This window comes from Myotis myotis, unplaced genomic scaffold (genome assembly GCF_014108235.1).
Source record: "Myotis myotis isolate mMyoMyo1 unplaced genomic scaffold, mMyoMyo1.p scaffold_m19_p_2, whole genome shotgun sequence".
Classification (NCBI taxonomy): Eukaryota; Metazoa; Chordata; class Mammalia; order Chiroptera; family Vespertilionidae; genus Myotis; species Myotis myotis.
The window spans coordinates 115,436,203-115,580,381 of NW_023416324.1; the positions used below are offsets into that span (position 1 = coordinate 115,436,203).

Below are 144,179 nucleotides of genomic sequence, written 5' to 3' on the forward strand. Positions count from 1 at the left end.
CTGATCCAGGACACCCTTCAGGGCAAACAAGCCGCCTCCCCCTCCCCCCGTCCCCTGTGCACCAGGTCTCTATTCTATATAGTAAAAGGGTAATATGCCTCCCAGCACCGGGATCAGCGGAGCCGCAAGGCCTCCGGGCACTGGGATCAGCGGAGCCGCAAGGCCTCCGGGCACCGGGATCAGCATGACAGGGGGCAGCGCCCAAACCCCCTGATGGCCCTGCGTCTCTGTGTGTGACAGGGGGCGGGGCCACAACCTCCCTATCTGCCCTGCTCTGTTCCTGACAGGGGAAGGTGCCCCAACCCCCTGATCAAGCCTGCTCTGTGTCTGATATGCGGGAGCTCCCCACCCCCCTGATCGCCCTGTGGCTCTGTTTGTGACAGGGTGCGGCGCCCCAAGCCCCTGATTGGCCCTGCTCTGTGGGTGATAGAGAGCGGAGCCCCAACCGCCCCCCCCACGGGCCCTGCTCTGTGTGTGACGGTGTAGAGCCATAACCTCCCCATTGGCCCTGCCCTGAGTATGACATGGTGTGGCACCCCAACCCCCTGATCCGCCCTGTTCTGTGCATGACAGGATAGAGCTCCCCAAACCCCTGATCGACCCTGCTCTGTGCATGACAGGATACGGAGCCCCAACCACCCTGATGGGCCCTGCTCTGTGTGTGACAGGGGGTGGCGCCGCAATCTCCCCATTGACCCTGCCTTGAGTGTGACAGGGGGCGGTGCCCCAACCCCCCAATCGGCCCTACACTGAGCATGACTGAGGGTGGCATCGCAACCTCCCGATCCGCCCTGCTCTGTGCATGACAGGGGTCGGCGCCCCATCTCCCCAATCAGCCCTGTTCTGAGCCCGACCAGGGGCTGCACTTAGGGATTAGGCCTGCCCTCTGCCACCCAAGAGCAGGCCTAAGCGTTATCTCCCGAGGGGTCCCAGACTGCGAGAGGGCACAGGCCGGGCTGAGGAACCCCCCTCCCCTCCGGAGTGCACAAATTTTTGTGCACTGGGCCTCTAGTTTTGTATATAAGAATCACAAGCTTTAATTTGTAGGTATACAGTTTATAAATAAGATTAATGATGTTACAAGTCCTAATTTATGTGATGCAAAAGACAATGACTGTACTAGAAACATTAGTTTATTGATCTACTGCACCAATTTTACCCTTTCAGTTTTAATAGCCCTATTCATAATCTTGAGAGTACCAATTCTTTGTACTAAGTAAATTTTCTCTCACTTCCACTTCATGGCTATGGCTGATTAGACCAAGGATGGATATTTGCCCATAAAATAAACAGCCCATCAAATAGTCTCTTTGGAGAAATGGACCAATAGGCAGTCTGAACAAGTGAAGAATGAAGGCACATTATTGGTGAAGCACCAGGAAGAAGGGCTGCTATGTCCCACTGAGAACTAGTGGGACAGCATTTTCTTAGATTCATGTGTTTTATACCTTACAAATTTCTTTTTTTTTCTCTTCAAATTAATTGGTCTCTCTTCCTTAATATCATAAATGCCCTATCCAAGAGTAAGTGTATTCTTTGTATCCCAACAAGATCAAGATATAATGTACTTGTTAACACCGGTTGACCAAATTTCCAAGAGCTAGAATACAATGAAATATGATTAATGCAAAATTTACCCAAATTTAATGATCCTTTGGTAAATTATTGTTCATTTTACAATCTGAAATACTTCATGTTCTTCAGAAACTTTGGGTCTTGCTCTCTACTGGAAATAACTTGTTGACCACTGTGCCAAATACTGCAGGATGACATAACAAATACCATTCTAAGCTTCTTCTAGCATGCTTTTCTGGTTACTAGAGACTAGGAAGCTGAATATTACATACATTTCTCTGACTCGGTGAAGCCAGGGTTTCACAAGTGATCTGGCTTCTGTCAACCAAGTGCATCTATAAGACAAAAAAGGTGAATATGAACATAGGGATGCAGAATCTACGGGACTGTTTTGGCAAGTAAGGTGGTTGAGCTATTTTGCTCTTCTATAGAATTATAATGGAGGTACTTAGTCCTTCCTTAGTTCTAAGTGGCAGATGGTGGGTGGAGTTTCCACTTGGCTGTTCCATGGTTCAGCTGGACATTTCTCCTATGTATTATCCAAGCCCGATTCCTGGATCCTAGCAAAAATTTTGTAAATTTTCTATTACTTTGTAATGTTTTCTGTTTAAATTAGCAAGAGTTAATTTTGTTTTCTGAAGCAAAGAACAATGCCCTATGTAATAATTGGTACCAGAAATGAGATGCTGCAAAGTATAAGTAACACAGTTGAGTAGTGAGTGGAGAGAATCTAATTTTAATGTAGTAGCCAAATATTTGTTTAAATTGTCACCTGCTTAACTTAAAAAGCAGGCTATTTGCTGACTGAGGTGACACCATTAAGAGAAGTACTAAAACAAATTCATAGTGTTGGTAGGTGGTGGCTCATTTTTGCTATTTTTAGCAAAATCCTATGAATAAGATGAACTCAGATTAGAACCAAACTTTGTGGAAGCAGAGGTGGAAGGAAGGGAAATTTACTAAGGGAGGCATTCTCTGCCTATACCTGATAACAACATTGATGAAGACACCAATGATTTGGGCTTTGCAGTTTTGAAAAAGTCATCTGCTTCCATACCTAAACTTGAAGAAGTTTTAAACTGTGGCCATGAAACTCCAGTCATAGCAGGAGGTAAGACTCTTGCTTTATCATAAAGCAGCAGTGATAGATCTTGCTAGCAGGAGGGGATGAATTGTTTCTGCTTCACCATCTAAGCCTTTTATTTCAGATGCTCTCAAGGTAGCCACCATTAATTTTAGGGGCAGAAAGATGGGCAGAGCACAGAGCCCAGTAAATAAAAGATGAGAATCCTCAGGCTCAAAAATCGTATCTAGGCAAGACTTTTGGCTAATGTAGTAGTTTATACATGGAATAGAATGGAACCTAGATCTGCTAAATATTTGAAGAAATTATCCTGTCAAAGAAAATCCAAATTTGTTCTGTAATAGTCTGTGATCATTAAAATTCTAAAAGAACCTCTAATGCCCCAATATTTCAAAATTCATGAGATCTCCAAGAAGTACATCCTCCTCTTTACTCACCTCAGATATATTTGTTGAGGAAAATTGACAAGGAAGAGCCTCCCAGGGTCAGATCCAGGAGCAACAGAGGATAAGGCATGAAGAAAAACATTTAAGAGAAAGACCCAGAAACTAACAGTTTGGCCAACCAATGAACTTCCTGCAGAGCTAGGGCATGGAGTCTATTACAGCTAAGTGAGTTTTGATAATTATTATGCATCATGACAAATGTGTATTTTTCATTTTCCCTTTTCCACATGACAGGTTTATCACAATGATCCATTCCTTCTCCACCATTAAAAACTTAAATGTACTGATTGGTGAAAACATGTCTTTAGTTTATTGGTTGCCAGCATATAAGTTGCCCCATCTGGGCTTCTAGGAGAGAGCTTCATATCACCTGAAATTTTAGGCAGTGGATTTGATGCAGTAACAGAAAGAGACATAGTTCTTGACCCCTTGGAGAAGCAATATGATTGTTCTATATATGAAAACAAAAGCATGTTTGTTGGTTTGGGAAATCAAAGAGGCAAACCATGACAGAAATGTTAATAGCTTACTGTAGTGGTTTTAAAATATGTCCACACATTTTTGATGCCCTTCCATTCAAGATGATTTTCCCCATATGAGTGGAGTTAACTCTTGGCTCACTTCTAATTAACAGAAAAGGTGGAAGTACCTTGTGTGAATTAGGAGATCAGGTCATAAAGGACACTGCTACCTCATTGCTTTCTCTTGGATAGCTCATTCTGGGGGCACCAGTGGCCACGTCATCAGGATACTCAAGCAGCTTGTGGAGAGGCTTATGTGGCAAGGACCTGAGGCCACCTGCCAACAGCCTTGTGTGAGAGTCTTCTTGAAATTGGATCCTCCAGCTCCAGGCAAGCCTTCAGATTACTGCAGACCCTGCCAATATCCTGACTGCAACCACATGAGAGACCTTGTGTCAAAACAATCCAGCTAAGCTGTTCCAGAGAGTTTACCTATCAGAATCTATGAGATAATAGTGTTTCTTATTTTAAGCTACTATTTGTGGGAATTTGTTATGCAGCATGAGATAACTAATACACTCACTCAATAGCAAGTATCCTCTGAGTATTGTTCCTATCTAATCCTCACACTCTCTCTGGATACATTCAATGTGATGTTAGCATGAGTTGCTGGATGGTACTTTCAGGAAAATTCCTTAAAAAGGTGATAGGCCACCCAAATTCTTTCTACCTAATATATGGATTTCTATTAGCGAACTAACATCATGAGGCAACCTTGAGGGAAAAAGCCAAGAGCTAAAGATGACAGAATAGAAACAATCTAGAAATGATGATGGCATCATTAAACCAGACCCACAAATGCACTTGTGGACTTATATGTATTGCCCATGGATACAGACAATAGTGTGGTGAAGGAATGGGGTGGGGTAAGGACTAGGTAGAGGTGGAGAGGGAGGCATAGAGATATTTGTAATACTGTCAACAATTAAAAATATATATAGAATTTCACAGAAAATGAACTTACTGCTCCAAAACATTCAAGACATTTAGGCACACCCAAATCTAAAAAAAAACAAACAAACAAACAAACAAAAAAAAAAACAAAAAAAAACAAAAAACCCTATCTTGGTTGAATCATTATTTGTTTTTATATCTGTAATTAGCAACCAAATGTAGTTATTAGCTGATGAAATCTGGAATTCAGTGTCTTGGAAATCTGACATTTAGAAATAAAATACATTGCACTACCTAATAAGAGCAATAATTTAACTTTGTAGGAATAGTTATAAATTAATGAGTTGTGTACCTAGTATAAGTCAGCTTTGTGGGACATGAGTGGTATATGATGTTCATCCAGGATTCTTTTCCTAGGTCACCTCTGGAATTCCATGTTGGCATTGCTGAAAGACCACACATATTTACACTTAGTATGGTGCACACTGCATTACTAACACTGGGGCTGTCCCGATGATAATGTCTTTCACCCTTCCTGTCATTTAAGAATCACAAAGCAGCCCTACCGGTTTGGCTCAGTGGATAGAGTGTCGGCCTGCAGACTGAAAGGTCCCAGGTTCGATTAAAGTCAAGGGCATGTACCTTGGTTGCGGGCACATCCTCAGTAGGTGTGCAGGAGGCTGCTGATCGATGTTTCTCTCTCAATCGATGTTTCTAACTCTATTCCTCTCTCTTCCTCTGTGTAAAAAAATCAATAAAATATATTTTTAAAAAAAGAATCACAAAGCAGCTAAAGTTAATTTGGAACATATAGTTTTCTGGTTTTATAGATATATATTATTATGCTGATTTTTGGCAAGTCATATAAAAAAATAATTCTGAGTTGTACCATTTTTAAAAACATTTACTAACTTAATTTTCTGATATATGTCAAAGCTTCGAGTATTTTTCTTTTTAAAAAAAATATATATAGTTTTATTTAGATATAATTCACATACCATACAACTTACCCATTAAAGTGTACAATTCAAGGTTTTTTTGTATATCTAAAGGGTTGTACAATTACTATTATCAATTTTAGAACATTTTTATCATTCCTAAAAGAAATTCTATACCCATTCTATCCTCATTTTTTCTCAATCTCCTCCCCAGCTTTAGATAATCACTAATTTGTCTCTATAGATTTGCATATTATGAACATTTCACATAAACAGAATCACAGTATGTGCTCTTGTGACTGGATTCTTTTATTCAACATAATCTTTTCAGGTTTATTTATGTCCCAGTATGTACTAGTAGTGCATATGTGTGATTTTTCATTCCCTTTTTATTGGTAAGTAGTGTTTCATTGTAAGGATATACCACATTGTTTACCCATTCATCAGTTGATGGGTATTTGGGTTGTTGCCCTTTATTAATGTTATGAAGAGCACTCGTAGAACATTAATGTATATGTTTTCATGTGGAGATAAATTTTTCATTTCTTTAGAGGATATACTTAGGAGTATAATTGCTGAGTAACCTTTTGAGGAACTGCCAGGTTTTTTTCCAAGGTGGCTACAACATTAAAATTTGTTCACCAGCAGTGTATGAAGATTCTAACTATTCTACATTCTCTTCAACACTTGTTCTTATCTTTTTCTTTTTTACTAGTGGCCCAGTGCACAAAATTCATGCACAGGGGGATTCCCTCAGCCCAGCCTGCACCCTCTCCAATTGGGGACCCCTTGGGGGATGTCCGACTGCTAGAAATCTTTTCCACAATCTGGGACTGCTGGCTCCTAACCGCTCACCTGCCTGCCTGCCTGATCGTCCCTAACTGCCTCTGCCTGCCTGATCGCCCCTAACTATCCTCCTCTGCTGGCCTGATCTCGCCCCCAACGGCCCTGCCCTGCTGGCCTGATCTTGCCCCCAAATGCCCTCACATGCCGGCCTGATTGCCTCCAATCCCCTCCTGGCCTGATCTCACCCTCAACTGCCCTCCCCTGCCAGCCTGATTGCCCCTAGCTGCTTCTTGACTAGGCCCCCATCACCATGACTTTGTCTGGAAGGAAGTTGGATGTCCAGAAGATGGCCAGTCGACCCTGACTAATTAGCATATTACACTTTTATTAATATACTAGAGAGAGAACACCAATTTTAGTAAATGTTATGAAAATATAGACTATATAGGAATTTTATGTTACCTAAACTAAACAAATCTAAAACAGATATGTCAGAATCTATGTCTATTTCCTTTGAGGGTCAAACAGTTATACAAATGGTAAATATACATTTTGTTTTCTTATAGCTATTTTCCCTACAGATCCCTGAATAATTTTGGAAAACAGATATGCTTTAGCTGAAGGTTGTCTAAATAAAATCTCTAAATACTAATAGGGTCATGTTTTACTCAATTAATTTATATATGGATGGATGTCTGTAAAATCCTGAAAATAAAATTTGTATTCATTTACGACAGGGCTGCTAAGTGAAATCCACATAACCCTTTTCTACATAAAGATAGTACTCCGTGTAATGTTTACTTTCAATCATTTAGACATGTTATACTGACACATCATCAAACTGGCAGGTTTTCTTTACCTTCATTGGGATTTTTTTGTCTTAGACTCCTCAACTATACTAGACAACTTCCTGGTTTGGGAATGAGAAGACATTGTCCACAATTGCATTGCATTGAAGTACATGCCTTTTTGTTGTACACTTACAGCTGCTTTCTTTTGGCTATTGGTGTTTAGTTATACTATGTCATAAAGACCACTTTATTTTCAGACATTTTTTAAGATCCCATATTCAGGATTCATTTAAGTATAGAATTGTCAGTTCTTGGCACTCAAGACATCCAGAAAGTAAAAGCTTCAATCTTATTAGGGAAGGCTGCACAGTAACCTGCAGACAGGGTCAAACAGTTATACAAATGGTAAATATACATTTTGTTTTCTTATAGCTATTTTCCCTACAGATCCCTGAATAATTTGGGAAAACAGATATGCTTTAGCTGAAGGTTGTCTAAATAAAATCTCTAAATACTAATAGGATCATGTTTTACTCAATTAATTTATATATGGATGGATGTCTGTAAAATCCTGAAAATAAAATTTGTATTCATTTACGACAGGGCTGCTAAGTGAAATCCATATAACCCATGCCTACATAAAGAGATAGTACTCCATAGTCTAAACACCTTTATTAAACCTTTCTCAATCCTCTTTCATTGCACACTTCCTACTTGCAGCAGCTTCAGGCAGGTGACTACCTCAAAGGCTGGAGTAGATTTTACAGCCCACCAGCAACTGAGCATGGAAGAATTAAAGAACAAAACCCTGAGCTTTTAGAGCCAGGAATATGTTTGATAGGAGCTAGCATAATGGTAGTTCTGTGTTCCAGAGAAGACTTTTTAAAAGCATATTCAACCCCAAATATATAATGCTTTATTTCTGCCATAAAGCCAGTTTACATTTTCAGTCCACCACCACAGTTAATAGAGACAGGAGTAACTGTGGCTAGACAGCACATAAAATGAAAACTTTGCTGATTCTCTAATTGACATAAAAGCCCAGACACAAGAAAGTAGTCTTTATAACATAGTATAGCTAAACACCAATAACCAACAAATGAAACCTTACATTTAACAAGATTTAAATTTTCATCTCTAAAAAGTTTTTTAACTACACTATTAAAGAATTCATCCAAAAAAGGAATTCATCCATTCTCTAGAGCTACAGTGTCCAGTATTGCTGCATCAGCCACAGTCCACCACTGAGCACTGGAACGTGACTAGTCCAAACGGAGATGTGCCATAGTGTGAAAGCCACACTGGAGTATGAAAATTTAGTGAAAATTTTACATCCTTTTTTAAAATAGCTAATGTTGTATACACTTTGAAATAGTACTTTTGATATATTGGTTTAAATAAAGTATGTTATTAAAATTAATTTTACCTGTTTCTTTGTATTTTCTAAATGTAACTACTAGAAAATGTAAAAGTGCATATGCAGCTTACATTTGTGGCTTGTCTTATATTTTTATTTCTCTAGAGGCTAAGAGACTGCATCAGTGTAACTATGCTGGAGTTCGACCTGTTTATGTTTTTGTCAGTTGTCATAGTTCATTAGTCACTAGTTCAAAGTGTATAATGTGGGTTCAAATACTTCCCAATGTATATTTTTGTTTACTTCACCCCACTCTAGTGTTAAACAATCATTTTCCTCTACTGAGAATTCCTTTCCCACTTTGCCTACATGGCAAATTCTTCTTACCTTTTAGTAATCAGTTGAAGCATTATTTTCTCAGTAAAATTTTCTTTGAATTCCCTCATCTCACACCTGTACCCCAAGTAAAAATAAACACTCTGTCCTTTGGGATATGACAGTTTCATACCCCAAATCTACTGAATGCCTAAGGTTTGCTGAGCACAGGGATAGGTAGTGGAAGTATGCAAATGTGAACAATAGGGAAATGAACCCTGTGCCTGTAGTGCTTGCCTTTAGAGTGGAATGCAGACAAGTCAACGGTAGGCACAAATTGATATAAAAAAAATGCTGTAACAGGACAGATTCAGGGAGCATATCATAAACATACCTTTCCCAGGCTACTTCTTTGTGGTAGATGAACATAGTAAGCCTGTAGTATAAGTATGTGATCCCAAGGAAACCCTTGGTTCATAAAAATACTCATGTTTAGTATATAAACTGAAGGGCATTTTTTTTCACTTTATAATTGGTTAAAATGAGAGTTATTTTCAAAATACAAATTACTGGGAGGGGGTTGGGAGACTGGGTAAAAAAGGTAAAGGAACTGCGAAGTATAAATTGGCAGTTACAAAATAGTCAAAGGATGGAAAATACAGCATAGGGAATACAGTCAATAAATTGTAATAACTGTATGGTGTCAGGTGGGTACTAGACTTATCAGGGGGAATCCCTTCATTAAGTTATATAAATGTCTAACCTTTATGCTGCACACCCAAAACTAAAATAATATTGGATAGCAACTGTAATTAAAAAATAAAATAAATACAAATTACTGAATAGGCAATCTTATATTACATATATGCCCCAGGATTCTTGCAATGACTCTCCTAGCCAGGAAATTTAGGTATTGATTTTTTAAAAACAAAGAACAAGAAGAAAATGGCTCCAGTTAGCATGATTAAGTAAACATGAATTCTACAAAAGGTTTGCACTTAATTGAACATTAATGTACTATCAAAAAGAGCTCAGGATTTCAATAATTGGATTTCTGTGAGACTGAAAAGATAGATAATAAGAGGTAACTTTATTAAGTCATCTAACATATGGCAGTGGACTGCTTAACACTAGTGTTGGAGGGCAAGACAGTTAAGTGTAACTTAACTTATTAGGAGATACAATCTCAATGATCTAAACCCCACTTAAGAAGAAAAAAAAAAAATAGCTTTTTAAAGCAACGTCTGAGCAGTCCAAGTATCTGTCCTAAAGTCTATGCACTAAGGTTCATAGGCCTTTACTTCTTGGTGAGCACAAGTCCCTTATACAGAACAGATTTTTACTTTAGATTGAACTCTGAAAAAAGTGAGGCTATCTGGATTCCCAGCCTGCACCAGACTAGAAGCTGCCAATCAGAAGAGGAGGAGGATTTTAGAGGCAGGCATGCTGGCAACAGAGAAAGGACAACAGATTGTTGTTTTAGTGAAGTGGGGAAGAGAGAAACTACAAGACAGAGATAATCACTAGGTCATTGTGTCCTAGAGTCCGTCAATGCAGTGATTCACAACTTACATACCTCCTGGGAGCATCCCTAACACCTAGAAAGAAGCCTAATATATAATGGGAACTTGATATATGTATGTGTTGAATCCACTACAACTTACTACAATCAATTCTTGAAGTAAAGTTAAAGTATTTTTAAGAAAAAGCTGAATGAAAGTCCAGTAAACTGCCTAAGAAAATAGCATTTATAATAGATTTTAGAACTTTGTATAACAGTTAAAAAAGTTTTTTAAAAAGTGAGTTTGACTCCTTAAAGGGCCAAGCTCAAATTATGCTGTAACTGGAGCAGTTTGCTTTGGGTCAATCCTGGGAAAATGATGCATTATAGAACAGCAGATTTGTTACGTTACCTAGGGATTTCAAACTGTGGTATATGCAAATAATAAGCTATCATCCGAGGTTTAAACTATATATGATAGCAACTGACTGCACAGTTGAATCACTAGGTTGATGTAAAATAATTGTTCTAAAATGCACAATTACCATTAAGCAAAATAGTCCTATCATGTGCCCAGCACTGTGCTAGGTGCTGGATTTATTAAGTATTAATTTTAAAAATTGCTTTCACTTTTAAGATTATGAAGGTATTCCAAAACTCTCATTCACATTTTTAAAGGTTAAAGGAAATTTTAAATGCACAACACAGCCATTATATAACAGGCATAGAATACTGTTTTAGGACTTGTATAATTTTTTTAAAAGTCACTAGCAACTCTTTTCAAAGAATAGAATTCTGAAGGATATGAAAACCTACATACAAGAATGGAGTGCCTCATCGCTCATTTGCTTCGTGTAATAAGTGTTCTATTGAACACAGGCATGCCATTTCGAAGCTAAGGCGAGGCTAAGCTGCACGTTGACGTTTTTGTATTAAGCGCAATTTCAGCAATGGCACTCATTTCCTCGGGTAGTCTTTCTCATGGCGAGTTACTAAATGCTAGATGCCTGATACCTGGGTAAGTATTGAAGGGGCGTTAATAAATCTAGTGAGCCGTTTGGGGTGTGTTGAGGATACGGTTTTATAACAACAAATATAAGAACGGAGAAATTATGGTTTCCTAGGACTCTCTCCTCCCTCCACTTTCTCTCTTCACCAATCCATATTCCCCCGAATTAGAGGCGGGTTCAGCAAGATTAGGCTGCAGGAAACACAGAGGCTCCGCAGCGCTGCCGCCGGGGCCTCGTGATGTAATTGTTATTTCTTATTCGGAGACTGAGCCGAAGCAGCTGCCAAAGCAGAGGCAGCCGTTCCTCTAGCTGCGTCCTGAGGGTCAAATTCTTCCCGGGATGAGAGGTTCGCGGACGGACTCCGCGGGAGACTTCGCCCAGACAAAGCCGCCGGAGCCCAGCCCCGCTCCCGGCTGCGCCGCGCGTCCGAGGCGCCGAGCGGGGCTCCCCGGCGGTCTCCCTCCACGATGCCACCTGGAGTCCCTCCACGTTTATTCCTGGGCGCCTACTACGTGCTGGGCGTGGGGTCAAAGTGACCTGGAGTTAGTGCCCGTCCCCGAGATTAAAGCAGGACTCGCAGGTTACCAGGAGGAGGAAGTCGGGGTGAGGGAGCCCAGGGAGCGGAGTTGTGGGGTGAGATGGGAGGAGGGGCGCCCCGGCCCCAGGTTGTGCCCCCAAAAAGAGCCCGTGGCCTTTGTAACCGGAACGACGCCCCAGGCCCCAGAGACGGGGGCGGGGGGGGGGGGGCTGTCCAGGCGCCGTGCGGTCGGGGCGGCGGGACCGACCCGGGAGCCCCGGGGACGGCTCGGCGCGAGGCACCCACCTCCCGGGCCGCCGCGGGGCCCCGCAGCCCCCGCCCGGCCGTCTGGAGGGCGGGCCGGGAGGGAAACCGCACCAGGGGCGTCCTCGGCTCCCGCGAGCTGCGCGGACCCGAGTGGCGTCCTCCGGCCCCGGGGACAATGGAGGGAGGGGAAAAAAGGGTTAAGAAACTTGGCTGAAGCGCTGAATGGCGTGGGGCGGCGAGGGGAGGGGCTGGGCCGCGGCCGCCGGCGGCGGAGGGAGGAGCGCGGCTGCGGGCGGCGGGAGCGAGGCGCTGGAGTCAGCCGCGCAGGCATTGCAGCAGAGCCCCGAACGCGGGAGGCGGCGGCGGCGGCGAGGTCGGGGGACGACACGGCCCACGCCCGCCCGTGGCCTCGCGTCCGCCGCTGCGCTCGGAGGAAAGAGCTCGCCGGGGGAGGTCGGGCGCGGGCGCCTCCGCGGAGCAAGCCTGACGGAGCCCGGGCGCGGAGCCGCGGCGGCTCGGGTGAGTGCGGCCGCAGCCGGGGTCCGAGGAGCGGCGGCGGCGACGCCGGAAACGGCCCGGAGCGCGGCCCGCGGCGTTGGCGTGGGCGGCAGGGCCTCGGGGCGTCGGGGCGCCGAGGACCGCGCGGCCGGCGGCGGGAGCGAGTGCGGGCGGCGGGTGGGCTCGGCGCGGGGGCAGCGTTCCCGGGGAGTCCCGCCCCTCCCGCCGGCTCCGCGTCTCCCGGGAACTCTCGGGGCCCGGGCGGTGGAGCCGGCAAGTTGTGCAGTTGGCCCCGGGCTCGCCGGCCGGTCCGTGCCGGTCCCAAGTCGAGGGGCGGCCGCCGTGCGTCCCGCGAGCCGGGCGACCGGGCCTGGGTCGCGGCGCCCCGCTGCCCCCTCGGGTGCTTCTCGCCTTGCACCGCCCGGTCCTGCTGCCCGGGGCGTCCTGGGCGGCGCCGGGCGCAGCTCCTCGCCTCTCGCCGGTGCCTCCCTGCTCGGTGCTCGCGGGATTCCCGGACAGGAAAAGCCAGTAGGAAAAGGGACGGCGCCCTGGCCCCACCGGAGCCCCCAGGCCGGGTCGTCGGTGCTCGTCGTTGCCCTCCGCGGGCCAGGCTTCTCGGACCCGAGGCCTCAACCATCACTTTACCCGGAGCCAGAACCCGGGCTCGCGTTCAGTGAGTCCTGGGAGGCTGCTTCTCTCTCCTCCTGCATCTGCCTTCTTCTCGGGACTGTTGTTTTATGAAGGGTGTCCCTGGAAATATTCTACGCATTCTCCCATCTTTCCCAGAGTAGTTTCCAAATTGTGATCCCGTTGGTGTTCAGTCTGAAGGAACAAAGGAATCTACTGTGTCTTAGAGGCGAACAGGCTGGGAGTCGGTGACACATGTTGATCTCAGAAGCATTACAGGAGTTTCTACCTTCTAGCTCCTTAGTGACTAAATTGGGTTGTGAAGATAGTAAAAGTACAGAATGATAAGTACTTTTGAGTTCTTAAAATATTGTTTTAATAGGACGTTGTATTTTGGAAAAAAATTAAGACGTTCCCAGCTACAAGGGCTTTTTACTCAATTGGTGCAACTAAGTTGGAGTTTGTCTCCAGTAATGTAAATGATTAAATGTGAGGGTGTTCTGAAAATCTGTCTTTAGAGGAATGGTATCCAAAGTAAAAAGGTTATTGGGTTATATATGATAAATGCTCTTTATATTATGGGGGTCAATTGTGAAGTAAAGGGTTTTGGAAGTTTATTCTTTAAAGTTATGAATTGCATTGAACCTGCTTATTAGTGAATCATAGGCTTAGCAAGTGGGTGGCATCTTCCTGATGTGATCATTCAATGTTTAATCACCACTTTGCTACCTTTGTTGAAGAGACTGAACTAAGTGGACTTTTTAAACAAATGGTGCTTCAACTGCCTAGCACCTAATGTGGGTTGCTGCCTGTAGTATGTTGAAATGTAACTTGCACTGGTTTTGCCCAGCCATTAGGTAATGGGGATTGGGTTTAACTGGTTCAGAGGCTAGTGGCTTCATGACCAATAGTAACTTTTCTCTGCCTGGAATTAGTTCCTGGAGACAAAGAAGGGTCAGTCAGCAGAACAGCTACTGCCCTGCAGGCTGCAGAATTGTTACTCTAATTTGTTTCATACATTCTCATGGGGAAAGACCCCTTTCCATACTTACCTCTGAAAGTGCCTGAGGTATGTGAGGGGAGAAAAATAAAAATGAAACTATAGATGGTTGGTTTTACTCAAATGATTTCTCTATAGTGCCTTTGAGGTAGTTGAAAACCAGATTTTACACCTTGCTTTAGACCCACTTCTTGCACGTGTCTCTGAACTATGCAGAACTTGGATTTTACTAATTTAAACACCCTAAAACATTGTAAGTTCCCAATAAAGAAGTGTCTTAAAAGAAGCTAAAGGCTCTTCTAACTCTTGGAGTTTTAAGAGCAAAACATCCAGATAAAAAATAACCTATACCACCACCTAGAGTCTGTTTGTTAGTTTATTGCTCCTGAAGTTTGCTTAAATTGACGTCTCTTGTGGTTCCAATAGACCTAAAAAATGATTAAGAAGTGCTAGCTTACAAAAGGCCATCCAAGAGAACAAATATTTGTGTATTAAATAGCAAGTGTCAATTTAAATGATCCGTGCTACCTTTAGAATTGAATGCTATGACATATTAAGTTGAGTGGGCCGTTCTCCAAAAGATATTAATTGAGAAGAATTTAAAACAGGTATTCTCAGTTTGTGTCCCAAGGTAGCTCTCATTGTTTAAAGACTTTCTGCATTGTTACCAGAGATTCAAGAAATCTTCAAGAATCTAAATTCCATTCGGACTCCTTGAGGTCCAGGTGAAACAAAAGCAATGATAAAATAAAAATATAAGGAAATGTTAAAACTCCAAAAAATTCTGGAAATTCAAAGGTAAAAGAGAATGTAGGCTATAGTAGAATTGTGGTTCAGAGATGCGAAAAGTAAAATCAACATGAAATAAAGTGGTAATCTGCCTTGTTGGTGGTTTATAGATAATAAAGCAATCTGTTAAATGGGAAACCTTAGAAAGGCAGCCTTGTTGCCACGTGGCTTATATTGTCCATGGAGGAAGTAATGTTCCTCTTTAAATGCTATAACCCGAGAAAAAGAAGGCCTCCAGGATCTTTAATTAAATACCAGTCGAACAGAGAGAACTAGAACACTGTATTAATTCTGTCAAACATCACTATTTTAGAACATTGAGGACAACTAAAAATGAATTAACTCATATCTGAAAGCAGAATTCTATGGAAGGTGACAGATGAGGTAAAACATGTCAATCCAGTGGAATAAATAGGGAGATAAGGAGATGTCATCCTTGGCTCTCTGGAACTATTAGAGGGAAGAATGTTATTATTAATTATACAGATTCCATTGCAAATCAGTACTAGAAGATGCTGGCATAGAATTAATTTTAAGCTAGCGTGGCTAAGGATATCTGACATTAAAGGAATTAGGTTTTTAGTTTTAAAACTTTAAGATTGTAAGCAACTTAAAAACAGTAGTTTTGTGTATCAGGTTAAAAGATAATTCTGCCCAAAATAAGTTCAAAACATCTCACTTTTATGAAGAAAATTTGTTTAATTAAGATTTTGATAGGTTCAGTTTTGCCTTTTAAACTTCAGGATTAGGTTTTAAAGTGTAGGTTAATAGAGAAGAAGGCGTTCTAGTCTATGCTAAGCCCCTCTTTTTATTGCTATCGCTCTCGTCTCCTTTTCTACAATAAATAGCTGCTGCATCTTTGGATGTTTTTGTCTATGAAAAGCCTTCTTCATTTGTTGCTTCTATTCTTGGCTGTGGTGGGGGGTGAAGGTTCTTTACTCTTGTGCTTTTTCTATATGCCACTCCATGTGGCGTGGCTGATACACAGGGTAGATTTTGTTTTGTTTTAATAATGATTTACTGTTACATGGATGAAGACTGGGGAAAAAAGCATTTGCTCTTCTAACAAAGTCCTTTGTACCCATGTCTTCCAACTGGAGAAATATTTTTATGAAAAGCAACTTTTGATTACTATTGAAAAGTTGAACATTTTCAACAGAAGGGGGGGCACTTTCAGGATAATGAGTTCAAAGGCGTGAATTGTTCAAGATTCATATCCTTAAGTTGAAGTTTTTTGAAGGGACTGTGGGGGTGGGGAGCAAACTCATTCTGTAGTATTTAGGTAACACAATAATCAGAGAAATATAACACCAGGATAGTCACTAAGACTTGAGAAGGTAAAAATCAGGCATGTCAGATGATGAAGCAGGCTGATGGAATGGAACTGAGGATTATGTTCAGAGGTTGCAATGAACAAAAAGTAAACGAGATAGATCTTGTTTCTGTATCCTGTTTGCATCTGATGCTGAAGCAGGGACATGAATTGCTGATGGTAATGGAGTCCCTTTTATAAGAGCAGCAATATTACATAAATAGCGGTTGTTTGAGGGGGAGCAATGACAAATTTTGCATTTGTACATTGTACACTTTGTTTTTTAAATTTCTCTTAAATATATCTAATAGAGGATCAACATTGGTTGCCAGAATAGAACCAGAAATTATAGTTTTGGGAAAAAATTAATATTAGATTTTTTTAAATTATTCTTTTTAAGATTTGGTATTTTCCAATGGTCTTATTTGAACATGGAAAACAGAATGCTGAGCTTTGGGTGGTTAACTGGAGAACTCTTTGATAGGATATCTGATAATAGGATATTTGGTGTAAATAATTACAGAAAGGGTGGTTTTATTTTTTTCAAAATAAATATAAGGATTGAGATAAGTAGGACCTTATACTAATTGCTGTCATTTATATATAGTACACACTCTGCATTATGCAAATTCAAATGGGTTACTATGCTATTTTGCAAATAGTAAAAATAAAGCACTACAAAACTTGTGGTATTTTAGGAACATAAGATAAGTTTTTTAAGATCGTAAAATATTGAGAAGAACAAGAATGAGGAAAATGTAAATGTTACACGTTTTACAACTATATTAGGATTTTGTTAAAATTAATACTTTGAACAATGCTGGAGATAACATTTAGTCTAAAACTAGAAGCAATATAGTGAGAAACAGATTTGAAGAATTTGGAAGACTGGCAACTCACAGATATAGAAAAAAGTCACTTTTTGGAGATATGAAGTAAAAAGGACTCGTTCTGTTTACTTAGTAGTATTAAGATATTTTTAAAAGGCTATAACAGATTTTAACATGGATTGTTCTTGAAGATAATTTTATAGATAATCACCTGTTAAAGAAATTATAATTCATCTGATTTATTTTTTGGTCAAAATAAATTTAAGAAGAACTCCAGAATTTGTTGAAGCTTCAGCTAGGAAGATGCTGGTGGTATCCATCCATCCAACCATCATCCCTCCCTCCCTTCCCACTTTTTTCCCTCCACTTTCCCTCCCTCCCTCCTTCCCTTCCTCCCTCTTTCAATAAATAGGGCTAGAATAAAAAAACATTTTGTTAAGAAACTTGGAAATAGAATTGCTTCTCTGACAGGGTTAATAGTTATGTTTTGAATTCAAAGCTAGTGTGGTTCAGTATCCCCAGAACATTCTTAAACTTTGTATGCCTCTGAATAAAGTTCTAAATTAAAACCCGTATTCCTCTTTAGCTTTGTGTCATTTAGCAAAAATACATTTAAGAATGGAAGGAAGAGACCCTTATTTGACTGAAATTCCAGGTCATTCGTGTGACTAAGCCTACTGTCTCAAGAAATCTTAAACTGGAAGCCTGTTGGGAATTTGAGTCATCAGCTTAAGATACCATGGGGACTAGGACAATTCTCATTGGCCTGATGTTGGTGTTTATTCAGAGCTTTGGTGGAAAGGAGTCTTTCACCCTTGAACTTCTAATTAAGAAAGTTATTTGTTAGTTACCTGTTAAATGATAATTCAAGGCTACTCCTTGTTTTCAAATCTATAATTTGCTAATGAGTTGAGAACAGCTCGGGAAATAAGGAATTAGAAGCTTTTGTTGTTAGTAGTGTGCTTTGATTATTCTACTTTTATTTTCTTTAACAGCTAAAATAGATAAGAGGAAAAGGAAAACTTAAGCCTCTTTGTGGGTAAGCTAGTTTTTCGTAGTTGTGTGCTTTTAATTGTTGAATTTGCCTCTACTGTACTAACGTGAACATGTTAATGTTGCTGAATTTAAAAAATCAGATGATAATTTAACACTGCGATAGTAAGTAGGAAACTGCATTTATATTCAACCTTAAAATGAGAATAGTATTATAATTGTTTTGGAGATTTAATGACAATATAGATAAGAGCCTGACATGTAACAGGACACAATATAAGTTGAAGATTCAGAAGTTCAGAATAAAATGGGACTCCTCTCTTGAGGAATCTTATCTAAAAATCAAGAGATGTGAATTGCTTAAAGGATTACAACTGCTTTTTGAAATGCAGTCTTTAATGTTCTACAATAAAGTGGTAGATTTATACAGTGGAAAAAAAGACTAATTAAGGAAAGGAAGGAGGACAGAATAAAGTGGAGAAAAATTATTTGAAAACATGTGAAACACTCCCAAATGGAATATAGAAATATCTTCAAAATAAGTTAATCAGTTATATTTTTACCCTTAAAGGGAATATTTGCACAATGGGTCATGTAGGTTCAAGTTTGATTTTTGAAAAGCATTTTAAAAGTATTTTTGTTTTGTTACTCACACATACTTTTCTAGCTTAGATTCTGCCACTAAAACAATATGATACAGATAAAAGGAGCATCATTTTATATATCTGGGCAACATCCATAGAATCTGTATAACGGAGTAAGATTTGATTTTTAAATTCGGAAATTCTGACTATACATCAATATATGCTGTTGTTGACAATAAGCAGTAAAGATTTCAAGCCTGTTGTTTTAAAAGGAGAGTAGAGATGATTGGGTAAAAACTTGAACTATAAAACAGTTGTTTTCTAGTTACTTGCCTTTAGCCCTTTTTATTGGGATGAAGAGCAGGGAAAGGAAGAAGATTTTGTGCTGGTCACTTGACAGTTCCCCGGTGACATATAGGTATCATTTTCTCTATTTTACAGGTAAAGAAACCTACTAGTACTCTGAGAGATGCCTTAGTAACTTGCCTGAGGTCACAAAGCTGATTTCATTGATAACGATTTGCTTTTTCCTGAGAGTATGCCATCATTTGAAGAGAAAAGCAGTCTCTCTTTGATTTTTAGAAAGTCATCAAAAAACCCTCCTCGCAGTCTGGCCACAGAACTCATGCAGCACATAGTCTACCTAGCCTGGATTCTCAGACCAGTCTTGCTGGGAAGGACATCCTTCCAATATATGATTTGTGCAGCAGTTGATGTCAGTTGTCAGAGCTGATGTCCTGCTCCCTGTGCTTACTGGGGAAATGTCTTCACCAAGAGCAACTATGCAATGCTAACCTCTGTGAAGTGTATCACAGAATTACCATAGTGTCCTTTGGGGCAGAGAAAGCAACTGTTTCTTGATATAATTCATTAAACTAGCTTGTCATGGTCTTAATCCAGGTAGTCCCAAGGCTAATTATATTTGCCTACTTCAAGGAGCAGTTGTAGCAAATTCAGAGCCATAGTTCTTCTTGGTTGAAAAGTTAAACCTCCTGACTATTACAGTTCTTTATGTGATTTTTTTTATTGCCCTATCTTCATCCACAATAATTTTATTTTAAAGACTATCCTATACTAATAAGCTGGGTTTTGCAATAAAAAGAGGAAATTGATAGTGCATTTGTAGTTTACCAGAGGGAAGCAGAAATAGAGAGATGAGGAGTATTTGGCTTCATTTTGGGAGTAGACCGTGGTGAAGAAAGATTTTGAGATACGGAGGTGTGTAGCATAAAGTATTTTTAAAGTACACATCAGGCATGTTCTTTTATTGTTGAGGTAATGAGAAATGTGGTTATAAATCTCTCCAAATCGTTTTACTTGCCTCATTTAAAATTTATGGAATTTTGAACCCAAAAGAATCAAGCTGAGTGGTTCCCTCTACACTAAAAGGTATAGTCAAATTGAAACTATATTGGAGACGTAAGTCTCCTATACATAATATTTTCTAGTGAGCTTTGGATTTTTGAATTGCCAAGTAAATGTTGGATAAACATAGTGTTTGTATAAAAGCTGCATAGAAATGTTTTACTATGATTTATTAAGAGAATATATTGTACCTAGCCAAATAAGAGAGATATTGTTTTACTGAACAGTCTGGGGGAAAATATATATTTCTGGAGTTCATATATATATATATATATATATATATATATATATATATTATTCTTTCTTTAATCCATCCATTCATGCCTTTTTAAAAGTTTAATTAAAATAGACAAGGATTAAAGATCGAAGTTTTTTTATTCACCACTGTCCAGTGTTATTCAGGCAAAACTCAAGCAGTGAATGCCCCATTGTTCACTTCGTTAGTAAAATGTTAATCTTACCCATCTTGCTAATCCATGGTTGACCTGAACTGCTGTCACGTTTTCTTCTTTTTTAACATATATATATATGTTTAATTGGGAACATATATATATATGGGTTTAATTGGGAACATATATATATATATTAGAGGCCCGATGCACAAAATTCATGCAAGGGGTTCAGCCCTTGCAGCCGCGGTGGCTTGCCTTGGCCCTCGCAGTCCTGGCTATGTCCGGAAGGTCGTTTGGCTGTCCGGTCTAATTAGCATATTACTTTTATTATTGTAGATAGGGTTTTTTTTGACTTGGGCTTTCACAAATTGAAGTAATTTCATAGAAACCTTTGGTTTTTTGGTTGGAAGGGAATTTGATATGGATGCTCTGGGTTTAAACATATTGTCTCAGAGGTACCTTGATCTACTTCCCCATTATCAAACAAGTCAATTTATAGAGGCATCTTGCTTAATGAAAAGCACATAGGATAGGTGGTTGGTGTGGACTGTATACTAAATAGTAATAAATGTTACCATTTAGTACTGATATACCTTTTTTTCTTGGTCTTTTTTTTCTTTATTTTTCTTTCCTCTTCCCCCTATTTTTCCTTCTCAATTTCTCACTTATCCTTTTTTTATTTTTATTTTTTTTATTAAGGGTATCCTTTTGATACAGTTAGGTAAATGATTAATTTCACATTATTATTGTTGGTAATTAAAAATTTCTTAAACATTTATTGTCTACATTTTACACAGGAAGAAATTGAGCCCTAAGAATTTAAATAAATCTTAAACTCATATAGCTAGCAGTTGGGTAAACCCAGGATAATAAACCAAGTCTTAATTTATTTCACACTTTTTTGGTTTTCACTAAATCAGCCTCAGAATGAGGGGCTTGTGTTTCAGGTGTTAAAGAGTAGTCCAAGCAAACACATAGGAAGGATCTATGATGACCAGAAGGACTGTGCCTTCTTAAGAAGGAGATTAGAAAAGGCCAATTATATCATCCTTGTTTTTGTAGCCTGTTTTCTTCGCATGCTATTAAAACGTGGTCTTCAGAACAGTCTTAGGATTTATTTGATATTCTGGTACTTGGAATGTACTTTTTAGGCTGAGAATTTAAAAAGAAATTTTACAGTACATGTGAATATCTGTTCCTCAGCTTTGTTTCTGCATGTATACACATTTATAGTTCTGTTTTAAAAATCAGCAGGGGAACTTTTTTTTGTAGATTAACAGAGCCAGGTACCTTTAGTCAACTAGTATGATCAGAATACTCACAGGCCAGCTCTACTTATTACTGAAAAGTAATGTCCTAAAACCATTAGTGGAGGTGAGTGGGTCTTTGGGTTTAATTGGGAACATAATACAAAGATTATGGAACCCATTCCCATATTTTCCTATGAATAGGTAACAACATGAGAGGCCACTGTGTGGACCTTTGCTGATAATGTGCCCTGAACCAACCCTCTAGGTCTACCCCATAGAAAGCAAGCGAGAGAGAAGAGATCTAATGGTAGCTGTTTATGTGGGCCACAGACAGACCGCATTCCTGACCTTGGTGAAACAAACAGGAAAGAAATATTCCCACTTATGGGATAGTGGGGAAGAGAGCATAGATGCTGAGACAGTCCCCAAGCCTCTAACAAGATCCGATTTGTCTCTCATGATTCTCTTCATTGTAATGGTCACACTTGCTTAGTGTAATGTCTGTCTTCCTCGGTATAGGGTAAGCCCCATGAATAGGAGTATATTCATCAGTGTGTTGTCAGTGCTGTAGTTGCCTGGCACAGAAAAGGCTGTTATAAACATTTGTTGAATTGCACTGTACCTATGCCAGCTCTTGAGAAAATCTGGCTTTTTTTTGGGGGGGGGAAGAGTCAGGAATGGAGCCTCTGTGTATTTATATATAATAGCTGCTAATTATTATGTATAAGTTGTGCATAATAGCTGCTGTTCTACATTTTTTTTTCTTTAATGTATTTAAATTAGAACTTCTAAAAGGAATAATATTCCTTCCTTAAAATGTATCATCTTTTTAGAGGCATATTAATTATGAAGGGACAACTGAACTTAACTGTTGGTGACATTATAATTACTTGGCACTTGGGATTATTTTGTAATGCTCTTTCTTTAAAAACCACTCAATTTATAATAGATTAGAAAACATGGTCAACAGAATCTTTGGGGGGCATTTACATTTTTTTTAAAGGAAATGAAACAAAATATTTCTAGAATCTTATAGTCAGGTTCCTTAGTCACTTCCAGTTGTCATAAGAATCCACCAGTTTGACACATTTAATGGCATTGGATTTGACTAGTTGGGCAGGAGGGGGGCCTCTCAAATCTCATGTCTAGAGTAAATTTTGACATTCAATAATCTTAAAAGTTAGAGGGTACCAAGAATGACTTGATTCAAACCAGTAAGTTATAGGACTTTAGTATATGAAGCCCTTTTGTTATTTTTTATAAATTGAGATTTGTTCTTTTCTAGAGGTGAATTTTTTTTAGAACACTGTCATGTTCAACTAGATTAATAATGCTAAGGCAGAAGAGAAAATTATTTTAAAATGGAGCTCAGAAATTTCCAGACTAGCAATTTTCTAATGCTAAAGAAAATGTATAGATTATCTGGGTTACATATTTACAGCATTGAGATTTAACAAATGCTCTTAAAATATCTTTAACCCAGTTTCTTGTTCTGTGAAGACAAAGTTTTTTTACTAAACTTAATTTTGCTTGCGTGGAAGTAGATGTTTTTTGTAAACAGAAAAACCATCTCTTCTCATGGTTCATATATTTTTCTGTGTAGTCACATGCGTATAAGTCATAGGAAAATAAGATATATAGACTAATGGACTATTGTCCTCAGTAAAGAGTAAAAACTTAGAACACTATCCTATATAATCAAAGCCTACTGTGCAAATCAACCTAACAGCAGAACAACCGGTGGAATGACCAGTCGCTATGATGCGCACTGACCACCAGGGGGAAGACGCTCAATGCAGGAGCTGCCCCCAGCCCTCAGGTCCCAGGCCAGCCAAGGTGGGTGCCAGCTGGGGCCCCCAATCGCCCCGCCAGTTGCCCTGCAGATCAGCCCTCTTTGCCTAGGGACCCTAACCGTGCAAGAATTTCGTGCACAGGGCCTCTGGTGCAGTATATCCTTCTTTGTGCTTTCATCAGTGCATATCCTGAGTATCCAAACTGCCTTTTTCTTTCTTTGCCTGTCAATATGTTATCGAGTGCATCAATTCTATACATTAATAAGAATTTTTCACTGTTGAATTCCTCAGCAGAGATGCAAACTTATTTTCTATTTTCATGAACTGACTCATAACTAAGGCATGATGTCTCATTTAAATTAACATTATTTGCCAATGCACTAAAAAAATCCAAATGAGACTCTAAATCATTGCTTTGCTGCTACAAGTGTTTTAGTTTTGACTACTTATCCATCCGTGTGCTTTACATTTTAAACATCTTTGTGTATGTTCCTCCAATAGATACTTTCCTTTGAAGGCATTATTCTAATAACATGAACACATTCACTTTGAGTTTTAAACTCTTGTACCACAATCTCTTTTTTCCTCTTAAAAAGTAGTGAATTTTGTCCCAACGACAAAATTATTCATCATTTCATCACAACTCTGAATAATACTTCATTTGAAAACTATTATCTCTTCCATTTTATAATGGCGCTAACCTGTATGGTTCCAAGCTGCTAATGGCAAAAATGACAATATTTGTTAATATTTGAAAATAGGCATTGGGTCTTTGGGCAGTCAGCCAAAAATATGAAATTAAAATCTGACTTTAAATTTTTTGAAAATGTAAAATTGATATGCTTTTTCTAACAAGTTATAAATAGAAATCCAAATTTTATTTTGTTAATTGACCTTTAATTGTATAGAATAGTAAAATGTTTTTTAGTTATATGAAGTGGAAAGAGACATAATAAGACACATTATTATATTCTAACGCAAAAATCCCCCTGTGATAATAGCTTGCTAGTTTGGACTACATTTCATTTCATTTTGCAGTGAATTTTAAAGTTTTTATTTTTTAGACTTCTGATAAATGTGAACAGCAATCCATATACATATAGGTGTGAAAATAATTTTAAAGATAACCAGCTGTGAATTTGTCCATTGGGGTTAAGTAGCAACTTGTAATTGCTTTCTGGATCTTAAGTCATTTGCCCTATTGAATACTTAAATAAATCATCAGGGAAAAAAATGTATTTCATGCATATTGCTGTTTAAGTGTTGCATAATTTAGCAGTTCTAAACAACCATTGCTACTTTTAAAAAGAAAAAAAGTAGTGAGGGGCTAGAAATTTTTGGTGTGGGGAAGAAAGGAAAAAATTACTTCTAAACTCTGTTGATGGGCCCATTTATTTTGCTTTGGATCTATGTGTGTGGTATAGTCGTGGTAAAATGTAATGAGTTGTGGTGAAAACATTAGTAACCATAATACACTGCTGGGTAGTTTATTAATCAGAGGTACCATGGAGAATAAAAGAGCTAGAGATTAGATAGATTCAATGAGGCTCCTCTGATGCCATGAAATGGGAGAGTCATTTAGTGTTTTCGGGCTTCAGTTCGTAAAAAAGTCGGTGGACTAGATTGATAATTTGGTTCTGCTCCGCTGTAGACTCTCTAAGAATCAGTATCACTCCAAAAGTGAAGTCTTACTGTTGCATGCTTTGAGCAACAAGGTATATAGAGCTAAGGGTTGGGAGGATGTTCCTTACGATTTTTTGAGCATGGCATTTAATATTTTATAGCAAAGTTTTTAGTTTAGCATAATTGAACTTGTACTAGATAGGGTTAATAGACTAGAACAAAAGGTCAAAGCATAAGGCATTAGGCTTAATTAAGGGAGAGCAGGAGTGGCAGGAGTGTGTGACAGTTAAATGGGTTTCCCACAGACTAATGTCGGTTACAGTGCAACCATGCCTCAACTTAAGTGGGTTATTTTGTGCAAAGGGCAGCAGTGATTAGCAGTTTGACATGCCAGACACTTCTGGCCAATCCCATCTGTTTTAGAGGTTAAAAAAGCACACCTTTATGAGCTGATGGATTGATTTGTGTGCCCGTCTGGTAAAGATTAGAAGTCCAAGGCCAATGCAGTAAATGTCAGTTATAGAATATTGTACTTTCCTCCTTGGCTCATTGTTTTAACCGCCAACTGTTTTATAATGGGAGATAATTGCTATTTATGGAATTGAATGCAAGATGGGTGGGGGAACAGGTGAGAGAGGAAGAAAAATATTTCCTAAATGGAATTGTGAATTAACATATTCTCTAGCAGGTATTTCAAATGGAGAGATGGTCTACTCTAGATAACACTTGATTTTATGGAGTGTTTATGGCTTATTCCCTATAGTTGGAGTCACATAGTTCTTTTCTGAGTGTTACCTAAGCAACCCTGTCAGTCCAGGATTTAATGTTATATACTCAGCTGGTAAGTACTCAGGTACCTCTTTTACAGACTAATAGATAGTTTACCTCCATACCATCAATTATATTTAAGAAATGTAATATTTTGTTCATTAACCTCATGGGGAAGAGGAAGGGAAAAGAAAAAATAGAAAGACACACACATGTGGCTTTGTGGGCAGGATTTACTAGGCTCACCTGAGATTGATGCATTGTGTTAAAATTAAGTGTGTCTAAACCTAGACTCAGAGTTATCTCTTTATTTAACTTTGAGATCTGTAAGAGTGATGCCATTAATATAGTTTATTTTCAGTTCAAGGTTGTAGCCCATTTAAAGATACGCAAAGGCTTTAACACATTCATGAAAAGGAAAATCCTAATTTTATGTAGATGAATTAGAACTTAGGTATTGTGATCATAATCAGTGAGCTTTAGGAGTATAAAGCTTTCAGTCTTTTGGGTGGACAGAGGAAGTATTTGAGAAATAACAAAGTTATCTTTATCATCAAATTACTACCAACCTAAAATTTGAATTCAGATAAAAATATAACCAAGAACATTGGAAATAATATTAGAAGATTTTGATTGGCCCCCTTGTTTTTATACTTCTCAAAGTATGTGAACCATGAATTGCCTGTTACATAATTATGCAGATTACAGTTGACCCTTGAACAACACCTGGGGTTAGGTGTGCCTTCTCCCTCCCTAATTGCTCCCCCCAGGTGAAAATCCCTATATAACTTTTGACTCCCCATAAACTTAAGTTGTCCTTCATTATCCTCAGAGGATTGGTTCCAGTACCCCTGTAGATACCAAAATCCACAGATGTTAAAGTCTCTTATATAGAATGGCATACAGTTGGCCCTCCACATCCACAGATCCTAATTGTGGATCAAAAATAGTACAGGTAATTACTGAATATAAATATCTGTGTATAAGGGGATCCACATAGTTCAAATCCATGTTGTTCAAAGGTCAACTGTAGATACATCGTATTAGACCTTGAATTGCTTTTTAAAGAAAGAAAATTAAAATATCTAAACAGGATATGGTCACTGAACGTTACATGTGATTCATAATAGTAACTAGTATCTTTAAAAATATTTTTTATTTTACTACTGAGAAATTCCGAAGGAAATTGGCTTAACTTATAAAGAGAAATTAAGGTGTTTTATTTCTCATTTAGAAAAGTCAAAGTAACATTTTATTATTGGAATTTATTTAGGATTATGGTACTTAAATATGTATTCATCCTGTGTTCTTTGTGGAGTAGCATCAAATGAAATGATTTGGATCCATTATAGATTTACACGATAAAGGTCTTGCCCTTCTACCAAGGGAGAGAAGGTATAAAGGCATAAATTTTATAATATTGTTTCTCTTTCATTAAATCATTTCTAAATTGCAAAAGATTGGCTTGAGTAGTATAGAAGTACTTGTGTAGTAAAATAAATAATGGAAATTTATCTAATTTAATAGACACATACTTCTTAAATGAATTTCCTGGTGATATTATAATAAACCAAAAAAAAAATTGGCATTCTACATTTGTGCCATTATGACAAACATTTTTAGTGTAACCTAGATTCCATTCTTTATAGTTTCCTTCCCTTTTCTCCAGTAAACTCAAGTGCCAATAATATCTCGTTTGTGTTAGAATTTTACTAAACTGAAGGAAAATATTTTGTAGAGTTAACTTGTTTTTGTGTGTTTTGATATATTCTGAGGTTTTTGAAAAATATATGTTGTCCCTTATAATCTACTAGAGGCCCGGTGCATGGATTCGTGCACCAGTGGGGTCCCCTGGCCTGCCCAGTGGGGATCGGGCTGAAACTGGCAGCCCAACATCCCCCAAGGGGTTCCAGAGTGTGAGAGGGCACTCTATAACGTTGCTGTTGTTCAGCAGCTCCTGCATTGAGCGTCTGCCCCCTGGTGGTCAGCGCATGTCATAGCTATCAGCAGGTTGGCCAGTGGCTTAGGCTTTTATATATATAGATGATCGTTAATTTCTGTCATTTTATTGTACTTCCTTAGTTTTACTAATGTGGCATTATTGGCTTTGAGACATGCATGTTAAGTCTTCTGCTCCTCTAAGCAAATTAGTTGGACATATGCTTGTTTAGGTTAAAAAAAAAAAAGCAAAAACTCTTAATATACAGATGCTCCTCAACTTATGATGGTGTTACATTCTGAAAAACCCATCGTAAGTTGAAAATATATTCAATACCTAATCTACTAATCACCATAACTTAGCCTAACCTACCTTTAATGTGCTCAGAACACTTCCATTAGCCTACAGTTGGGCAGTTATCTTGAGTTTCATCTCAAAAGTCATTGCCTTCCTCCTTTTCCCACTAGAAGCAGAAGACACAAATGAACATTTTGTAGACCTGATGGGATGTGAAAACAAAACACAATATCCAAAAAATTCTGGCAGCACAGCACACTGTAAAGTATCAGTTGTTTACCTTTGATAGCTGGCTGACTGGGAGCTGCAGCCCACTGCCACTGTCCATTGTCACAAGGGAGAGAGTATCATACAGCATTTAGCTAGCCCAGGAAAATACCAAAATTCAAAATTTGATGTATGGTTTCTACTGAATGCATTTAGCTTTTGCACTATTGTAAAGTTGAAAAAAATGATAAGTTGAACCATCAAAAGTCAGGGATTGTCTGTACTTAGGATGCTGTTTTTTCAGTTCTTGTCCTAAAATTTTTTATAGCTTCGTAACCTGAATTTTAGTTGTTAGCAATTTTTATGAGATGCTGGAAAAAAAGAATTGCCCTATTTCATGTTTTGATTTTAAATGTTGTTAGGGTATAGGATTGTTATTTGTCTCTATTCAGGCAGATTGGTGTTAATAAGGAAGTCGTAATATGTGATGAACTTATTTAAATATATAGTCTTAGTACATATTTATATTTGTAAAATTAATGTGTTTATATGTAATACATTTCAAATAGAGATGTACCTGATAATTGCACTATGCATTTGGTGTCTCCTAATGAGGGAGGGAGAAGGTGCTACCACACTGAGTTAAGTAGATCATTCCTCCTCGGTAAATTGCATCATTTTCCTTGTTTTTTAATTATTTATTTATTTTATTTTAAAAAGAGGAAGGGAGAGGGAGGGAGAGAGAAAGAAACATCAGTGGTGAGAATCATTGATCAGCTGCCTCCTGCACACCCCACAACCTGGGCAGAAGCCCTGGCTGGGAAACGAACTGTGACCTCCTGGTTCATAGGTTGATGCTCAACCACTGAGCCATGCTGGCTGGACATACATTTTACTTTTTTGTAATGTGACCTTGAGTCAGTGACTTCAGCCCAGAATAGTTTCAAAGTCATGTAAATAAAAGCAATTAAGGTATTATTTATCACCTTACATAGTTCAGATGGGATCTTATTGGATAGAGAGGTTTGTTTGCTTTATGTGGAAGGTCAGAATAAGGTTAAATTTTATTACATAAAATGATTTGGTGATGTTTTTATTTAGCTGCTGAAAAAGTAGTGTCCTAATAGGAAATGATTTGGGGCCAAAAAACCCCACAAAAAAACCCACAAAAAAAACACAACAACACATTTTTTTTTAAGCAGTAGGAAGTCTCTTCAGAGTGTTTGTGTGTTTGTTTTTTCTAATAGTTATAATTCTACTTTAAGGTGATACTTTCTGTCTTCTAAAGTTTGGGGAACATTGTGCCTTTAGTGTTGATTCTAAGTATTTTGACTTACACATATAAGTGACATTTCCTGCTGCAGATGGAGGGTAGCTTAGGAGCTGCCAATATGTGCTTAGGGGATCTGTGTTAATATCCATTTATCATGCCAATAGGGTGTAGGACCTCAGACAGTAGGACTGGAGTCCCAATTCACCTATAAAGAGACCTGCTACCCAGCAAGGCTAATTGTCTATAGGGGTTGGCAGAGCATTGACATAGATAAAGGGTGTCCCAAAATTCACACAAGAAGTAATTTTGATAGAAAACACAGGTTTATAATTAAAAATTGTAAATTTTTATTGATTCATAAAGTATACAGTATAGGGTTATGTATGGAATAGCATATTGGGCGAAATATCCACAACGTGTCACTGTTTGGTGCAGATTTTTGGCTGGAGGCATCATTGGACCATTCTTCTTCGAAAGTGCAGCTGCTCAGGCAATAACAGTTAATGGTACTCGCTATTTCGACATGATAATCCAGTTTTTTGTGCCTAAATTGCAAGATATGGATGTGGACGACATGTGGTTTCAACAAGACGGTGCCACATACCATACAGCCCGAGAAACAATTCAATTACCGCATGAGTCATTTTCTGGTCATGCAATTTCCCGTTTTGGTGATCAGAATTGGCCGCCCAGATCATGGGATTTAACGCCGTTGGACTTTTTTCTTTGGGGTTTTTTGAAGTCTAAGGTTTATGCCAACAAACCCACGACCACCCACGCCTTGAAGGAGGAAATTGAGCTCTGTATCAACGAAATTCAGCCACATTTATGCAAAACGGTCATGGAAAATTTCAACAAAAGAGTGCGTATGTGCCAGCAAAGCTGTGGAGGCCATTTACCCGATATGCTATTCTATTCATAACCCTATACTGTATACTTTATGAATCAATAAAAAATTCACAATTTTTAATTATAAATCTGTGTTTTCTATCAAAATTACTTCTTGCGTGAATTTTGGGACACCCTTTACTTGAAAAGTCTTGCTGATGAAGAACTGAGGTGGGCCGGCGGGGGGGAGATGAGAGAGAGAAAGAGAAAGAATGAAGTAATTAAAAGAAAGGCAAGTATGCTCGGCCAGCATAGCTCAGTGGTTGAGCATTGACCTATGAACCAGGAGGTCACAGTTCGATTCCTGGTTAGGGCACATGCCTGGGTTACTGGCTTGATTTCTAGTGTGGACTGTGCAGGAGGCAGCTGATGAATAATTCCTCCCCCATTGTTGATGTTTCTCTGTCTCTCTCTCTGCCCCCCCTTCCTCTCTGAATTCAATAAAAATGTTTTTTTGTTTCTTTTTTAAAGAAAGGCAACTATTGTCCCTTGTAGTTGAACCATATAACTTTCTTTTATGGTATTTTTTATTTCAGCATGATATAATAATTGATAACATTTCTAAGATTCAGTGGCTTATTAAAACAATTACTGAGCATCTGCTCTGTACCTTGCATCATGCTAGGTATTGGGAGATTCAAAGATGAATGAAAAGTTCACAGGGAGAATGACAATAAGCAAGATATAGAGACAGTGACTTAGAGGTACAGTGGTTGAAGAGCCTTCCCTCCTAGGGTATTGAGGAAGCATCTCTCAGACATTTGATACCCGGTGTATGGTTTTAGGGAGACTAAAGACCACTGATAAAATGAAGAAATAAGTAAAATAGCTACTTGATTTTGAGAGGTTAAAGTTCAGGTTTACGGACCTATTTCTGGGCTAAGCTATCATTTATGAGTATAAGTTATAGGTTATAGGACAGAAATTGAGAATTCTAGAAATATAAAACAGATACAAGGACAGTGACTGATATAAATGGAATGCTCCTGTAATGGAGCCAGGGAGTTTGTATCATGCCTTCTTTATCTCCAACTAGCTTCACTGTCCTTGGCCTGCTGATCAATGTGAAGTTTCCTGAGCTACCACAGTATTAAAAGGAGACTGTGCCTCTTGCTCAAAACATTTCACCCACTGTTTTGTTCCTGAAAGTATAAACTTTCCCATAAGTTGATGCCATTCTAGATCTAGGATGGTTCTAATTCTGAGTTTAACAACTTTTGTTCCCAGTGGCCAAGAAAAAAAAAGGGAGTTGTTTCAAACTCTCTGTTGACTACTATAAAAATGTAATGAAAACAGGTCTATTTTGGTAAATAATTTTATAATGCAGGTTTTTTTAAATCTGATTTGGTCAACAGCTATGCCCAAGGAAAGCATGCATAGTTAAGAATATTTTTATCTTGCAATAAATCTTGTTTGTTTTCTGAGTTTAGTTTATTGTAGTCAGTAGTTAGGATTTTGTTGTAAAACATACTATTTGTTTTTTTAAAGGTAAGATGCACTTGAAGTAACACTTATTTCTCTTAATTTTCAGGAATTGTTTGGATTGTGAGCTATTTCAGAACTCTGTTCTCAGGACCCATTATTTTAACATTTGAGAGAAACACTTCCAGAAGGTATTGTATTTTGTGTCATTGTTCTATTTTTTAGAAAATGTAGATAAGCCATTTCAATGATGGGAAAGAAGGTTATGCCATATTTTTCTACTTATTTTTCTTTTAAGTTTTTGTATTGATAAATTAGATGTTTGACATTTGTAACAGAGGCGTACATTTAAGTGTTGGTAAATTTTGAATTTAGTGTGAGTGAAAGAAATCCGATTTAGATGGAACCAGTTTTGCCTGTTTTAAACATCAGAAGCATTTCACCTCTTCAGTATTGCACAATTTATAAGAATGTTTTGTTTTGTTTTTTTTTAAATATATTTTATTGATTTTTTACAGAGAGGAAGGGAGAGAGTTAGAAACATCAACGAAAGAGAAACATCGATCAGCTGCCTCCTGCACATCTCCTACTGGGGATGTGCCCGCAACCCAGGTACATGCCCTTGACTGGAATAGAACCTGGGACCTTTCAGTCCGCAGGCCGACGCTCTATCCACTGAGCCAAACCGGTTTCGGCAGAGAATGTTTTGATTGAAAATGAGATATAAAATGTTCCTGTTTTAGACATTGTGAAATATACATTAAATAAAGCAGGCAGTCCTAAGGTCTTCCTACCTATGAAAAATCTACCTTCTATTTTAGGGATCAGCTGCCATCTTTCTATCAGTGTTTCATTAGGATCCATGGACTTATGCAACCAGGTCACCCACCTCTGCCTCTGAATGCCCATCTACTAAATTCCCTGTCTGCATTATCACATGCGGTTAGGTTGATGTAGCATTACAGTTTATCTGCTTGTTGGCCTATAGTCTCAGAACATGTGATGTATTACTAGGAAGGAAAGGGATAGTAAGATTATCAGTTGAGCAGCTTACCTGCTTCATGTTCTGTCTTTGCAACCCCCAAACCCATGTGAATACACCAACTAGTTTGACTAGTTAGTGATAAACATGGTTCCATTCACTCATATTCGAGGTTTCCTTGTTAGTGTCCACCTTTCCACCTCCCTTAAGTCTTGTGTTTTCCTTTTAAAAAACTTGCCAGCTGTCTTGCTTGGAATAGAAAGAAATGAAAGAAGGCTACTAAAATTCATTTAATTAAATGATATATTTTTAAAAATATGTTTATTTTTAACTAGAGGCCCAGTGCACGAAATTCATGCACTTGGTGGGGGGTCCCCCAGCCTGTCCTGCGCCCTCTCACAGTGCGGGATCCTCGCAATCTATTGCCCCAAGGAGGTAGGCCCCGCCCACTCATCCGGGGCTCCTCAATGGGTTTCCCCAAAGAGGTAGGCTGGAGCTGGGGGTCCTGCCTCCACACCACAGGACCCCCAAGCCCCGCTGCGCAGAGCCACAGGCCCTGCCTCTGCGCCACGCATGCAGTGTCAAGCCCCTGCCCACCCACGTGCGCATACAGCCCCACCCACCCGCGCGTGCCCTTTGTGCACACAGTCTCTTGGTGATCTTTCGTTGCGGCATGAGGGCATCATGGCGTGATGGCATGACGATCACATAGGCTTTTATTAATAGGATTTTTCGGAGAGACAGAAAGGGAGAGAGATAGATAGAAACAATGATGAGAAAGAAGCATCAATAGGCTGCCTCCTACATGCCCCCTACTGGGAATAGAGGCTGCAACCCCAGGCATGTGCCTGACCAGAATCACACTGGTGACCTCTTGGTTCATGGGTCAATGCTCAACTACTGAGGCACACTGGCTGGGCAAAATGATACATTTCTTAAAGTTGTAGTAAATAGGTCAGATTCTTTCAGTACATATTTATTAACTGGATATTCATGATTTATATTCACATGAAATAACACAAAAACCAGTTTTACATATTTTCTGAATCACTTGTTAAGGAGTATGAATTTCTAAAATTAGATGAATATAGTTTTTTTATGTTTCCATAGCATAATATATTGGACTTTTAAATTAGAAACTCTCTATGTTCAAGATTATTTACTTTTAGAGGCCCCAGCCAGACCTGTGTCCTCTCGCAATCTGGGACCCCTTGGGGGATGTCGGGCCTAAACCGGCAGTCGGACACCCCTCTCGCAATCCAGGATGCTGTATGCACCAGTAATCATGCTTTTTATTCAGGTGAAAGGCATCTTGCTGTTGTATGGGCAGCTACATTTTTTTCTCCTGATTATAAAAAGTAGTACATAACATGATCCTTCTGAGGCAATAGTACCATTTTCCCCATCTTATGGATGGAAAAACTGAAGCAGAGAGAATTGGCTTTGTCACACAGTTATAGGTGTCAGAATCAGGGCTGACCAGAAAATGTGCAAATCAGAGTTCATGCATGTTAATGCTGCATCATCCTGTTTTTTTTTCAGTGTTAGAGTAGCCTTGCCAGGTTTTAATTTTTAAATCTAAGAGACTGTTCCCAATATATAGGGTAGAGTATGTAGGCCTGGCTGGTGATCAGGGCCGATTTGTGGGTCTACCGGTGGGCAGGGCGATTGGGGGCCCTTGTTGACAGCCACCGTGGCTGGTGGCCTGGCGCCGCCCACTTGCTGGCCCTGCCCCTGCCAGTCTCCTCCCTCTTGGGGGGCAGATTTCTCTGCCTCCTGGTGGTCAGTGCATGTCATAACACCCAGTCGTTACGCAAGTTGTTATGCTGTTCGGTCAATTTGCATATTAGGATTTTATTATATACTAGAGGCCTGGTGCACAAAAATTTGTGCACTGGCGGGGGTAGGGGGGCGGTGTCCCTCAGCCCCACTTGTGCCCTCTCACAGTCTGGGACCCCTTGGGAGATAACGACCTGCTGGCTTAGGCCCACTCCTGGGTGGCAGAGGGCAGGCCCAATCCCTAGGTGCAGCCCTTGGTCGGGCTCAGAGCAGGGCCGATTGGGGAGTTGGGGCACTGCCCCGTGTCATGCACAGAGCAGGGCAGATCGGGAGGTTGTGATGCCACCCCCAGTCACGCTCAGGATAGGGCCGATTGGGGGGTTGGGGCGCCGCCCCCTGTCACACTCAAGGCAGGGCCGATGGGGAGGTTGCGGCGCGACCCCGTCACGCACAGTGCAGGGCCGATCAGGGGTTTGGGGCGCTGCCCCTGTCACACAGAGAGCAGGGCCGATCTGGGGGGTTGGGGCTCCGTACCCAGTCACACACACAGTAGGACCGATCAGGGGATTGGGGAGCTCCCCCCGTCATGCACAGAGTAGGGCTGTTAGGGGAGTTGGGGCACCGCCCCCTGTCACACACAGAGCAGGGCCGATCAGGGAGTTGGGGAGCTACCCCCTATCAGGCACAGAGCAGGGCCGATCAGGGGGTTGGGGCTCCTTCCCTTGTCACAAACGGAGCAGGGCAGATAGGGAGGTTATGGCCCCGCCCTTTGTCACACACAGAACCGCAGGGCGATCAGGGGGTTTGGACTCTGCCCCCTGTCACACTGCTCCAGCAGCCAGGAGGCCTCGCGGCTCCGCTGATCCCAATGCTGGGAGGCCTCGAGGCTCTGCTTGACACTGGGGCAGTGAGGCCTCACTGCTCAGCTGATCCTGGTGCTAGGAGGCCTCGTTGCTCCACTGATCCCCATGCTGGGAGGCCTCGTGGCTCCACTTGACACAGGGGCAGTGAGGCCTCGCTGCTCCGCTGATCCTGGTGCCAGGAGGGCTTTCTTTTTCCGCTGATCCCAGTGCTGGGAGGCCTCGCGGCTCCGCTGATCCCGGGTTCGGGAAGCCTCGCGGCTCCGCTGATCCTGGTGCTGGGAAGTATATTACCCTTTTGCTGGTGGGTGACTGAAGCTCCCAACCGCTCCTTTTTTCTTTTATTCTGGGATTTATTTACCTTCTATGGCTGTCACTGGAACTGAGAGCCAGCTTTAGCTCTGAGGCTCGGCTCCAGCTCTGAGACCTCGGCTGCTGAAAGCAGGTATCTGGTTTGTTTGGCTTCTATAGTTGAAACACTGTTGCAACTCCAGCTCGGCTGGCTGGCTGAAAGCATGGGGTTTGTTTAGCTTCTATAATTATAACATTGTTTCTTAGAGTGCAAGCTCAGAGCCCAGCAGCGGCAGGCGGGGAACCTTGGCTTCCTCCTTCACTGGAGCAAGCAAGCCTCCTGTTCGCTTCAGCTGCCTGGCTGCCGGCCGCCATCTTGGTTGGCATTTAATTTGCATATCGCCCTGATTAGCCAATGGGAAGGGTAGCGAAGTTATGGTTAATTACCATGTTTGTCTATTATTAGATAAGATGATGGTGGGCATTTGGGCTATTTTCAGTAGATAAGTGTAAATATTGCTGCTATGAACATAGGGATGCATACGTTCTTTCTGATTGGTGTTTCAAGATTCTTAGGTTATATTCCCAAAAGTGGGATGGATGGCTGGGTTAAGAGGCAGTTCCATATTTAATTTTTAGAGGAAACTCCATACTGTTTTCCACAGTCTGCATTCCCACTAACAGTTCCCTCTTCTCCACATCTTCACCAGCACTTGTTGTTTGTTGATTTATTCATGAAAACTATTCTGGCATGTGTGAGGTGGTACTTCATTATAGTTTCAATTTGCATCTCTCTGATGATTAGTGACATTGAGAATTTTTTTCATATATCTATTGGCCATCTTTATGTCCTCTTTAAAGAAGTATCATTCAGGTCCTTTGCCAATTTTTTAATTGGATTGTTTGTCTTCCTTTTGTTGAGTTGTATGAATTCTTTTTATATTTTGGAAATTAATCCCTTGTCTCATGTACCATTGGCAAATACAATCGGTTCCCTTTTCATCTTTTTGATAGTTTCTTTTGCTGTGCAGAAGCTTTTTAGTTTGATGTAGTTCTATTTGTTTATTTTTCCCTTTGTTCCCCTTGCTCTAAGAGATATATCAGCGAAAATATTGCTATAAGAAAAAGAGCTATAAACAGAGAACCAAGATGGCAGCATAGGTAAAAGCCTGTACTTGCTGTCTCCCACAACCACATAAAAGTTACAACAAGAATACAGAACAACTATCATCCAGAACCGTGGGAAAGCTGGCTGAGGGGAAGTACTACAACTAGAGAGGTAAAGAAGAAAGCACATTGAGACTGGTAGGAGGTGCGGAGGCACAGAACAGACTGGTCCGGCACCTGGGTGAGCCACTTTTTTAATCAGATCGCCTCTGCAAAGGCTGCCCTGAGGAGTGAGGGGTCCCAGCCCCACCCCATACCCCAGCCCAGGGTTCCAGAGCTGGGGAAAGAAGTCCCTATGGGCAGTAAGAACTATGGACTGTAAAAACCAGTGCGGATTGGGGCTTAGTGACACACAGGTTGCTGGAGACCCAGCTTCTCCACTTAAAGGCCGGCACCACTAACTGAATTTACAAGCTCCCACAGGGCGAAGCTCTGGGAGTTCAAGACACATATGGGGAGAAACTGGACTGTCTGGCATCGGGGCAGGAACTCTGGGGTGGCTTTCTTCCAGACAGAGGTGCTCGCAGTGGTCATTCATTGTTCCTGTGTGGGGACCTCCCCAGTGCAGGGCTGACTGGCAGCTATTTCTATTTGCTCTGCCCTGGAGATTCCCTGAGACCCCACCCCCACCCAGTGTACATCCCCACCCAAGCTGTGTGCAGTGGCTTTTGCATATGAATCGTTTATCCTTTCTCAGCCTAAAACCTGTTGAACAAGCTGCAGCTGGGTCAAGGAGCCCTAAACCTATCAATAAAAGGCCCAAAGCTGGCACCAGCCTGCCTTGCTTCACAGGTGGGCCTTGTCTGGGTACTTCCAAACCTGATAGAAGAGGAGGAATCTGCAGGTCTCTCTGTAGCTCCTGCTGGTTGGCCCTAGGCCAGTGATGGCGAACCTTTTGAGCTCGGCGTGTCAGCATTTTGAAAAAACCTAACTTAGCTCTGGTGCCGTGTCACGTATAGAAATTTTTTGATATTTGCAACCATAGTAAAACAAAGATTTATATTTTTGATATGTATTTTATATATTTAAATGCCATTTAACCAAGAAAAATCAACCAAAAAAAGGAGTTCGTGTGTCACAGGTTCGCCATCACTGCCTTAGGTAGTGGCTGACTCTGCATCTCCTTGGAGATCCAAGAGCCAGTGTACCAGTGGTCAGTGTGAGACCATACCAGATTACAACTCTTCACATCCATAAGTGACACACTCCAGGGGCAGACTCAGTGAGCACCAAAGCCCCACTGAAGCAAGTCCTGCCCCATAAGGGTGTCTCTTGCACAGCAGCTCGCCCACTGTAGTTGCAGCTGGTCCCCACAGCCAGTTAGCCTGGAGGTCAATTCCTCCCAGTGACACCAATAGCAATCAAGGCTCAACTACAACAAAACTGTGCACACAGTCCACAAAGGGGTGCACCAAGAGTGTACACCTTAGGTGATTGGGTATGCTGAGCCACTGGGCCCTATAGGTGTCCACAAGGTCACTCTACAAACATAGAGAAGCAGCCAAAATGCGGAGACAAAGAAACATGTCACAAATGAAAGAAATGGAAGAACGCTAACTACTGGATATAAAGTTCAAAACTATAGTTATAAGGTTACTAAAGAATCTTCAGAACCTCGGAGGAACTTAGTGAGACCTTCAAGGATCTTAGTGAGAATGCCAAAAAAATGGGAAGGGACCAGTCAAAAATTAATCATACACTGACTGAAATAAAAAATAGTATGCAGGGATCCAACAGTAGACTAGAGGATCCTGAGAATCAAGGAAGAAAAAAACAGCCAACCAGAAGAGCAAAAAGAAAAAAGAATCCAAAAATATGAAGACAGTGTAAGGAGCCTATGGGACAACTTCTGGGACAACTTCAAGTGTACCAATATCCAAATTATGGGGGTGCCAGAAGAAGAGAAAGAGAAAGATATTGAAAACCTATTTGAAGAAATAATGACAGAAAACTTCCCCTACCTGGTGAAAGAAATAGACTTACAAGTCCAGGAAGCGCAGAGAACCCCAAACAAAAGGAATCCAAAGAGGACCACACCAAGACACATCATAATTAAAGTGCTAAGGGCAAAAGACAAAGAATCTTAAAAGCCGCAAGAGAAAAATAGTTAGTTACCTACAAGGGAGTGCCCATACGACTGTCAGCTGATTTCTTAACAGAAACAATGCAGGCCAGAAGGGAGTGGCAAAAAATATTCAAAGTGATGAATAGCAAGAACCTACAACCAAGATTACTCTACCCAGCAAAGCTATCAGTTTTGAAGGTCAGGTAAAGAACTTCACAGACAAGAAAAAGCTAAAGAAGTTCATCACCACCAAACCAGTATTATATGAAATGCTGAAAGGTATTCTTTAAGAAAAGGAAGAAATAGAAAAAGGTAAGATAAAAAATTTTGAATAAGAAAGTGACAATAAATACCTATCTATCAACAAGTGAATCTAAAAATCGAATAAAAAGTCTGATGAACAGAATAAACTGGTGAATGGATTGGAATCAGGGGCATGGAAATAGAACAGACTGATGATTTTCAGAGGGAAGGGGGTGTGGGAGGTTGCGGGAAGTGATTATACAAAGATCTTATATGCATGTATGCATTATGTATGGACACAGACAATAGGGTGGCAAGGGCCTGGAGTGGAGTGGGAACCGGGTGGAGGGGAGCTATGGGGGGAAAAAGAAGAGGGACATTTGTAATAATCTTAACAATAAAGATTAAAGAAAGAGTTATAAACAAAGCTAAGTAAATTAATAACTATTTCAACTGAAAAAAAATATATTGCTACAAGAGATGTCTGAGATTTTACTGCCTATGTTTTTTTCCTAGGATTTTTATGGTTTTGCGATTTACATTTAAGTGTTTAATCCATTTTGAGTTTATTCTTGTGTATGGTGTAAATTGGTAGTCTAGTTTCACTTTTTTGCATGTACCTATTCAATTTTCCCAACACCATTTATTGAAGAGACTGTATTTACTTCATTGTATGCTCTTGCCTTCTTTGTCAAATATTAATTGACCATAGAGACGTGGGTTGATTTCTGGCCTCTCTTTTCTGTTCCCTTGATCTATATGCCTGCTCTTATGCCAGTACCAGGTTGTTTTGATTACTATGGCCTTGTAGTGTAGTTTACTATCTGGTATTGTGATCCCTCCAACGTTGTTCTTCTTTCTCAAGATTGCTGAGGCTGTTCAGAGTCTCTTGTTTCTGATAGGTTTATCACACGATCACCAGACATTTGTTTGCAAGTTTATATTTTAGAGAAAAAAAATTTATCAGGAATAGAGAAGACAGAAGTAGTTGTTTTGTTTCTTTGTTTTATGGGGGGAAAAACAAAAACAAAACCAAAAAACAACCCAGATGATACATTTCTCTACCTCTTGTGTAGATATTTAAGACCATAATGGCCATAGTTTAATATAGTAGTATATAAAATGCTGGTCTTAGAATCATAAGGTTTATATTTGAGCTATAGCTCACTTCATATTGTTAGCAAATTATTTAATCTGAGCCTCAGTTTCTTGATCTGTATAAATGAGTATACAACCTATATCACAGGATTATTATGCAAAGTAAATGAGGAAATAAAGTTTGCTGTTACTAGTGTAATGCTTTAGAAAGGTAATGTATTATTGACAATATTGTTAATTCTGTGTTTTAAAAAAAAAATACAATAGATTTTTGGATGACCACTGTTTTACTCAATAGAACACTCTTGCACAAGATTTACACTTTCTTTTCTTCTTTTTTCCACTTTAATAATTTTCACAAAGCCTGGTCCATGCTTTTGAAATTCTTTTCAAATTTGAATCAGTTAACATCTGCCACCTACTGACCCATTTCTCTCTACTTCCTCCAACTCTGCTCTCTCCTTACATCTTGCTTGTTTAAGCTGAGTGATTAAAGTGGCCTTCACTTGATTTTTCCAAAGATCGAGATTAATGCACTATTAGAAACAACAACTTCTAAATATGTTTGCATAGGAGCCAGTAGTATTCTTTTTTCTCCCCTAGAGAAAACAGTTCTCAGAGAAAACAGTTAGTAAAACCCTATGTGGACTTGCTTTTTCTTTTATTGTTTAGTGGTTATAGTTTTTTAAAGTGAGTTCTGCCTACATATTAAAAATGGTCTCAGGCCCTAACCGGTTTGGCTCAGTGGATAGAGCATTGGCCTATGGACTAAAGGGTCCCGGGTTCGATTCCGGTCAGGGGCATGTACCTTGGTTGCGGGCACATCCCCAGGAGGGGGTGTGCAAGAGGCAGCTGATCGATGTTTCTCTCTCATCGATGTTTCTAGCTCTCTGTCCCTCTCCCTTCCTCTCTGTAAAAAATCAATAAAATATATATTAAAAAAAAAAATGGTCTCAGTATAAAGTTTCTGAAGTGACTCACCACATATGCAAGTACTTCAGATTGCATGCCCTTAACTACTGTTTGAATTTTTATAGGTTTGTAATTTTGCTGACTGCAAGAAAATAAAAGGCCTAGTGCCAGTTCTTACTGGGTCAAGATTTATTTTAAAGTATCAACATTTCCTCAACTTTTTGATACTTAACAAAAGTTTTAGAGATTTTCCTGCAAAAAAATTTGACTAGGTTTTATTTCAGTAAGAGAAATTTGGGATGCTAATGCCATCAGTAACAAAAGCATGCAGTTGGTGAATTTATTAATAGAAATTGCCATACACTGGACTACCCTAGAGATGTGTTTTTATTTAAAGAGGCTAGTGGAGGCATCAAGGACTAGTAATTATATTTGTGTCTTCAGCAGAGCTCTAGGTGCAGAAAACTTGACCAGTGATTTGAAAACAGACTGTTACTCTCCTGAAATGATCAGGAGACGGGTTGCTCAAATCAATTCCTGTGACACTAGGGAGGCTTTATTAAGTAGCGGTTTGGGGATGCATTAAGGAAGTACACACTGAACTGAATTTGAATCCAGGTCTATCTCTGTACCTGTTGTACACCTTTGGGCAGTTTACTCTACCACCCTGGGTCTTATTTTCTTCATCTGTAAAGTTCTATAATATCTATTTAATAGGCAGTGATTAAGTGGAATAGACTTAACTATAACATATGACTTAGCACTATAGTCAATAACTGGCATTTACTTGCTATCCAGTTAATAAAAGTTAATCATAATAACTGGGAATTAACCCTCCAAATAGTTGTTTAAAAACTTGCATTCCATGTTGAGAGTCATTAAAATATAGAAATATGTTTGAAGTTTCTTAAAAATCTTTACAAAACCCACATTAGAGTCAAAGCAGTATTTACAGGTAAACCGATTGAATTTGACAAGGATTGGGACACTGTTTTTGAACAACTATGAATCCTAATCTGCTATTTAGTCTTTGGGCTAATCATTTTAACTTCTAAGGTTTAGTGTTCTCATCTGTAAAATAGGCATAACTTTCTAGGGTTGTTTTGAGAATTAAAGGAATTAAACCATAGGAAGCACTTACTGTAGTTCCTGGCACATGTTATTCTTGTTAGGTATTCTTGTTACTCCACAGGTACCTTTTTGGAGATGGCCTTGAGAACTTGAGGGAAACATAGTTCTGGATTTTTTAAATGTATTGGTTACTATTGGAATTTGGGCATTAAATACTTTTTCATTTGTATAATAATTATCTAGTTGACTTACATTAAGATAAAATGCTACAATATTTGGAATCTCTTATTTAAACAGCACTTTCTTTATATTTTGTAAAAACAGATTTTTTACATTGTATCTGCTATGGTCTAATGTTTGTGTCCCCTCATAATTCATATGTTGATATTCTAACTCCTAAGGAGATAGTATTAGTAGGTGAGCTCCACCTTCATGAATGTGATTAGTGCCCTTACTTAAAAAGGCTGCAGAGAGAGTCCTTTTCCTCTTCTGCCATATGAGGTATAGCAAAAAGATGGTTGTCTTGAGCCAAAAAGCCAGATTCTCACCGGGCACAGTATCTGCCTATACCTTGATCTTAGACTTCCCAGTCTCCAAAACTGTAGGAAATAATTTCTGTTGTTTATAGGCCACCAGTGCATGGTTTTCTGTTACAGCAGCCTGTATTAGAAAAGACCACATTTATTTTGCGGTCATTCTATGTCTCTCCACTTTTAATCCAGTTTTAATTCATGCATCTGCTTTCCCTCCTGCTTCAATTTCTGTATGTAGAGTGACCCAAAGAAGAAGCAGGAGGGAAGCAGGAGAGGCAAAGATTGTGTCTGAGGCTAGTAGATAGTTAGCCTTACCATGATCAGATTTAAATTGATTTATGACTGATTTTTCAAGTTTTACCAACAGAATACTTTTATTGCTTTTGATCACTGTTATAGAATAACTTTAAAGGAAATCTCTACTTTTTTCAGCGGCTTTCAGTAATTTTTTTCGGAGCCATAATTTATCCAGTAACTTTTCAAAATACAGTAACAGCTAATAAAAGACTGACAATCAAAGAGTTATATATTATGGGTATTATATTAAGTATAGACTCAAGGTTATCCTACATAAAGCTAATTCTTTTATATCCTCTATTTTGGGCTCATTATGTCCAGAATAAATTATTTAATGGCATGGGGATTTTACATTTATGGGAATTTTCCAAGTTTATAAGATTTTTATGAGGAAGCATTGTGTTTTGTTGGTTATTATACTAAGAAGTTGATGAGTTTTAGTTTAGGATAGAGTTTTGGTTTTGTTACTGACTAGTGGTTTGGCTTTGAGTTAAAAAACAAAACCTGATGGCTCTTAGCTCTTTGACTCAAACCATTACTGACTTATAACCCTCTTCCCTTCCAAACTAGGATTACCTGAAGGATAAAGAAGAGCATCTCAGACCAATGAGGTATCCCCCATTGCTTTCTAGTGTGTCCAACACACAAGGAAGCATAATTAGTTATGTTTAAATCATCATGCCCTGATTTTATTTGGCCTTGAGGCTTCCCTTCTCACTTTTACCCAACTTTATCTCTCCCTCTTCCCTTTCCTTCTTCCTTTGGATGAGCACTAATAATTCTGAAGAACCTAGTTAGGCACTTAATAGTTTAGAGCATAATTTTACTACTTGAATTATTTCAAAGCTCTATATTTGGACTGCCTTTTCTTTGGTCATAAATTTATTTTTGATTCTTAATTAAGAACAAACACACTGTTTATAAAATTACTAGAGGCCCAGTGCACAAAAATTTGTGCACTCTGGAGGGAGGGGGGCGGAGAGGGGTGTCCCTCAGCCCGGCCTGTGCCCTCTCGCAGTCTGGGACCCCTTGGGAGATAACGACCTGCTGGCTTAGGCCCGCTCCCGGGTGGCAGAGGGCAGGCCCAATCCCTAGGTGCAGCCCTTGGTTGGGCTGAGAGCAGGGCCGATTGGGGAGTTGGGGCACTGCCCCCTGTCATGCACAGAGCAGGGCGGATTGGGAGGTTGTGATGCCACCCTCAGTCACCCTCAGGGTAGGGCTGATTGGGGGGTTGGGGCACCGCCCCCATTACACTCAAGGCAGGGTCGATGGGGAGGTTGTGGCGCCACCCCCTGTCACGCACAGAGCAGGGCCAATCAGGGGTTTGGGGCGCTGCCCCCTGTCATACACAGAGCAGGGCCCATCAGGGGGTTGGGGAGCTCCCCCCTGTCACGCATAGAGCAGGGCCCATCAGGGGGTTGAGGAGCTCCCCCCTGTCACTCACAGAGTAGGGCCGATAGGGGAGTTGGCACACCGCCCCCTGTCACACACAGAGCAGGGCAGATCAAGGGGTTGGGGCGCCGCCCTCTATCACCCACAGAGCAGGGCCGATCAGGGGGTTGGGGTGCCGCCACTGTCGCACTCAGGGCAGGGCCGATGGGGAGGTTATGGCTCTACCCCATCACACACAGAGCAGGGCCCATGGGGGAGGGGGTTGGGGCGCCGCCCTCTATCACCCACAGAGCAGGGCCGATCAGAGGGTTGGGGAACCGCCACTCTCACACTCAGGGCAATGCCGATGGGGAGGTTTTGGCTCTACCCCGTCACACACAGAGCAGAGCCCGTGGGGTGGGGGGGTTGGGGCGCCGCACCATGTCACACACAGAGCTACAGGGCGATCAGGGGGTTGGGGCGCCTTCCCCTGTCAGGAACAGAGCAGGGCCGATAGGGAGGTTGTGGCCCCGCCCCTGTCACACACAGAGCCACAGGGCGATCAGGGGGTTTGGGCGCTGCCCCCTGTCACGCTGATCCCTTTTACTATATAGAATAGAGGCCTGGTACATGGGTGGGGGCTGGCTGGTTTGCCCTGAAGGGCGTCCTGGATCAGGGTGGGGGTCCCCACTGGGGTGCCTGGCCAGCCTGGGTGAGGGGATGATGGCTGTTTGCAGCTGGTCACACACCCTTCAGGGTGGGGGTCCCCACTGGGGTGCTTGGCCAGTCTGGGTGAGGGGCTGAGGGCTGTTTTCAGGCTGGGGGTGACTGAAGCTCCCAACTGCTCCTTTTTTTCTTTTTTCTTTTTTATTCTGGGCCAGCTTTAGCTCTGGCTCCAGCTCTGAGCTTCAGCTGCTGAAAGCAGGTATCTGTTTTGTTTGGGTTCTATAATCTAAACAATGTATAACTCCAGCTCTGAGATCCCGGCCAGCTGAAAGCTGGTTTCTGGGCTTTTGTTTAGCTTCTATATTTGTTACAATGTTTCTTAAACTGCAAGCTCAGAGGCCGGCAGCGGCAGGCAGGGAACATTGGAGTCCTCCGTCACTGAAGCAAGCAAGCCTCATGTTCAGTTTAAGCTGCCTGGCTGCCGGCTGCCATCTTGGCTGGCAGTTAACTTGCATATCGCCCTGATTAGCCAATGGGAAGGGTAGCAGCGGTCGTACACCAATTACCATGTTTCTCTTTTATTAGTTAGGATTCCTATGAGAAAATGACTCTTGTTCATTGTCATATTACATGTTCTCTAGGCATGCAATATAAAAATGGGGACAAAACACCTGTCTTCCAGCTTAATTTTAGCTTGACATGTAAGTAATAGAAGACCTTACTAAACTAGCTGAAATAATGAGGGATCTATCACTATTTAAAGGATATCGTATATAATAAACGACTAATATGCAAATAGACTGAATGATGGAACAACTGAACAACTGGTCGCTATGATGAGCTCTGACCACCAGGGGGCATATGTGGAACATGGAGGGCCTGGGCCTTGTTGGGATGATGAGCAGATGAGCGGGGTGCCAGTCGCTGTCATTGGGGCGAGCCTCTGGTGGTTACTGAAAATTCTTTGCTCCTGCACACCATGGTCCCGCCCGGTGCTCACACCCGCTGCTGGTGACGGTCCGCTCGCACCCACTGCTGCCACTGGAGCGGCCGCTTGTACCCACTGCCAGCGCTGGCCCCACTCGCACCCATAACCGGCCCTGGAGCCACCGCTCGCACCCACTGCCGGTACCCAGCACTGGTCCCGATCGCTTGGTGCTGTTAGTGGGTGCAAGTGGCGGCTGCCAGCCCCGATCGCCCCTGAGGTCTTTTCCACTTCCCCATGCTCCCGAGGGGTGACTGGGGCAGCAGCCACTGCTCGCACCTGCTCACGGCGCTCGCCCTAATCACTCTGCGCTGTCAGTGGGTGCGAGTGGGGCTGGCGCCATTAGCGCATGGGAGCAACAGTGCCGGGAGTGGAGCTGTAGGCAGACGGGACTAGGGGCCGTGGCGGGAGGGGCCAGGCAGGGGTTCGGAGGATGGACTGAGACCCACCCCTGTGCCCACTGCAGCCTCGTGGCCCACAGAGCCTTTCAAGGTGCACAAATTTGTGCACTGGGTCTCTAGCATTATTACATTATCCAATAGGAAGCTTAGAGTACGGTGATTAATTGACTGCCATAATGATGTTATTAGGAACTCACATGAATATTTTTCATTTTTTTTTACTCTGCCATCTTGAGTGTTTTGGCAGTGTCGCTCTTCATGATTACAACATGGGCGTTTTTCCATTCTACTATTTTTTAATAAGGAAAACTTATCCTAATAAACTTCATTGGCCATAATTTTATCATATGCCTGTACCTAAACCCAGTTGTCAGAGTAAACATTGTTTGTCATAATGGCTAGACCTAGTTAGGGTTCACCTCCTAAGGTAAGAGGGTGAGCATTACTGCCAGCAAATGAGAAAGGAGAGGTGTGTTTGTGAAAGGACTGCCACAGTCTGTCACAACTAGGGGAGATCACAGTTTTATTAATTTCTGCAAAACGTGTAATGAGATCACAAAATGTAGGCAGTCATGCCATGATTTATTCACTGTATGTTTTTTTAGTGCTTCCTGAATTCCACTGCTCTTACTGAGGATAAAGCAGTGAACAAAAGGGAAAACAAATGTTGCCCCCATGAAGCTTATATTTTATTGATGAGATAGACAAATAAGATAAAGCAATTCATTTTTATGGTATCTTATGACAAGTGCTAATCAAATTTGAATGAGAGGAGGGAACATGGAAGGTTTGGGGGCGGGGAGGACGGTTGCATGAAATTTTAGATTATGTCCAGGGAAGGTCTCCTAAGAAGATGACTTGAGTAAAGGCTGAGATAGTGATACACGTTTCTGGAGAGAAAGGGGTATTCTAGTCAAAGGCTCTGTGGATGGAGTGGGTGAATGAGGTAGAGTCACAGGAAGTGAGGTCAGAGGAGGGAGCTACTAGAAGTTTTGAGCAGAGGAATGACCCAGTAGAACATTTTCACAGAATTGCTTTGCCATTGTGTTAAATAGACCCAGAGAGCATTAAAAAATGGAAGCAAAGAAACCAGTTAGGAGGCTGTTGTGATAATCCAGGACAGATGATGGGGACTTGTATGAGAGCAGTGAGAAGTAGTTGGATTCTGGGTATTTCCAACAAAGCCCACAGCATTTGCTGATGGTTTAGATGTGCACTCTGAGAGGAAAAGAGGCATCTAGGATAGCATCAGGTTTTTGGCCTGAACAGTTAGAATGGTGTTGATACTTTCTGAGATTGGGAAGAACAGGAATTGGATTTAACATGTCAGTTAATTGGTTTGTTAAATTTGAGATGTCAAATAAATAATTAGGTATGTAAATCTTCCTTGTTGGATCACTATATATTTTTGAAAAGGATGAGATTCTGCATTAATAATAAGAAATGGCTTTTAAAATAATACAAAGTAAAAAACCAGCAATAAGGAGAAACCGGGAAATGGAAAAATAAAGTGTTACTAGTATATGGGGAGAGATATTTTATATTCCATTGAACAAATATAGGGAAACACTAGAAATAATTTTAAAATAGGAGTACTCAAAGAAGCAGTTATACACTGAGAATTTATTTAGTGCCTACTATATTCTTTCAAAAATCGCTTATTAAATATGTATTCTTTGAATCAGTGGCTCATTTTTGAAGCCCCAAACCTTGTTCAAAATATACATAAAAGGGAATACATTACAAGGACCGATAGTATGTATTTAGTTTATGTCCATGCCCTCTGTGACATGATGCAATGATCTTTCTAAGGGACTTGTGTTGTTGACAACTATGTTATCTTCCCCCATCCCAACTTCCTCAGTATTGTGAGCCTATAGTTAATGCTCAAACATATTATTCAATAGCACTCCAAGCAAAGAGAAAGAATCACTCCAATAAATCTTATGCTTGCCTTTTAAAGAGGAATTAGTCCAAGATACCTTTTAATCAGATTATTGTACTTGTTTGCATTGAACAAGGATGCAACACATAGCTAAGATTTTCAGTCTATATACATCACATAAAATGCTGAGAACACCTCAGAAAATACCTTTCATATTATAGGTACTCAAATATTTAGATAGAAAATTTGATTTATAACATCATTAAAATTTCTAACTTTTAGGACTTTTAAAGTATTATGCTGCATGAAGTAGGTATTGCTTGATAATATGTGCTCTACCTGTAATGCAAAATTGTTTTGTCAGAGAAAAGTACTATAAAATAATATAAGGGATTATTTATAGGGTGAAGAAATTATGCTTTTTAAAATGAATTATGCTTTTCTCATCACACGTTTGGCCAATCCAGGTGAATATATGACTGATCGCCTATATGGACAGTGAAAGGAAACATTTACATGTAGAGGGAAATATTTGTTCAGAACCCGAGTATATCAAATTACTTTAGTTTACCTGTTTCTCATGCTAATTTTTGCAAAATGAGCATCTCCCAGGGGAAAGTTCTACAAATTTGCAGTAAATTTGCAAATTAAGCAAGCATTTATGCTAGTTTCATTTGAAACCAGATTGATAGTAGGTATGAATTAACCTCATTCTTTGACCAAGCTGTGAGGTTTTTATCTACAAGTCTGCTTTCAAGTTCTTTGGGGTATATCCCTTTATATACTTCTTAGTTTTTTATTTTTTTAAAAGTAGAGTTAGGAAAATATGTTGCCTAGCAATTAGCATTTGTTCATATGTGCAAATTATTACCTAAACTAGTGATTTTCAATCTTTTTCATTTCATGGAACACATAAACTAATTACTAAGATTCTGCAGCACAGCAAAAAATCTATTTTTCACCCAGCTGACAAAAAAAATAGGTATAATTTTTATTCATTCACACTGAACAGCTATTGGTGTATTGTCTGTTGTCATTTTTTTATATGACAGTCTAAGAGAAAAGAGGTCAGTGCCCCTGACTAAATAGTCAGGTAGTGCAAAATTCTTGTGGCACAATTTTGTTCTTGTTGTTTGTTTTTATGTTTTTAAATCACTGGCTTAAATAATGTTATTCTGAAAGTAAAACTCTGATTTGCCACAATGTAGCAGCTTATAATTTATTATGCAAACAGGAATATATTTAAATTATTGAAGCACAATATTGAAATGATCTTCCAAGAACCCATCAACCAATATATAGAACCAGAACTTTATGAATACAGCATGTGTTTCTCCTTGCCTTTGCCCCTGCTGCCCTCCTTGACTCCCTTACTCTTCAGTTTTGTTAGTCACTTTTTAGTAATACTGAGTTTACTATGTAGGTCCTTAAATAATATACCATTTAATTTTACTTTTTAAGTTTGCAAAACTGGTAGTATTCTATAAGTAGTCGTCTGAGACTTGTTTTTTTTTATTTTTTTTTTATATTTATTTATATTGCTATATGTAGTTGTAGTCCATTTACTTAACTGCTGAGTAATATTCCATTGTATGAATTTATTTATTTGACTGGTAGACATCTAGTTATTGTTGGGTGTTTTTGTTTGCTTTTGATATTTTATTTGTTTTTGATATATCTATATTGATGTATTGGTACAGATATGTGTGTGTAGCTATTTTATATATAGGGTGGGGCAAAAGTAGGTTTATAGTTCATATAAAAATAATACAATAATTAATAAATGATAATAAAAGAATAAACTCTGTATTTTGTGTACTCACACTTATAAACCTACTTTTGTCCCATCCTGTATATATAAACTGTCCCCAAAATACATATACACAATTTAACAGTTGGTAACCAACTGAATTTTCACTCCTTTTCAGGTTTAACTGATTTGAAGTAATGGGTGAAGCCAGACTAAGCTTTGAACAAAGAAATCGTATCCTAAAGAGCCACTAGACTTTTTTTTTATGGGGATACATAAAAGATAAAGCTTACAGTACTAAACCAGCAGCAGTTGATGAATTAAGGGCATACAAACACTGAACAAAATGATTCTTGATATTTGCAATTCCATTGCTTTGTGTTATTAGCAGTGAGTGTCTGGACCAGAGTGGTCATCAGTTTGAAAACAGGCATTGACACACAAAAAATTACTCATTTCTGTAGGTTCTTTTAAATTTTGAAAATGAACTGTTATGTTAAACAGTGACTTTATAATCATCCAAAGTGTGTATATAACTCTGTATGTAACAGTCATTGCTAATGTTAGCGTTCTTTTATATGTGTTTTGGTGCACATGTGCAGGACTCGGATATATACATAAGAGTAGAAATATAGTTAGAGAATGCTCAGTTATATGAGATAATGCCAGATTATTTTCCAAAGTCATTGTATGAATTTTCATTCCACTAGTATGTATTAGAAGCTCACATTGAGCCATTATCATTGGCAAAATTTGGAAAAGTCAGACTTCTTCAGTTTTCCCAATAAAATGCCATCTTATTGTCGTCTTCATTTGCTTTTCTATGATTGTTAATGAGGTTGAACATCTTTTCATGTGATTACTCACCATTGGGATTTTTCTTTCACAAAATGCTTATTTATGTCTTTCATTCATTATGTACCTAAAGCTATGTGTTAAATGACTTTCCTGTTTTTAAGTTTTAAAATAATAGCACACAGAACAGTTGCAAGCACAATAAAGAGGAAAATTTCCCCCCAATGATTTGATTTGATGCATCATCACCCTTGAATAAACGAGTGCATATTTCCTGCAAACAAGGACATCCTATGTAATAAAGAGCTAATATACTAATTAGACTGAACAGCAGAACGACCATCTGGACATCCTTCCGGACAATCATCTGGACAACCTTTTGGATGAAGCTGGGGCTGCGAGGGCCAGCCGAGGCAGCCGGGGCTGCGAGGGCCCCTTGAACAAATTTCATGCATCAGACCTCTAGTTGTCCTATAAATCACAATAAAACAATCAAAATCAGGAAATTAGCATTGTTTTAATCTTCTGCCATCTAATCTTCAGCTCTTCTTCAATTTTCAAAAGTCATCCCAATAATGTCCTCTATAGCAGAATGATCCATTTCAAACTCAAACCTTGCTTATTTATACTTGTCAACATCTTTTCATTTCATTCTCTTACAGTCTTTGACTTTCAAGACCTTGGCACTTTTCAATACTATATAGACCAATTATTTTGTGGAATGTCTCTTCCTTTGGGGTTGTCTTCTGTTTCCTAATGATTATATGAAAGTTATGGATATTTATTTGGAAGGAATATTATAGATGTGATAGTGTGCATTCACTCTATCTTTTTATTGTTGTTGTTTTTAATCCTCACCCGAGGATATTTTTTCCATTGATTTTTAGAGAGTGGGAGGGAGGGGGAGAGACAGAGAGAAATATCAATTGGTTGTCTCCCACATGTGCCCTGACCAGGGTCGGGGATCTAGCCTGCAACTGAGATATGTGCTCTTGATTGGAATCGAACCTGGGACCCATCAGTCCACAGGTTGATTGAGCCAAGCCAGCTAAAGGCTCCTTTCTGTATCTTATCAGTTTCTTTTTTGACCATTACTGTTGATGTTCATTTGGATTACTTGATTAAGATAGTGTCTGCCACATTTCTCTACTATGAAATTACTAATTTTCCCTCTGTATTTAATAATTATTTTATGTGGGTGTACTTTGAAACTATGTAAATATCCCCTTCCTGATCAAACATTCATTTCATTCATTAATTTATTTGTATTGGTATGAGTTCATGATTCTTTATTTTACTCAGTGAACTATAATCAATTACTATTGTTACTTATTTTGATGCTCATATTGCCCTGATTTAGCCACTGAGTTTCCTTTCAGATTGGCTTCTGTGCTCTTTTGATCTGTCATTCAATTTCATTCCCACACTATAGAGTTAGATCAGTCATTTTTTTCCTTTTTTTGTATCTCCTTCTCTAACTGTAAGAAACCTGCCTACCCATTAACCTAAAATTTTTGCTTATGTGATTAGTCTCACTCTATATAATCAATCTGTCATATCTATTACACCCTTCCCAAAATTTATTTGAGCTTCAAAGACCCTTCATGTGGAAGCCCTCCTAAACCCTACTTGGATTCCTACATTGTACAGCGCAGTGCACATTTCTATGGGCACCCTCCTCTCCTTGCTCAGGCATTGACAACCATTGTTATGTAAAGTCCTGCTCAACCTAAACCACACCATCAGGGATTGGGCTCTGATTCCCACACCACACTGTTCCCCCTCCACTCTACCATAGACACTGTCTCATTCTGCTCAGACTCTGACACCCCTTACGAGATAACCTCTATCCATTTTACCCATTTGTAATACAAATGTTATAGGACGGACACACACACTAGATGCCAAGATCTTTTTTGGCAATGTGTGCTTTGTGATGTTGTAGTTAGTCTTTTCATTTTTTTTTTTTTTTTGTATTTGTTGAATGGAAGTTTTAAATTATAACATAATTGAATTTAAAATTCATTACATGCTTTATAGGTAGGCCTTCCTATATCTTAAGAAAGCTTTTCCTACTCTGCACTTACAATGGTATTCTCTTATATTTTGTTTAGAAAATATTAAAGACTTGCCTCTACTTAAACTTTAATCCCTGTGAGACTTATTTTATGTTATACAATAGGGATCCAATTTCTTTTTTTTTTCTTTCCCTAAATGAAGAACCAGCTGTTTCAGCACTGTTGAATGATTCCTCCTTTCTTCAGTGATCTTCAGTCAACTTTTGTCAAATACCACTTTTTATGTGAAGGTCTGTTTCTTCTCCAGCAGTCAGTTTATCTCTTTTCCAGGAAAACACTAACTGAATTGCTAAAGCTTTATAATGGATCGCAGGATAGATAGGGCAGAGTCCCTACTGTATTTTTTTTTTTCTGGTTGCATGGCTTGTCTGTTAATGGCTTTTGCTGCTCTGTTACTTTTAGAATCAACTTATAAACCTTTTGGATTTTGATCAGCATTTCATTAAATGTACAGGTTCAGTTAGAGAATTTTTATTTTATGATATTGAGTCTATCATGAACATCCTACTTGTTTAGGTTGTATTTAATGTCTTCCAATATATTTTTTTCCATATAGAATTTGCAATATTTACAAGTTACTTTTATTCTCTGGGTATGTTTTATTGTTGGATTTTTTTTAAGGGTTATTTTTTGTTTGTTACTATGTAAAAATAGTTGATTTTTAAGTGATTCATATTTAGCCACAATAATTGAATACAAACACACCTACTCAGATAAATGTGAGACAGGTTCAAAAGCAAATAAATAAGAAGTCTAGGTTTTTACCCTGAAATTATTTTGTTGTTTTAATAGTAGATCAAAAGTCACCGCTTTTACAGCTTTATTGAGATATAATTCACATACAATAAAATTTACCCATTTAAAGCATTCATTATAGTCACACAGGTATGCAGCAGCCACCATCTAATTTTGAACATTTTCATGACCTAACAAAGAACCTCATACCAATTCTCACTCACTCCCTATTCCCATTCTCCTCCACCCTTGGCCCTAGGCAACTACTTACTAATCTATTTTCAGTCTCTGAACTTGCCTGTTCTGGATATTTCACATAAATGGAATCATAAAATATATGTTTTTAGTTTTTTGTGTGATTGGCTTCCTTCACTTAGTATAATAATTTTTAAGGTTCATCTGAGTTGTAGCATGTGTCAGTACTTCATTCCTTTTTATGGTTAAATAATATTCCATTGTGTTGGATACATCACATTTTGTTTATCCATTTATCAGTTGATGGACACTTAGGTTTTGCAGGTTTGGCTGTTATGAATAATGCTAATATGAGCACACAGCTACAGATTTTTGCTTGGACGTAGGTTTCATTTCCCTTCTCTTAAACCCAGGAGTAAGAATTTCTGAGTCAAATGATAATTCTGTTTAACTTATTAAGGAACTGCCAAATTGTTTTCCTTTGTGATTATACCATTTTAAATTTCCACCAACAGTGTAAGAGGTGAATAACTCATCGTAAGTCTACTTTTATCTTCTCCAAAGAGTAATTGTTATACATTTAGTTTATCTTAAATTATGATTATTTTAAATAATATGAGAAATGACAACTTATACATCATATTTATTTTAAAACAATTTTTTATTCTCTATTGAGCATCTGTTTTTATGTTTTACAGTCTTGTTGAGGTATAATTTACATTCCATACAATTCACCCATTCTAAGTGTTCATTATGATGATTTTGAGTCAGCTTATTCAGATGTGCAGCCATCACCACTGTACAGTATGAGGACATTTTCATCACTCCAAAGAATTCTTCTTGCTTATTGCAGTCCATTTCTGCTCCCTTCTCCTGTCCTAGGAGATGAGCTGCTTTTCTTCCCTATAAGTTTGTCCATTTTCTAGACATTTCATATATAAATAGAATCATACAAATAGAGTATATGTATCTAATTCTGTCAGTAAAAATTATATTTCTGAGATTCATTTTTGCGTGAATTTTTAGTTCATTACTTTTTTTTTTTTCGGTTATCCCTTCATCAGTTGATGGATGTTTGGGTTGTTTACAGTTTGGGGCTATTATGATTGATGCCGCTATAATCATTTGTTTTCATTTCTCTTGGTTAGATACCCCGGAGTGAAATTGCTAGGTCATGTGTTTAAGTGTATGTTAATATTTTAAGAAACTGCCGTACTGTTTTCCAAAGTGGAAAATGTATGAGGGTTTCACTTTATCCCTGTCTTCCCAACCTTTGAATTTTTTAGTCTTTTAAAAAAATGTTTTTTTCTAGTGGGTGTGTAGTGGAATTTCATTGTGGTTTTATTTGCATTACTTTTATTGGTAATGATGATCTTCTTATGTATTTACTGAACAATTAGGTATCTTTGGTGAAATGTCTTTAAATCTTTAGCCCGTTTTTAAAAATTGTTTTTTTCTTTTTATAATTGATGTCTAAGGGTTTCAATATGCTGGGTACCATTTCTTTATCATGTTTGTGAGTTGCAAATATTTTTTGTCTCATTTTGGGGCTTGACTTTTATATAAATGATATATTTTGGAGAAGCTGATGAAGTCCAATTTTTTAAGTAATTGATTGTACTTGTTCATATTTAAGATATCTTTCTCTAACCTAAGATTACAAGGTTTTTTTCTTATGCCTTCTAGAAGTTTTGTAGTTTTAGTTCTTACAAGTCAAACTATTAGACATTTTGAGTTATTATTAAAGGCCTTTACATTTTCATATATATCTTAGGATAAAATTCTACAAATAAAAGCACAATGAGATTTTGAAAGATCTATTTGGAGAAAATTGCTATCTTTACAATATTGAATATGTCACTCCATGAACATAGATTATATCTGTATTAAGATTTTCTTTAATATCCTTTAACAATGTTTTGTAGTTTTCAGTACTGGTTTTACACTTTTGTTAAACTTACTCTTAAGTTTCTTATTCTTCTTGCTATTATTGTAAGTAGAATTTCTTATATTTTATTTCTTGATTATTTGTAATATATAGAAATGCAAATAATTTTTGTATGGGATTTTGTATCCTTCAGCTTTTGTAAACGTTCTTATTAATTTTTGCAGCTTTTTCATAGATTCCTTAGAATTACCTACATATAAGATAATATTGTCTACAAATAAATATATTGGGGTGACATTTGATTAATAAGATTATATAGGTTTCAGGTGTATAATTCTATGATGCATGATCTATTATATTATGTGCTCACCACCCAAAGTCAAATCATCTTCTGTCACCGTATATTTGACCCCCTTTGCCTTTTACTACCCTCCGCCCCCCTTCCCTTTGGTAACCACCATACATTTTGTCTTGTCTATGAAGTTTTGTTTGTTTATTTTTCTTGTTTGTTCATTTATGCTTTCAGTTTTACATCCCAGGTATGAGTAAAATCATATGGTTATTAACATTTTCTCTCTGACTTAAATCATTTAGCATGATATTCTCATGTTGTTGCAAATGGCAGTATTTTATCTTTTCTTATGTATTCCATTGTATATATGTACCACATCTTGTTTATACAGTTATCTGTCAAAGAACACTTGGATTGTTTCCATGTCTTGGCTACCATAAATAATGCTGTAATGAGCATAAAAGTGCATTTATCTTTGCAAATAAATGTTTTTGAATTTTCCGGGTAGATACCCAGCAGAGGTATTGCTGGGTCATATGGTAACTAGATTCTTAATTTTTTGAGGAACTGCTAGACTGTTTTTCATAGTGGCCTATAGCAGTCTATATTCCCACCAGTTAATGAGGATTCCCTTTTCTCCACAACCTCTCCAACACTTGTTATTACTTGTTTTATTGATATTAGCCACTCTAACAGGTATGAGGTGGTAGGTGGTATCTTATTGTAGTTTTGTTTTGCATTTTCCTAATAGCTAGAGGTTGAACATCTTTCAATATACCTGTTTGTCCTTTGTATGTTTGCTTGAGAGAAGTGTCTGTTCAGGTTCTCTGCCCATTTTTTTAATTGCAATTTTTGTTTGTTTGGTGTTGAGTTATATGAGTTCTTTATATATTTTGGATATTAACTTCTTGTTGGAGCTGTTGTTTGCAAATATCTTCTCCCATAACTTCTTTTTTAATCTATATGTGTTTACATTTCTTGCTGATTGCATTGAGTGGAATCCGAATAGCTAATGCAGACATCCTTGCCTTTTTTCCAGGGTTAGAGGGGAAAGTATTCAGTCTTTCACCATTAAGTATCGTGTTAGTTATAGGCATGCATCTTGGAAAGGAAGGGTTCTTTTCACATTGAAACAATTAATTAATGTAATATACCTTATTAGTAGAATAAAGAACAAGAACTAACATGAGAGTCTCAATAGATACAGAAAAAAATCAAGGACACAGAAATAGAGTAACAGAGTGTAAACAAAGTAAGGTAGAGACGAAGCTACTTTATATAAAGTGATGAGGAAAAGCTCTTTGAGGAAATGGCATTTATAATTACAACAAAATTATTTAAACATTTTTCTTTTTAGACATGCTTCCTGTCTTTATGATCTATAACATACCTGGCACATTCAGTTTCACTGACTCGGATTTAAGGCTGATATATATATTTATTAACACAAGACAATTTGCCCTAACCGGTTTGGCTCAGTGGATAGAGCGTCGGCCTGCGGACTGAAGGGTCCCAGGTTCGATTCCGGTCAATGGCATGTACTTGGTTGCAGGCACATCCCCAGTTAGGGGTGTGCAGGAGGCAGCTGATTGATGTTTCTCTCTCATCGATGTTTCTAACTCTCTGTCCCTCTTCCTTCCTCTCTGTAAAAAATCAATAAAATATATTTTTAAAAAAACACAAGACAATTTGTAAATATTAATCTGTGAGAATTTGAAATATTATTTTAAATATTTTGCTAATTTTTATTTAAATTTTCTTTTTTATCTTTCGTGTGATCACAAAATATATTCCAGAATCTGGTTTGGAAGAGATACCAAACTATCTTTTTCTTCCTCTTCACATGTACCCTAGACTAAAGGAGGAGCAGGGAATCTGAAGACTCCAGATGACATCAGAATTACTTTTCAACAGCCTTCTCAGTTTCCTTTCTCAGAAAGCAGAGACTCAAACCTTGGAGACAGATGGTGAGAACATTTTTCCCAAGTTCTTAAGGCTTAAGTATTGTGATTTTAATATATTTTAGACGATCCTTTCTAAGTTATAAATTAGCTTATAATCACCAGACTTGTATGTTGTGTTTTATCTTTGCAAATTCATTAGGCACTGTTTTTTGTTTGCTTGTTTTTTAAATATATTTTTATTGATTTCAGAGAGGAATGGAGAGGGAGAAAGAGATAGAAAGAGATAGAAAAGCAAAGTGTTGAGAGAGTATCATTGATCAGCCACTTCTTGCATGATCCATACTGGGGCTCGAGCCTGCAACCCGGGCAGTACCCTGACCAGAAATTGAACCGTGACCTTCTGGTTCATAGGGTGACACTCAACAACTGAGCCATGCCAACCAGGCAGGCACTGTTTTTTTTTTTAAACTAAGTGAGATACAATTCTATAATTAAAGAGCTTAGAGGGCAAGGATATAGATAAAAACAAAAAGAGGGTGTTAATGTTTAACCCAGTAGCCTAAACATTTTTGACATATTGACAAAGTATTAATAAAATACTTTTTGCTTATACCTGCAACATTTATATATTTATGAATTATATTCACAAATTGTTTACATTTTAGCTATTTGCATTATAAAATACACAAAAAATAAAAAAGTATGTAGGTAAATTTAATCAAGTAGTAGAAAGAGGTTAAATGATACAAAAATATTCTTGAGAATTAAAAGGTGTAGATTACTTCTGGAGAGAACAGTTGGGAATCTTGAAATAAATATTTGTGTTAGTGATACTTAATTTTTTTTTTTTATAAAAAAACAAAATGGATAGTTAATGCAAAACTAAAATAGCAATCTGATTTCAGATTAAAAGTTAAGTATTGTTTTGAAGAAAAATAGAAGAATGTTTGGTTATGGGTTAATTATAGTCTAAGTCAGTGATTACTTTTTGAATTATATAAAATGATTACCTCTTACAAGGAAATAGTAGCCTTTCTGAGAAATGATAAAATAATCTGATTAACAGAAGTAGGTGGTCAGTGCAACAGAAAGAGATGCCTGAGTGGTTAATTCTACTTGGATTAGCACCCCTGTTTTCCAGTATAGCTACAACCTATGATGAATTTGTCATGTCTTCAACTCTTGAACCTTATATTGCCTTTGCCAGGGCAGAAACAATACAAGTAAGCGGGGGAAAGACACAGTGATTGATTATTGTACTTATCATTAATTGTGAAGAGTTTACTTTTAATTAGGTACCTAAAAACTCTATTCAGAAGAGATATAGTAGATAGAATTTCCTAAACTTCACAGTGTTTTAATGGACTATGATGTTTTAAAAGGGAGATGGCAGGTTTTTTGGTCTGTTTTCTTTTAAATACGTTTATATTGATTTCAGAGAGGGAGAGGAAGAGAGAAATAGAAATTTCAGTGATGAGAATCATTGATCGGCTGCCTCCTGCATGCCCCCTACTGGAGATCGAACCCACAACCCAGGCATGCGCCCTGACCAGGAATCTAACTCTGACTTCCTCGTGCATAGGTTGACACTCAACCTCTGAGCCACACTGGCTGGGCAGGGAAGGCAAACTTGTTTTTTACTATAGGCATAATATGGTCAGCACAGTGGTAATAATAACTACTTTTCTTTACTATTCTAATTATATTCAGAAAACCTAGTAATGAAGTGTTTATTTTAACATTCTATGTATATATTTTAAATATATATACTAAATTTATTGGGGTGACATTAATCAACATGAACATGTAAGTTTCAGGTGTAGGTTTTTATGTTACAAGACCTGTATATTGCACCATGTGCCCACCACCCAAAGTCAAACCTCCTATCATCATATATTAGGACCACCTTCTCCCCCAAGCCCCTTCCCTCTGGCAATCACCACACTGCTGTTTGTGTTCATGAGTTTCAGGTTTATATCCCTCATCTGAGTAAAATCATATGGTTCTTAGCTTCTTCTATTGAACTGTTACCTCCTTTTTGTCCCTGTCTTATATACTGACTTATTTCACTTAGCATAATGTTCTCAAGGTCCATCCATGTTGTTGCAAATGGTGCTATTTCATCCTCTACTTATATTTTAATCACTCTGATTATCCTTGCTTGTAATTTCAGCAAGAAAATCTTTAAAAACAAATTTATTAAATAAAAAGAATAAAACTTTAATTTTATAATTGTAAAATTATTTGGTTGCTAGTCATTCTTCACATATTCATATATTATTATATTCTCTAAATTGAGACTTTAAATTAACCAGACTTTTTTACTTGTAAATATTAAACATTCTTTCATTCAGGTATAATTATGTGTTTATGACAGTTTGATAAACCAAAATCAGCTTTTACATTTGATGAAACACAGTAGGTATTGAACCCAAATTCTCAATTTTTAATTTTGTTAAAATTGTAAGCATGCATATTTTTGTTGTTATTAATTTATCAACACCCTTGTTTTACCAAGTAGCCAATGACTACTTATGATAGTTGGATAACTAACTTATAAATATAAAGCCAATAAGTTGTCCTTGAAATATGATCAAATTTAGATCTTTCTCCCAGATAGAAAAGTAGACAGGGTATTTAGAATGTACAGTCACAATTTTGAAAGCATATAAAAATAAATTACTGGTGATTATATTATTTATAAATATTTTTAAATATTTCAAGATTTTAAAAGTGTGTGTTTTCTAAAATGTGTTTGTTAAACAATTTTTCCCTTTGAATGAGGAGCTCATGGTCACATAAGTTTGGAAAAGTTAAATCATGATTCCTTAGCCAGGGGATTGTCAGTCTCTAAAGGAGGATCCTCCAGAAGGAGGGTCATATATATATATATATACTAGAGGCCCGGTGCACAAAAATTTGTGCACTCGGGGGGCAGGGGGGGTCCCTCGGCCCGGCCTGTGCCCTCTCGCAGTCTGGGACCCCTCGGGAGATAACGACCTGCTGGCTTAGGCCTGCTCCCGGGTGGCAGAGGGCAGGCCCAATCCCTCGGTGCAGCCCCTGGTCAGGCTCAGAGCAGGGCCTATTGGGGAGTTGGGGCGCCTTCCCCTGTCATGCACAGAGCAGGGCAGATTGGGAGGTTGCGATGCCACCCTCAGTCACGCTCAGGGTAGGGCCGATCAGGGGGTTGAGGCGCCGCCCCCTGTCACGCTGATCCCGGTGCCAGGAGGCCTCGCGGCTCCGCTGATCCCAGTGCTGGGAGGCATATTACCCTTTTACTATATAGGATAGAGGCCTGGTGCATGGGTGGGACTGGATGGTTTGCCCTGAAGGGTGTCCTGGATCAGGGTGGGGGTCCCCACTGGGGTGCCTAGCCAGCCTGGGTGAGGGGATGATGGCTGTTTGCAGCTGGTCACACACCCTTCAGGGTGGGGGTCCCCACTGGAGTGCCTGGCCAGTCTGGGTGAGGCGCTGAGGGCTGTTTTCAGGCCGACTGAAGCTCCCAACTGCTCCTTTTTTTCTTTTTCTTTTTTATTCTGGGCCAGCTTTAGCTCTGGCTCCAGCTCTGAGGCCTCTGCTGCTGAAAGCAGGTATCTGGTTTGTTTGGGTTCTATAATCGAAGCAATGTATAACTCCAGCTCTGAGATCCTGGCTGGCTGAAAGCAGGTTTCTGGGGTTTTGTTTAGCTTCTATATTTGTTACAGTTTTTCTTAAACTACAAGCTCAGAGGCCGGCAAGGCAGGCGGGGAACGTTGGCGTCCTCCCGTCACTGAAGCAAGCAAGTCTCATGTTCACTTCCAGCTGCCTGGCTGCTGGCCGCCATCTTGGCTGGCAGTTAATTTGCATATCGCCCTGATTTGCCAATGGGAAGGGTAGCGGTCGTATGCTAATTACCATGTTTCTCTTTTATTAGATAGGATATATATATGTGTATATACATATGTGTATGTATATATATATATATGTGTGTGTGTATATATATGTATATATGTGTGTGTGTGTATATATATATAATCTTAGGAAACTAGTATTCAGTAGCATATAGTTGAAGACTCTGAACTAATATATTTCATGAGGTTTTACTATAGTTTGTTAACCATACAAACTATACTCTGAAAATAGTCTCATTATATATTTAAGTAATGTCCATCTGAATGAGAGGCCAAAGAGGGTGATTATAAAGGGACAAGAATTTGATGAAATGAATATTGCAAACCATATAAAGCACAGAGTACTTTATAAAGCTTTCTTAGTGTCTTAGGCCAGATTTTCCTTACTCACTTGTTAGCTCTCCTTTTTGAAAGAAACAGTCATCCCATATGACTAACAAAATCAAATCACCCTTTATTGTATTTTATAGGACTCCATATACTTTCTGTACTGTTTATCTCAGAGGATAACATTTATTAGCTAATTTGGATAAATATTAAAAATATTAAAAAATAGTGAATAACTCCGACTCCTCAGGGGATGTCGGAGAGCTGGTTTTGGCCCGATCCCCACAAGCCAGGCCAAGGGACCCCACCAGTGCACAAAGCTATGCACCAGGCCTCTAGTATGCATATAAGTTCTTTGGTTAATCTCTTCCTGCTCTCTCCCCTCCCCCTTTCCCTCTGAGATTCATCAGTCTGTTCCATGTTTCTATGCCTGTGGTTTCCTCTCCTGCATTGAGTGCCTGCCCCCTGGTGGTCAGTACACACCATAGCTACTGGCCAGTCGCTTAGGCTTTTATATATATAGATGATTTCTCATTAGGAAGAGTTCTTTATTGTACTTTTTTTTTTAGTTCAATTAAATTGTTGATGACTATTTCAACAGATGTCTTAAGTATTAAAACTTTTTTGTCACATACAGAAGTATCTGTATGAAGAGACAAAAATGGCAGTGACTCAGCTGACTCTAACAGGTTGAGTTACCAGGTTGATGAAGTGAAGCTAATTGTCTACGTGGAATACCTTCCACAAACTTTGTAAAACACTCCTCAAAATAATATTTTTAATTTAAGAAATAACACCTTGAAAACGTTTAAACTACACAGTTTTCTGTGAGAACTAGTGAAACCATCAATCCAGAACTGTTGGTGAGTCATTTTATTTGGGATTAATTGCTATAAACTAAGTTGTCTGTCTCACTGATATTTCCCTGATTTCATGGACAACCTGAGCAAGAAAATTTGGACACTCAGCTCAAAAAATTCCTTGTTAGTTTCCGGCATTGTTCCCAAGCACTCTTTAATCCTTTTTCTAGCATCTTGGTTCAGAGTTCATTTCTAATCTATAGCATTTGTGCTGCTAAACCTCCTTACTTATGTCCTCACCTCAGGCTCTCATAGCCACCAGATTTTCCTAAAACTCCAATTTGCTAGTGTTAATTTCTCTAATAAATCCAACTCAGCAATGTCAATCACATAATGACCATCAAAAAGTAATAGTCCTTCCTTAAACAACCCTAATATATTATTGCAATGGTAAACATTAATATAATTAACATTTTTCTAAATTTGATGTCCTTAAATAATTGATTTTTCTTAAGTCTTTTATTAATACCTTAATTGATATAACTAACAGCATTTTGGAGGGGACATTCCTCACTATATCAAGCCTCCATATCACCTTGGGCTTTTTCTCTACCATGAAAGGATTCAAATGAAATAATTAAAATAATTTAACAATGTGTTGACCAGAGTGTCAGTTCACTTTCTCTTCTTACACAGACCCTGGTACTTTTCACTTAAATTAACTCTGGTAAACCTGATATTCTCCTTGACACTCTGCTACGTTTGCCCTTCAAATGCAGCCTGAGGTTTGCACAACAGTTAGTGTGAGTCTAACAGTAGAGCTTATTATGCATTTTATTTAGATAACTAGAATTTCCCCATTCTGGATTAGAGATATAGTAGTAATTTTCAAACCTCTGTTAGTATTTTTACATATACTTATAGAAAGATTATTGATAGTACAGTCTATATAAGCTTCTAGCTTAAAGCTTTTATCTCCTGCTGTTGTTCCTCTCCCTCCCTACCATCTTGCTGCTGGTTCCCTGAGCTTCTTAAAGTATCTGTGGTGAAGGACCAGTTTTTGTTTGTTTTCATTTTATTTTTTAAATAAATTACTTTCATTGTATTTTTAAAAGCTTCTTGTCTATGACAGATTGGAAATTATGAAAAAGAAATATAAACTATAATTACCAATCTTCATTAAACTCAACAGACATCATATTACTTTGTCAAATTCTATAAAAATTTCTAATTACTCTCAATTTCTGTATTTTTAGTAGATTACTTAAACTTTAAACTTTCTACAATGTACTGTGTGCTGCTGTGCCTGCCTTCTGGGGCTGATGTTCCTCTCACTACTGCTTTGTAGCTTCTTTTCCAGTTGGCAAAGCTTTGATTATTGCTAGAGTCAATTCATGTGCCACCATTGAGGAGTGCCTTTGCTAAGAAAAGTGTTCCCTGCCTTTCAGTGGTCTTCTTCCCCAGAATTTGCCTTGCATACCTTTTCCACTCTGTTCATGCTTTTTCTTAATAGTAGCTCACTGTGTTGCTGATCATATTTTTTCTGACAGGATTGTGAGCCCGCTAGTGTATCACTTAAGTTACCTTTTCTTTATCAGCTCCTATCACAGGCAGCTTCTTTATAAATATTTGTGGATTTGTCAATTCTTGTATGGTAAATTTAGAATGCTAGTAACTGTGCAAAGATGGGAGGTGTTCCAAATCCCCTATAGTCTACTAATCTTTTTAAAAAGATCATTTTTTCTTTATTCACTTGGGTCTTGGACAGATTTTTACACAGAGGAGACTATTTATCTAGGAGACTATTGTGTAGATTTTTGAAAATTAAAAACTAAGAAATTTTGTTTGAATCTTAAAACCAACATTATACTTCCTGATGCTTTACTTTAGTAAACTAGTAGCAGTTCTCAAAGTTCTTGGTGTCCAGACTCCTTTATACTCTTAAATGATTGAGGACCCAAGAGAGCTTTTATTTATGACAGTCATATCAACTAATAATTACCATATTAGAAATTTTAACTGCAAAACATTTTAAAACACAAGGATACACAGGGATGTATTCCAGTAGCCATCAATACAATGACACATATCATGTTGCCTCTGGACAACCCCATTGTTGACTTATGAGAGAAAGGGACAAAAAGGAGATAACAGTTAAATATTATGAAAATAGTCTTGACCTCCTGTGCCTCCTCAGTGGGTTATGGGGAGCGTTGGAGTCCATGGACCACACTTTGAGAATTGTTGCTGTACAGGAATTTACTTGTCTAATTGCCAACAGAATATTTTGTATTATTTTTATTTTAATAATGTTTTAACCTAGCTCTTGTATTTGTGGATTACTAAATTGTTAGGTTTTTAAAATATCTGCAAAGCTTATCATGTTACCCACCCTTCTATTAATGTCTAGACATAAAATGTGCTGGAACTTGTTACCAGTGTTGGCTTGGCAGCTGTGAGTCAGAGATGCTTACTCAAGGAGAAGTCATTTTATTTGTGGATACTTGGTAAGGTCATTCCTAGTTGTGTGCCCTGTCAGTACCCTGGCTTTCAAGTGCTAGCCCTTTTAATGACATGTAAACCTCTAAATACTTCTCCTATGATGATTCTTCCTACTCCAGGGGGTTTAGGGCTTTGTTCATTTTCTTAATGATTTTACAGAGTAAAGTTACTTCTTCAGGGAGCAAGAAGTCTTCTCTTGGAAGTCTGCTCTTTCTCTCCTTTGTTTGACCTTCCCCTCCACTTGCTTCAACCTGATCCCTGATGCTGGCCCTCCTTTTCTGAGAGTACAGTCTGCTCTCTGGCACATAGTTACTTGGCCCTGGTGACTCCTGTTCTTTTTCATTCCTACCCTCTTACCTTGGCTGATACTCTGTTAAATTCTTTCTGAGGTCTTAGCAGGACAGTCAGTCTCTAGAGTATTTGACGACTCACCTCAAAGTACATGGGAGTTCTGGGAACGCATTGTGTACCTGTCAGCTGCATGGGCGTACCAGGATGGCCGAGGTTCAGGCTCTTCATCCACTGACAGCTCAGTAGTGTTTTTACTCATGGTCTTTTTACTATGTGTTGGTGTGATGGTGTGAGCTGTAATTTAGGGACTTATCATTGTGAATAATAAACAAAAACCTGAATTAGATTAAATCGTGGGGACTTTTTATTTTTTAATATGTACTAACATAGTAGGCACTCATTAAATGTATGCTTTTTTTTATTCTCATTAGTGTTTGTATATGAAGCTCTTAGCTCCAGCAATCACATTATGGTTTAAGCCAGACCTCTCTCTCTTAATAGCCAAGGGTAATATGCCATCACACCATTCGGAAAGGTGGATGTTGCTGCCTTAATAAGCAAAACCCTTACCTGGTGCTTCATGGAGATTGTTATTTGAAATGTACAAAATTAAAATCTCCAACAGAATCTGATTCTGACTCTGTTAAATACCTCTATAGGAGTTCTTAGTGCTCTTGAAACCTTATACATCATGTCAACATAGTGTTTTACAAACATAATTTTGAGCGTATAGTTATTTTCATTGTTTTTTATTTAATTAATTTGCTATTTTAAATATCCTATTTTATAGTACTATTATGATACAAATTGCTTTCTAAATATTCAGACCAATCTTTACTGTTTTTCAGTTGTCTTTTTTTTTTTCATCTCTCCTGCCCTTACCTTATTTTGTCTGTTTTCTGTTCTGCACTACTTTGTCTCATTTTATTCTTTTCTTCAAAGCCATCAGCAATTCTGTTTTTGTTTTTTAACATGCATTTAATTGTACCATTTCCTTTATACCTTCTACTGGCCACCAGATAAAGAACAGCTTCTTGACATAGCCTTGATTCAAAGTCCTTGGTTCCAATTATGCTTCCAGCCTAATCGGTAGTCACATTGGACCACCCCTTCCTGCCTCTACTCTCCCTGCCTTTGAGTGCTAGCTCTGCAACCTAAAGTGTCTGCCGTTCTCTTCTGTTCTTCCTCATTTTTTTCAACCATCACTGACTACTGCCTAGGGCACAAACACATATGAATGAAAACCTGGTTACTGCACACTCTGTGTTCCCAGAGCACTTTTAACAGATTTCAGCCATAGCATTTGACACAGTATGTACTCTTCTCTCCTTTTGAACGATGACTAAAGAAGAAATTCACATGTACTATTCACTCTCATGTGGTATGTACTTACTACCTAGTACTTTACCCTTTTCCTATCCCATTCAGGAAAGTATATCTGAATTCAAGTGAGTGAAAGTGTGGTTGTTATTCAGCATAATCTTAAATTTACTTATTTTTTTAAAAGGGCATGATTAGCAATCTACTGGACTTTAATAAATTGTATACCTTACACTAAGTATACTTTAACAGTATTCATGATATACCTTATATCTGCTGATGACAAACTTAACATGTCATTGATGGAGATACACTGATTTTAGAACATTGCATTGTATGTATTATAGCTGTTTGTTCCCCTAGATTATTTCTTGAGAACTGTAGTTACTAAATTAAACTTAAAGTGCATTGCCAGGGAATACTCACACCCTCTGCTGGCATTAATATGTTCTCTTTGGGCCCCTACATTGGAAATACTACAGCATGCCCTAGCCAGTTTGGCTTATTGGTGAGAGCATCGATCCCTGGACCTGACTGGGGCTGTGTGCAGGAGGCAACCAATTGATGTGTCTCTCTCACACTGATATTTCTCTCTCTGTCTCTGCCCTTTTTTTCCACTCTCCCTAAAAATCAATTGAAAAATATTTGGGGTGAGGATTAACAAACAAACAACAAGGAAATACTATAACACAGTAATAAAACTGAAAGGTTAAAGTCAGCGGTACATGGACAGGCTAAATAGCCATCTCAGACAGTGATTAAAGAAAACTGAATTTATTTAAGGAAAAGGGGATATCCAAAGGGAAGGGCTACACAGAGAAAAGGAGATCTTGGAGACAGGTTCAGGAGGTTAGCCGGAGGTTACCCGCTGCCCATTGCTCCCCTGGTTGCCAAGTCTCCTTGGGTCCCTTAGAGGTTAGGTGATATGTGCCTGTGGGGGAATGGTGCAGGCAGGCTCCTTGTAGGGAGAGCATGCATTGCACTGGGTCCCTTTGTCTTGAGTGTATTTATCTCTCTCTTGCAGGTAGAAATCTTAGGGGAGGTCTCAGGGGAGTATCTCAATGGAGTATTCATCAGCTTTCCTGGGGTGTTCTCCATTGAATTGTGGGTTGTGGTCTCCATTGAATTGTCAGTGCCATGGCAGGGGATTATTAGTTAATGTAGCTGGTTGTAAGGCAGCCCTGGCATCACTTGTCTGGTTTTACTGCTTTTCTGGGCCTGAAGCTAAAATACAACTGAGGCCTAGATGTTATCTTTAGGGAGGAAAAGGTCAGGGGGTCTGAAAGATGCCAGGTCCAAAACCACACAACCATTGATATGCTAGGGGAGGATAGGTTACCCTGTGGTGGAGATTCTTGTTTTCCCAGTTTTGCCCCTTGCTAGGCATCTGGAGCTTTCTGCCCTGGTGAGTTTCTTTACCTGGCCCATCGTCCTTGCTCTGTTCATGGCTAACAAAAATGTCATGCAGATTTCTTATAACAAGACTGAGATTGCTTTATCTTGTTCTTCTTATGTTCACTTTCACTATTCTGATTCTTTCCCCCTCTTAACAGTGTATCCATCATGTTTGGAATAAGGCATCGAGTAAACATGTGATGCAATTTTCTTTACCTGTTGTAATTTTAGTGAACTCTATGTAATATATATAAAGTTTGTGACTTAATCAGTTAAAAGCTATTACTTAAAAAATTCTAGAAATTAACATTGATGGAAACATTTCTTTATCTTCAGCTCTTACTATGCTGCAAATCTAAAGGATAACAAATAGAGCTCTAAGTTTTACATTCACTACACTAAAATATGGTCAAGAAAAATTCCACCTGAATTCTTTTATAAGCGCAATGGGAGGGTTTAGTGGCCTCATTTTTGATGATTGCTTCCTTACATAATTTGTTATGAAAGAATGCTTCTAGGTAAATCATCTCTCCAGAATGCTTGAGATTTGTTCTATTCTGCTTGGGAAGGGTTAAGAGGAGACAACATCCTGTCAAAGACCTTGTTTTTAATTTTGCTTCTCACACTGGCACAGATCCTGCTAAGAGCAGCTCAGATTAGTTCAGAAAACCTTTGAAGAGATTTAAGATGTCCTTCAGCCAGTTTGAAGGTTTTTGTCTTGCAAATCCAGTACTAGGGCGCCTGCAGGCATCTCGACCCTTGCTGTGCTGCTGATGCAGCTCAAGGTCACACTAACCCGCCCTGTGACATTCAACAACAACAAAAATTATGCAGTGAAACTGCTTCAGCACTCAGCCAACCAACAACTTCCTTTAGTGAGGAACTAAGGATGAAGTATTTTTCCCCCCCTCGTTTTCTTTTTTTGGGGGCACTGTGAATTTTTGCTGTAGGAAATAATCCCGGATTTCTGGTGTGTGTGATGACAAGGTCATTTCTTAATTAGAACACATGTAAAGAACAAAGCTAAATGGCTTCAAAACAGCTTTGTAGTTGATGGAGAGGATTTAAATTATTTAAAGAGATAGTCACCCATGTATGATGGCAGCTGAATTCTAAAGGCATTAACTCCTTCATCTCTGTCTACTTGCTATTTATTTCTTTGAATTCTTTATGTATGACTTTAGAAGGTTGCCTTCTAAAATTTAAGAAAATTTATAAATGTCCATTCTTTTAAAAGGGTGAAACATTATTTATATATCAAATTCTCAGATATCTTTTAATGGAGATGTTTTCTCCCCATGACATTTATCTCCTAGAAATGTTACCAAGTAGCTTGAGTAGGAATGAAGAATTTTAAACTTTTCCCTCTGGTAACTGATTTATGTGTAACGTGTTGGAGGAGATTGTGTAAAGTGCTTCTTTACTGCCTCACCCTCTAGTTCCTCACTTTTACCCTTTTGTGATTTTGAATTCTGAGTGAGCACATCACCCCTGCTTCTTTAGAAATTATACCACATATCCTTCAGGTTTCTCAGCTTTCACAGAAGTGATTTAGAAAGACACATGCTTTTTTTTTTTAGGGAAAAATGTAAATTTTTTTTTAAATAGACTTTAATAAAGTTGTTTCTGAACATACACAACTTTGTGATGACCCAAGGAAACAATGTCCATAAACACTTAATGGCTATATTGGACCCTCTTTGCTTTGTGGGACTTTTTTCCCCATTTTGATCCTCCTTTGTTGCCTGTGGTGCTAATTCCCAAAGACATTAGTTGGATAGAGTCCAAATGGATTGGCTTTCTATGCTTGAGACAATGCATGTCACCTCTGTAGGATTAGAGCAGAATGATCTAAGAGTAATTTTATAATATATATACACACACACACACACTAGAGGCCCAGTGCATGAAAATTCATGCACTGGAGGGGGTGTCCCTCAGCCCAGCCTGCCCCCTCTCACAGTCCAGGAGCCCTCAGGGGCAGGAGGTGACACGGCAATCAGGGCAAGGCGACGCCCCATCACTCGTCTGCTGCTGCCACTGCCGGCAACACAAGCCTCGGCTGGCCCTGGTCACCTGAGCCTTGGGTCGGCTCTGGGCAGCTGGGCGGCCGCCATCTGGGGCTTGCCTGTGCCTCGGGCCAGCCCTGAGTGGCTGCAGGGCTGAGGGGACTGGGTGCCACCATCTTGTGGCTGTGGGTGCTGCCATCTTTGAGGGCAGGGCAGTCAATTAGCATATTCTCTCCAATTGGCTGTGGGTGCCCACCATCTTTGTGCTGGTGTGAGGGTCAACTAGCATATTTCCTCGTTATTTCTTTATGCACAGAATCACATGTAGAGAAATTTAGCTTCAGGATTATGGTATTAACAGTTTTCTCAGAATCATATCCAGTTGCTTTCTTAACAAGATGTTTCCCTTAAGTGTGACTACAGTAGAATCAGAGCAAATACTTTATGAAGATAGATACTATTTTAAGTGATTATTTGAACCGAATTTTTAAATTATTTTAGCCCCTTAAATTTTGTGGGATAACAGGATGGATTGCATAAGAACAATTTAGAATTAACTGGACTTATTAGTCTGAAGGATTTTCCTCCTATCAAGAAAAAATTTATTTGGGTTCTACATGAAAAGTAATAAGATATATACACACTTTTAGGTTATGGGTATTTTGAAGGATTTTTGCAAAAAAAAAAAAACATTGGGAGGGAAATCTGTATGCAAGGAATTGGTTAGTATGATTCTGTGTGTCCCTGCCCTTGCTTGGAGTCTGGTATGCCCTTATGTCTTGTATGACCCAAGCTCACCTGCCAGTAATTTCCAATTTACTTTCCTAATTCATCGATTTGTTATCACTAATTGTTCTTCATTTACTTCTGTGTAGTTTCCAGTACCTAAAGGGTTGAAAGGTTGCTGTAATTGGCACCCGCAGCTGCTCTTCCTTTTGACAGGGGATAATTTTGCAGCCTATGCTTTGTGTGACAGCTGCCTAATTGGGCATTCTCCCCTTGTAGCAAGCCTGCCTCCTCCAGCCTCCCTGCTGACAAATGGTGGTGGATTATAGATGAGGACACTCTGACCCAAACGACCTTGCTGAGACAGCTGGGAGGGGCCTCCTGCTACTTGAGGGAAGCTTTAGGTCATTTAGAGGACAAGGTCATGAGCCAGGTGGGGAAATGACATGATATCACATGACAGTAGCCTGATGACATGGTCAGTGTGTCAAGGACAAAAAGCATCAGTATCGATTAAACATTGCAGTATTTCATTGAAGGCCCTAGTATTTCTTAATTGTTTCTGCTCATTTTTTTTTAAAGAAAGAGTGCAGAATAAGACACATGTATTTTAGCAGTGTTAAAGCAGTTGCATACATAAAAATAGATCTGGTTTAGGAAGCCTCCTCATAAGTTTCTCCAGTTACCTAGAGTATTTTGTTCTTAATTATTGCTTAGTTTACAGCCCCTGGACTGTCAGTACTTTTCAAGAGTTATTAGCAAATTAAGACAGGCAAATTAAAATGAGGTAATGTGTGCTGTTAAAAAAATATTTAATTTCTGTCATCACCCTACTCAGTGATTGGCATACCTTCTCATATATTGAATAAAAGAAAAATAGCCAAATGAAAATGCTTAATTGAAAGGGACCTCAAAACTCTGGATTTATAAGATCAAATAATTATAAAATGTTAAAGATGTTTTTAAATAATTTCTGAAACCTGAAAATATTTTTTAAATATCTTAGGGTTATAGTTAATGTAAAATTTTCAAGATAAATGAATCTTTTGGAGATCTCTTCATTATTGGTAATATATAAGCTTTTCTTGAAGAAATGAACTTGAGCTATTTCAGTTGCAGTACCTTTTTAAGTGCAAAATCTTAAGAATCTTTGGTGAGTCTATTAATCTTACGTTAATGCTTGAAAGTATAATGCATGTAAATTCTATTGCATAGTCTAATATAGAAAAATGCTGTGTTTTAAAAACAGTGAACAGTTTAATGCACAGAATACTGATCATGAGTTTAGTTTCTGGAAAAACATAATTGTTGTTGAATACTGTTGGATTTAAGCCCACAGTTCAACAGGAGGTAATTTTATGTTCCTGAGATAAAATACAAACAAAAAAACCTATCAGTGGTAAATAAAGTATGATGAATTAATTCACTGAAGTAGACACATCTGTATTTTCATGGCACATGCATGGTGTGTGTGTGTGTGTGTGTGTGTGTGTGTGTGTGTGTGTGTGTATGTGTGTGTGTTTAATTAAGACTGTGCTGTGTATGTGTTAGCTACTCTCAAGCCCTGACTCAAGCTTGGAGGAGGTTTAATCGTGTGCCTTTGTAAACGTAGACTTGATTAGTAGTTGTGGTTATCTCAGCAGAAGACATCCCGCCCTCCTCCTTGTATTGGTCAGGACCCGGGCATTGGGGAGTCAAGGCAAAGGAGAAAGAAAAGAGATTTTACATTAGTATTCTATGAAAGCCTTACTGTCTGCAGAGCAAATTGATTGCTCCGGTTTACCTGTGTTTGGCACCACTGCTGTGAAAGAAAGGTAGGGTTGTAATCTGTTTTATTGTATTACATATTGTGACACTACAGGAATTTTAACATGTGCTGTTTCTATGGCACATGCTGTAAGTCTAAGTTAAGAAAAAGGATATAAATGAATGTAAAGTATGTGGGCTACAGCTTTGTTTACTGCAGTCCATGAGAGTTCATGTGAATAAGATAATTTTGCTGAAAGCATACTGGGTACATAACCTGATTGATAATGAATCCTGAAAAGTGTTCTGAGGCACTAATCTGCTTCACTACTTGAAACGTGTCAGGCAGAGATGAAATTCAAGCTAATGTTGTAAGATTTTAATAAGATGAAGGGGAGAAGTCACAGAGGTGGTTATGGACCTAATTAGGAAATTATTTATAATTATTTTTCAGCACATTATTATATTGTTAAAGGTCCTACATAACATGGTTCAGAGAACAGGAAAGAGGTTTTCATTAAAAAAAAAAAGAGGTAGCTACTATCCCACCGTAAACTATATTAAGGACATTTAAAAATGTATTATTTACTTTATTTTTTACTATTTTCATTTTGTAAACATTGTACTGTTTGATTCTACTGTGGAAAAGGAAATTGCAGTCTCTAAAAAAAATTAAATTTCTTTTTAATTTTTGCATGTTTTTCAGATAGAGACTTGTAGTGTAAAATTTAGGATTGCTTAGTATGAGTATGAATCAAATATTTCAATATTTCACAAAATGATTGAAATATCTGTTATTGGGATTTGACCCCTTGCCATTTTCAGGCATTCTTGAAATGTTTTCATAGCTGTGCTTTTTAGGTTACGTGTAAATCTGTACTATGAGGGGAGAGGAGAAATTCCTCTTGTCCAAGCCTTTTGCCATGTAAACTACAGGTGCCCTTTGCCTCCTCTGTCCCCACCCTGATCCTTTGATTATAATCAGAGCACTTGATTTAGAAGAGAGAGGAAGCAAATAGCTCACTGAGGAAATTAAAGTTGTTTTCTGTTGTTTACTTTTATGTTCTTGAAATTAGTATGCAGCATTACATTTTTTAGATTACATTTCACTTCCATTTAAATTATGTGAATAATTGTTGTGTATATACTAATTATATATCATAAAAACATCCTGATACAGAAGATCATTATAATCAGAGGCCATGAACATTAGCATAGACTTGTTCCCAGATACATTTATGGCAAATGGGTGAATGAAGAAACATTTTAAAGCATTTTTTAAGTAACAAATACAAATATACAAAGTCCTGACTTGAAACATTCATTAAAATTAACTGTTTGAGGTCATGTTATCAAGGAAAGAGTGTTTTTAAAGAACTTTCAAACTTGATTGCATGATCCAGACTAGTAAATATGTTTTCAGTTAAATGTAAGAATCAAAGTGATTAGTACTGTATTCTTATACATTTACTTTTTTACTTGTTTTTTATTGTTGTGAATCCTCACCCAAGGATATTTTTTCCATTGATTTTTAGAGGAGAGGGAGAGAGACAGGGTGAGAAACATCCAGGTGAGAGAGACACATCAATTGGTTGCCTTCCACACACGCCGCAGTGCTAAGGATCAAACTTGCAACCCACGTATGTGCCTTTCACCAGGAATCGAACCCATGATCCTTCCGTGCACAGGCCGATGCTTCAACCACTTAGCTGATGCTAAGTGGTTAAAGTTTAACCACTTAGCCAGGGCATACATTTGCTTTTGTAGGACTTTTTTTCTTATCAAAAAAATATAAATTAAGAAAATGTGGAGAAAAAATAAATCATAGAACTAAGAATCAGAATATTTAATTTTCTAGAATAAAACGTTCTAAACTTTTTCTAATTTTAGCTTTAGTTTTTAATTTTGTAATTACCTTACAAATTTTTAAAAATTTAGAATCTTCCACCCTTCCAAAAGAAATGCCCAGTGTGCATATATTTAATATTTAGCCGATTCAAAATGGGAAGATAAGGAGGACATACCAACTAAAGGAAATTGTATTTGTTTTCTTGTTGTTGTCCCTCTTCTTCTTTTCCTCTGGTTCTTTCTTGGTGGAGTGGGAGGTTGGTTTTTGTTTATCAAGGTATCCACAATGCTTAACACTGTTTGTTACCTGGCACATAACAACTGCTCAATAAATACGTGTTGGTCAAATGAATACAGAATACTCAACTAATCCCCTCACATACAAACATACATACATACCTTGTTTTTCCTCTCTTGTTACTTTACCATTTTAATTTGTGGTGTGCTCATAGTAGTGAGATAATGTCATCAACTTCTCTTCTGAGAGTGTTTTGCACATTGCAGGAATTCAGTGTTTTAGAATCAACCCAGGAGTCATGTTTATAGAATTATTTTACAGTCAGAGTATTCAAGTGACTACACCTTAAATTGTTCTTTCTCTGAACAGAGACAAGCATGTGTAGACAAACATGCTTAGAGTTCTTTACCTGAATTTGTCTCCATCTTTTTTCCTTATATGCTGACCTACTATGATGTTGTATTTTTTTAAAGCTGTAAAATCTATTTCTTATTAGACTCATTTTGTAAATCTAGATACATTATATTAACCAATATCAACAAATTATTTCGAACATGCAAGAAAACTGCATGTTAAACTTCAGTCAAAGAGATCTAGGTATATTAAATCTATGGAGAAAACAAACATGTTTGACCTGTCGTTATGACCATGAAATGAAGTCATCCATAAGGACAACTTTAAATATGTAGGCTACACTTCTCTAAGCACAGGTAATGGGCAGGTGTTTTTATTATTTGGTGTCTTACATTAGCTAGGCTTTGACCAGAGTTTTTAAACTGTAGGATCCTTAGAAATAAGTTAATATTAAGAGAACATTTAACAAATGAGGAAATAGGGCTTTAGACAGGTTGCTTATTTTGCCCACTGTTATAAAACTATTTAGTAGCTGAACCAGGAGTAAAATACAAATTGCCTAGTTTTATATATTTTTTAATATATTTTTATTGATTTCAGAGAGGAAGGGAGAGGGAGAGAGAGAAACATCAGTAATGAGGGAGAATCATTGATCAGCTGCCTCCTGCATGCCCCCTACTGGGGATCAAGCCTGCATCCTGGGCATGTGTGCCCTGACCAGGAGTCAAACCATGACCTCCTGGTTCATAGGTCAGCGCTCAATCATTGAGCCATGCCGGCTGGGCACAAATTGCCTAGCTTTATAATAAGTGATCATTTTTTCACAGGTCAACTCTTTTACCAAATTTTAATCTTTTAAAATAATTGTTATGTTGATACTAGCCAAATTGTATACTTACAGCCACTGTAAAATTTAATTTATACTCAAATAGAATGTAAATTAAAACAAACTGATATTACATCATTTTATACACACATACTATTGTGGACTGCTCCGTATGCATGTGAGTCCAGTGTATGTTTATACCAGAAAGAATGATAAAATATTGGGTATCACTAAAATAGATAATAAAAATTAAGAATAAAAACTTTATATAAGATTATAGTGTCTACAAAAGAATAACTTGTGAAAAGTACAATCACAAATAAATACACTATAGTCTATTGATATCTAATAGTTTATGGTAGTGTTTTCTTTAATAGTGTAGACACAGCTGAGCAGAAAAAGGGGGATAGCCAACTGATATCCTTGCTGGATAGGGACTTCCATGGAGAGATACTAGTCAGGCATGGCCTCCTTCAAGCATAATTAAATACTGAATTGCAAAATGCAAGAAATATTATAATTCAGACTGTTTGTGGAAAGATTAAACTCCAGGGGGTGGAGCTGTGGTTTGCAGAGAGGTTCCAGTAATACATGTCAGTGGGTATCCAAGTTAAAGACTAAGAAGTCCCATCCAAAAATCATTGCCTGATAGACTAGACTTGCCTTCATCCAGCTGGGCTGAGATCCATTAGGTTTTATTTCCAGCAGAGAAATGAACAAGAAGAACTAGGGGAGTTGTCTGGAAACCAAATTGACCGAATATGGAGGCAATGGAAAAACTAGTGGGCAGGAAAGGTGTGGTTTGGCTAGCTCATGCTAAAAATTAGGTTTATTTTGAGCAGTAAATTGTGTTTAAGCCTTTCCCTGTGATTATCTGTGGTGGTGGGGATGAAGGAGAATCTTCACACCTAGCTCTTTGGTTCAACAGTTGGGCAGAGCAAAGTTTGCAGGCACACTATTTAATGTCTCTAAGCCTCAGTTTGCCCATCTTCAAAAACAGAATTATACTGTCTTTTTTTTTCTTTTTTCCCCCCGGAATTCTACTATCTGCCTGTTTAAGTTATTAAGAATATTAAATGTGAAGACACATGTATATTGTCTTTAGATATATCTGACAACTATTTGTGTGAATATAAGATAGCCATGCCCTATGCAGATGTATTCTTTACACCACTACTGATAACCATAATATAATGTAGTAGAGCTGTTTGGAATTTCAAAATGAATATTGTCTTTCCATTCTGTGGTGAAGCTGTATGTAACTCTAATTCCTCCTTTTTTAAAATCTCACCCAAGGAAATGTTTTTATTGATATTGAGAGAGAGAGAGAGAGAGAGAGAGAGAGAGAGAGAGAGAGAGAGAGAAACATTGATCTGTTGCCTCCTGTATGTACCCCATCCAGGGATCAAACCCCTTAAAAAAATGGTCTGTAACTTTATTAATATGCTTCCTCCTCAAAACTTCATACTCTTTGTCTTGATCAGTTATATGATTTTATTTGTATTGACTTTATTAAAATATGTATCAAGAACTGTAGAACTGTGTGCCCTAGCTGGTTTGGCTCGGTGGATAGAATGTTGGTCTGCGAACTGAAGGGTCCCGGGTTCGATTGCAGTCAAGGGCATGTACCTTGGTTGCAGGCTCAATCCCCAGCCCTGGTCGGGCACATGCTGGAAGCAACCAGTCAATGTGTCTCTCTCAAATTGATGTTTCTCTGTCTCTCCCTCTCCCTTCCACTTTCTCTGAAAATCAATGGAAAAATATCCTGTGGTGAGGATTAACAGAAAAAACTATAGAACTGTGAATAATTTTCAGTGACCTTTCCACTTAATAGTATAAAATGCCTAAGTGAATTATTGATCTCACTTTAGAATTATCTATACTAATAAAAGGGTAATATGCTAATTAGACCGGGAGACCTTCCAGGAGACCTTCTGGACAAAGCCATGGTGGTGTGGCTGAGGCAGAGACGGTTGAGGCAATCAGGCCAGGAGGACAGGGCAGTTGGGGGTGATCAGGCTAGCAGGGGTGGGGGTCATTTGGGAGCGATCAGGCCAGCAGGTAGAGTGGTTAGGGGTGATCAGGCAGGCAGGCAGGTGAGCAGTTAGGAGCCAGCGGTCCTGGATTGGAGAGGGTGAAAGCCGAGCTGAGGGACATCCCCCCTCCCCATGCACAAATTTTGTGCACTGGGCCCATAGTAGTAAATAATTTGAAAAATGAGAAGTGAGAGCAGATAAGTTAAATGTTTTTAAATTTCAGCTTAAAAAAAAATTAGCATTTTTCAAGTGCTACTCAGTTTCCAGAAATTGCTTACAGGCTTCTGTAGATCTTTAAAAGACTGGGGTGATCTGAGTTTACAAATGTGAATGCCTGATAAACAGCAATTAACAGTTTTCTCTGGAAGGCACAGAAAAACGTGTTGGAAATGCCTTATGATTTGACCTGAGTTTAAATAAAGTTGTACTTTTTCACTTAGATAGTACTTGCAATTTTAAATGAAGTGATTATTTCTTTTGATCTTTATAAAATAAGATGAAATTCCTTGCCAAAACCGGTTTGGCTCAGTGGATAGAGCGTCGGCCTGCAGACTGAAGGGTCCCAGGTTCGATTCCGCTCAAGGGCATGTACCTCGGTTGCGAGCACATTCCCCAGTGGGGGATGTGCAGGAGGCAGCTGATCGATGTGTCCCTCTCATCGAGTTTCTACTTCTCTATCCCTCTCCCTTCATCTCTGTAAAAAATCAATAAAATATATTTAAAAATATATATATATACATACATTTATATATTCCAAGTAGTTTATTTTTTAAAAATATCACTGCTAAAAGTTTTAAAATTACATTTGTAGCTCTCATTATGTTTCTTTTAGACTACCTGTGTAATGTAATGAGCAGGGGACTAAATGACTTGAGATAAGATTGTTTACATTTACCACAGCCAGATTATGCTGTGCCTTGCAACTCAGAGAGAGGAATTCAGACTTTATTTTAAGTGAAATAGGAATCTATTACGGGTTTTCAGCTGAGTGGATTTACCTTTTACAAAGAGCATTGGCTGCAGTGTGGAGAATATAGTGGGAGGTGGTCAATTAGGAAACCAGTACAGTAGAACACACACACACAGCAAAACCAGTTATCACAACAGTTGTCAGATAGTGTTATATAAAAAGTCATCACTGCAGTCATCATTGAGTTTCTGTCTTATTTGATGTAATTTCTTAAGCTATTACAGGCATTGGTTTAGGCTTACCTGTATAAGAATTCTTTTTCCTCCATGTTCATGGAATATTAAAATTCTTACAAAATTAAATTTACTAGCCTCCCAGAGCACTGAAACATGTAGAAATAGTAATACTTTAAAAATCATTTATAACTTTAAAGATTTTTAAGAATCTTAAAAACCTGCAATATTTCTTAATATTTTGGGGTTCAAGTAATTACTTGATGATTTGATGGAAGCAATTGACATTGCAGATCAGGCCAGCCTATACAGCTACCATTTGGGGTTTTATATTGTGATTTCCTCATATCTAATAGGTCCTTTTATGTAGTGTACTAGAGGCCCAGTGCACAAAATTCGTGCATTTGGGAGGTGGGGGGGGTCTCTCAGCCCAGATTGCAAGAGGGTGCAGGCCAGGCCAAGGGACCCCACCGGTGCATGATTGGGGCTGGAGAGGGACGCAGGAGGTTGGCCAGCTGGGGAGGGACGACGGGAGGGTTCCAGGGCGTGTCCGGCCCATCTCACTCAGTCCCGATGGGCTGGACCGCAGCAGCAATCAAACCTGTCAGAGTGTCTACCTCCTGGTGGTCAGTGCACATCCTAGCGAGTGGTTGAATGACCTTAGCATATTATGCTTTGATTGGTTGAATGGATGACTGGACATTTAGCATATTAGGCTTTTATTATGTAGGATTTGTTTGCATGAATGTGATTTAGACTTGCTATTTGTTTTATTTGTCTCAAGCTATGTTTGTAGTACCACTGTTTAATTTATATAAAATTAGAGACCCAGTTACTGAAAAGCAACTGGAAACATAGGAAATATATATAAAACTAGAGGCCTGGTGCACAAAATTCATGCAGGCCATCTCACCCAGTCCTAATAGGGGCTGATCGGGGCTAGCCAGCCAGGGAGAGGGACCGAGGGAGGTTGGCTTTCGGAGCGCACTGATCACCCAGCTGATCAGGGAGAGGGACCGCGGGAGGTTGGCCGGCCGTGGTAGGTGGCTGTGGGAGCGCAATGACCACCAGGAGGCAGCTTCTGCATTGAGCATCTGCCCCCTGGTGGTCAGTGTGCGTCATAGCTACTAGTTGACCGGTTGTTGGGTCAACCAATCGTAATGGTCGCTTAGGCTTTTATATATATAGATTGGAGTAATCTTAACCCTTGGCTTTTTATTGTTACTTGTACTACTCTGTGTTGGTACAGTTTTGGGTTTTAACTGTAGCAGTTTCATAGTACTAAAAAAATACAAGACATGTAGCAAATCCTTAAATAGTATCATTTAGTTCATGATTTCATTATAGTGTTAATGAGGGGAACAAAACTGATTATCATTTGGAGCCATTGTCTCTGTGGAGTTTGCATGTTCTCCCTGTCTGCCTGGGTTTTCTCTGGGGACTCTGGTTTCCTCTCACATCCCAAAGGTGTTTACATGAGTTGAATAAGCAGCTACATTGTCCCATCTGAGTGAGTGTGGTGTGGGTGTGAATGCATCCTTGAATGGAATGGCATCCTGTCTAGGGTGGGTTTCTTCCTGGTGTCCTGAGTTGCTTGGAGAGGCTTCGGCCACTCACCACTCTGAATAAATAATTCTCTTGTTTATTTTATTCATATTTGTTAAATGTATGTATAGTTCACATTTATTTTGATATTTAATATTTGAAGTGTTTTAGGTCTTTATTTAGAAGTTTGGTGATGTTTTTGTGACCAGAAATGTACTGTAGGAACTTAACTCTTGTTGTATCAGTTAGCCTATGGTCAAATTGGCTTCATTCTATGTCATTTTTGCCTGAAGTCACAATTTCCAAGAACCCATTGACAAAGTTACGTGAGGACTTACTGTAGCTTGGTGTTTGTTTTTTATTGTTTTTGGGTTTTTTTCCCTTTGGAGTGAAAAATACAATTTATTTGCTATAGAATCTGCTTCCACTTATGAGTACTTAGAGGATACCAGTCATAATGCTTTGTGTTTTGCATGTTTTATTTTTTTTTAGAGCTTTTTGACAGCCCTATTAAATAATAATGTCATCCTCAGGATCTCAGGAAAAATTAATATCCGAAGTAAGATTCAAAGCTCAAACTCTTAGCTGCAATATATTATCCACTTTTTAGGTATCTTCTAAATTATTCTCTTCATAGTACCTTGTTATGGAGCATTCATACTGTCAACAATATTTTCACTATAAAAAAAAAAGATCATTTGAACGTGCTTTTAAAATTTGAATTTTCAGGTTCTTAAAAAAATAATACTTATATGGTGATATTAAAGTTAATTCCTGTCTTATCACTAACTAGAGGCATGGTGAATGAAGTTCATGCATGGGGACGGCAGGGTCCCTTTAGCCCAGCCTGCACCCTCTCCAATCCGGGACCCCTCAGGGGCGGTCCAACTGCTGGTTTAGGGGATTGGGCCTAAACCGGCAGTCAGACATCCCTCTCACAATCCAGGACCACTGGCTCCTAACTGCTCACCTGCCTGCCTGCCTGATCACCCCTAACAGCCTCTGCCTGCCTGCCTGATCGCCCCTAACTGCTCCCCCTGCCAGCCTGGTGGCTCCCAACTGCGGGCCCCCCCCCCCGCCCCCGCACCAGGCTGGTTGCCCCTCACTGCCCCCTACCTGCCTGGTCACCTTCAACTGCCCTCCCTGCTGGCCTGATCACCCCTCACTGCCCCCACTCCCCAGCCGGCCTGGTCGCCCCACACAGCCTGCTGTTCAGTTGTTGCGTGAGGGCGTTATGACCAGTGTGCATATTCCTCTATTATTAGTACAGATAAGGCTGATACCTTTCAGTAAACTAACTTTTATTTCTTCTAGTTAAATGAAAATTTAAAAAGTCAGGTGGTACTCAAGGAAGCTCTCATTGTACAGCATAAAAATCCAGTAGTTTGCTTTTAATGGATTATCTTATAAACAGTGGGATAGTGGAGCAGTGGCATCAAAAGGCCTGCTGCAGCTAAGCAGAATCAGGTAACTTAACATACCAGGTTTTTGTAAAATATGTAACATATGGTTCTGCTTGAGATTTCAGCTTCTGTTAGGAATTAAAAATACCAGATACTTGGTATGAGGTATTATTTTAAAAAATTGTTTAAAATATTTGTGTATGCAAAACATTATACTACTTACTTTAGTTTTCATTATACTATTTGATTTTGGAAACAGTAGATTTTGCCTAATTAATGTAAAACTACATTAAAACAATTATGTAATTACTAGGCGCCCGGTGCACGAAATTCGTGCACTGGGTGGGGGGGGGGGGAGAGTGTCCCTCAGCCCAGCCTGCCCCCTCTCACATACTGGGAGCCCTCAGGCGTTGACCCCCATCACCCTCCGATCGCCTGATCGGCCCCTTGCCCAGGCCTGACGCCTCCGCCAGAGGTGTCAGGCTTGGACAGGGGACCCCCATCTCCCCCCGATCACTGGCTCTGGCCCCCGCCCAGGCCTGAGGCCTCTGGCCCAGGAATCATGCCTGGGCAGGGGACCCCCATCTCCCTCTGATCGCTTGCTCCACCCCCCGCCCAAGCCTGACGCCTCTGACCCAGGCTTCAGGCCTGGGCAAGGGGACCCTCATATCCCCCCAGTCACCGGCTCCACCCCCCGCCAGGCCTGATGCCTCGGCCAGAGGAGTTGACCCTCATCACCCTCCGATCACCAACTACCGGATCGGCCCCTTGACCAGGCCTGAGGCCTCCGACAGAGGTGTCAGGCCTGGGCAGGGGACCCCCAGCTCCCCGCGGTTGCAGGCTCCGCCCCTGCCCAGGCCTAACGCCTCTGGCCGAGGCGTCCGGCCCGGGCAGCGGGGACCTGCAGTGGCAGCGGGGGGCGCCGCGATCGTGGGCTCCGCTTTAGGCCCAGGCAAGGGACCCCTAGCTCCTGGGACTGCCAGCTTCGACCGTGCCCAGCTCCCATCGCTGGCTCCACCCCTACTTCCTGCTATCACTGGCCAGGGCGGCAAAGGCGCCTGATTCTCCGATCATGGCTGGGGGGCAGGGCAAAGGCGGCCCCAGGGCCGCCTTTGCCCTGCCCCCCAGCTCTTAGCTCCCCCCTGGGTTTCCGATCACTGTCAGTGGCAGGGGGCTTCTTCCTGATTTCCCTTTCGCCTCCCTGCATTGTGCCTACATATGCAAATTAGCCGCCATCTTGTTGGCAGTTAACTGCCAATCTTAGTTGGCAGTTAATTTGCATATAGCCCTGATTAGCCAATGAAAACGGTATCGCCATACGCCAATTACCATTTTTCTCTTTTATTAGTGTAGATCATCAATGTTTACTACAGTTATAAGCAGCACACAAAGGGGAAAGTACAATAACATTTCTTGACTTGCTCTGTTGGGTATTCTGTATGCATTGTTTAGTCCATCATAACTGTCCCATTAGGTAAGATGGTACGATACATGTTAAACTGAGTTTAGGCAGATTGACCCAGAGTCACAGAACTAGCCGATGAGCCCAATTGTTACTGCTTTTGAAGCTCATGGTATCTTTGAGAAATTAAAACTGGAAATTTTTTATTATACAGTTTGTTGGAAGGTGTAAAGAAGTTTTTTTCGAAGTGAACCATGGAAAATCAGACTCTTAGACTTTCTTCATTTTAAATTGCTGAGATTGGCAGATGGTGAATTGGAGGGGTGGTAAGTTCTGTGAGTAGCCAGTACAGGGAAATAGTTTATGGAGTCTAGTTCCTCAGTTCTGATTTTGTTGTTGATACTGGACTCAATTTTATTTATTTTTTTGGCTTTATTTTTTATTTTTATTAATGCAGAAAGATCCTGAAGACCTTTCATGTGACCACGTTGCATAATTATCCATAGCTGTATATACCTGTGATTACTTATTGAATTCTTCTTACCAGATGTTTGCAGGAAACCTCTGGGTTGTGTGTTTATCAATTTTTTGTCCACCCAGCAGTTGAACTTCTTCATATTACTGGTTTGCTTGAGTTAGGGTACAAAAAATATCCACTTACCACATTTGTTTTTGTCTCTTAAAAATGTTTTGACTTCTTGAAATTAACTTTAGGGCTCTATAAACTGTGAGCTGTCTTAATAGCCATCATGTACTGGGTTCTATTTGCTTTAGGGATCTAGAAAATTGCAGGAGCTTACAATGTGAGCTGGGGAAATGTCTACAATCCGGATCATGCTTACCCTGTTAATTTATTGGTTATAGATAACTTGATTGACTTGGATATCAGCCTTTAGGCCAAAAGATTGGCTAGACTAAATTTAGGAATAGATGTCACAGGACAAGATCCCTTAGGCCACTGTGCTACCACCATGCACATAGAAGATGGATATAAGGAAACAAAGCCTGGTGGAATGGATTATATATTCTGTATGCTCCTTAAATAAAAGCGACTGTTACTCTTGGCTGGCAGGAAGGCTAGAGGTCCAAGTGGTCCCATTTCCATTCGGATGGACCTCAGACAGTAATGGGATGGAATGTGTGCTTGCCTTGTACCAGGAGGAAACCACCTAGGAAAACGCTTCCTGTAAGACTCTCCCTGTTGTTTCCATCCAACAGAGGTAAAGAACAAGGACCCCCCCCCCCCAAAAAAAAAAAACAAAAACGATACAGCCCCATCCTCCAACATAAACTGTACCACCTGCCTCTCAAGGTAGAGGGGGAACAGTACTTGGAGTTCATGGGAAATTTATCCGGATCCATAAATGGCAGAGTATCCTCAGAAGCTGTACTATCGATACTCCGTGCTGATGTCTGGTGGTATTTTGGAGGACCATTACTTTGCGCCCTTGCCCAGCAGTTGGAGCAGAACTTGCGCTCTGATATAACTGGCTATCCCTTCCACTTTGGCATATCATAAACCTTTTTCAACGGACAAACAAACTAGGAAGAAGAGAGAGAATCCAGGGGGCTCCTTTGATCCTCATATTTACACAGATCCTGTTGGGGTTCCAGGAGAAGTGCCAAATGATTTTAATCAAATAGCACCAGGATTTGAGTCTGTCCTGTTCTGTTGGTCAACTATTAATAAGAATGTAGATTGGATAAACTACTTACTATACTCAGCAGAGGTTTGTTAATTACACTAAAGATGCTATCAAGGGAATAGCTGAGCAATTAGATGCAACGAGCAGAACGACCTGGGTTCAGAACCAATTGGCCTTGGATATGATTCTGGCAGAAAAGGAGGAGTATATGTAATGTTGGGGGCCAGTGTTGTACCTTCATCCCTGACATCACAGCTCCAGACAGACCATCACTAAGGACCTACAGGGATTAACAACTCTAGCTAATGAGTCAGCTGGGAAACCTGAAATTGAGGATCCTTTCTCCGATTCACTAGAGCAGTGGTTCTCGGCCTTCTGGCACTTTAAATACAGTTCCTCATGTTGTGACCCAACCATAAAATTATTTTCATTGCTACTTCGTAACTGTAATGTTGCTACTGTTATGAATCGTAATGTAAATATCTGATATGCAAGATGGTCTTAGGCGACCCCTGTGAAAGGGTCATTTGACCGCCAAAGGGGTCGTGACCCACAGGTTGAGAACTGCTGCACTAGAGCAGTGGTTCAGAGAATGGAATGGAATAGTGGTATCCATATTCACCTCGTTGATAATTGCGTTGGGAGTTACAGTGATGGGATATTATGCCATCCCAGATATGACAGGTCTTATCCAGAGGTTTATTGAAACTACATTGACCAAACAGCAAAATAATCTGCTAGATACTGCAGAGCGTGAAAGTCAACAAATGTTACTCGAGTTTGAAGAAGAGTTAAATAAGAAAAGGGGGCGGGGGGAGTGAGGAACAGATCACGTGCATCAGGAATAAAAGCTCAAGCAGACCGCCTGCTCAATGTGCATGGCCATGTGCATGTGTACCCTTCTGTAGAAGTAAAGATACTTGCCTCGCAAAAAAAAAAAAAAAATGTTTTAAAACTTGTTAGGGAACTAAGAAATCAAAACCTAAAGGGAGATGCCAGTTCATAAATATAGAATTTATTTATTATTGATTAAGAGATTACAAACCTGTGGTGGATTTCCAACTGTGTTTTTCTGGAATTAAAGCTAATTAGTTATACATCATCCTATTGTTGAACAGTCGGTTAGTTACTCAGTTTATATTAAGTTACATTAACATTACTTTGATGTCCTGTTTTATAATTTTTTTTTTACATATGGCCCCTTTTACCCCCATTGACCCCTTCTAGCCCACCCCCTGCCCCATGCTTTCACCACCCTATTGTCTGTGTCTATGGTTTATGCATATATGTATACAGGTTCTTTGGTTGATCTCTTCCCACACACACACCCTCCCCCGCCTTCACTCTGGGATTCAACAGTCTGTTCCATGCTTCTATATTTGTATCTGTTTTGTTCAACAGTTTATTTTGTTAATTAGATTCAGCATATGAGAGAGATCATGTTCTATCTTCTATGTCTCTGGATATATTTTGTTCATTAGTTTATTTTGTTCATTAGATTCCTCATAACAGTAAGATCATGTGATACTTGTCTTTTTCTGACTGGCTTATTTCATTTAGCATAATACATTCCAGGTCCCTCCATGCTGTCTCAAAGGATAAGAGATCCTCCTTTTTTACTGCTGCATAGTATTCCATGGTGTAAATTTACCAGATTTTTTGTCCATTCATCTACTGATGGGCACTTGGGCTGTTACCAGATCTTAGCTATTGTAAATTGCACTGCTATGAACATAGGGGTGCATACATTCTTTCTGATTGGTATTTTGGGTTTCTTAGGGTATATTCCTAGAAGTGGGATCACTAGGTCAAATGGCAGTTCCATATTTAATTTTTAGAGGAAATTCCATACTGTTTTCCATAATGGCTACACCAGTCTGCATTCCCACCAACAGTGTACTAAGGTTCCCTTTTCTCCACATCCTCACCAGCACTTGTCATTTGTTGATTTGTTGATGGTTGGTAGCCATTCTGACAAGTGTGAGGTGATACCTCCTTGTTGTTTTAATTTGCATCTCTCTAATGATGAGTGACTGGTCATTTTTTTCATGTGTCTCTTGGCCATCTACTCGTATATGTCCAATTTGGAGAAGTGTCTGTTTAGGCGCTTTGCCCATTTTGTGATTGGGTTGTTAATCTTCCTTTTGTTAAGTTGTAAAGTTCCCTCTAAATGTTGGAGATTAAACCCTTATCAGAGATAACATTGGCAAATATGTTCTCCCATGCAGTGGGCTTTCTTGTTGTTTTGTTGATGGTTTCTTCTGCTGTGCATAAGCTTTTATTTTGATGTAGTCCCATTTGTTTATTTTCTCCTTAGTTTCCTTTGCCCTAGGAAATGTATCTGTAAACATACTGCTATGTGAAATGTCTAAGATTTTATAATCCTATAGCTTCTTATAGCATTTTTATGGTTGCATGACTACATTTTATCCATTTTGAGTTTATTCTTGTGTGTTGTGTAAGTTTGTGGTCTAATGCCATTTTTTTGCATGTACTTGTCCAGTTTTCCCAACATCATTTATTGAAGAGACTGTCTTGACTGCATTGTATGCTCTTCTTCGTCAAATATTAATTGAGCATGATGGCTCGGGTCAATATCTGGGGCCTCTGTTCTGTTCCATTGATCTATATGCCTGTTTTTGTGCCAGTACCAGGCTGTTTTGAATACAGTGGCTTTGTAGGATAACTTGATATCTGGTATTGTTATTCCTTCAACTTTGTTCTTCTTTCTCAAGATTGCTGTGGCTATTTGGGCTCTTCTTTGGTTCTATATAAATATTTGGAGTATTTGTTCTAGATCTGTGACATATGCCATTGGTATTTTATAGGGATTGCATTGAATCTGTAGATTGCTTTGGGTAGTATGAACATTTTAATGATGTTAATTCTACCAATCCATGAAACACTTGTTTCTCTCTTCCTCTAACTCTTTTTTTAACCCTCAGTACACCATAAGCATCTATAGACACAAGCGACGTTTCCGTTTTAGATGCGTGGCAGTTAACTGGTTTACATCCTGTAGTTTTCCAAGTACAAGTCTATTTCCTCCTTGGTTAAGTTTATTCCTAAGTATCTTAATTTTTTTGTTGCAATAGTAAATTGGGTTGTTTGTTTAGTTTTTTCTTTCTGAGAATTCATTATTGGTGTACAAAAGAGCCATCAATTTTTGGGTGTTGATTTTGTATCCAGCTATATTGCCAAATTCATTTATTAACTCTAATAGTTTTTTGGTGGAGTCTTTAGGGTTTTCTATGTATATCATGTCATCTGCAAAGAATAAGAATTTTACTTCCTCCTTTCCAATTTGGATTCCTTTTATTTCTTCTTCTTATCTGATCACTGTATGTATAATCCAGTACTCTGTTGAAAAAGAATGGTTAAAGCAGACATCCCTCTCTTGTTCCTGTTCTTAGGGGAAATGGTTTTAGCTTTTGCCTATTGTATGTGATGATCCTTTTAGGTTTGTCATATATGGCCTTTATTATGTTTAGATATGATCCCACTATTCCAACTTTGCTGAGAGTTCTTATTTAAAAAGGGTGTTGGATTTGGTCCAATGCTTTTTCTGTTTCTATTGATATGATCATGTGATTATTGTCTTTCAATTTGTTTATGTGATGTATCGTATTTGTTGATTTTGTGAATATTGTAACAGCCTTGCATCCTGGAATAAATCCCACTTGATCATGGTGTATGACCTATTTAATATATTGCTGGATCCGAATTGCTAATATTTTGTTGAGTATTTTACCATCTGTATTCATCTGGAATATTGGCCTATAATTTTCTTTCTTTGTAGTGTCTTTATCTGGTTTTTGGAATTTGGATATTGCTGGTCTCATACAAAGAGCTTGGAAGTGTTCCTTCCCCTTGGATTTTTTGGAATAGTTTGTGTTGAATAGGTGTTAGTTCTTTGAATTGTTGGTAAAACACCCCTGTGAAGCCATTCAGACCAGGGCTTTTGTTTGCTGGGAGGTTTTTTATTACTGTTTCAATTTCATCAGTTGTTATTGACCTATTCAGGTTTTCTAATTCTTCCTGATTCAGATTTGAGAGATTGAATTTGTCTATTTCATCCACATTGTCCAGCTTGTTAGCATGTAGTTGTTCATAGTATTTTCTTAAAATCCTTTGTATTTCTGTGGTAACATTGTTACTTCACCACTTTTGTTTCTGACTTTATTTTTTTGGTTCCACTCTTTTTTTCTTCAAGAGTCTGGCTAACAGTTCATCAATCTTGTGTATCTTTTCAAAAAACCAACTCTTGGTTTCATTGATATTTTTTGGTATTGTCTTTTTAATCTCTGTCATTTATTTCTGCTCCCATCTTTATTATTTCCTTCCTCCTGCTTCCTCTGGACTTTTCTTGTTGTACTCTTTCTAATTCTTTAAATTGTAGGGCTAAGTAGTTTATTATTCATTTTCTTGTTTTTTGAGGTAGGCCTGTAGTGCTATGAACTTCCCTCTCAAGACTGCTCTTGCTGTGTCCCAAAGATTTTGGGTTGGTGTGTGTTCATTTCCATTTGTGTCCAGGATGTTTTTTATTTCTTTCTTGTTCTCATTGATATCCCATTCATTGTTTTATAATACATTATTTAACCTGCATGTGTTTGAATGTTTTGGGGTGTTTTTACTGTAGTTGATTTCTAATTTCATTCCATTGTGTTCTGAGTCGATGCTTGATAAAGTTTCAATATTCTTGAACTTGTAGAGCCTTTTTTTCTGTCCTAACACAGAGTCTATCTTTGTGAATGACTCATGTGCACATGAGAAAAATGTATATTCTGAAGCTTTGCATTGTAATTTTCTATAAATGTCAACTAAATCCAACTGGCCCAGTGTGTCCTTTAGAGTCACTGTTTCCTTGTTAATTTTTTGTCTGGAAGATCTATCCAGTGAAGTCAGTGGGTTGTTAAAGTGCCGTACTGTGACTGTATTGTTGTCAATCTTTCCCCTAAAGTCCCCTAGAAGTTTTTGTTTACATATTTAGGTGCTCCTGTATTGGGTACATATATGTTTACCAGGGCTATATCTTCTTGTTGGATCAATTCCTTTAGTATTATGTAGTGACCTTCCTATCTCTTGTGATGGCCTTTATTTTGAAGTCTATTTTGTCAGATTTGAGTATTGCTATCCCAGTATTTATTTTTTCTTTTCCATTTGAATGGAAAATTTTTTCCATCCCTTCACTCTCATCCTGTGTGAATCGTTTGTTCTGAGGTGGGTCTCTTGTGGAAAGTATTTATTTGTGTCATGTTTTTGCATCCATTAAACTACCCTATGTTTTTTGAATGGAGCATTTAATCCATTTACATTTAAGGATATTATTGATAGGTACTTATTTACTGCCATTTTAATTCTGTATGCCTATGTTTCTCTATTTCTTCTCATTGCAGCAGACCCTTTAGCATTTCCTGCATTGCTGGTTTGGTAGTGATAAACTCCTTTAGACTTTTCTTTTGCACCATGTATTTTAAATGATAGCCTTACTGGATTTAGTAATTTTGGTTTCAGATCCTTGATTTCCATTGCCTTGAATACTTCATGCCGCTCACTTACGGCCTGTAGAGTTATTGGGGCTCCTTTGTAGGTAATAAATTCCTTTTCTCTTGCTGCTTTTAAGTTTCGTCATTTGTCTTAATTTTTGGCATTTTAATTATGATGGTTCTGGGCATGCGCCTATTTGGGTTCTTTGTGCTTGAGACTCTCTCTGCTCCTATACTTATGTGACTTTTTCTTTCACCAGGTTAGGGAAATTTTCTGCCACTATTTCTTCAAACACATTCTCTACCCCTTGCTCACTTTCTTCTACTTCTGGCCCTCCTATTATGTGATTATTGTTACCTTTCATGTTGTCCCACAGCTTACTTAACACATTGTATGCAGGTAGTTTTTATCACGCATTAACAGGTGGCGCGGGCCATTTTTGCTAATTTTTTGTGCAAATGGCAACGTTCAGTAAAATTACGATAACTTTAATTTACGTATTTATACATTACCCGCATTCTGCCGCTAGTCTATGAAAAACGTATCCCGCGTCTATAAAATACGTGTCCTGTGCTCTACTACCAGTCAACGTAAAACGTATAAATACATTTCCCGCGTACAATGTGTTAAGCTGTGCTCCTGTTTTTTAATTGTTATTTTCTTTTTGGAACTGTGATTGTATGATTTTTTTCTATCCAGTCTTCTAATTCACTAATGTGATCCTTGGCTTCCCCTAATCTTCTGTGTATTCCTTCAGCTGTGTTCTTCATTAGTGCTATGTCATTCTTCATAGTTGTTATATCTTTTCTCATGCTGTTGCGCATCTTTGCTATTATTATTCTGAATAAATTTCTTATCTCCATTTCATTTATCTTCTCTTTTTTCTCTCATTTGGGGTTGTTTTTTCGGCTCCCCATTTTTGCTGCCTATTTGGGTTTGTGACTTCATATTAGACCTGCTAAGCTCACAATTTCTAGTGCAGAGTAGTGTCAAATGCTGTTTTGTTTTGTTTTTGTTTTTTCAATTGCTGTTTCTGACTAATTAGATCAGGTGAAGACTCAAAGCCTCTAGAGCAGCGGTTCTCAACCTGTGGGTCGTGACCCCTTTGGGGATCAAATGACCCTTTCACAGGGGTCGCCTAAGACCATCGGAAAACACATATATAATTACATATTGTTTTTGTGATTAATCACTATGCTTTAATTATGTTCAACTTGTAACAATGAAATTGGGGGTCACCACAACATGAGGAACTGTATTAAAGGGTCGCGGCATTAGGAAGGTTGAGAACCACTGCTCTAGAGACTGCTTCTGCCTGCAGATTGATTAGATTCAGTCCTGTGTAGCCTCAGGCAATTGTCCATAGGTGGGGCAATAGGTTTTCCAACAGGGTGGGGCAATTGCTTTTCCCTGGAGACTAATTGTTATTCTCAGTCTCTTAATAGGCCTCAGAAACTCCATAGAGTGGGGCACTATGTTTTCTAATAAGGTGGGGTAACCGTCTTACCCCTAGGCAAAAACCGCCTTGATAGCAAAGGTCTGCCTGATAAAGATGTCCTCTGCCGCCTGAAGGAATGACTCAGCACCGGAAACCAGGGTGTCTGCTTTCTGAACTCCCACCTCAGATCCCCCAACCCTTGCCTCTGCTCTCACAGCTCCAGTCTGCTCTGTCTTCCCTCTACCAGAGCCCAAGGTGAACGACTGCATACAAAATTTTGTGTGTTGGCCCTTTAAGAGGGTGCCTGCATTTCCAACCGTCTCTTCTTGACTGATAGCAGTCCTGTTGCTTTTCACAGCCAGGTGTTATGTGGTCACCTTTGTCAGTTCTGGTGTTCTCTGCTGGGGTGCCCCAGTTGGGATTTTAGACCCCAGGGTTCTCTGTGGCAATCCCCCAGAGCTGAGATATCTCTCTGGAACTTCAGCTGCTTTCTGTGGGAGCACAGCCAGCCCTTTTGCACCTCCACCCTTCCTGTCATTCTCTATGGGATTTCCACTTTCCATCCTTTGTTATCAGGGTTCTCTCCAGCTCATCTTCAGTTGCTTATTCAGGATGTTTGTTTGTTTTTGGTATTTTAATTGTTGTTCCAGTTTGGTTCCAGGAGCATGTTTGTGCAGCATTCACTTACTCCAGTGCCATTTTTAATCTTCTTCTCTGGTCTATTTTCTTTGATTACTTCACCAATCATCTTTTGTTCCAGGCTCATCACCACTATCACAGATGTGTAAGCACTTGACACTACAAAATACAGAGATAACCCTCTGCAGTTGAACAAGTGTTTTATTCTGCTGGCATTTTTTTTTAATGACTAAAAACTGATTATTGAACAGATGTAGGAAGTCTTAGTCATTATTATCCTTTCTCATTCATAATTTTATTAATAAAATTTGAATAGTATCTGATGACCCTTTTTCTTGATTATATAGTTACAATTAGAGATTCAAAGTATATTTTTACTTAGTTTTGTTTCAATATGCAGGTTTTAATATATAATATTTTCTTTCATTTGATTGTTAGACAGAACTGCTTCATAGTATTTATGCTACTAACAAAAATGTTGTCAAATTTGGGGCTTTGCTTAATGCATTTAATATTTTTTAGTATATTCAAGTTTTATCCTTTCCTTTGTGTCACTCTTCTGAGGATATCTCTGTAATGTACATACATTTTCAAAACGGGGCAGACACATGGAAAATCAACTTTGATCATTATTTTTTAGTAAATCCATGTTTACAGTTAAGACTTTTTCTGGGAAATGCTAAGTTTTTGATTTTGAAACTTTGAATGGTATTTTTATATAAATGGATTATAGAAACTTATCAACTATTTCTACAAATCTTTTAGCTTAATTTTATGCAAATGGGGTTTTTACATGATTCAGAAATGCATTATATGATGTATTTTTTAAATTTGATACATTTCCTCAAATGATGATGGTAGTAAGGCTTTGTGGTGAATGGGTAGAGGGGCACTATGCAGAAAAGTTACTCTTTATTCTATACCACATTATTTCTCCCAGTTATGTCTTACTTTTATCCTCAAGTGTAATGACAAGAATATAAAACAAATTCTTAAAAATAAATAAATAAATAAATAAATAAATAAATAAATAAAACAAATTCTTTTTTTATTTTTTTTATTTATTGCTTAAAGTATTACAAAGGGTATACATATGTGTCCTTTTTTTCCCCCCGCCCTTGACAGTCCCCTGGCCTCCCCTACCCTCCAGTGTCTTATGTCCATTGGTTATGCTTATATGCATGCATACAAGTCCTTCGGTTGATCTCTTACCCCCCTCCCTCCTGCCCCCCCAACCCTCCCCGGCCTTCCTGCTGCAGTTTGACAATCTGTTTGAGGCAGCTCTGCCTCTGTATCTATTATTGTTCAAAAGTTTATAATGGTCTCTATTATCCATGAATGAGTGAGATCATGTGGTATTTTCCCTTCATTGACTGGCTTATTTCACTTAGCATAATGCTCTCCAGTTCCATCCATGCCGTTGCAAATAGTAAGAGTTCCTTCCTTTTTAGAGCAGCATAGTATTCCATCATGTAGATGTACCACAGTTTTCTAATCCATTCATCTACTGATGGGCACTTAGGCTGTACAACAAATTCTTTATTGTATATAAATGCTACAAGTAAAAGCATGGTAAGAACCAAAACAGCAAAGCAGTCTATAAACAATAGGAAATATTGATATACAAATTTAAGTAATTGATACTAGAGCTGAACAAACTACTAAACAGAAGTGAGAAGTATAGTATACATTTGCCATTTTTTGTAGCATTCTATCTCCAACTTACAAAAAGACACAAAAACAACGTGCGTAATAAGAAATTGAGATTCTCTAAGGCTAAAGTATTTAATGTTTCAGTGTTAAAATTTTTAACTTTATTAATAATGCTAATAGTAGATAGTAGTTGTTTTTAATGATTTTAATTGCTAAAGTTTTTTTAGGGGAGGTTTCTTTCTAATAAGTAAAGTCAGAAAATCCCTAACCTAGTCACCTAGACTGCTGTTCTTGTGCAGCTCATACCAGCTTCTTCTAAAACCTCCTTACTACCACCCCCCTTCATTCTGAGTCTGTGTCTGAGTGTCAGGTACCCTGCAAAGGCCACTTGCAAGCGGTCCCTGCTATACAACTGAACATCCTTGAGACCTGAATAGCAGCAAACCTGGGCCTCAGATTGGCAGTTACTGGCTACAATTACTGAGATGATTACTGAAGGCAGTTGCTTATGTGTACAGAGGGGCAAAAGAAAGGTCTGGGAAAATATGGGTTGCAATTTTTCTTCAATAAAAATAAAACCTTATGTTTAAAGTAAATAGCCTGCTAATGGTATGCCAGTAGCTTTATTTTCCTATTTGAAGAATGTATTTTAGAGTCACCTATGAATGTTTTAAAGACCGAAATTATCCAGGTACATTGCCTATTATTCTTTATTAATCCTCTTTCTGGTTTATTGAATTCATATTGACAGATAGCAGCACTATATCTGTCTAAGAATTAAGTCTGTAGTGATAATTCCCAGTCACAGACTGACCAAAACCTTCAATCTAGAAAGCTTGTGTTTGGGCCATTATGGGCAAGAGTGACGTCAGAGTTCATTGTTCATTCACAACAAGGCAGCACTTTCCCGAGACAGCATATAAAGAAGACATATTTACTAATTGATAAATGATTCCTTAAACATACCTTAATAGTATATTTTATAAAAGAATTCTATTAATTTTAAAAGGAAATATGACCATAGATTCTGTGATCAATGGTGGATGTATAAATTAGTGTCCATTACTAGTATTTTGATATACCAGCACTATTTCTGCCTAGTAAAGGAAATTCCATTTTCAGTGGTATTTAATTTAATATATATATATATTTCCTTTTTACTTTGTTATTGAGAAACTAGTAGTCTTTCTAGGATATATCAGTTCTGGTATTTTTATTCAAACCCATTTAATTCATGAAAAAACATTTTTGCAAAATGAAAAACTGGCCCTACCGGCTTGGCTCAGTGGATAGAGCATCAACCTGCGGACTGAAGGGTCCCAGTTTCGATTCCAGCCAAGGGCACATGCCTGGGTTGCGGCTAGATCCCCAGTAGGGGGTGTGCAGGAGGCAGCCAATCAATGATTCTCTCTCATCACTGATGTTTCTATCTCTCTCTCCCTCTCCCTTCCTCTCTGAAATCGATAAAAAAAATATATTTTTTAAAAAATAAAAAACTGATCATTCAGAACACTTACATGTACATGTATCAGAATTTGCAAATTATATGAAGAAAGCTATAGTAGGCGATACATGAGTTAACAAGGAAAGCTTTTATATTATAAGTTTACTTCAACAGCATTACAAATACTTAAAATGATTTTTTATCAGACTGCTTCAGTCATTCATCACATAATTAGTTTCATAAATGTAATTTAAGGTAAATTTAGTATCTTGTTTGAATAGCTGAAGCAAGAGTTATAGATTTGTTTGATAATTATGTTGGTTTAGTAATATATTCCCTTAAGAATCACTCTTATTGCTGTTCTTGATAACCAAAGTTTCTTCCCATATGCATACTTTCGAAAGTCTCATACAACACTATGGATACATAATACAACTTTTGTGGTTCAGTCAATTTTTAGCAGTTAAATTTGGGAAGAAGTGGCCCAAGATATTGAAGAATATATAATTTCCATTTCAGCTAATACAAAAGTTTAGAGGTGTGGGGAGTTTGGTCAGTTCAGCGACCTGCAAGTTAAATTCATTTCAAAATTGTCACATGGCAGTGATTAGTTATAACAAACAAACCATTAAGTAAATGAATATGCCAACATATATACACACATACATACACACATAAAAACTCATGTTTCTGAAACACACTCCCAGTTTCTTCTCTTATCCTGTGATCCAGTGTAACATTTTTAGAATAGAGTGTACCCTGTGAGTAAATATAGAGTGTCTGGTAAGTATACTAAAACCCCAGGAGTTTTGATCAAATGCCTGCTGTTAAATCAGTTCCGTTGGTAATTTTACTTCCTGATCTGTGACCTTGACCTTGTGCTGTGTGTATATCAAATCTGTTTTAGGGATGGGAAGACCATAGTTGAATTTAGTAGGATTTATGCTCAATCTCAAAGGATGTGTGTATCTGTGTGTATATTTAAATTCCAGGAAGAATTAAATAGCACCATTTTCTATTATATTTCATATTTTGGTAGAGATGGGAAAAATTATGCTTTTGAAGAGCTATTGGGAGAACTACACCTTCTGTTCCTTTTATATTTACTGTACACTTTCACATTTATGTGCTACCAAAATAATGTATTAAGCCCTAGCCAGTTTGGCTCAGTGGATAGAGCATCAGCCTGCAGACCAAAGAGTCCCAGGTTCGATTCTGGTCAAGGGCATGTACTTTGGTTGCAGACTCCTCCCTGGCCAAGGTTCATGCAGGAAGCAACCAATTGATATGTTTCTCTCACATTGATGTTTCTCTCTGTCCCTCTCTCTCTCTCTTCTACTCTTCCTAAAAATCAATGGAAAAATATCCTCGGGTGAGGATTAACAAAAAAATTAATAATAATAATTTGTTATAATTATTTTATGTTTATTCAGAGAAACTTTTGTATCTCTGAGAACAGTAGAAGGAGTGAACAGACATTAATATAAATGCTAAATAAATGTCATATGTATTCTTTATCATATACTAATTATCTTTTTGGATTTTTTTAAAGTTGTAAATAATTTTATTTAATGATTTCTAGTTTTCTGTGTTTTTAAGATGGTACAACACAGCATCCAGGAAGGTGCTGCATTTTTAGAATAGAAATTTTTTTTGGCAATTAGGCTCTTTCTCTAGTTCCTTTGCTTCTGTGATCTTTTTTAACTTGAAATCTCTAACTTCTTCACCTTAATTTTGATTTAAAATTATTTTTTAAATAAGTTTTAGAGGCAGAATTAAGTAGAAGGTGGGTTTTATTGAATATGATTCATGTAGCTAAGCCTCTGGTGATAATTAGAACAAAGAAGCTCTTATCAATTCACTATATCAATTATAGGGGATACTTGTTTCTGCTGCCAGGACAATCATTCCATTTCTCTCATGAAGTTCTCTGTCATTAGGGATCCTAATTGCATTTTATTCACTATGTAGCCATTGTGAGATGTGAGATAAGCAAAAGATTCAGTTTGAATATAAGCTCATATTTACCTTATAAATGAACATCTCTTTGAAATTTGATAACTCCATTGAAGAAAGTAGTGAAGATAAATAACTTTGGGGGATTGGATGGGTAAAGAGTATGGCTATTTCAAAGTCATTTCCTTCCTTGAAGGAAATGATAAAAAAGTTATGTAGCATATAAAAAGGTTATGAAGCATATTGGTCACAGCTATTTCTACAACTTTTTGACAACATATCATCTTTTTGGTTAAAATGCATGTCCATGTCATTTTTATCAACTACAGTTTGGCAGATTACTTGGAATAAAATTTTAGAGTTGAAGAGGTCCTCGGATACACATGTCCTTGAGTTGAGCACTTGAGTCAATCAAGCACTAGTGTTTCCTAGTGAGTTTCTTTTAATAGGAAATGTGAGTGACCTATAGAAGCAACTAACTGCAAGTTAAAGCTGATAGACCTCGAAGTTAGGACCAAATTTGGCCTTGGGCAAAAATATGTAAGTCCCTCAGGTTGCACAGGAGAGCAATCTGGACAGCTGTTTTAATCCCTGAAGACTATTCACATCTAAAATGAGAACCACTAGGAGAGGGAAAGACGCTCATACAGCCTAATTGCAAATGTTGAGACCCTCACTTGAATAACTTTTTAGATAAAATTTACTTTCTTGGCACCTATCAAATTGTACACCACACATCTCTTTTGATAAAAATAATACTACAAAGTAAGTTATTATATCGGAATTTAAATTATATCAAAAGGCATAAAATATTTTGATTCTTTTTTTTATCAAGAATAGAAATATTCTCTGACAAATGAAATTTCAGGCCTACTTCTTTGCTATGTCCTTATTCTCTGCTGTGAAATGACAACAGTTGTTACTTGTATTCTTTTTCTTAGTTTTTCCCCCAAAAAACTAACTTTTAATTTATAAAGAGAATTCACTATAGTTTTTACTTTTCCAGAACCCTTATCTGAAATGTTACTTTTCCTTTCTCACTATGAAATTGAGTATTGGATTTATGTAATTTAACTCTTTGGTGTTTGGTTTGGAAAGCTAATCTTAATCCATTTGGATAAAATGTTTAGTGTTATATCCCCTTGATAAATTGTTCTTGGTTTTTTGTTTCCTGTTCAACTTTAAAACTTATTTTCAAAGTCTTACCATAGAGAACACCAAGAATTCTCTTAATTATTTCTCTGGATTTGTATTGCTTAAATAAAAAGATCAATAATTAGGACCTTGTACTAAGATATGTTTCTTCTAATCCTTAAAAACAATCTTAATTTTTCCCCTTTGTATCAACAATACCCACTAAATAATCCATAGTGAAATTTATTTATTTTAATGTATTTTTATTGATTCCAGAGAGGAAGGGAGATGGAGAGAGAGATAGAAACATCAATAATGAGAGCAATCATTGATCGGCTGCCTCCTGCACATCCCCCTCTGGGGGTTGAGCCTGCAACCTGGGCATATGCCCTGACCGGGAATTAAATTGGTGACCTCTTGGTTCCTGGGTCTATGCTCAGCTGCTGAGCCACACCCAGCTGGGCCATAGTGGATTTTAGATAATATTTGTACAGTAGTAATTATTCTTGAATACCACAATTAAGTAGCCTTTCAATTACTTCTTATTTTGAGGAATCAAAATAATCATTAAAGCAGCACTGCAGAAATACCTTGAAATTCAATACTCACGTAGGTATTATTTGGTAATAAAGAAGTTGTAGTAGATTTCATGGAAGCAATCACAAAACATGAGGTATTCGTTAGACATAATTTAAATAGTATACAAAGTCTCTTCATAGAATGTGTTTTAATGGAGAATTTGCTTATAAATAAGATACTGAATCCTTTCCTTAAAAGTAGCTGGAGAGAGATCTTTCTCATTATTTATCTCTCAATCAAAAGTAGTCTAACATATAAGAATCCTATTAAATGTATCCTTCATTTACCCAAGTAAAATCTTATTACTTGGACTTTACCATTTTAAAAGTGTTTAGAAATTCAGCAAACTTTACCTTTGCTGAATAAATCTTTTCCTGGGAAGTGCAAAATACATCACTATAACACTTGGGAACTGTTCACATGTGAGTTTATTTACAACTGTCTTTTATTAATTAAAACTCTAAAAAAAAAGTTCCAACTACAACATAATTTCATATTTTTAAGTATTTTTTAAAAAGAAAATGTAGCTTTTAAAAAACTACACTATGAATTCAAGCATTTTGCTCGTTATTTCATTAAGTTAGTATTTGTGTTGAAACTTGGATCTTTCCCAAAATCCGTCAAGTGTATGTATAGTTAAGATTCTATGGAATTATTTTATGGTTTAATTTGATTTTATCATTTTAAAAATAATTCTGCCTTATCCCTGACTGGTGTGGCAAAGTTGGTTGGGCATCATCCCATGCACCAAGAGGTTGCTGGTTTGATTCCTGATCAGGGCACATGCCAGGGTTTCGGGTTTGATCCCCAGTAGAGGGGTGTTTAGGAGGCAGCCGATCAATGTTTCTCATTGATGTTTCTCTCTCTGCCCCGCTACCTTTCTCTCTCTCCAAAATCAATAAAAACATATTCTTTATTATAATAATAACTAGAGGCCTGGTACATGAAATTCATGCACGGCGGGGGGGAAGGGGGGGCCTCAGCGCGGTCTGCACCCTCTCCAATCTGGGACCCCTCAGGGGATGTCCAACTGCTGGTTTAAACAAACAGACATGAAGATCATATTGGGAAACTGAGGGCAGTGCCCCGGGAAGAATCCCACAGGGATCGGGCCTAAACCAGCATTTGGACATCCCCCTTGCAATCCGGGACCGCTGGCTCCTAACTGCTCACCTGCCTGCCTGCCTGATCACCCCTAACCCCTCTGCCTGCCTGCCTGCCTGATTCCCCCTAACTGCTCCCCTGCCTGCCTGATCACCCCTAACCCCATCTGCCTGCCTGATTACCCCTAACTGCCTTTGCCTGCCTGCCTGATGCCCCTAACTGCTCCCCTGCTGGCCTCATCACCCCTATCCGCCTCGGCCACCGCCACCGTTGCTTTGTCTGGAAGGACATCCAGTCTTTCCAGTCTAATTAGCATATTGCCCTTTTATCAGGATAGATTCTGCCTTACCATTACAGTAATTTTTTTCACTGCATGCTAGTGGACCAGTAAAATCTCAATTTTCTAAAATTTAAGAAGTATTTTTATGTTTATAAACAATTTTAAATTAATAAGAGTGGAAGATTAGTTTATAATGTTAACACTGTAAAGTAGTTGAACATGAATTTTATATTGTCATGAAACTTTATCAAATTAATCATAAAATGCATTAACCCTTGAAATACTATCTGGGTCCTTTGGACCCAGTTTTAGATTTTGAGGTTGTTTTATTTAAATATATTTTTAACTAGTAGGAAGGACTATATTACATGTCTTTTATTCTTTTTTAAAGTTTTAATGAATGTTTTTTAATAGAAAAAATATGTCTTGCTATTACCATATGTTTATAGAAACCTTTTATAAATCAAAGATACATTGTGGAATCTTAGTGATCTTACTAGTAAATATTTTGCCTTTTCTTTTTAATCATTACCTGAGGATGTTTTTAATGATTTTATAGAGAAAGGTAGGGGAAAGGGGGGGGGGGGGGAGAGAGAGAGATTGATTGATTGGTTGCCTCCTATACACCCCCATCGAGGATTGACCCCTGAAACCTGGGTATGTGCCCTGACTGGAAATCAAAGCTACAACCCTTCAGTGCAGGGAATGGTGCTTCAACTAACTGAGCTACACTGGCCAGGGCCATTTTGTCATTTTATCTTTGCAATTAATTCATCAACTATTTCCAGCTGTGCCAAATAAAGACTAAAATAATAAGTCAGCAGGAAAATGTGGAAGTGCCCAGAAGGATGATGCAATAGTGAAATAACTTATTATCAGTTTGATTATTGCATAGCCTGTTAATACTCCTTTTTCAAGAAGTATATTTTTAATGTTCAGTAAAGAAATATACCTTTACATTTTGCCATATCCACCAACTTAATGTTTAAAGACGGGATATTAATATAATCTAATTTAGTTTCTAAGTTAAATTTTTTTCTTTTATAACCTCACGAGAGTTGCAAAATCAGAAACATATTAATTTTTTCTCCTTTTTTCTGCCCCTCCTTACTTTTACTCACTTTAGTCACTCTTACCCTCCATAAACCAAATGTTTGGAATAATTATTTTCCTTTTACACAGAAGTCATTTAACAAGTGTATGCCATACAAATAGAGTTTCTTCAGGCTCTATTTAAGAAAATGAAGAGAATGTTGAGAATCTTTAAATAGACATGTATACAAACTAATAAAATTATTGTTCAAGTTAGGGACAAGACAGTGGATCCACTGACAAGCCAGTAAATCACATTATTTTGTAAATATTTTAGTTTTAAAATATATTGCTTATGCCCTGGCCAATGTGGCTCATTTGGTTAGAGCATCATCCCGTACACCAAAAGGTGGCAGGTTCAATTCCAGGTATGTGCCAGTCAGGGCACATACCCAGGTTTCCAGTTCAATCCCTAGTTGGGGCGGGTTCAGAAGGCAGGCCCATCTATGTTTTCGATGTTTTATCCCTCTCCCTTCTCCTACCCCTCTCCCTCTTCCTCCCCCCCTCCTTCTTCCTCCCACCTCTCCCTCACCTTCCCCCTTCCTCTCTCTAAAATCAATAAAATAAAATATATTGCTTGCAAATCTAAAGTAGCCTAATTCTTTTTATTTTATTTGATGTTAAATATGACATGTTACATTTTGTAAATTTAAAGCGTGTAGCCTGTTATTTTTAAACATTTATATATTGTAACGTGATTGCCATTGAAGCAATATTTATCACAATACATCATTGTAATATAATATTCTGTATTCATTATACTGTGCAATAGATTTCTATGGCTTCTTCTTTTTTATTAATTTTATTGGGGAGACATCTACACTAATAAAAGAGAAGCATGGTAATTAGCGTACGACCACTACCCTTCCCATTGGCTAATCAGGGCAATATGCAAATTAACTGTCAGCCAAGATGGCGGCCGGCAGCCAGGCAACTTGAAACTAACATGAGGCTTGCTTGCTTCAGTGACGGAGGATCCAACATTCCCCGCCGGCCGCTGCAGGCCTCTGAGCCTGCAGTTTCAAACATTTTAACAAATATAGAAGCTAAAAAAAAAACCCCAGAAACCAGCTTTCAGCCTGCTGGGATCTCAGAGCTGGAGTTGATACAGAGTTTCGAGAACCGAAACAAACCAGATACCTGCTTTCAGGAGCGGAGGCCTAAGAGCTGGAGCCTCAGAGCTAAAGCTGGCCAGAATAAAAAAAAAAAAAAGAAAAAAAGGAGCAGTTGAGAGCTTCAGTCCCAGCCTGAAAACAGCCCTCAGCCCCTCACCCAGACTGGCCAGGCATCCCAGTGGGGACCCCCACCCTGAAGGGTGTGTGACAAGCTGCAAACAGCCATCATCCCCTCATCCAGGCTGGCCAGGCACCCCAGTGGGGACCCCCACCCTGATCCAGGACACCCTTCAGGGCAAACCAGCCAGCCCCCACCCGTGCACCAGGCCTCTATTCTATATAGTAAAAGGGTAATATGCCTCCCAGCACTGGGATCAGCGGAGCTGAGAGGCCTCCCGGCACCGGGATCAGTGTGACAGGCGGCAGCGCCCAAACCCCCTGATTGCCCTGCGGCTCTGTGTGTGACAGGGGGCGGGGCCACAACCTCCCTATCAGCCCTGCTCTGTTCGTGACAGGTGAAGGTGCCCCAACCCCCTGATTGGCCCTGCTCTGTGGGTGATAGAGGGTGGCACCCCAACCCCCTGATCCGTCCTGCTCTGTGTGTGACAGGGGGCGGTGTGCCAACTCCCCTATCGGCCCTACTCTGTGAGTGACAGGGGGGAGCTCCTCAACCTTCTGATGGGCCCTGCTCTGTGTGTGACATGGGGGAGCTCCCCAACCCCCTGCTGGGCCCTGCTCTGTGCGTGACAGGTGGGAGCTCCCCAACCCCCTGATGGGCCCTGCTCTGTGCGTGACAGGGGGTGGTGCCGCAACCTCCCCATCGACTCTGCCTTGAGTGTGACAGGGGGCGGTGCCCCAACCCCCAAATCGGCCCTACCCTGAGTGTGACTGAGGGTGGCATCGCAACCTCCCAATCCGCCCTGCTCTGTGCATGACAGGGGGCAGCGCCCCAACTCCCCAATCGGCCCTGCTCTGAGCCCAACCAGGGGCTGCACCTAGGAATTGGGCCTGCCCTCTGCCACCTGGGAGCAGGCCTAAGCCAGCAGGTCGTTATCTCCTGAGGGGTCCCAAACTGCGAGAGGGCACAGGCCGGGCTGAGGGACCCACCCCTCCCCCCCACCCCCGAGTGCACAAATTTTTGTGCACCGGGCCTCTAGTCTATATAATAAAAGTCCTGTGACCGAATGGCAGAATGAACAGAATGACCGCGATCCCTTGCCCCGGCCAAGTCCCATCCCAAAGCGGCCCCCAACACCCCTAAGTCACTGCCTGGCTCCCTGGTGCATGTACATTTAGTGAAAGCACAAGAAAACGATGATCAGTCTCTTCTGTCCCCAACCAGAGTCTCCAAAGGTCTCTGCTTATACTGCAGCCAAGGTGTGGAATTCTCCCTCCACGTCTTGCAGCCCCAGGAGACCTTCCAAGTTAGCCAAAAAGGCGACCTCAGCATTAATGGGATGGTGGCCCTTTGCTGAGGAATGTAGAGAGGCTGGATGAAGATTTTGTGAAATTGCGGTGCCTTGTAGATTAGTTGAACTTTCAATCTCTCTTTAAAGGGGTGGCAAAGAGGACCCCCAGGCTGCCAGGAGCAATAGCGAAGGGCAGGCACATTCAAAGACAAAAAAACTTTTTTTTTTTTTTTAATATATTTTATTGATTTTTTACAGAGCGGAAGGGAGAGAGATAGAGAGTTAGAAACATCGATCAGCTGCCTCTTGCACATCTCCTACTGGGGATATGCCCGCAACCCAGGTACATGCCCTTGACTGGAATCGAACCTGGGACCTTTCAGTCCGCAGGCCTACACTCTATCCACTGAGCCAAACCGGTTTCGGCAAAAAAACTTTTAAACAAACAGACATGAAGATCATATTGGGAAACTGAGGGCAGAGCCCTGGGAAGAACGCAAAAATTATTAAAGGGCCATCATCCATCTTGATATACATTTCAAACAACTTCAGCTCATGGCACATGAAATGCAAAACAGTTCTGTTGTGGGTTTTCTTTTGGCCATCCTTAAAGTATAATTAGATCCAGCTGGTGGAAAGCTATAGCTTCCAGCATTAGACCCCACGGCTGGCCCTGTCCAGTGGGGCAGGCTGCCAGACCCACCCATGCACAAATTCGTGCACCGGACCTCTAGTTGGTTAATAAGATCATATAGGTTTCAAGTGTACATTTCTATGATACATGATCTGTATATTGCATTGGGTGCCCACCACCCAAAGTCACGTCATCTTCCATCACCTTAAGCTTCTTTATTACTGATTACAAGTTTGTACCCTAATACTGTCAGCCTTATCCCCCATTTCCTATCCCCTTAAAACCCCATAGTATTCTTAGTTTTATTACAGGTTGACTGTTTCAGATTCTACATATAGGTCATACTATACAGTACTTAATCTATCTCTCACATAATCTCACTTAGCATAATGTTCTCAGGGTTTGTCTGTGTTGTCATAGATAGATAGATAGATAGATATTATATACATATATCTCATCTTTTTAATATGTTCACCTGTTGATAGGCATTTGGGTTGTTTCCATATCTTGACTATTGTTAATGCTGCAATTAATACAGGCATGCATATAGATTGGGTATAGAAGAAGCCAAATCCTTAAATATGTGTTAACATTTAAATATACTGAATATACTCAAGTAATGTTAAACACTTGGTGACATTCTGAAGTAATATGCTTATGAAACCAAGCAAGTGAAATGTTATTTTGGTGGTTAAAAATAGTGTAGTTGTCTTTTTACGAAAAGAAAATGAGTCCAGCTAATTCTGTCTTGAAATTAAGCAATTTTAACATTAAGAAGTATATGTATTAGGCATTAGTAATATTTTACATTCATAATACTATAATATCTGTAGGTCTCAATGAGCTGTATTATATCTAAGTATTATACTTCCTTTTCTTTTTTCCTGAATTTCTCAATTAAAGTTTATACTATAGAAATGAAAAAGGTAAGACGTAGAAAAGATGTGAAAAGGATTTCTCCCACTTTGGTTGTTTAAGGGATAGAAAAAGAAGTTATCTAAAGAAATTTGGCTCACTTGGTTTCCTAGAGTTTTTAAATTGTAGGGTCTGAGTGAATTTAGGCCTTAAGAAGTCTCAGAATTCTACTTTCTTAGGCATTTCATTTTCTGCTGGAATGGTGGTAGGTGTTGCTACTGAGTGACACCTGAAGCAGTCTATCAGGAAATACAATCTTTGATTTACAGATTAAATCAAAGTTCTTATTTAAAAAACAGGTTTCTATGAGAAATTATTTTTCCTCTCTCCGCTGTATATATTGGTGCTGTTTATAGAACTTCTCAAAGAGATTAATGAAAAATAATCACCTTGATTTAGATAGACTTTTCTGGAAGCAGTTACTCACCTTCCTTTCAAATCTATTCTAAATGTCTTTCTTTTCCACTTTTTTACATGTTGATGTGCTTAGCTTAGTTTATACACATAGTTGTATGTATATGTACTATAGCAACCATATTTTTTCAACTAAAAATTAGTGCAAGTATCCTAACACATTTTTTAAATTGTTTTTCACTTTAAAATATTTTTAAAAGATTTTAAAAGTCGATGGGATCAATGGTGATGAAAAAAAATAAATTTTAAAAAAATGTAAAATTAAAGTTGACACATTAAATAGATATGAATGAGCACATAAAGAATCATTCTCTGCTGTTTTTATTTTATTTTTTTAAAAATATATTTTATTGATTTTTTACAGAGAGGAAGGGAAAGAGATAGAGAGTTAGAAACATCGATGAGAGAGAAACATCGATCAGCTGCCTCCTGCACATCTCCTACTGGGGATGTGCCCACAACCAAGGTACATGCCCTTAACCAGAATTGAACCTGGGACCTATCAGTACACAGGCCGATGCTCTATCCATTGAGCCAAACTGGTTTCGGCAATTCTCTTCTGTTTTTAAAGTCATGGTAAAAATTAGGGATAAATAAGCTTGTTATTAATATTTAAATGTTTATGACTATGACTAAGACTGTCAATACTTTGCACAGGCCTACAAAATAATCTTATCCTTAGTGCATTCATTTCTTTGAAAACAGAAGTTCTAAAAAAATTAGCTAATGGAATATCTGATGTTTGGAGGAGGATGCCAGAAGTGAATCTGTTCTGTAGGCCTCACCCACATTAGACCCATCAGATGGGTCCATGCATGTGCATCTCAGTCCCTCATTCTGCACTTCTGCCTGTTTTTCCTAAGCTCCCTGTAATATAAGGAACTAATTCTAGCTCCCTTACAGAGCTATATTGCTATAAAGTAGACTGAGCATTCACATTACTTGGCAGAAGTGTGCCTGTGAAAATTCAAAAACTTGGTGGGCTTTGGAAGATAAATAAGTATTTAATTGATTTGATCATTTTTATAATATTTAATTCATAGCATTTCCAACAGATTTCTAATATAATAGGATTGGCAATAACTACTAAAGAAGTGACTATAATACGTACTTATGTATATTATAGTATATATGTAAAGTACAAGTACATTTTTTTTTTGCTCAGTACAATTCTAATTCTGCACCTCCTTAACTATTTTTTGTGTTTATATTTTTTAGAACACTGATATTTGCATTTAATGAACAAAGGATGAAAAAGGAGACTCAAGATATTCACTAAGGATTATATCTGCTTGCTGCTGCAGACCTATGCATTAAGGAATTCTGCTTTTTCTTGCTTAGGAGTTGATCAGCTCTGTGTCAGACTTCATTGGAGTTTGTTTGCCTCTTATCTTGTCATTGCCAGAAGAAATCCTGTTCAGTATGTAACTGTACATCACTGTCTAATTGCTATGGAAGATGATAAACTGACACTCACTTATTAAAGCTGTATCTCACTCACCCACAGAAAACCATTCTTTAAAGTGAACAGAAACCTAGCCCTCGTGACACTTCTATTGAACATGACTCATGGAGAAGAGCTTGTCTCTGATGTGCACCAGGATTCTGTTGTTTTAACTTACCTAGAAGGATTACTAATGCATCAGGCAGCAGAGGGATCAGGTACTGCCGTCGACAAAAAGTCTGCTGGGCATAATGAAGATCAGGACTTTAACATTTCTGGTCATGCATTTCCTACCTGTCAGAGTAATGGTCCAGTTCTCAATACACATACATATCAGGGATCTGGCATGCTGCATCTCAAAAAAGCCAGACTGTTGCAGTCTTCTGAGGACTGGAATGCAGCAAAGCGGAAGAGACTGTCTGATTCCATCGTAAATTTAAACGTAAAGAAGGAAGCTTTGCTGGCTGGCGTGGTTGACAGTGGGCCTAAAGGCAAACAGGATAGCACATTACTGGCCTCTTTGCTTCAGTCATTCAGCTCTAGGCTGCAGACTGTTGCTCTGTCACAACAAATTAGGCAGAGCCTCAAGGAGCAAGGATATGCCCTCAGTCATGATTCTTTAAAAGTAGAGAAAGATTTAAGGTGCTATGGTGTTGCATCAAGTCACTTAAAAACTTTGTTGAAAAAGAGTAAAGCTAAGGATCAAAAGCCTGATACCAATCTTCCTGACGTAACTAAAAACCTCATCCGAGACAGGTTTGTAGAGTCACCTCATCGCATTGGACAAAGTGGTACAAAGGTCATGAGTGAACCCTTGTCATGTGCTGCAAGATTACAGGCTGTTGCAAGCATGGTGGAAAAAAGGGCTAGTCCTGCCACTTCACCCAAACCTAGTGTTGCTTGTAGTCAGTTAGCATTACTCCTTTCAAGTGAAGCCCATTTACAGCAGTATTCTCGGGAACATGCTTTAAAAACACAAAATGCAAATCAAGTGGCAAGTGAAAGACTTGCTGCTATGGCCAGATTACAAGAAAATGGCCAGAAAGATGTCAGCAGTTTCCATCTCTCAAAAGGAATGTCAAGCCATCTTAATGGTCAAGCAAGAACATCATCGAGCACACTAATGACTAGCAAAAGTACAACATTTCAAAATCCAATGGGTATCGTTCCTTCTTCCCTCAAAAATGCAGGCTATAAGAACTCACAGGAAAGAAACAACATAAAACAAGCTGCAAATAATAGTTTGCTTTTACATCTTCTTAAAAGCCAGACCATAACCGCACCTATGAATGGACACAATCATAGTGAGAGAGGAAGCATTTTTGAGGATAGTAGTACACCTACAACTATTGATGAATACTCAGATAATAACCCTAGTTTTACGGATGATAGCAGTGGTGATGAAAGTTCTTATTCCAACTGTGTTCCCATTGACTTGTCTTGCAAACACAGAGTTGAAAAACAAGAACCTGACCAACCTATTTCTCTGGATAACTTAACACAATCCTTGCTGAACACTTGGGATCCAAAAGTCCCCAACGTAGATATTAAAGAAGATCAAGATACCTCAAAGAATTCTAAGCTAAATTCACACCAGAAAGTAACACTTCTTCAATTGCTACTCGGCCATAAGAATGAAGAAAATGTGGAAAGAAACAACAGCCCTCAGGAAGTACAGAGTGATGTGACAAAATTCAATAAACAGATGTATGCGAGGACTTCTGTAATAGAAAGCCCCAGCACACATAGGACTACTCCTGTGAGCACTCCTCCATTACTTGCATCTACCAAAGCAGAGTCTCCCATCAATCTCTCCCAGCACTCTCTGGTTATTAAATGGAACTCCCCACCATACGCCTGCAGCACTCAGTCTGAAAAACCAACAAACACCACATCTAACCACTTGATGGATCTTACAAAGAGCAAAGAGTCGCAAGGAGAGAAACCAGTCCATAATGAAGGTACACAGAACTCTGCGACTTTCAGTGCCAGTAAACTGTTACAAAATTTAGCGCAGTGCGGAATGCAGTCTTCCACTTCAGGAGAGGAGCAGAGAGCCAGTAAACAGCTGAGTGTAAATACAGATAAACCCATAGCTATGATCGATAGACTAAGTAGCCCTCTGATCTCAAATAAAACAAATGCAGTTGAAGAAAGTAAAGTCTTCAATAGTCAGGCAACAGGTTCTGAACCAAGACTTTCTGGTTCTGAAATAGAAAATCTGCTTGAAAGGCGCACTGTTCTCCAGTTGCTCCTGGGAAACCCCAACAAAGGGAAGAGTGAAAAGAAAGAGAAAATTCCTTTGAGAGAGGAAAGTACTCAGGAACATACAGATAGAGCTTTAAGTGAACAAATATTGATGGTAAAAATAAAATCTGAGCCTTGTGATGACTTACATATTCATAATACAGATGTGCACTTGAGCCATGAGGCTGAGTGTGCCCCATTCTTAGATATGGCTCCCCCCATACAGAGAAGTGCAGCTGCCTTACCAGCTTCCGAGGACTTGAAATCGGAGCCCCTTTCACCTCAGGATTTTTCTTTCTCAAAGAATGGTCTGTTAAGTCGACTGCTGAGACAAAATCAAGAGAGTTACCTGCCAGATGATCTGGACAACAGTCACAGACATAGTGAACTGACACTTCTAGAATCAAAGAATCTTTGCATGGTCCCTAAAAAAAGGAAGCTTTATACTGAGCCATTAGAAAATCCATTTAAAAAGATGAAAAATAGCATCCTCGATGCTGCAAGCAGTCACAGTGCCCCAGAGGTGCTGTATGGGTCCTTGATTAACCAGCAAGAGCTGAAATTTAGCAGAAATGATCTTGAATTTAAATATCCTGCCAGTCATGGTTCAGCCAGTGAAAGTGAACATAGGAGTTGGGCGCGAGAGAGCAAAAGCTTCAATGTTCTGAAACAGCTGCTTCTCTCAGAAAACTGCATGAGAGATTTGTCCCAGCACAGGAGTAACTCTGTCGTTGAGAGTAAAAAGAAAGGACACAAAAATGTGACCAATAGCAAACCTGAATTCAGCATTTCTTCTTTAAATGGACTGATGTACAGTTCTTCTCAGCCCAGCAGTTCCATGGATAACAGGACATTTCCATACCCAGGAGTAGTAAAAACTCCCATGAGTCCTCCTTTTCCTGACCGCTTGGGCTGTATGGGGTCTAGACCAGAATCTGGATTTTCGAATGGGTGTTCCATGACCAGTGACAAGGGACCCATTAAGTGGGTTATCACAGACATGGATAAGAATGAGTATGAAAAAGACTCTCCGAGGCTGACCAAAACTAACCCAATACTGTATTACATGCTCCAGAAAGGAGGCAATTCTGTTACCAGTCGAGAAACACAGGACAAGGACATTTGGAGGGAGCCTTCATCTGCTGGAAATGTCTCACAGGTTACAATCAAAGAAGAGTTACTTCCTGCTGCAGAAACTGAAGCTTCTTTCTTAAATTTAAGAAGCCCTTATAATAGCCATATGAGAAACAATGCCTCTTGCCCACACAACGCAAATGGAGAAGTTTATGGACTTCTGGGAAACGTGCTAACGATAAAAAAAGAATCAGAATAAAATTTACCCTGCTATTTAGCTTTGGATCTTTTTAAAACTAATTATTTGAACTTGAGATCTGTATAAATAAGAGCATGATTTGAGAAAAGCATGGTATAATTGAAACTTTTTTCATTTTGAAGAGTATTGGTTACTGGTAATGTTTAAATATGCACACTGCTTTTTGCTTTACGTTAGAGTTCATGAGGAAACTACTGAACTACTGATTGTTTAACACTTCTGTATGCATCAGATAACTGTGAGTAGCCTATGAATGAAATCTTTATGATCACAGATAATAGGCATAAATTAAAATGTAAATTTCCATCCATGGTGGATAAATGCATTTTGTTGCCTTTAAGAGGGTACTCTATTTTGATTTCAGAAGTCAGCCTACATAACATTTTTTTAAAGTCCAAATTGTTAAATAACTCTTTAAAAGGTAATTATTGAATAAAAAACTTAATGCTGATTCACTTTTCATTATCCAATTCAAAGATAAATTAGAAAAAAATGTGCTTACATTTTTCACTTTTGCTAAAAAAAAACATTTATTTTTAACTCTTGGAAAGGGTTTTGTGGTTTCCAGTGTGTCTCCCCCACCCCAGTCCTTTTAAATATATATTTCTTTAAACCTTGTACTAATTAGTAAAAATTGATTATAATTGATGGAAGTTTGATAGATCCTTAAAAAAAAAAGCAGATTTCCATTTTTATATTTTAACTACTGTATTACTATTCCTCCTTTTACATAATTAGGAAAGTTAACATTTATCTTCAGGTGGTTTCCTGAATAGCTGAATATTTAAGAAGTTTTTAACAGAAGCAAAATGGCTTTTCTTTGGACAGATTTCACCATGTCTAGTAAAAGTTACTTCTCACCATTACTATGGTACCTGTGAGTCTTATGACCGGGATTTCTTAAAGCTGCACTCAGACCACCTGCATTAGAATCATTTCTGGAGTACTTGTTTTAAAATGCATATTCCTAGGTAGCACCTCAGATCTACAGAACAAGAATCTCTGCTAAGTGCACCTGGGAGTCTTCCGTCTGCATCTGAACACATTTAAGAGGAAACCCCTAGGTGTTTCTTCTATACATTAAAGTTTGAGAACCATTGTTTATAACCTTTCTCATAACACAGGACTGTAAAAAAAACAAACAAACCCACTATTTGATGCCTATATTTTCCCCAATAGTCACACATCAATGAAATATTTGCAATATTGTAGTTCATATATTACTGTTATATCTTTGGAAATCAGGTTCAGAACACTTTTTATGACAAAAAAAATAATGGGTGGAGGGGACAACTTTCATATCTGGCTGAACATCTCAGGAAAATCTGTGATTATGTGTTCTAATGAGTAACATCTACTTAATTAGCCTTAGGGATGGAATAACAGGGCCACTTACCAAACTCAGGTGATTCTAGGATGGTTTAGAAACTTCTCCTGAATACATCCTTAACTTCTATTATAATCATTGTCCTAACAACAATATTGACAAAGATGGAAACATTTATTTCAAACCAAGAAAGGCCCTAGACTCAGATCAACTAAACAGAAATGTACAAAGGGCACATATACATGACAGAGTAGAATTCTACACAGTCATTCCGTTGATCTATTTTAAAATAGTGGTTAAAAGTGAACATCGATACTGTCTCGGAAGAATTTAATACATTATTGGGCCACCTGGGGTTTTGATCTTGAAACAAGTCATGTTTTTAAGTTCACTTTTTACAATTCACAATATACTCACCAAATTTTTTTTAAATTGTGAACCAGATTACCTAACTGATGAATCAAAAATTATTATCAACTATTAATAAGGAAATCTATTTGCAGTTCTACTTAAAGTTGTTTCTAAGACTTTTATATTAAATATGGGCGTTATTTCCTAATATGATCAAAACCCATAAATGATTTTTTTTCTCAAAATGATTTGTAAATAGTTACTGAGTATATTATAAATAATAATCAGGAGTGAATATTATGCTACATCCTGGAGAGAAGAAAGTCATATGCTTATTCTGAAATGAAAATTCCACTGGCCAGTGCATATATTCTACTCCATCCCATATTTGCTCTGGCAATTGTATTGTCTACACTATATAAAGAAGCTTTTAAACAAGTCATTTTTTTCTGCCATTATGAAATATCTAGAATCTTGGAGGCATGCTAGGAAAAAAAAAATGGGCTTTTACAAAAGCGATAAACTTAGGGAGAAGAACATCAAGGGCCAGCATTAAGCATTACTATTTTTGTATGTTTCTTTGGTTGGTTGGTTGTTATTGTTAACAGTTGAAGGAATATGGATATGTAATACATAAACAAACATGACCACACAGAATGCTATATTGACTTACTGAAGAATGTCCCCAATTTGAGTTTAGGATAATTTTAAAGAAGAGCAGTGAGAAAGAGCATACATCCATAAATTCACTTTGTTTATGCAAATGTAGATACAATGTACACAAATACACATATTCAAGAACTATTAAATATCTAGACAGTTTCTTCCTAATTGAAAGGTTACTACAGCTCTCATTGACATCAGTAAGGTAGTATTACCTGTTTATTCCCTGCTGCATCTTACAGAAGAGTAAACTGGTGAGAGTATATATTTTATATATATATATATAATATGTATATATATATATATATATAGACTTGTTACATGAAGATGTTAAAATCGGTTTTTAAAGATGATGTAAATAATAATTTCCTTAATGAAAAATACATATTTTGTATTGTTCTAATGCAACAGAAAAGCCTTTTAATCTCTTTGGTTTCTGTATATTCCATGTATAAGTGTAAATATAATCTGACAGGTTTAAAATTTGTGCATGTATGTATACAGTTGCAAGTCTGGATACATGTATAGAATAAAACTTTTATTTAAGTTGTGATTACCTGCTGCATGAAAAGTGCATGGGGGATCCTGTGCATCTCTGCATTTGGCAAAATGTCTTAAGTCAAATCAGATGTTCATCCCAACATGGCAGTATTCCATTTCTAGACATGAATTCTGTGGTTTCAGCTTCGTGAAAGAATGTGCTTTGGATCCAAGGGTCTTAAAACTTTTTAAAATCAAGTCAACCACTTTTCAACACAGAGTTCACACAACTACTTTCATGAATTTTTTAATCCCATTGGAAACCAATAGTATGCCAGGAGTATTCCAGTATACTGGAATACAAGCACATCACCATTCATGGTGTGAATTCTGGGGTTTACACAACCAATTTTGATGCAATCTCATTATATAATTTGTCATTTTTATTAGAAACTTAATTTCTTCATGTGATGCCTTGAAACTGTACATACTGCAGTGTGAATTTTTTGTTTTGTTTTGTTTTTTAATCTTTTAAGTGTTTACTTCCTGCAGTGAATTTGAATAAATGAGGAAAAAATGCATTATTTCTGGTTTGAAATGACTTTATTTTGTGTGTTTTCTCTGAATTTTAGTTTTCCATAAACAAAAGAAAATCTGTGGTTGTGAAAATAGCAATAAGTCTTCAAGGATGGTTTGCCCTTCTCAGAAAAAATAAAGGCACAAAAGAAGAATGCAGCCTGCAAGTTAGTTTAGAGATAGGGCAATTGAAGTGCATAGCTCAAAAACACAATCAGCCTATTGTCTGTGATACCTAACTTTAATTGTGTTATTTGGCATGTAACTGGAATGATCACTGTAGAGTTTTAAAGTGGGAAAGAATTCGTATAGTGTCCAGGATAAAGTCATTTGATATATATTTGTTTTAAGAGAAGATTTTATTAGAAGGTTGTTATCCAAGTTTCAGTGGGTGTTATTTTTAAATAAAAGAAATAAGGTTTTCATCATTTTTCAAAAATGAATGCGTGTGTGCACACACATATATGCAAATATATACTGTATGTATATCGGTAACGAGTACTTGAGAATGATGAGCAAATGCATATGTAATAAATAGAGGCCAATTTTTTAAAAAGAAAAAACAACTAGGAATTTTTATTTTTACAAATATTTATTAATGGCAATTTAGTTCAGGAGGGTGGTGTCTGGCACTAAAATAGGCTTATTAATGTCTAACAGTGAACATTTGCAGCCTCTTCCCAACAGGTATATAAATACTGTCTAAAAAAATCCAAGCAACAGAAATATATCCAGCTTTTCTACATTATTAAAATGTTGAAAAGTTAGACCCTGCTATACGTGTAGACCCTAACAGAGCTCTACAACCATGCTTTGTTTATTGGTTTATATGGTAAAAAGCATAACAATTGTATCAAGTAATACAGTATTTGAGAGGGATTTTTTAAGAGAACCACCATTTAGTAATTCTTGACTTGGGTAGTGCTGATGACTGTAAGAAATAAGGCGAGCCCCCCAAATTCAGGGGTCCTGGTAGAAGACAAAATATGCTCAGGAGCCAGGCAGCAAGGCAAACATCTTTTCTTCTACGCAGAAGGGTGCACGCACATGGTCTGGAAGCCCAAGCACACCAAGCAGGCAGTCTGCTTGGCTTTATATTCCCTTACGCGGGTGACCGGTCCCTCACCCTTGACTGGAGCTCAGGCACCCAGTCTTTCGCGATTGGCTAGTTCAAAGGGAGGGGTTGGCCTTTGCTTTTTCAAGATGGTGCTCCCGGGGGAGCTGCAAGTCATGTGGCCAACATGACGACTGTCTAAACCAGTGGTGGCGAACCTATGACACGTGTCAGAGGTGACACGCGAACTCATTTTTTTGGTTGATTTTTCTTTGTCAAATGGCATTTAAATATATAAAATATCAAAAATATAAGTCTTTGTTTTACAATGGTTGCAAATATAAAAAAATTTCTATATGTGGCACGGCACCAGAGTTAAGTTAGGGTTTTTCAAAATGTTGACACGCCGAGCTCAAAAGGTTCGCCATCACTTGTTTAAACTGTTCTTTGATAGAAAAGATGATTTATTTATTCTCACATGACTTTAATATGGAGGGTCTTTAACAATCAGATCAGATTATGATCACCCATGCTGTGCAAAGTTGTATCTCAAGCTTGTTAGTGTAGAAATCTCAATAGAGAAATAACTTTGAAAACTTTGTCCTACCACTGATATCACTAAACTGCGACCTGTTTAGTTACAGAAAATAGGCTTTAAATCAGCGGTTCTCAACCTGTGGGTCGCAACCCCTTTGGGGGTCAAACGACCCTTTCACAGGGGTCGCCTAAGACCATCGGAAAACATACATAATTACATATTGTTTTGTTATTCTTTAATTATGTTCAATTTGTAACAATGAAATTGGGGGTCACCACAACATGAGGAACTCTATTAAAGGGTCGCGGAATTAGGAAGGTTGAGAACCACTGCTTTAAATGGTTGGTACAGTAATATTTACAACATTTTGAAGATGCCATCTTTATAGGTAACTTAAAGACCCCTGCTCTGAAAAACAAACAAAAACAGAATTAATGTTTTCTTCAGTTGGGTAGACTCTACCCAGTAGAGAATAATTAGAAATACAATTCAAATCCCATTACAGCTCTGAGGACATGCTACTGCACTTACAATACCCTCTTTTTAAGTGTCTAAAAGTAAATATATAAACCTTTCCAACAATAACCCAGATTTTCAAATAGTGTGCTTCTGCTCCCGCAGTAGAATCAAGACGATTTTTTAGTCATTCTGGTCTTTTTATAGCCTTTTTATTGACATGAAGATTTAGACAGGCTTCTATTTTCCAGTCTTTGCTTTTACCAGACCTCATTGGAAGGTACTCTAAACTTTGAGAAAAGTTTACAATCCTTTTGGAATGTCCATTTTTTGCTGGTAAACATTCACCTCTGAGATCATCTCTGGAAAGAACATGACCAAGCATTGTATGGGTGTTACAGCCTGTGTTTTTGACAGCTACACCAACAGCACAGTGTGGAGCCACAGTATAGGCAAGTTTTTCTGAGATTGTATTTTCCCTTAGCTAATTGATATGAAATGATAAGGAGAGAACAGTGAGATAATATTCTTATGATTAGAAAACTATCATTTTCTCCAAAGACTGGAAGGATTGCCTCTGGCAGCCATTGTAGCTAATCTACACTAATTGGCGTACTACCGCTACCCTTTTCATTGGCTAATCAGTGAGATATGCAAATTAACTGTCAGCCAAGATGGCGACCGGCAGCCAGGCAGCTTGAAACTAACATGAGGCTTGCTTGCCTCAGTGACGGAGGATCGTTGGAGGAAACCAACGTTCCCCGCCTGCAGTTGCAGGCCTCTGAGCGGGCAGTTTAAGAAACATTGTAACAAATACCGCGCAAGACTTTAGCCAGCAGATTCGCAACATTGTAAGCAAAGGCCAGAAGCCTACTTTCAGCCGCAGAGGCCTAAGAGCTGGAGCTAAGCCTCAAGGTAAACCTGGCCCAGAATAAAAAAAAAGAAAAAGAAAAAAGGAGCGGTTGGGAACTTCAGTCACTCCCAGCCTGAAAACAGCCCTCAGCCCCTCACCCAGACTGGCCAGGCACCCCAGTGGGGACCCCCACCCTGACCCAGGACACCCTTCAGGGCAAACCAGCCGGCCCCACCCATGCACCAGGCCTCTACCCTATATAGTAAAAGGGTAATATGCCTCCCGGCACTGGGATCAGCGTGACAGGGGGCAGCGCCCAAACCCCCTGAGCAGCCCTGCTCTGTGCCTGATAGGGGGGAGCTCCCCAACCCCCCCCCCCCACGGGCCCTGCTCTGTGTGTGAGAGTGGCAGCGCCCCAAACCCCTGATCGGCCCTGCTCTGTGGGTGATAGAGGGCGGTGCCCCAACCCCCCAATCGGCCCTACCCTGAGCATGACTGAGGGTGGCATCACAGCCTCCCAATCTGACCTGCTCTGTGCATGATGGGGCAGCGCCCCAACTCCCCAATGGGCCTTGCTCTGAGCCCGACCAGGGGCTGCACCTAGGGATTGGGCCTGCCCTCTGCCACCCGGGAGCAGGCCTAAGCCAGCAGGTTGTTATCTCCCGAGGGGTCCCAGACTACGAGAGGGCACAGGCCGGGCTGAGGGACCCCCTGTCCCCGCCGAGTGCACAAATTTTTGTGCACCGGGCCTCTAGTATTTTCATAAGCAAGCTGCAAATCCTTACAAGACTTTTAGCACCCCACTGGGTGTGTCAGCTAGCCTTGCTACATTTTGTGGTGTACCCTTTCACTTATGGCCTTGTTTGCATTTTTACAGTTTCAGCTCATTCTCCCACCATCTAACACCTTACTGCCAATCATCAATCATTCCAGTGTTCAAACCTCCCCTTCACTGTTTCCTGAACACATCTACCTTCTTGGCATCTACCTTCAGTCCTGTAACATTGTCTGTCTAAAATACCTCCCTCCTTTGCTCTCTCTTCCTCATAAACTTCTGTTTGCCTTTAATTTATGTGGAACTGAGCTGGTAGATGTAATATCCTTTTGTGTTAGGCAGATCTGAACAGGGCAAGGACTATGGCCAGGTACAGAAGGTCACCAGGGCAGAAAGCCCTGTGTGCCTAGCAAAAGACATCCTCTCCTACCATATTGCCCGTCATGCAGTTTGGACCCCTGACCTTTCCTCCCTAGAGATAACATCTAGGCCTCAGTTGTATCTCAACTCCAGGCCCAGAAAAGCAGCAAAACCAGACAAGCAATGCCATGCTGTCCTCAGGATCAGATGCATTGAATAATGATCCCGCCCTGGCACTGACCGATTAGTGGAGATCTAGACTCTGAAAGGACACACCTGGACACACCAGAGCTGCTGAATATTCTATTGAGATCTCTCCTGGAGCCTCCTTAAAATCTCCACCCATAAAACCCTTAGGAGGAGGACCCAGCTCTCGCTCCCCAGAGCATGCCAGTGTCTTTTCCTTCCTCCTCTCTCACCTCATCCCCCAGGCAGTACCTTTCTCTTCCTCACTTCTAAGTTCCTAGAGCCCTTCCTTTACCTCTATAACTTGTTTCCTAAGCCCATTTCTTCTAGGAATTACTTCTTCAGCTCAGTTCCACATAAATTAAAGGCAAACAGAAGTTTATGAGTCACCGAGCCTCAGTTTCCTCATTCAGAAGGTGAGATTATTAGTAATACAACATTATTGATTAACTAGAGGCCCAGTGCACAAAATTCATGCACAGGTAGGGTCCCTAGGCCTGGCTGGGGATCAGGGCTGATCAGGGCCTTCCTTCCTCTGGCTGCTGGCTGCTGGCCAGGGCCTTCCTTCCTTCTGCGCTGCCCCCTAGTGGTCAGCACACATCATAGTGAGCGGACGAACTCCTGAGGGGACAATTTGCATATTAGCCTTTTAGTATATAGGATGCTGTATAACTGTGGGGCCTGAGCTGATGCACACATTCGCTTCAAAGGCGTTTTGAGCGAGGTTATAAATCCTCACGTGAGACACATGTGCATCGTGCACCTGTCTTCCTCCCCTAACTTACATGAGGTTTGGCAGCCGGCACTCTGGGTACATGGGGGCAAATTCACGTGCATTTTAGCCGCTGCCAATTAGTTTTATCTTCTGCATTTGGGGCCCAAGCTGGGAAGCCTCGCTAGGTCTGCAGTGACGTCTGTTACTTGCCGCTGGGTCACAGCACCCCGTCAGTGCCAGTGAAACCCACAAAGAAACGCTCCCCTCATTCTGTCCAAGCAGAAAAGGTGGGACACTTTGGCTGGAATTCAAATGGGATTCAGAAGCAGCCTTCCATGCAGAGGAAACCCCCAGAGTGAGGACTCCTTAAATTATGAAATAAAAGTCTCTTTCTGTTTATCGAGGTACAGGGATGAGTTCCATGGTCACCAGGATAAACAGGAAGGGGACCCAAGATTGCTGCGTTTGGAGGGGCCTGACCCGACCACCTCACACTGCACCCAAGGATGAAGTCAGGGGAATAAATCTCATTTTAGAGCATCAGTATAAAGCTGATGAATATTCTACTGAGATTCTCCCCTAAAACTTCCCCTAAAATTCCCACCTTTAGAAAACAGATAATAACCTTCAACACAAAGACCCAGCGCAGGCTCTCTGCAGCATGCCCAGCCCACACACGTCTTCCCTCTCAGGAGTGCATCTTTACCTTTCTTTTTTCCTTTTTCTAAATGGGGTGACTCCACGTGCCAGCCAGTGGCAGACCTGGAGGCAGCTCCTGGGCCCCCAGCGCTAGGGCCCAGGTAGCCTGAGGGTCCATGCCCACTGCCAGTGGCTCCATGCCCTGGATGTTGCTCAGCCATGTGACAGGGCATGTTTACTTTTCTCTCTAAGGGTCCCCACAAGACTTGCAAGCAGGAAAGCAATGAACAGCGGCAACTTGTCCTGGGCTTACCCCCTGAACCTGTCTCCAAGGTCCCCTTTGCTCTGACTTCTCAGTGAGCTAACAGCAGTCCTGTTACATATTTTCTGTATTATTTCTAGAGAGCCAAAGCAGTCCCACCTACCCTCTCCTGTTGCTTCTTCTATCCTAAGCACTTCCTTGTTTCACTGTCCCCACCTTTAGTAAACATACTCTCAATCACCTGGACTCACATTATGAAATCTTTCCTGCAGGAAGTCAAAAACCCACATACTACCCTCCAGCCAAGGCAGACCCATTCCAAGCCTGGTCCCTTTCCAGTGACACTTTTACTGCTGAATAATTTCCCATTATATGTATATGTCATGTTTTACTTATCCATTTACCAGTTGAGAACATTGGATTGCTTTTATTTTTACCTCTTATGAATAATTGTGCTAAGAACTTTGTTGTAGTTACTCTTCAAAAGCAGGATAGACAACTAATGAAAATTTGGGTTGGTTATTGCCACATATGCACCATGAAGGTATAAAGTTAATTATAAATATGAGGGTTTATTTCTGGACACTCAATTCTGTTCCAATGATTTATATGATTATTCTATGCCAGTACCACACCATCTTGATAACTGTAGCTTTGGAGTAATTTTTGAGATCAAGAAGTGTAAAGTCTTTTTCTTTTTTTCAAGATTATTTTTGCTATTTCTGTTCTGTAAATTTACTATGAATTTTAGAACAACATTGTCCATTTCTGCAAAGATGATAGATGGGATTTTGCTAGGGATTCTGTTGAATCTATAGATCAATTTTGGGAGTGTTGTCATTTTAAATTAAATCTTCCAACCTGTGAACATAGGGTGCCTTACCATATAGTTAGGTCTTCTATAATTTCTGTCAGCTCAGTCACCTGGCTTTGGCAGTATTCTTTTTGACAGTCTCTTTCCCTGATCTCCCTGTTAAACTGTCTGCCGCTTTTGGTGTCACTCCCAGCTGTTAGGCTCCACCAATTGCCTGCTTATTATTCTATTGTTTTTGGCAATGCTCAAGGACATATATAGCTCCATTGTCTGATCCAATTAAATTTGTAACTGTTTTCAAGAGTAGTTTTTGAGACCAATCTTTGAGATGTGTTTTGTTCCCAGGAGGGCTCTTCTTAGCCATCTCTTTTCCTGGTTCTCTCTGGTAAATTGCCTGGCCTATTATTTAACTTTTTCTCATGGAGCTACCAGCCTTTTTCAATTGCGTACCACCAAGATCTTTATTGTTTGTATTTGTTTGTTTTAAAAAGCAAGCAAGAATTTATTGACCACAGCAAAAACATGCTTAGGACAGTGAAACAAGGACCATTTCTCCCTTGATTGTAAGTTTCATGGAAATCCCTTAAAAGTTAGGGGGTATGTGCCTGTGGGGGAAGTAGAGGGGAAAGAGAATGTCAGGGGCATGCTCCCTAGAGGGAGATCCCCTCTTTATTGTTTTTGAGAACACTTTAGGCTTGAACCTTCTCACACTCTGTTCTCAATGAAGGAGCTTCAGAGTTCTCTAATTTTATTGCCTGCCTCAGTCCCCTGGGCAAAATTTGAGTCACTGCTCCATTGCTGAGGCCAAGACAGTGGCCTGCTTCTTTCACAGTGACTCTCCTGCTTGATAAGCAGGTAGCTGGTGGGGATGATTGCCTCTGGTATTCTCAGCTTACTGTTACTGCACTCCAATAATTAAGTTTGTGTGCCTGCACATCCTGGCCAAAAAATGCATAAGCAGGGGTTTGCAGTAAAAAGAAAAAAAAAAAGTGTGTGTGTGTGTGTGTAGGGGGGGGGGGGGGTTAGTTTACTAGAATTGGCCAATCCAGAGACAAATAAGCTTATACTCTAAAAGACCCGACTTTCCGATGATGTGTAAGTTACAGATTATATAGGGCAAAATCACAAGACACTGTGGGTTAGGGATTCAGGGTCATGTTAGAAACTGATTGGTCAGAAGAGTAATAAATCATTTCTCCATGTTTTGAGGACAGCTCCAAGGTCAGCTCCAGAGTTTCAAGGAGAGGTAGCCAAGGCAGTTGTCCCAACTAAAGAGCAAAAACATACTTTAGATCAAGATGATATCTTTAGCCTGCTAGGGGCTTAAACCTGGTGGCCGTTTGTTAGAACAGGGCTATTGTCTTCTGCCTGCCTCAGGGGTCAGTGATCATCAAGGTGAGAGACTATGGTCAGGTTAGTGAAGTGTTTTGAGAGAGAGAAGGAAAAATGATTGTGTTAAAACTACAGTACAAATCAAATCAGAATTATGAGAACCTCTTGTTTCATTGACATTCCTGATGGAGAACCTCTACCCTATGAACAAGCTGGGGTTAGGGAAATCAAAGCCAAGTATTCTTGGCCTGCCATACTTGGGGCAGACTTTCTGCCCTTAGAATGGAAGCTGGGTAGAGGAAAAGAGCCCTTGATTTTCAGGGGCACTCACATGGAATTTAGCCTCTGTAACACAGAACTTTGCTGGACTGAGAAATGCCGGTGACCTTGCCTTTCCAAGGAGATAGTGACATCTTTGACTGTGAGCTGGAGAGAGAGATCCTCATCTTCTTAATCACACTTATAAACAAATAAAAAGGGATTCTATGGAAAGTAACTTCACAGTGGTGATCTGATCATAAATTACCTGCTGGGCAGATCATGGAGGGTAGCCATGCCAGGAATTTAACTTCTTTTAGTAAAACTCTTATATCCTTGCCTTAAGCAAGACCTGTCCATTGTTTCTGTGCATCTAGTTTGACACACCTTTGAAATAACAGAATATTCAAGAAAGCATATAATCTTGTTAACTATCCTGTAATCCAATCCCAGCTTGCTTTCTCCCACCTCCATGTAATCTTCTGTACATTCCTTCCTTTGCATGAAAGAACTGCAAAACTGTTACTATTCAAAGCATTTTAGATCTTGCTCCTGGCATATGTCATCAGCTTGACTCCAATAAACTCTTATAAAAATTCTCTACAGGTCTGGACATTTCTTATGTTGACACACCTAATTTGAGTGGAGCTTCCATCACCTAAGCTGAGGCAGGGGAGAAGGAGCAGGTCATGGCTCAAATGCCATAGACTCTGACTGTTCTTACCAAGATTTAATTGAGATTTTCTTTTATAAATGTTTCTTATTTGCTGTATGCCCTTAGGAACATTTTCAAGGTACTTTTCAAAAATAATTTTCACTCTTTTATTGTGTTGCTGGGGAGTTGGTTTGCAGAAGTCCCCATGGTTCCATTCCCAAAGTGAATCCATCCTACTTACCTTATTTCTCATCATCAAATAAATGTACTCAAAGCCACATTCCTAAGAGTCATCTGCTCAAGCAACACTGCTGCAGCATTATTCCTCCCCATGGGATGGTATATTTCTGGCACTGAGGGCTAACTTACATGCTATTTTGACTCTTCCTCCTTCCCTTTAATCATAATTTACCTAAATTCATTCTCTGCTTTCTAAGAATTTCATTTTTTTTTTCATGTTCTGTTGAGATAATATTCAGATCCATAACTCTTCACTAAATGTTCCACAACTGAATCCACTAGGACAACCTCAATGCAACAACCTGCCACCATATACATATTCAATGTGCAATTGTTTCCTTTATGTCTTTTGCACCTTGATAGCTCCTTTCTTGTTATCTCTGAATAATATTCCATTGTATGTATCACAGTTTGTCTGTCTATTCACATATTGATGGACATCTCAATTGCTTCCAAAGTTTTGATAATTATGACTAATGCTGCTATAAACATTAGTGTGCAGATTTTATGTAGATGTACTTGTTTTTTTTATTTGTTTTTTGATATTTATTTTCAGAGGGTAGCACTTACCTTCTAGTAATTCAAATTTTTTACCACTACTATGCTCAAAAATGCTTTTTTAATGGTTTCATCAAAAGAAATTGATGGTTACAATTCCAAACCCATCAATTTCAACTTAAACTCTGAGTGACTGAAAACCACAGAGATTTATTTCATATTCTTGCTACATGTCCAATTTGCTTTGGCAGGGGGCTCTGTTCTGGTCATCTCATTGGCAGGGGACCCTGTTTTGGTTGTTCTCACTCTAGGACCCAGGGTGGTGGAGCATCCACTATTTGGAAATGTCCCTGGATGCCATGGCAGAGGGGAAAGAACATAGTGAATTGAGCATTGATTCACTTTTAAAAGACCTAATACCTCTTCACGTTACACAAAACAAAGCTCTGGTCTACTAAATTCAGGGGAGTAGGAAATGTAGTCATAGAGCATACCTAAAAGAAGTATCAGAAATATTGATGATTCAGTAATATCTACTTTTATTATTCAATTTGCCTAAGCATTAGAACAAGGATCTTTTGACCACTAATCTTAATTTGATTATTTTTTAATTTTTATTGAATTTTTTGGGTGACATTGGTTAACAAAATTATATAGGTTTCAGGTGTGCAATTCCATAATATATCATCTGTATATTGTTTTTTTGTTGTTGTTTTTTTTACAATTGGAAAACATCATTGTCACAGTTCTATCATTTTCCCTTGTTTGACAGAATTTTCCCTTGCTTTTATCTTTCTTGTTCCTCAGGTGATATACCTAGACACTATCCATCAACTACTGTCATTTCTCAGGAAAGTACCAAAGCAAAAAGGGAGGATGAGTCACAAAATGAGCTGTTAACCCCATTTTTACAGATGAAAACACTGAGCTTGTAAATATCAAAGTCAGAATTAAAACCCCCAAATGACAACTTCTTACAGTTAAACAGTACTTTATACTTTTTAAAAGGATTTCATACATATTATTTTAATTTTTTTAATTGCTTAAAGTATTACAAAGGGTATTACATATGTGTCCTTTCCCCCCCCCCCCCGCCCTTGACAATCCCCTGGCCTCCCCTACCCCCCAGTGTCTTATGTCCATTGGTTATGCTTATATGCATGCATACAAGTCCTTCGGTTGATCTCTTACCCCCCTCCCTCCTGCCCCCCCAACCCTCCCCGGCCTTCCTGCTGCAGTTTGACAATCTGTTTGAGGCAGCTCTGCCTCTGTATCTATTATTGTTCAAAAGTTTATAATGGTCTCTATTATCCATGAATGAGTGAGATCATGTGGTATTTTCCCTTCATTGACTGGCTTATTTCACTTAGCATAATGCTCTCCAGTTCCATCCATGCCATTGCAAATGGTAAGAGTTCCTTCTTTTTTACAGCAGCATAGTATTCCATCGTGTAGATGTACCACAGTTTTCTAATCCATTCATTTACTGATGGACACTCAGGCTGTTTCCAGGTCTCAGCTATGGTGAATTGTGCTGCTATGAACATATGGGTGCATATATCCTTTCTGATTTGTGTTTCTGGTTTCTTGGGATATATTCCTAGAAGTGGGATCACAGGGTCAAATGGGAGTTCCATTTTTAACTTTTTGAGGAAACTCCATACTGTCTTCCACAGTGGCTGCACCAGTCTGCATTCCCACCAGCAGTGCATGAGTGTTCCTTTTTCTCCACATCCTCTCCAGCACTTGTCGTTTGTTGATTTGTTGATGAAGACAGTCTGACAGGTGTGAGATGGTACCTCATTGTTGTTTTGATTTGCATCTCTTGGATAATTAGTGACTTTGAGCATGTTTTCATATGTCTCTTGGGAGACAACAGTATGGAGTTTCCTCAAAAATTAAATATGGAACTGCCATTTGACCTAGTGATCCTACCTCTAGGAATATATCTTAAGAAATTCAAAACACCAATCAGAAAGAGTGTATGCATCCCTATGTTCATATCAGTGCAATTTACAAAAACTAAGATTTGAAAATAGCCCAAACGCCCATCAGTAGATGAGTGGATAAAAAATATGTGGTACATCTACATCATGGAATACTATGCAGCAGTAAAAAAGAAGGATGTCTTGCTCTTTGAGACAGCATGGAGGGACCCGGAGAGTATCATACTAAGCGAAATAAACCAGTCAGAGAAAGACAAGTATCATATCATCTCACTCATATGTGGAGTATAATGAACAAAATAAACTCACACACAAAATAGATCCAGAGACATAGAATCATGGAACAGACTGTGGAACTTCAGAGGGATGGTGGGTGGGTGGGAAGAGATCAACCAAAGAACTTGTATGCATTTATGCATAATCATGGACAAAGACTATAGGGTGGTAAAGGCCTGGAAGGGGGGTTGGGGTGGGCAATATGGGGTCAATGGGGGGAAGGGAGACATATGTAATAATTTCAACATTAAAGATTTAAAAATAAAAATATACATTTCATGAGGCAGAAGCAAAAAAAAAAAAAAAATGATACAGCATCTACTCTGCTCTCATTTTTAGATCACTGGCTCTTGAAACCCACTCACATGTTGTGAGGAAGCCTGGGCATGTGGAGAACCTATGTACAGGGGCTCTGACCAACACTATCAATTACTGGACACATGAACTAGTGACTCTTCAGATGATTGCAACCTTGAAGCAGCTACAACTGACAGATAGTGAGAGGAGTAGAGAGAAGCGATGTCCAATGGGCCCTACTCAAACTGCACATTCACAAACGAAACAAATATTGTCTTTATTTATTTCACTTACATTTTGGATGCACATTTTCTAATGTCTTTAGCAGTTTTTATATCAACTTAAGATGGCTAAATATCATTCCATTATGTGGATATCCTATAATTTATATAAACTTTTCTTGTTGTTTATTTATTAAATAAAGTTTTCTCTCCTATCCTTGTTTATGCTATGATACATAATGTTGCCAAAAACATCTTTGTGCACACATTTTAAGTTTTGCTTTTCTGAATATATCTATAGAGTAGATTTTAAAATATAAAAGTAAACAATTTCTATACCTTAGTTACATTGAATTAGTTTTATATAGCTCATTAGAATAAAAATTATCTTAAGTGTTGTTCTAAGTACTGAACTTGACATAAATGCCTCATAAAATTTTGTAACACAATTATCTTCCAAAGTCAGGAGCCTCTTTTTGCGCTGATTTTTGAATTGCAATCAGCATGAGATTTTTATTGGGAATAGTTCTTTCTGTCATGGTTGGTACCTGTTATCTTCAATTTCCCTGGGTGGCTTGTATCCCAGAAGAAATATGTTTTTAGTAAGGTGATGTTTTCACCATCTATGGTGAGCTGAATATGATCCCCCAATGGACCTCCATGTCTTAATCCCTGGAACCTGTGAATGTTCTGTGGTAAAACAGAATTTGCAGATTTGCCTAAGTTTAAGATTTTGAATTAGAAACTTTATCAAAGATTATTTCAAAAGCTGTGAAATACAATCACATGAATTCTTATAGGTGAGGGGCAGAGGAGAGATTTGATGCAGATAGAAGAAGGGAAGGCAGTGTGACTCTGGAGGCAGAAATTAGAGTGATACAACCATGAACCAAGGCATGCCAGCAACCACCAGCCATCAGGACTGGAAGAAGCAGAGAACAAATTGTCCCCTAGGGCCTGGAAGGGACTGTGTCCCTGCTGCACCTTAATTTTGGCTCAGTGAAACTGATTTCCAGAACAGGGACAGAATAAATTTCTATTGTTTTAAGCCACCAGGTTTGTGGTGATTCATTACAGCAGCTCTAGGAAATTTACACATCACTTGCTGCTGCCTATGAAATAAATGAAATGGCAAAAGTCCATTTATTAAAAATATACACTGAGTGGCGAGATTATTATGACCACCTGATGTTTGTAGGCAAATTAGCTATAACTTTTAGCTGAAGTTGCTAGAGGGCCAGACCATTATAAATAGGGAAGCAGGTTGTTTACCACGACAGTAGAAGTGATTTTTTTCTGAAGATATGGTTAAACAACGCGATTTAACAGCCTTTGAACGTGGGATATATATTATTATGAGTGGGCAGATTATTATGACTACCTGACGTTTGTAGGCAAATTAGCCATACACTGCATCATATGGTATATGGAAGCCGAAGGCCTGTTCGAACACCTTTGCTGTCTGCAGTTACCAAGATAAAACATCTCCAATTCGCACAGGAACACAAGGATTGGACAGTTGAGCACTGGAAAAAAGTCATGTGATCTGATGAATCACTTTTCCAGTTGCATCATGCAGATGGCAGAGTGAGAATTTGGCGGAAACAGCATGAAAGCATGCACCCCACATGCATGAGTACAACCCTTCAAGCTGGTTAGGGCAGTGTTATGGTTTGGGGCATGTTTTCCTGGCATGATTTGGGCCCTTTAATTTGTGTGGAACAACGTCTGAATAGCACAACATACCTAAGTATCGTTCCTGATCAAGTTCATCCCATCATGTTGATGGCATATCCCAATGGAGATGGCTTCTTCCAACAAGACAATGCGCCATGCCACGGTGCCCATATTGTGCAGGAGTGGTTTCAAGAACATGAGGGAGACTTTACCTTGCTTAGGTGGCCCCCACAATCACCAGATCTCAATCCAATTGAGCATTTGTGGGACGAAGTTAAAAGAGCCATCAGGCAGCTGGTTCCACAACCATCAAATCTCACAGAACTGGACAGTGCTATTCATCAGGCATGGTGTCAGATTCCTCGCATCACCTTTCAACATCGCGTGGAGTCAATGCCAAGAAGAATCGCTGCAGTACTGAAGGCAAAAGGTGGCCTTACAAAGTACTGATGGGGTGGTCATAATAATCTGGCCACTGAGTATATATATCTCTCCCACGTTCAAAGGCTGTTAAATCGCGTTGTTTAACCATATCTTCAGAAAAAAAAAAAAATCACTTCTACTGTCATGGTAAACAACCTGCTTCCCTATTTATAATGGTCTGGCCCTCTAGCAACTTCAGGGTGAAATTATAGCTAATTTGCCTACTAAAGTCAGGTGGTCATAATAATCTCGCCACTCAGTGTATATTTTATTGATTTCAGAGAATAAGGATGAGGGAGAGAGAGAAACATCAATGATGAGAGAGAATCATTGATTGGCCACCTTCTGCACACCCCCTACTGGGGATTGAGCCTGCAACCCGGGCATGTATCCTGACCAGGAATTGAACCGTGACCTCTTGGTACATAGGTTGATGCTTAACCACTGAGCCATGCCAGCCAGGCAAAAAGTCCATTTTAATGCTCTGAATTCTGTTCCTCAAATATCTTCCTAGGTTTGGTGCAGGCTCCAGTAAGCATACACAAAATACATTAGAAATCTTTGTCTTTTCTATGTGTGTGAAAATTCATTAAGTATCAAAGGTTTACTGTGTTATAGAAAGAGTAATAAAACAAAGATTCTCATGTTTGAAGTACTTATATCCTATGTTGGACACACACACACACACACACACACACACACACACACACACACACCTGGAGTAGAGTACAGAGCCCTGTGTTTCCTCAAACGCTACCTTGAGGTGCACACTTTGAAATATGTCAGAATTCAGAGCACGTAAGCATGAAACTGTTGTTTGAATACCCCACCCTTGCCTTTCAGAGATATAATTGTAGTTGTGGAAAGGAAAATAACAAGGAGTCACATATAATCGGGCCCCAAAATCTCAAAGAAATAGGTTAATCTCACTGTGGGTCCTTGCATGTCATAAAACATCAGTGTGCACTCACTTCTCTTTCCCTTCCTTGGTTAAAAAACGTCCCTTTATTGTCAAGGTCTAAAAAAAGACAAGACATAACAAATGAATCCGCAGTGATGTTTGAAAAATATGCCCTGACACATTTGGAACATGCCCACTGTTCAAAATCTGCCAGCTAAGAGAAGCTGATTAGAACCTCTGATGGCCCGTGGGGAGCCCGTCCAGGTGCCTGATACCTGCTACTGTCAGCTCTGCCTTGGGCCAGCAGGGAGCAGAGCATCCAGTTATCTGCATGTAAACACAAGATGTCTAATTTATGTGGAAGACAAGATATTCAGCAAACAAGTTTTCTTTTTTTAAAATGTATTTTTTATTGTTAATAGTATTACAGATATCTCCCGTTTCTCCCTCCACCCTCCCTCCTCCAAACCCCTACCTACCCCTGCCCCCCGTCCCCCGCCCCCGCCCCCCGCAGGCCTTCACTACCTTATTGTCTGTGTCCATGGGCTATGTATATAACAGGTTTTCTTTATCAAAATCTCTCTCAGGAGAGAGATCTAGGCCAGAGGAATAGACTTGGGAGTTGTCAGCACGGAGTCGATAATGGGAACCATTGGAACCAGAGAGATTGCTTACAGATGAAGAAGAGATGACCACCGGGGCAGGACCCTGGGAAATATGTTTCAGAGATGAGAAGAGAATCCTGTGAAAGAAGTTGCTAGGTAGGAGAAATCCCGGGGGAGTGTGTATCGTGGATGCCCAGAGCAGAGTGTATAAGGAAGGGTGGCAGGCTCACAGATGCCGAATGCAGCCTTGGTCAGTACTCAGTGCATTTCACACCCGGCAGAGGCTCTTCTCCAAATGGTGAAATTATTTTTAGTCATCATTGTGTAAGAATCAATGTCATCTTCACTTTTGTGATTTGTTCTTTATTTTTTAAATGAGCACATTTTACAAATAATAATTTTCCATTTTAAAGGTATTATTTAATTCAGTAAACTACTTCATGTATGGGTTAGAATTTGTATTTACCAAGCACATAACATCTCATGGATTGCCCTCTGTTTTTCTGTTTCCAGTGTTAAATACAAATAAAAACTAACGTGTGGCAACATGAAATGACAGAATTAAAATAACTAAATTTTTGTTTATTTGTCTTTGCAATCTTTGTTTTGTCATGTTTATTTTGAATCTACTAACTAAACATGGAAATACTGTACCATAGGATTGGAGACACAAATCATGCCCAAAGCAAGCCTGAATGACTCCAAATGACTACAAATTTATTCTCAAAATGAATACATGTATCTGAGTTCATGTGTGTCCAGGGTGAACTGCATAACTGCAGACTCTTAAAATTAACTTTCAGGTAGAATGTGATATATGTTAAAGAATAAATGATAAAAGTGTGCTTATTTGATTTTTGCATACATATACATATAACATATTATAATATAACTAGAGGCCCGGTGCACAAAAATTTGTGCACTCGGCAGGGGGGGTGGGGTGGGGGGCTCAGCCCGGCCTGTGCCCTCTCACAATCTGGGCCCCCTCGGGAGATAACGACCTGCTGGCTTAGGCCTGCTCCCGGGTGGCAGAGTACAGGCCCAATACCTAGGTGCAGCCCCTGGTCGGGCTCAGAGCAGGGCTGATTGGGGAGTTGGGGCGCCACCTCCTGTCATGCACAGAGCAGGGCCAATCAGAGGGTTGGGGAGCTCACCCCTGTCACGCACAGAGCAGGGCCCACAGGAGGTTGAGGAGCTCCCCCCTGTCACTCACAGAGTAGGGCCGATAGGGGAGTTGGCGCACCGCCCCCTGTCACACACAGAGCAGGGCGGATCAGGGGGTTGGGGCCCCACCCTCTATCACCCACAGAGCAGGGCCGATCAGGGGGTTGGGGCGCCGCCACTGTCACACTCAGGGCAGGGCCAATGGGGAGGTTATGGTTCTACCCCGTCACACACAGAGCAGAGCCCGTGGGATGGGGGGGTGGGGCGCTGCACCCTGTCACACACAGAGCCGTAGGGTGATCAGGGGGTTGGGGAGCTCCCCCCTATCAGGCACAGAGCAGGGCCAATCAGGGGGTTGGGGCACCTTCCCCTGTCATGAACAGAGCAGGGCAGATAGGGAGGTTGTGGCCCCGCCGCCTGTCACACACGGAGTGGCAGGGCAATAAGGGGGTTTGGGCGCTGCCCCCTGTCACGCTGATCCGGGTGCCGGGAGGCATATTACCCTTTTACTATATAGAATAGAGGCCTGGTGCATGGGTGGGGGCCAGCTGGTTTGCCCTGAATGGTGTCCTGGATCAGGGTGGGGGTCCCCACTGGGGTGCCTGGCCAGCCTGGATGAAAGGATGATGGCTGTTTGCAGCTGGTCACACACCCTTCAGGATGGGGGTCCCCACTGGGATGCCTGGCCAGTCTGGGTGAGCGGCTGAGGGGCTGTTTTCAGGCTGGGACTGAAGCTCCCAACTGCTCCTTTTTTTCTTTTTTCTTTTTTTAATTCTGGGCCAGCTTTAGCTCTGAGGCTTGGCTCCAGCTCTGAGGCCTCAGCTGCTGAAAACAGGTATCTGGTTTGTTTTGGTTCTATAATCGAAACTCTGTGTCAACTCCAGCTCTGAGATCCCAGCTCTCTGAAAGCTGGTTTCTGGGGTTTTGTTTAGCTTCTATATTTGTTACAATGTTTTTTAAACTGCAAGCTCAGAGGCCGGCAAGGCAGGCGGGGAAGGTTTCAGTCCTCCGTCACTAAAGCAAGCAAGCCTCATGTTCAGTTTAAGCTGCCTGGCTGCCGGCCGCCATCTTGGCTGGCAGTTAATTTGCATATCTCGCTGATTAGCCAATGGGAAAGGTAGCTGTCGTACGCCAATTACCATGTTTCTCTTTTATTAGATAGGATATATATGTGCATATATATATAACTGTAGCAATTGCATAGAACTTAGATCAATAAAACAAACATTTTGGAAGGGAGTGTTTTATACTTATACTAGTGGCCCAGTGAACGAAATTCGTGCATGGAGGAGAGGGGTGTTCCTCAGCCCAGCCTGCACCCTCTCTAATCTGGGACCCCTCGGAGGATGTTCCACTGCTGGTTTACAGGGATGGGGCCTAAACCGACAGTCGGACATTCCTCTCGAAATCTGGGACTGCTGGCTCCTAACCACTCACCTGCCTGATTGCCCCTAACCACTCTGCATACTGGCCTGCTTGCCCCCAACTGCCCCCCGCCACCAGCCTGCTTGCCCACAAGTGCCCCCTCCCGCCATCCTGGTCACCCCCAACAGCCCTCCCGTGCCACTGTGCTCACCCCCAACTGCCCCCCTGCTGGCCTGCTCACTCCAAACTGCCCCCCCCCCGCTGTCTTGACCACCTCCAACTGACCCCCACTGACGACCTGCTTGCCCCCAACTGGCCCCCCTGCTGGTCTGCTTACCCCCATCGACCACGCCCCACACCAGCCTGATCACCCACAACTGCCCTCCCCTCTTGGCCTCTAACCGCCTCTACCTCGGCCCCGCCACCATGGCTTTGTCCAGAAGAATGTCTGGAAGGTCTCCTGGAAGGTCTCCCAGTCTAATTAGCATATTATTAGTATAGATTGTTTGGAATTGCTGGTGTATTCATTGTAATAATTGAAAATGACCAAGTTTTGCAAGTTTTTATTATTGCTTTCAAATTCTTTAGAGAAAACACACCCCTTATTGTCTGTACCCAAAGAGAATCTCCTCTCACTGCTCAGGTTTGGCACACTACTGGCCTAGAGGCTACATTAAATGAGAGCTGAAAATTACCCATGCATTATTCTGTCACAAGAAGGTCATTGGTGCATTGGTGACTCTGACCAAGTTTCAGAGGAGTGGTGGGGTGAAGCCGTATCACATTGGGCTGAGAAACCAGGAAGTGGGAAATCAGTTTGGACAGTAACCAACCTTACTGATCTGTTTCCTCCAACTCCCTAGTCACTCTTATCCCTCCCCCTTATCCTTGCTAATGCATCCTATTTCCCAGGTATATTGAACTTTTCTACTCTTTCTGAGCATGTCAACATCTTCCCTGCTTATTGGCAATGTGATGCTGAGTCATAGGTGAAGTTGGTCACTGGCAGATGATTAGTCCAATCTGAAAATTATTATAATTCTATGTATAAAACCAGCCAATATATGTTTCACAGTCAGACCTTTCACCTCCACCAGGATTTCTCTGGCCCTTCTACTGGTTCTCTGGCACTGTACCAAGAGGGACACTTTGATTCTGTAGGTGAAAGGAAGCAAGTCCAGGTTTCTTCAAGAGCCCTTTTGTCAGCTCAACCTAGAAAATCAGTTGAGCAAGGCAGGAGTTATTGTTGCTCTAATCTGTTCTGCTTACCCAGGAAAGGCTCTGTTGGGTTTTTGAAATGAATGATTCAGATGTATCTAAGTATTTACATTTGTTTGGAAAAGATTGACATTTCAGGATGTAATTCAATATGTTCCTTTCCCAATACCTCAGCCCTTCTCTTCCCGTGCTTTGTTACATGTTCAGTGACATGAAACCAGGTGGCACTTGACACTCTAAATACCTGTAAGCAGGTCATTATGAGCTCCAAAGTCAATCACTTGCCTAAGGTCAGGAAAGAAAACTGGGTTGTGACTTCATTTACAACTGCTTCAGACTTAGGGTTTTCCTCTGCCTTCCCTCACCAGTTTCTTAGCACTACTTCTATTTGCTGAGTTTAAAATAGCTCTTTATATGTCTTGAGCACAAACAATGTGAGCTTACAGGGCTTGATAATGGAACTGCTTGAGACTGGTATCCAGGATGGAAAATTGGACTCTTCATTCTGAATATCTTTTTCAGACTGTGCCAGTTGGAGCTCCCAGCCTACTTAACACCGATACACTCTGTCTCTAACAAGAGCCATTTAAATATTTGTAGTGCAGTTTTCTTCAGTGAGTTCAGTTGAATGAATAGTTGAGTAAATAGTAACAGGATCAATTTCTGTGAAAGAACAGTAATCTTCCATAATATATTTTAAAGTATAGTAACCTTTAAATATTAGAAAATCTTAAAAATGTATAGCTGGTGAGTGAAGCCCTTTTGATAATTGAATATTTTTCTGGAATTCTAAGCTCTAGATTTAACAGCTGTCTAGTTGTTGGTGACAAAAACAGCACCAGGTGTCAGGCCAGTGGAATCAGACAAGACCTCAGTTCAGCAACCTCGATACTTAAATTCTAGCTAAGAAAAAATTCAGAGTCAATATTCAAATACAGGCAAAAGCTTATTTGGAAAGTCACAGAGGAGAAGTGAGCCACAGAAGAAATGAGCTCAGGAAAGAAGTTACAGAGGCAAAAGAAGGACCACTGGAGCTTAGGAAAAAGAGAGGCAAGGAAAGCAGGCCTGGGGGAAGGAGGGAAAAGGCAGGGAGTGCTCCGTGTAGAGAGCCTTACTGGCTCCTCGTCCTAAGGGCTTTTAGGGGAAGGGATTTTAGGGAAGTTCCAGGGGAAGATTTCAATAGTATCATCATCAGCTTTCCAGTCCTTCCAGGGTCATGGTTTCCACTGATTGGTTGGTACCAAAGCAGTGGGTCATTAGTCAATGCAGCTGGTCCTAGTGTCAGCAGTGGCATCACTTCCTCTGATTTGGCTGCTTTTCTGGGTCTAGAGCTGAAACACAACTGAGGCTTAGAGGCTATCTCTAGGGAGGAAAGGTCAGGGGAAGGTCCAAACCACATGACAGTGATATGAAAGGTCAGGGAGTGTAAACCTCATGACCAGCGATATGCTGGGGAGGGAAAGGTCACCCTAGGGGCAAGGTCCTTGTTTTCCCAGTTTTGCCAGTTGCTAGGCCCCAAGGGCTTTCTGCCCTGATGACCTTCTGTACCTGGCCCATTGTCCTTGCTCTGCTCAAGTCTGTCCTACCACACAGTCAACAGTGAAAGTTATACTCAGTTGTGTAAACACTGACCTTTTCTTATCCAGTCTTTCCTCTGAGTTTGTTGATACATGTATGTCTAGGCACTCTTCTTTAACCATGGCCTATACAAGTCTTGAACAAATTTTTGTTACTTACTAGCAACTCAGCTAAAGAAGGCCAAGATGAGAATAATACAATCTTGTTATTTGGTGATAACAACTTGCTAGTTTGTGATTTTTTTTTTTTTCAAGGGAAGATACTCATGCTAAAATGAAATTTGGGAAAGATTTTGCTGTAATAGGAAGATCTTACCTCCAGTCCTGTGTTGGCCATTAAAGCTACCATGTAACTTTAGAAAAATGAAATAACATCTCTGGGCCTCATGATTATAATTGTGAACTCTGAAAAGAGAGATATATTTGATGGGAAACCCAAGAAGGAATTTATCTGCTGAGATGGACACCCATGGTCATCCAAGGGCCTGTATTTTATAAATAATAAGAGTCTAGAGGCCATCGGCTGGCAGAGGCTCCTCACGTACTCTGTATAATGGGAAGAAGCTCACACTGAACTCTTAACTTCCAGCGCTATGCCCGTTTGTTTAAGCTTCTGAGTCAACCACTGCAGGGAAACCCTGGATTTGTCTTTCTATCAACAGAATGAGACCTACTCTGCCCAATCAGAACTGCAGTAAATTTGGATACCTCATTTACATAAAATGGACCTGATTGAGAACTTGGGCAGTAACTTTGGCTATGAAAACCAGCTTCTCCTTATCTCAGTGGAACCAATTTAGGTTGTTTACCTGAAACTGTGCCTTTAGGGCTGCATCTTCTTTTGCTCAAATAAATGCTTTTTAGTCTTTACTACAGTCTAAAATTAATTTTGATTTACATAATAAAAACATTTAATTAGGTCACAAAGTCTTTCAGGAAATGTTAGGTGACATATGGTTTGCATTCTCTGTAATGTAAGTTTCCTTAAGGGCTGATATAAAACTTTGCCATAATTTTACTTTACTATATAACTGGTTGGTTTTGAAGAAGGTAATGTATTTCACAATGAAGAAGGTAATGTATTTCAGTATTTCTTATTTGGCTTCTCCTATCCAAGGAAAAATTTAAGAATGACCTCTTCCAAGATACGTTTATTTTTTTTCTCCAAGATACCTTTATTATCTTACCAACTCATGTAAAATTGTTTTTTTCCTCTAAACTTCAATGGAATAAACACTTCATATCTTCTTTTATATAATTTTATTCTTGTTCTATGTTACTCTCTAGGCTCAACAAGTAGATTGCAAGTTTCATGAGAGCACAATTGTGGCAGCCTCTTAATTGCCTCCCCAACATCCTTTCCTTTTAGGTACAACTTAATGGGTCCTCTGGCTATATTCTCATCTAAAGCTGATGATTCTTAATTGGTCTAAATCGATCATGAAAATCCTGTTCCCCTTTCTCAGATGCCTTACAGTGTAAGTTGACCTATGACCTAGGAAAAGAAAGCTGTTATTCTCTATGGGAGAACCGTTCTTTCACTCTCCTCATTGTTCTTGCCTTGACCATAGATAAGACACCTAAAATAGCAGCAGCCATAATATAACTACCAGGCAACCAAATTGAGGGAAAGACTAAGGAAACATCAAGGATATAAGCATCTGACCACTTTAAATGTTAAAACCAGTAACGTCAACTTACCTCTGGAATTTTGTTTTGTGAGAATATTTTATTTAGTGAATGGTTAGAATTTCAAATTCATTCATTCATTCAACAAATATTTATGATGTACCTATAATATCCCAGGCATAGTGCATGAAATACATCTATATTAATACATCTATATTAATATAGAAATACATCTATATTAATATGCAAATTGGGCCAAAACCAGTTTGGCTCAGTGGATAGAGCGTCAGCCTGCGGACTGAAAGGTCCCAGGTTCGATTCCGGTCAAGGGCATGTACCTGGGTTGCAGACACATCCCCGGTGGGGGATGTGCAGGAGGCGCCTGATCGATGTTTCTCTCTCATCGATGTTTCTGACTCTCTTTTCTCTCTCCATTCCTCTCTGTAAAAAATCAATAAAATATATTTTTTAAAAATATGCAAATTGGTCACAACGTCCTAACAGTCATGACTGGATATGCTAATTAGTCACGACCAGTATGCAAATTTACCACCACTCCAATACAATAATAAGAGGGATATGCTAATTAGCCCTGATATGCTAATTAGTCATGATCAGTATGCAAATTGATCATCACTCCAACTCACAAGATGGCTGCTCCCATGTGGCCACAAGATGGCCAGCAGGGGAGGGCAGTTGGGGTGACTGGGCCTGCAGGGGAGGGCTGTTGGGGGCAACCGGGCCTGCAGGGAAGGGCTGTTGGGGGGGACCAGGCCTGTAGGGGAGGGCAGTTGTGGGCAATTCGGCCGGCAGGGGAACAGTTAGGTGTCAATCAGACTGGCAGGGGAGTGGTTAGGGGGTGATCAGGCTGGCAGGCAGAAACGGTTAGGGGCAATCAGGCAGGCAGGTATGCAAGCGGTTGGGAGCCAGCAGTCCCGGATTGTGAGAGGGATGTCCAACTGCCCATTTAGGCTTGATCCCACAGGGATCAGGCCTAAACGGGCATTTGAACATCCCTTGAGAGGTCCCAGATTGGATAGGGTGCAGGCTGGGCTGAGGGACACCTCCCCCCAGTGCATGAATTTCATGCATCAGGCCACTAGTTAGTAAGTAAAACATAAAAAGTTCCTATCCTCACAGAGTTTGCATTCTAGTAGGAGGCAGATAATTAACAATCCTATATAATAAAGAGGTAATATGCAAATTAACCATCATGCCCTCACACAAGATGGCCGCCCCCATGTAGTCAAAGATGGCCGCCACAAGATGGCTGTTAGGGGAGGACAGTTGTGGGCAATCAGGCCAGCAAGGGAGGGCAGTTGGGGGTGATCAGGCCTACAGGGGAGGGAGGACAGTTGGGGAGGACCAGGCCTGCAGGGGAGGGCAGTTTGGGGTGACTGGGCCAGCAGGGGAGGGCAGTTGGGGGGGATAAGACCTCAGGTGAGGGAAGTTGGGGGTGAACAGGCCTGCAAGGGAGGGCAGTTTGGGATGACTAGGCTGGCAGGGGAGGGCAGTTGTGGACAATTAGGCCAGCAGGGAAGGGCAGTTAGGGGCAACCAGGCCACAAGGGGAGGGCAGCTGGGGCAACCAGGCCTTCACGGGAGGGCAGTTAAGGGTGACCGGGCTGGCAGGGGAGGGCAGTAGGGGGCAATCGGGCTGGCAGGGGAGTGGGTAGGGGGTGATCAGGCAGGCAGGCAGGTGAGCTGTTGGGAGCCAGCAGTCCCGGATTGTGAGAGGGATGTCCGACTGCCAGTTTAGGCTCCCAACTGCCCTGCCCTGCAGGCCTGGTTGCCCTCAACTGCCCTCCCCTGTGGGATCAGGCCTAAACCAGCAGTCGGACATCCCTCGAGGGGTCCTAGATTGGAGAGGGTGCAGGCTGGGCTGAGGGGCACCCCTCACCCCCCACCCCCAAACACACATACAGTGCATAAATTTTGTGCACTGGGCCTCTAGTACCCATAATAAGTAAGTAAATTATAGACCATATTAGAAAATGCTGTCTTGTGAAGAAAAAAAAAAAGAATAGGGTATTTGTATTGGGTTTTCTAGATTTGAAGGTCAGATGTGGTTGCAAATAGGGTAGTAGGAGCATGACAAAGTGTCATTTGAGCAGATTCTTGAGGGAGATAGAGACCCAGTTATGTGGTTGACTGGGGAAAGGGAAATTCAAACATTGGTTGTGGCTAATACAAAGATTCTAAGGCAGGAGTGAACCTGGGCTGCATGAAGAATCACAAGGAGACCAAGTGTGGCTGAAGTGAAGTGAAAAAGGGGAAAGAAGGTGTATGTGTAAGTGTGTGGGTGGATCATGCAGAGCTTTGTGGTCATTTTAAGAACTTTACCTTTTTCTGGGTGAAATGAGTAGTCATTTGAAGGTTTTGAGCAGAATTATACCCTGACCTGACCTACATTTAACAAGATTGCCTAACCTGCTCTGTTGAAATTAGATATGGGATAAAGCAAGTGTAGAAACAGAGAGAAGGATTAGGAGGTCATTACAGTAATCTGGCAGAGAAAAGATTCTTGCTTGGATTAGGACTGTAGCAACAGAGACATAAGTCAGAGAGATTTTCTTCTTCTCTTTTGCTTTTCTTTTAAAACTAATTTGACTGGACCTAAATAAAACTTTGAGTGGTAATAACGTTTTTTTTTTGGGGGGGGGGGCACAAAATTTGTAGAAAAGAAAGGGAACTCAAGTTGATAATTTCAGGTTCAAAATATCTGCCCAAAAAGTAGGTGGTACTTGTTTATACTTGACTTAGAAAGTTAGCAGAACAACTTTGAAGATTTTATAGCATTCCACTTTGGGACCCCAAGATAATTGTAATGTCAAGTGTGTGGTGGTGGTGGTGGGGGGGGGGGGCAGATGGGCGTGTGTGTATGTGTGCCTAATTTGAATGTTGACAAATTAAATTGGATGAAGTGCCCAAAAGTGTAGGTACTTGTGAGACAAGGATGCTTGTTGAAAAGACAATGCATGCAACAGTTTTCAACCTGTGGGTTGCGAACAATGAAAATACATCCTGCATATCAGATATTTACATTACGATTCATAACAGTAGCAAAATTACAATTATGGAGTAGCAACGAAAATAATTTTATGGTTGGGCGTCACCACAACATGAGGAACTGTATTACAGGGTTGCGGCATTAGGAAGGTTGAGAACCACTGGTATAGTAGGTAGAAAGGTTGAGAACCACTGCTAGATAGCATTTTAGTTTTTCATTGCATTTTGTGAGCTTGGGCTATAAGAATAAGGAAGATGGTATAATAGGACTTCTTTATGTATATGAGAAATACTGGCAATTCTCATGCTATAATAATTAAATAAAAACTGCAGGATAGCCCTACAAATAACAAACCCTTTTCCTCATATATGTAACTATTAAAAAACAAAACAGTATTCCTAGAAGTGGGATCACTAGGTCAAATGGCAGTTCCATGTTTAATTTTTTGAGGGAATTTCATATTGTTTTCCATAATGGCTGTACTAGTCTGCATTACCACCAGCAGTGTACTAAGGTTCCCTTTTCTCCACATCCTCACCAGCACTTGTCATTTGTTGATTTGTTGATGGTAGCCATTCTGACAGGTGTGAGGTGATACCTCATTGTCATTTTAATTTGCATCTCTCTGATGATCAGTGACTTTGAGCATTTTTCATATGCCTCTTGGCTATCTGAATGTCCACTTCAGAGAAGTGACTGTTTAGGTCCTTTGCCCATTTTTTAATTGGATTGTTTGTCTTACTTTTGTTAAGTTGTATGGGTTCCTTCTATATTTTGGATATTAACCCTTTATCAGATGTATCATTGCCAAATATGTTCTTCCATACAGTGGGCTCCCTTTTTGTTTTGTTGATGGTTTCTTTTGCTGTACAAGTACTTTGTAATTTGATATAGTTCCATTTGTTTATTTTCCCCTTAGTTTCCTTTGCTAAGAGAGATGTCTGAGATTTTTCTATATATGGTTTCTTCTAGGATTTTTATGGTTTCCCAACTTAAGTTTAAGTCTTTTCATTTTGAGTTTATTCTTGTATATGCTGTAAGTTGGTGGTCTAGTTCCATTTTTTTGCATGTATCTGTCCACTTATCCTAATACAATTTATTGAAGAGACTGTCTTGATTCCATTGTATGCTCTTGCTTCCTTTGTCAATATTTTTTCCTTTGTCAAATATTAGTTGAGTGTAATGGCTTGGGTTGATTTCTGGGATCTCTGTTCTGTTCCATTAATCTGTATACCTGTTCTTGTGTCAGTACCAGGCTATTTTGATTATGGTAGCTTTGTAGTATAACTTGATATCTGGCATTGTGATTCCTTCAACTTTGTTCTGCCTTCTCAAGATTGCTGCAGCTATTCTTGGTCTTTTTTGGTTCCATATAAATTTTTTGAGTATTTGTTCTTGATCTAGGAAATATGCTGTTGGTATCTTAGTGGGGATTGCATTGAATCTGTAGATTGTCTTGGGTAGTATGGACATTTTAATGATGTTGATTCTACCAATCCACGAACACAGAATATTCTTCCACTTACTTATATCTTCTTCTATCGCTTTTTTCAACATCCTGTAGTTTTCTGAGTACAGGTCTTTTGCCTCCTATATAAGTTTAGTCCTAAGTATCTTAATTTTTTTGTTGCAATGGTAAATAAAATTGTTTAGTTTCTCTGCCTGAGAATTCATTATTGGTGTATAAAAAAAGCCATCAAATTTTGGGTGTTGATTTTGTATCCTGCTACATTATCAAATTCATTTATTAAATTTAAGAGTTTTTGATGGAGTCTTTAGGATTTTCTATGAACAATATCATGTCATCAGTGAATAATGAGAGTTTTATTTCCTCCTTTCCAATTTGTTTTTTTTTCTAATTTTTTTAAATTAAATCTTTATTGTTCAGATTATTACATTTGTTCCTCTTTTTCCCCCCCATAACTCCCCTCCTCCCAGTTCCCGTCCCACCCTCCGCCCTCACTCCCCACCCATTGTCCTCATCCATAGGTGCACGATTTTTGTCCAGTCTCTTCCCGCATCGCCCACACCCCTTTCCCCGCCAAGAATGGTCAGTCCATTCCCTTTCTATGTCCCTGATTCTATTATAATCACCAGTTCATTCTGTTCATCAGATTATTTATTCACTTGATTCTTAGATTCACTTGTTGATAGATGCATATTTGTTGTTCATAATTTGTATCTTTACCTTTTTCTTCCTCTTCCTCTTCTTAAAGGATACCTTTCAGCATTTCATATAATACTGGTTTGGTGGTGATGAACTCCTTTAGCTTTTCCTTATCTGTGAAGCTCTTTATCTGACCTTCAATTCTGAATGATAGCTTTGCTGGATAAAGTAATCTTGGTTGTAGGTTCTTGGTATTCATCACTTTGAATATTTCTTGCCACTCCCTTCTGGCCTGCAAAGTTTCTGTTGAGAAATCAGCTGACAGTCGTATGGGTATTCCCTTGTAGGTAACTGAGTTTCTTTCTCTTGCTGTTTTTAAGATTCTCTCTTTATCTTTTGCTCTTGGCATTTTAATTATGATGTGTCTTGGTGTGGTCCTCTTTGGATTCCTTTTGTTTGGGGTTCTCCGTGCTTCTTGGACCTGTAAGTCCATTTCTTTCACCAGGTGGGGGAAGTTTTCTGTCATTATTTCTTCAAATAGGTTTTCAATATCTTGCTCTCTCTCATCTTCTGGCACCCCTATAATTCTGATGTTGGTACGCTTGAAGCTGTCCCAGAGGCTCCTTACACTATCTTCGTATTTTTGGATTCTTTTTTCATTTTGCTTTTCCGGTTGGGTGTTTTTTGCTTCCTCACATTTCAAATCATTGACTTGATTCTTGTGCTCCTCTGGCCTGCTGTCGGGAGTCTGTATAATATTCATTATTTCAGTCCGTGTATGCTTAATTTCTAGTTGGTTCCCCAATATAACATCGAGGGTCTCATTAGTTTTCTTGTAGATCTCATTAAGTTTATCGGCGGCTTCTAAACAGT

General features: G+C 39.5%; 1 protein-coding gene across 8 annotated transcripts; it reads left to right on the plus strand.

Annotated features, from left to right (window-relative positions):
• Positions 1–11,525: 11,525 nt before the first annotated feature.
• On the plus strand, positions 11,526–115,264 carry NRIP1 (nuclear receptor interacting protein 1). Of its 8 annotated transcripts, none has more exons than XM_036352356.1 (5): positions 12,287–12,521; positions 31,962–32,043; positions 43,721–43,761; positions 58,046–58,158; positions 108,054–115,264. In XM_036352356.1, the coding sequence occupies exon 5, from the start codon at positions 108,398–108,400 to the stop codon at positions 111,857–111,859; it is 3,462 nt and encodes a 1,153-aa protein (XP_036208249.1). In that variant the 5' UTR covers positions 12,287–12,521; positions 31,962–32,043; positions 43,721–43,761; positions 58,046–58,158; positions 108,054–108,397; the 3' UTR covers positions 111,860–115,264. The 8 variants fall into 8 exon arrangements, with proteins under 8 accessions (XP_036208248.1, XP_036208249.1, XP_036208245.1 ...); XM_036352357.1 differs by lacking the exon at positions 12,287–12,521 and adding an exon at positions 12,678–13,173; XM_036352355.1 differs by lacking the exons at positions 12,287–12,521; positions 43,721–43,761 and adding an exon at positions 11,526–11,821.
• The last annotated feature ends 28,915 nt before the right edge of the window (positions 115,265–144,179 follow it).

Coding starts and splice junctions, on each gene's coding strand:
- NRIP1 (XM_036352355.1), top strand. CDS start 108,398: ATGACTCATGGAGAAGAGCTTGTCTCTGATGTGCACCAGGATTCTGTT.